This window comes from Anopheles marshallii, chromosome 3 (genome assembly GCF_943734725.1).
Source record: "Anopheles marshallii chromosome 3, idAnoMarsDA_429_01, whole genome shotgun sequence".
NCBI lineage: Eukaryota > Metazoa > Arthropoda > Insecta > Diptera > Culicidae > Anopheles > Anopheles marshallii.
This window is the reverse complement of record NC_071327.1, coordinates 24,261,028-24,405,206: the sequence shown is the minus strand read 5'-3', so window position 1 is coordinate 24,405,206 and position 144,179 is coordinate 24,261,028. Positions and strand designations below refer to the sequence as shown.

Genomic DNA, 144,179 nt, shown 5'->3' with positions numbered 1-144,179 from the left:
TTGTAAAGTAAAGCACTCTGCAGCATCGCAGAAATGTTGCATAAGAAGGTAGCGCAACAAAAAAAAAAAAATAACAAACCGGATCAACCGGAACATTCTTTACTGCTCCGCCGAATGGGCGTCAGGGAAAGAAAATACTGTTGCTCACTCGACCATCCTAATCCGCTTGATTATGCAAGCTATCATCGCAACGACCGATTCGTGTGAGGAAGGGCTACGATGGTTGTGATTTTGTCCAGCACAGATGACAGCCCGACTCGGCTGTAGAAACAACCAGAGCTCCATTCCTTACCTACTTCCCTGTTGCTTACTGATCCTCACGATCATTGCCACCTCCCGAATTGCGAAATTCACCCGCGGCATCAACCGCTTTTAAACTGCGCCAACCGTAACGAATAAGTGGGTCTTCCCGAGGTCTTCAGCCAACCGAACCGCACACAACCATGCCAAGGATTATGTGCGCGGAGCAGTAAAGTTGTCTCATCATTTATAGCTAGGGCAAGAAATTTATTCATTAAAACTTATGAATCATTCTACGGTGACCCCGTAAAAACACACACACACGACGAAATCAACCGCTATGTCTCGTGGATTACTTTACTGCGAAGTACTGCAGCTCTCAGGCTGCCTGCAGTCGCATCTAGCTAATGGAGTAAACTCTTCGGGCACATTACGAGATGTTGTTTGAGGCGCGTTCGCGGGTTTGGTACGAAGCGATGCAGTGCCCACTGCATCCGTCCCGGCTAAGGCGACAACTCTCGAGATTGAATTAATAAGCCGTTTCGTGGACGTGGGTTTGAAAAATGGTCCCAATGGTTACGGGTGGTCACACGACGAGGCGTTCTACCGTGTCCGGACCAACACGCTGCAGTGGAGAAAATATTGTTTTATGACTTTGGGACTTGAGCCAGACCGAAAGCCACATCCCGTTGGAAAGGAAAAGCCCCATTTTTCATCCAATGAGGGTAGTACTAATGGTGTCACACTGTCATGAATAAATATCGACCACTCGGGTACTGTCTGATGTTGTTGCAGATGTTGAACGTACACAAATGATGCGCACAAAGATACAAGAAGTCGTTAGCAAGGGCATTCCACCGTGGGCATAACTTTGCATCGATTTATCCCCACTCCCGTAAACCAAGAAGTTCCTACGTGTTGGGATTTGTTCTCGCCACCAAAAGCCACCCCCCCCCCCCCGTTTTGACGAGTGTCAAATGTCGGTCCGAATTGAAAATCCGTGCTAACATCAAAGTGGTTGTCGTGTTTACCTCCAACGGGCCAAGAGTACTAACAAGGGGGCTAACTCTGACGAGGAGAGAAATCAGATCGGCGGCCACGGTGCGGTGCGGAACTACGGCTCAGTCGCCTTCGCCCAAGGATAACCGGCCTGAGGCGAGGGCTGGAAACTCCAAAAGGGGGGTGGGGGCGCGGAGTGTTTGCGGTAGCCGTGTACCCTAACAGCCTCGCGTAGCTGTTCGAATGAGAGCTTGATTGCGGGAAAATTGATACAACTACCCGCAGTCGGCGTAAGCGCAATGGGTCCTAAGAAGGTGTGTGACAACTCAAGGGATGCAAAAGTTTGCGCGTGCCTTTTGCGTGCACACAAAACGAACTACCTTCCACCGAACCATCTGGAGGACGAGCTGAAGCATGATTAGAGCTATCAAATTTCGCTTCCTCCGAGCGAATGACATTCAATATGACAGACAAAATGAGGATAATTTGGTGCCTTTGTAGGTGCAAACTTCTACATGGATAACGCACAAGCAAACTTTATTGAATAGTCATTTATATGCTTGTGATTTGAATAAAACTTTCTGTATGTCCTTTCTGTACAAATGTTGAACAATAGTGTGTTGAAATTATCCCGCACTAAAGGACCCATTTTGGAATTCGCCCTTCATATCATTTCATATCCACAACGATCCAACGCTGTGTGTGACATTCAAAGCCATCCAGCTACGACATGTTGGTCAAGATAAGCTCTAATGGGAATGGCTGCCTAGAACAGCCCGTTGCTGACGTGTTGATGACATCGGCCATCTTCATTAATTGGTCCTTATGTGCCAAGCGTCCCGCACTCTCGCCCACAGGTCCCAGGGAGCACACGATGTCAAACGCTGTCATCACCATGCTGGAAATCTAATCGGCCGGCCCGCCGTACTCGTGCGCAGTTTTTGACATCCACATCCACAGGAACTCCACCGGCCATGGCCGGGGTTTTAATTTTTAATCTCCCCAAAGCAGCCCGGCGGGAAATTTTGTTGGATGCCCGCATCCATTCGTTCTCAATTCGGCGTATCCCCAATACCGGAAAGTTATCGCAAATGTCGACGACATTTGGGTAATGCCGCGCCAAGTACGTACCCGGCCCGAATCCTCCGGGGGGGGCTCATTCGTTCGACGCTGATGAAAGGTTCCCAACTATTCTTCATTGTGTCATAGAACATTGGCATCGGGGGAGGGCTTTCTCCGTTCATTTCCCTGTGGTGCTCAAAAATGAAACAAGAACTTCCGAAACTGGAATGCGGGAGGCGAGCTCATTTTGCACAACACCTCAGCGCCACCGTCCCCATTTGCTTGGTGTGGAATGAAGTTGGGGAAATTCTTGCAAAAGACAATACATTTTCCCAACTTCGTACCGTCTACCCGTAGCCCGGTTGGTGATTTGTCGGACGAACTTTCTTCGAGACCGACGGAGGGCTTTATGCTGTGTCGCGCTCCTCCGGTGTGAATTACTCGCCGTTCATTGCCATAACTTTACATCAACCTCAAGCCGGTCGGAAACATTCCCAGGGCTTCCTTTTAGGGGCAGGAATCGATCGGTTTTGTCGGTTTCTTGGTCACGCGACAACGCTTCCTTTTCATCGCATAAGCCGCTTAGCAAACCGGCGGCAACGCGTAGAAAACCAACGGTTTTGAGATGAGTTTTTTTTTTCCTAACGTTGGAATCGCCCAGCTCCCAGGCTTTGGATAACGTTGGGCGAATCTTTCACCATCGTCCTGCCCGGATGAGGTGGTGCGAAATAAAGTTTTCGGTTTTATTTCATTTTTTACCAACCACACCACACCGCTTCAATGTTCATTCCACGGCGGGGTGTATTTTTGGAGGACAAAGGGTTTCATGCTTCGACCGCAGCATTTACTCATTTATTCATATCAAACCCCGGGTACTTACCCCCCCTAATACCCGGCCAGGCGTGGTGGGAAAGTTCAATAAAGCTACACCATATGTACGAGGCTTCGTTTCATTTTCACACGTATCGAAAACTGGCATCGATCACACGCGTCTACCAGGGGCCGCTTTAGCGAATGTTGCCCTCGATCAATAATGTACATTAACGTTTTCCAAACCTAATCCACCAGCAGCCACACACTGTCACGCATACAAACGCGCCCAAGTACGGCCGGGCAACGACGTACGGCGACCTATTTGCGCGGTGGCAGCGTTGTAGTGCAGCGTTACTAACGACTGCACTAAAGCTGCAGCCGATACGCAAGCATTTGCGGCCGGTTATATGCACCAGGCTGTGGCTACGGCGACCAAACAGTGAGTGTCACGTGGCGTACACGATAAAAACAGTGGTGCTTGTTGTGCCGTTGGCATTCCTTTCTCTTTCCTTTGTTGGTGTACACAGCGCAAACGACTGTGAGTTCTAGCTCAGATTTAATGGATTAGAAAAAATAAACATATATAAACCTTGGTAAATGGTAATACGTTTCATGCAACAATTCTTGGACGCATTGAGAGCATATTGTTTCCTCTTTTAAATATGGCTGTTTGCGAACTGCAAAACTACCCCATGCCTACGATAGCACCAAAAATATATTAACACGTCGCTCGTGGAGCCTGTTCTCAAGAAACGACCGAAACCGGTTTCAAGCATCGTACATTTAAAATAGGAGACATTTTAACAGCTTCATGGTGCGTACTATCCACCACGACCTGACTTGAACCGCATCGTAGCGGAAATGTCCACCGATGTTACATCCGATGCGAAACACACATCTTTGGCACTGAATACTAATGACACCACCCCATGCAGAAGGAAAAACAAAGGAACGCACAACATGACTCCAAAATGACCCAACCGAATGTCGTCGTTCTCTCGATTTGCTATTTCTGTTGGGTTTTTTTTTTTGGCTTTTAGTCCACCTTCACGGCTTTCCTGCAGCCATGTTGGACATGTCTTTCGGTGCACGCCTCGTATTGCCACCGGAATCGCGTTTCTCCAATTCAAACCGCATGGCAATACAAAGCACGGTGCACAACGCTCGAACTGCCAACCTTCTTGCCGGTGGGCCTCTTTCGAGACCACACCAAGGTGAAGGTCGATCGGACCGAACTGCTGTTGCTCCGTTTCTTCAGCGTTCGGTCGGTTTTGATGGATTTTATTTCTTCCGAAAGCACATCCATTTCGGCATTTTTTTTTTTGGTCTTTTTGGGAGTTTTTCATTCATTCGCGCTTACGTAACTAAAAGTTTCGTAGCACCGCTAGCTACCGCAAACAAACGGCTGCTAAATGTGAGTTTATACAATGTGTCGGCCGGTTTTGGTTGCTCCAAAATGGCCACTTTCTTCGCTCTTCTTAGCGTAGCAGAATGGGGTGGAAGGACACAATGCGGTTGTGCTGAAGGCAGCCGCCCTGGCATGCCTAATCAACGATCCACAATGCCAACGGCCAATTAATAACAATGCCCACGAACACAATTATGCTACCTTGTTGAAACACGGGAAGAAAAATGTGACCTCCCCCATACCGCTGGGTTGCGGTAAGAACAATAGGCCCCGCGGTACAACATTGGAGCCTTTCCAAGGACGCGAAGGACTCCAAGGACGTGTTCCGTGTTAGCAGATGGCGATGACGGGCAAAAGACCTGCCGAAGCTTCTTTTTTTCTGGCAGCACATGGGAGCAGGATGAGATGAAGTTGCGTTTGAAATATCTGCTTCACTCCATTTCATGGTGTAATCGTCCGAACTAATCGAATCTCGTGTCCATTTGGGACGTTTCAGCCAAGTAACTGCCGCTACCATTGCATGACTTTCGACATGGGCTTTGTTCTTTGGTGTTACTAATTAAATGTGAGTTTAGGCCACCGTCCAGATTTGCTGCTCGCTCACCTAATTGAATCCATTAATCGTGCATTCCATCACGATGGCGATTTGAGTAACATTTAAATGCTTAAGGATTTTTTTGTGTTTCGTGATATAATTGTGATATGGCTATTTTGCACATCAACGTCATTACGGGCACAACAACCTCAAGAGGTCTAGGTCTACCGTTTCTGGTAGGCCACCGGTGACTTTATTTACCCCGTAGCCGTACGGAGGTTTGGTCCGGATGGGATTTTGGACAAGTCCTGTCGGGTGAAGACCGGTGCCGCTACCAATACACCACCGGGCCCAAATCCACCAAGCCTTTAAATTATTGACGCACCAAGTTTAAGAGGACTCTAGCCTTATAATTCAACTGAAATTACTCAAACTTAAGGTATTGAGAGAGCTTTCATATCTACAAACTTAGAGAACTCTTCGGATCTTTTAGTCAAATTACATCCACTAGATATCTATACAACAAGAAGGATTGTGTTTAAAGTCTCAGCGATCAGTTCAATATCCCGAAGATATTGGTTCGAATCGCATCTCCACTAGCTCCCTGACCTAATGAGACGTTGCAATATGAAGAAGAATTGCTTATGACTCAAATAAAATTAAAAATGTTAACAAACGCATTAGTGACTAGAACCAGATCTCCAAATATATTGCGTAATTTAAAAGACATTAAGCTTCTTGCAGTTCTTTCCTTTGTCTTACTGCATACCAGACATCAAACATGGTGGAACAAGAACTTTCCAAATTTTTCCAACAGTTTTGCGCATGGACCGCCATCAGTTCCATGACATGACAAACATAATTTTAAACTATTTGCCCATTCCGTAAGCCAACCTCAGCCAACGGCTTTCACGAACCTCCCCAGCTAGAACAATCGATAAAACAATCAAGCCATTTTTTGGGGACATTTCGCAAGCAGATATTGCTCGACTAATGGCACAAATTGGTTCAACGTAACTGTTGCAGAGTTTAGTACGATTTGGAGGAAACAATAAAATAAGTTTGCTCTACTAACTGACCACTCCAGTTACGGCTAAAAGCGCACCGGATCATACGTGCCTGGCAATCGTCCAGGAAAGCACCCTTTTGTGCCCCCGATAAGAGAGCTTAAATTGAAGTGTAAATATTAGCACTGCCCGCTGCAGGATAGAAACGGGGCACTGTACTACGCTTGCTACAGCCAGCTGCAAAGGGGTAAGTTACGTCACTCTGACCACCAAGACCAATCGATGCATTGGAGGATTAAGGAAGAGAAAAAGACGAAGCATGTAGAATATCGAAAGGGCAACCAAGCGTGGACGGGGCACGAATCGGGCCGCTTCTTAAACTGCTGCCGTTTGAACTGATTGCGACGGTAAGGTGCGATGTTATGTAAGCAAAGGACAACGCTACCGTCAGCGGTTCGGTTTGGCATCCGCCGGACCATCCGGATGACGGAGGTGACATTCAAATGAGTGCCCTGTACACTTGTCCCCCCCCGGGCACGATTGCCGGTTACCCTTGGCGCAGTAGTCGCACACCGACCATTTAGCAGCTAGATGAGAAGACGTTCTTACCATTCCGTTACGTCAAGTCACCAGGTCACAGCATAACAAGCGTGTCCAGACGTCAAACCGGGTACACGGTAACCATCTCTTCGTTGGGGTGCCCCAATGCGTACCCAACCTTTTCGCATGCGAATTCCACCGTTGTCTGGTTGTCATTCCCGTTCGTTGGTGTCGGTAGCTGCATCGCTTCCGAAAAACAACCCTCCACACAACCAAAACACCTCCGGACATTCGTTGATGGTTCGTTAATTTCATTTGTGGTGGTGAAAAGCTCGGCGGAAAAGGGGGAGGATTTTTCCGCTCACTTTTTCCGTTTTGCAAACGCTCTCTCTTGTCCTCTCGCGGGCCACACAGGATAACTCTCGCGCTGCTCGCGGTGAGAGAAAACCCCCGGTAGTTGATCCAGCCAGAGAAAATTCCTTTACCATTGCCAACTGTCAGCAGTAGGCCATGAGCAAATATACGTGTATGTATGTGTGCGGGTTTTTCCAGTGTGTGTATGTGCAAGTGTGCGTTTGTACAAACTTTTCCATTTTTCCCGTGCAGTGACGAATCCCCCTTCATGGCTAGCCTGCTGCGGACGATGGTTCGCTTATGTAACATTTTGCAGACTTGCCGAAAAACAACCTCGGATGACGTGCATTCCAGGAAGTTCGCAACGCAACGCGCTACACAAATGTAACGGACGTTAACCCCTCCCGTCGCTCCGCCCTTTCCACCCTTCTCATCTCACCCCGTTTTATTGCGATGGAGGCTCCTGGTTATCCAACTTGTATGATGGACCGAACACTCCGTTTACAACTATTGATAACACACACGCACACATGACCAAAATTCTACGCGGTTTCAAATAAGATAGAATGGAAGACAATCGTTCATAATTACCTTGTTCGGTGAGATACGGTGCTCAACAAATCGAACTATTACAGACCAGCGGACAGTGGCTCGTGACTTGGGGAAGGATTCTGCTTCGCAGGCTACTAGATGCTCGCAAAAAGTCAACTTTTCACTAACGTGCAATGCGTCGACGAGATTCACACACGAATAAAGAGTTTGGAAATTCCCGAACAAAACGGCACCCGAACAGGAGACTGGGGGATTTCTTTTGGAACGGAAAACCAGTGTGTCTGCAAGATTCTGGGTTCGTGAATTTCTGGCTCGCTGTTGTGTAACGCTTTCTACCCGTTTCCGTACTCAAGACTGGCGAAAGGATACTGACGTTTGCAGCACCACACGAAACTTGACAGGATATTAAGCAGTGAAGCAACAACAACAGCAATGTCTACTCTTGCTCATTTTCCACTGCCCAGCTCTGGGCTGCTCGGGCCATCTTGTTTTCTCACTCTCGACACCCAACCAGGGGACCAGCGTTCTCTCTTCAACATGCAGGATATCTGGTTTCTCTCAGCAAAAAGGGATACACATCTGACAGTTGCGTTCGAAAGAAGGTGCTCGGTGCGCCTATGCATTCCCACCTGTCATTTAGCTTTGCCTGCTGTTAAGGATTGGTGGGGGAGGGGGAAGGCATTGGGAAATTGGGGGAAAAATACCCCCAAAAGGCTGTAAAGCACCTGCACACTGTCACGGCTGAGCATTGGAAAAGGGGGAATGGAAAACCCACCACGTCACGGTGCCGACTGTACATTCTTCTGTAAGTGTTTGTGTGCTGCTTTGTCTATGTGTGAGTGGGACTAGCATGGAGATGATTAAATGCAACTCGCTCCCCCGCTGTGATGCACTATCCAAAACAGGACCCATGTATGCGTTATGACACAGATTTTTGGCACCACCGTGTCTACCTGACGTCAACGCGTGCAAAACACCCTGCGACTAACACAACAGGCTCTAACGCTGCTAAGAACGCGCTATACACTACAAGAAACTTGCACACGGAAAGCACACGGACACGGAACGCTTATACAACAAAACACGTCGTTGGCAGGGATGACAAAAACAAGCGAATGAAAAATGGTGAAAATATGGGGAAATTTTCCCCGAAGCACGTTTGGTCACCAGAGGAGGAAAATGTGTGTAGTGAGTGAAAATTACGAAACACGCTTGATAAAAGGTGTGATGAGTGAAGGGAAAATCAATAATCAATGCCTACTGTATGGTTCTAATGAACGCTGCGGCGTTCGATATCGCTGTTTATATTAGCTACCGATAGGGAATAAGCCGCGGTACCGTCTAGTGTTAGGACACATACTGTCACCGATTTGATCTACCGAATATTAATAGTATCTAGTACTTGTTACGCGCTAATCACTGTGGGCTATTAATATGATTATTCCAAACAAACATAAAGGGCACGCGAGTGGAGTTGGAACACTGGGGTTAAAACAAAGACGAGCAGGAACACATTCTTACATACCTTCGGTCGTGCTTTGTGCGGGGGTGTCGCCGGGAGTAGGCAAAATCTCCCAATAAATACCGATCAAAACAATCAGCAAACCACGAGACCCACGGCCACGGATGACGTTTGGAGCACTCTGCGTAATTGCACTAAAGAAAACAACAATCCACCGAGCAGCGCACACGCCTGCTATTTGGGGTCACCGAGCAAAATTACACAACCAGCACCAACCACTAGAAAAGGGGACGGGAAACCCTTTCCTCGCTATCCTGGGTCTTTGCTTCTCTGCGCTGCACTCGCCCTTTGCACGGTACGGCCGTTGTTTACACTGAAACTGCACGCGACAAAGAGACAAATGACAAACAGAAGACACAGACGAAATCTCAATTAAAACTTTGCTTGCTTCACTGGCAAATGCACTTCGATTGCACCGTCGCGCCAATTCGCTGCCCTGAGGCAAGATTTTATGCGAATCGAGGAAAAAAACACCCCTACTGGCCCCAGGTGGTTGGCAATGGAAATTCTCACCGTATTATTTTTTTTCCTTTTTTTCTCTACACGTCAATTTCAACGCTTCAAGATTGTGCTCACGCGCTCGGGTACGTCCTCACGCTTCGGCGGATGAATGAATTGTAGCGATGAAGAAACGCGCACGGAATGAATGCTCTCGAGTACGTTTCAAGGCAGGGTATGGCAACGCATGTATTTCAACGCAACAATTTTTCTTTGTTTATTTCAGGTGATTTTGAAGTGAAGTTAATCAAAGTAAGAAAATAATGCGATGGTGTTTTTAAAATGCAAGTTAAATAAAGTGATAATTTATTTCAATAATATATATTGGAACACAAGATATAAAACTTTGAAATGTGCACACCCAAACATACGTTGAAATGCTGTCTGTTTTAAGTTTTATTCATTTGCACTATATGTGCGTATTGTGTTTCTCAAATTTGTACCAATTTGAAAACTTTAAACTCGAAGGGGCTTTATAGAAAATTAAACTAAATTCGAGAAAAAATGCATTATTTTCCAGCTGATATTCCAGCCGTAAAGCAAAACAAAATTGTTTGTGGTTTGAAATTAAAAAAGAATTGAAATTAAAAAAAAACACAAGAACAGGCTTGCCTACCACTGCTTTGCGTTTCTATTCTGTTGGGAGTGCAGTAAAATGTTCATTCATCAGAATGTCATTTCATTGTCCGCGCGCAACCCAAACAAAGATGAAAGAAATGAACTAACCGTAATAAACGGAAGGATCGAAGCTGACAAATTGAAAAGATATTTAAATTGCTCGTTACACTGGAACCATAAATATGCTGATTTCATTTATGGGTTTAATTTCATTTTTCCTAATCAACAACTTTTAGCCATTCCATGTGAATTAAAAGTCTATTGCATAGAACTCGTTTATATGATTGTTTCTATTTTTATAAAATAAATGACAAAGTAGGAATAACCAATTAAGCCGCTACCGCTGATCAATAAATGAAAATACATACTTGTTAAGTTGTTATGAAATTTTTAAATATGAGAACAGTGCTAGATATTGTAGCAAATAACCAATATTTGTAATGATAATTCAGAAGGAATTATCTATTATTAATTACTCTCATCCCATGAATCATTTTTCAATTGTGAAATAATCTGATTAGTTTGCAAATAAGTCAATTTAGAAAAAAAAAACTTGCTAAATAAATTGATGAACTAATAAATTAAATAATTTCCGAATAATGTTTAAAAACAAATCATGTTTGATAAAGCAACGCTCATCATGAAGCTCATAAAGCTTTCAACGAAGCTTTTTAGCACTACCGTTGTCACTGCGCCTAAAGGTAGACTACACGCTCAACACAACATGAAACGCGAAGTTCGGTGCTCTTTGTAGAAGATTCTGTTGAAACTTCGTCAATAGTTGTATGACAAGAGATGAGAATCTATAATAAATTTTATCGGTTCCTCAACCATTAAAGCTTTTTATATTCTAAATCTAAACCATAAATTTTAATGACTGGTCTTAGAATCAGGGATAACTTCAATCATCCATTGTGGGATTCTATGATGACAATCATAGAATGTGGTGAACATCATACCGAAAATAATGCTTATCATGGCGCCTTCTTATCCTTAGAAAAACCCGTCCATAGCAGGCGCCAATCAAGCTTGAATAATTTTTCGTTTTTTTCCATTTTTGCATAACACCTTCCTCACATCAACCACCGTCGAAACTTGTAGCGTAGACAACTTCCAAAATACGTCAAAGAACCTGTTGTGGATTTGGAATTTTTGGCCACTTATCAGCTACTGTCTTTCGTTTGCTTTTCGCATATTAAATGGAATTTATTATCTACTCTACCTTTAATTATGCTCTCTTTAAAACTAGTAAGATGCGATTACGTAACAGTTAAACAGCTCTCTCATTTTGTGTCACATATGCGATTTTAAATTAAAAATCAATTTAAGATTTGTACACTTACGGTGGAGTTTCGATGTGCACCATTTCGACTGCTGCCATTTTATCTAGCTTTTGCTGGAACAACTGGCTCAAGCTTCTTTCTTGAATGTTGACACCGGGGTTGATGGTTACGCGATCTCGCAGACAATCTGTAACACTGATGCACTTCACCTCAAAACTCACTCGCTACACTTTGCTTCGCACCAGACGACGCTGCCATGCACTGATAAAAACAAAACACAGACAATTTCACATTAACCTTCAGGCATTGTGCTGCTCTTTGCCATTCGAAAATATACACACAAAAAACACAAACACTTCAGACCGGCGTCGACTCATTTCGGACACGGTTTTGCACTACATTCAGCGTGGACGGGAATAACACAACTGCTGGCCTTATGTACACTACACTATGCAGCTTCAGCTCAAGAAAGCGCTAGTGGGACCGTTTGTGGCGGAATCGTTATCAATTTTGGTACACACTCGATCACACCTGCTTCACATTGACAGTCGCCATAGAAGAGAGCAAAACCTGCCTCATTACCGCATCGTGCGAGCCCTCGTTTATCTGCAGGTTCATTAGTTAGAAACACTAATCATAGGTTGCTGGTGCGTCAAACATCAGGGCATCCCTCATACAACTCCAACTCCTGCACATGTCAACCGGCTTACAATTGGCGCAGAGGCTAGCTGCAATTCGCGAGATGCATTTATATTTTCCCGATGCAATTGGATCGTTATGCTGATTTCACGTATCGCTAGAGTCACAAGCGCACCGGACAAGCAACTCGCTCGAGACACCTGATGGATGATGGATGAAGGCGATCTCTGGGAGGACGATTCCCCCCTTGTCAGTAGAGAAACCAGTTTTTAGGCAACGACCTACAAGAAGCCTGTGGATGGACGGATAGATGAAGGTTGTTTTGCCAGTGTCTTGACCAGCGAGCTTCAACTGCATGACTGGCGGATCGGGCAAAGCTTGGAGGTCTCCAGAACGAACGAATGTGTTCGTGTTGATGTGAAATCAATAAAAGAAAAACACAATTATCATGTGCAATTATATGATTCGTGCGCATCACCTTTGGTCTGAGGTCACTGTTTACTACGAGGACCACCATACCATCTCATCAAATCTTTAGTTGATGTAGCAACAAATGAAGATATTTAAAACCCCTTTCTAATTGCAGCTGTAGCTAAATTGCAAGCAACCCTAGCCAGTAATCTCACACATTAAAAATCCTATAATGCCTGCCTCTTAATCTCCTCATTGTGGATACAACCGGCACTATACACGTTGCATGTGATGTGTTTCGGGAATCCCTTGGACTTACGGCAAATCAACCGGTTTTCAAGCCATAATCCATAAAATTCCCTCCCATCGCAATGCAACGACTGCATTCGTTTGCTCGCCGTGTTTGTAAAATCACTTGGAGCAGGAGTACTCCTCTCCAGACGCTAGAATTCGTGCGAGGTAAATTCACTTTACCTCGATTGCTGATAACAGACAATTCCGAACAGGAACATTCCACCTCGCACTAACTTTGTCTGCTTCGATCGGCGAACGATCACGAGTGGATGGTTCAATGAAGGATTTTGTTTGTTGACGCACAGCCGAAGCACCTGATGAATTGGGTGTTTGTACTTCTGGGTCTCAATATACAACGGGTGTATCAGGTGCAGCTACTCGCTCATTGCAATGCATTGTTATTGTTTGATTGGGGCATGTTGTTGAACCGAATAGCAACGGAATACGTGGACGGTGCAGGCAGACAAAGTATACACATCAATTGAAATTTATTACATGTCACTTGATATATTCCTAGCCGTGTGATAGTCGGACGTTCGCAGGGGGTGTCAAACTATTTACTTGAAACCCTGTCATTACTTTCATTTCGTTGCAACCATCTGACTTCAAAGAGTTTGACTAGAACAAGACAGTTGTTCGTTTTTTTTTAACTTTTCAATAGTTGTTTCTTTGATAGTATGCCATCCCTGATAAACGAGACAGTCTCGAAGTTTCATGCATGGCGACTTCTTCAACACACACACAGTTGTAAAACTTGGTAACTAAAGTACTAGCTCTACGGACACTTAAACTTGCTCTCCAGTCTGTTCCTCTGAGTCAGAACAGTTAACATCAAATGCTCAAAATTTTAAATTCTCCGTCTACGCTGTGTTGGTACACTGTCTTTGACAACCCTGCCATTAACGCTCCATATCACGTCGTCTACGATAATCGCTCTACGGTGGATCTAAATTAAATCTATTCCGTCTCATCCCAATTCCTCCTCACTCACACCACTATGACAACATCATAGTGATGCTTAGAAGTAAACAAAATTTCAATTATTCACCATCCACTTGAGCAATGCCAGTTGGCAAAAAAAAACAGAACCCTCGGAAGTCTCTTGAGGCGGAGGTACAGGCGAATGAAGAGCCACCTTTCAGCTGGAGTGGACTTTTCAAGTACTGTGGCGACTGACTATTTGTCCAATGCATTCAATGACACATGCAAAAAAAGTGGTCGTTCAATTTCAATAATAAAATAACCTCTTTAACTTCAGGTTTGGTTGCGTCGAATGTTTTGATTTTAAATGGCAGATAATGCAGCAGTAAAACTGATCTGGTCGTAGGTATGAGATGAGCAGAGACGTGGATGATGAATCTCGCTTAGAAGGCTTTGGGAAAAAAAACATTCGAAACGAACCGATCCGGACCTTCGAAAAAGGCAGCATCCAGACAACGGCTTTACAACCTCACTGTCGCCCGCTCACACGTTCGGGACGTGCCGCTACATTAACGACGCGATTTGATGCTCAAGTGAATATTTAACTAGCGCTCGGCATTGCGCACTTGCACCCCTTACGGCCTAATCTGATCGCACACATTGATTCGATCGCGATGCCCAGCAGGAGTGTTCTAGCTGCATAATACACTCGTTTCCGTTTGTGGACCGATTTCGACGCGATACGGGCGCAACGCAGCCAGCGTTTGATTTGCGTTAACAATTCGTTTGGGACGGTTGGCTATAAAATTTGTTTGCTGTGTCGATCCCAGCATCACCATCGGTTACACATGAGCAAACACATCGTTGGACAGTGACCTATTTGAACAATGGCTTTCGGTTGCGTCCCTTGCCCCACGGTGTACGTTTCACTCCTTTCCACTTCAATTCCAACCTGTTTCAACGGTCCGATCGCGCACTCTATGCAGAAGGCTAGACCTACGGTTTACCGAAAGTCCCAAATTCAACTCCCACCACTGCACCACTCGCCAGTGAATACAAAACACGCAAAACACGGGCCACTGCACGATACCAAGCGCCCAACATTCGCAACATGCTGCACGAAAAGCGAAAAAATGCCAATCACTCCAACAACACTAAGCCACCGGCACGCACTTCACACTGTGCGAGGGGGGGTTTTACGTCAGGACGAAAAGACGAAGGCACCGCAAAGACCGCAACGGCAACTCCTGCTTTTGTACGGCGAATCGCGTTTCGGCGAGGCAGCATTTGGCAGACGGTCGTCCAAACAAACGTCCGCCGGTGGAGGGGGAGGAGGGGGCAGGGGTCGCGGTACGGAATGTCATAAATTTGATGTCGCAAAATACCCGAACAAGAAAATGAAATACACCACCACTAAATATTCCCAAAACGTGTGCCGGTTTGGCTGGGGAAGAACCGATCGATCGTAACAAGATAATCTCACACAGAAAGCACCGATCACCTCGCGTGTGGGGAAACTGCACGATAAGATACTGGCAATGGAATGGAGCTGGAGTACGCGGTTCGCGATCGCGCTTGAAAGCTGATTCGAACAGCATCAAACGATAAACGATAATGAACGCAAAACGAACTCGACGCAGGAGGCTCAACCCCAAGTGTCTAGCTTAGTGGCGACACTGTGGTACGTGAATGGGTAAGAGGATGGACGTTTGGTTTTTTGTTTAAATTTATTTTTTAATGACTGCTTTGTGATTGACATTTTGTAGAGATGTGAAATATTATGATCAATAAATCGATCGATACAAAGTTTCTAAAATGACAAAATATAAAATTATTTTGTATTTTTGTTTTTGCATTTTAAAGCTGCGAGTTGGTTTGTTGGACAGTCCAATATTTCCAGAAAACTCAATCAATTCGTACATAATTCTGTGGTAGTAGTGCTAACAAATAGTCTTTGGCTACCGAGTTCAACTTGAAAAGATCTCAGAAATGCCGGGAACATTACCACTTGTACTCGAGAACCTTAAATTATTTATTTTTTCATTCATTCGATCGCATCACGTAGGTACTTTCACTTCATATAAGATCAGTACTTGATATAAGAATATAAGATACCAATTCTACTTACTTACTTATTAACTAGGCGCTACAATCGCTTCCCGGCCTTGGCCTGCTGCAGCACCTGTCGAGCATCTTCGTCTGCCAATCCATTATCCCGGTCTTGCTGGCAGACGCATCAACGCCATCACTCCATCTCAATTTTGGACTACCACGCCTCCTCTGTCCATGTGGACGACCTTAAAGGATTTTACGGGCTGGGTCGTCCGGTGTCATCCTCATGACGTGACCAGCCGAGCGGTGCCTGGCCATTCTAATCTGCTGTACGAAAGTAAATTCGCCGCGCAGTTCATAGAGATCGTCACTATTATATCAATTATGATCATCAATTTTAATGGCAATTCTATTTATCTCCTTTAGAAGTATTAGATCAAACGATGAGAAGTGATGATCCCAAATGGATTAAATAATCTACAAACATCAAAGAATTCAAATTATAACATTTAACATAATACTGTATCGAAAAATCAAAAATACAAATTGTTTGATGTGTATATTAAAATTTCGAATGTCATCTGCTATCAATTAATGGTCTCGATTATCGGTAAAATGGATATAATTTTTCTGAATTTTAAAATGAATGTGGATTAATATCCGACATAGTGCTGTTTTTGGGATTTATAATTAAAATACTAACGCACATTACAAGCGGTAAGAGGAGACTTTTTTTAGAACACGTGTCACCTTAATTATTCTTTGCTTAACATTATTCACAATCGCTTGTATCGTAATTATTGCAGGCCATTTCTGTTTTGTTTCTTCCCCCAGACAAACTTCAACTTCACGGTCACAGGCAATTAACATTCATTATTTTCATTATCAAATTTCTATTCGCTGTCTTTAAGGCGAAAGATTTCATCCCACCGTAATTGTTCAGTCGTGTAGTGTGAAGATTAGAGTAGATAGGTTTTGTAAATACGCACCGTAAAGTGTTAATTGTCCACGAAACTATCGAATTTTGTTACTCGGTTATCAAGACAAACGTCTTCGGCAAGCGGTTGAAATCAATAGTAAGCTGTACAAAGGCAACAATTTGGTGATCACGATCGCATTATCTCAAGTATGAGACAATACGTGTTTATTAATTTTTATCACAGCTTAAACGTAAGCAATGAGCAATAAACATGTATGTTATCAATTCATTTGAAACCTAAAAGTTAATCATTTGAGCTGATGCTGGTTTGGAAGGAAGCTAAAAAGGCAAAATGTTTGTCATGAAAAAATCATTACATTGACTAACCTCATCCAATCCATAGTGTGGTTACAGCGTTGTCCAACAAATCGTTTATTTCCTCGACATAAACCACGAATACGATCAGCTTAAAGTACCAAGAATAGTACGCAATCTCTGCACTGATTTTATTTGAAAAATGTAGCTTTCAATTGTATACATTTAGGGGCAAACAAGAAAGTTTTGTTGGTACAATCATTTTCAAGCAAATATGCGCCTTCGGATCACGTGGATAGGGTACAGTGAAATTCAAACGAATGCCAATATTTTTGCTACTTGTTGCAACTTAGTTAACAGTTTTACCATAACGTTGAAGTCACTTGCGATAAAATCAACGCTCACAATTTGTTTGTGCTGGAATGTCTTAGCATAACATACGTTTGCTTCGCTTTAACAGAAAGAGATAAGTTTATGAGCGGAATGAAACAGAAAGCAATATATTTTTATCTCGCGAGCATAGAAACCTAACCGAGCATAATAAATGCTATGCTCGAACCAAGTTAGAGCAAGTGCAAAAAGAGAGCGTAAGAGCGAAACAAAAGGTATGTTGTGAACTGCATTCACCCTACGGACCTGTTGCTGATGTGGAATGAATTAAGGCAGGGGTGACTCTACTCAAGTAAATTTAACTTATTCCATAAACAATTTTAACACTGTTGTCTTTACTGTACATATTTTCATATTTTAAATGTTTAATTTAAGAACAGCTTTCTTGAAAATTCATAAAGTACAAACCAAACAGTGTTCAATAAAGTTTAGAATATGAAGTAAGTTGTATGCACAATTTATTTACGAGTATTTGTTTAAAAAAAACCCCAATTATTTGATTCCATATTCCAAGCTATGAACAAATAGTTATATACAAATGACACTAAATGAAATGATTTCAATACTCATGTTTTCTCATTTCCAAATTTAATGCAAATATCATAAAACAAGTGTAAAAAAAATCCTACGATACAGTAGATGATCGCCTTGCTGCACCATCTGTTTCAAAACAACACACACACACTTTTGTAATGCGTTCATTCGACCAAAACGTATGTTTTGTCTCTTTCACTAAAGCAATGTGCATTGGTATGCGTGGTGGGCATACTTAAACTGCACAGTAGAATACAAAGTACCAATAATTTTTGCAGTGTAATATAGATATTGTATTATTCCCGAAATTCTACAGATTGCTCATCACACTCCTTGTCATAATTATAGACGTCCGGTTATCTGTTTGCATTCCTAACTGAATCATTATGTTATACAAGACAATTCTGTGCAGGAAGCAATGAAACCACAAGTCACTGCATAAGCGCGTAAAACAATGCAATCGGAAAGAAATTAATCAAATGTACTTTGACAAGATACGGTATCAAACGCACCCACACAGCTGTACCCGCTGTCCGTCTCACTATGCGTCGGTATTCAACGGGTACGATTGTTGCGTTTTGGCGTTAAAGCGTGGAAGAGAGCTGAGCGGTGCGTGCGCCTGTACAGACAGCGAATTCCATCGTACCGAGAGACCGAGTTAGTAGTAGAAAAGTGATAGACCGCAACAGTCAAGGTGAGAACTTGTGTGCTGTGATGAAACTTGTGTTCTGGGTCGCTTTTTTTGTTTGCTTCTCGCAGTGAGTTTGTATTGCGCACCGAAACAACATTCTATCACCAGCCGGCACTAGCAGTGACACGCGGTGATCGTGGATTGGTCGGTGTGACGGTTGTTCCAAAAAATCAGAGTTCCTGTTTCGCATTTTCCAAGAAACAATGTCCACGTGCTAGGGCACACAATCTCAATTCCAAAAACTAATTACGAAACAGTCGCTGATCGGCTTTGATTCTTCCAACGTGGCGCAATTTGTAGATTTTCTGACGGATGCTAGCTGTAACGTCATCGCCGCTGTCGTTGCTTTACCGTATCAGCAAGGTTTTTTGCGTGCGTGAGTTAAAGCGCACGAAAGGGAGATAGGGAGAGGAAACTGTGCCGGCCGCAGAAGCGAGATGCATGGGTTGGATGGGACGGAACTAGCACGGTCTCGTGCCGAACAGAGACGGCCAGCGTTGTTGTTGTACGCGGCGCGGTGGTGGTGCACCATAAGCAAGCAAAGCATGAACCGGTCCCAGAGCCTCAACGGCAAGCAGGGAAGGGAGATTTGGAGTATCGGTCCCCCTTCCAGCGGCAAGGAACCAGCTTCGGCACCGAGAGATAGGACGGTTAAGTCGCGAAGAAAGTTTACTGCCCGGGAGCAATCTGGACTACTTTCAATCTGCTCGCTGTCGACGGCGGTTGGTGCTTTTCCAGTAGTGCGTCCTCAACTCCCTTGCCAAACGCAGTTCCGTTCGTGTGGCGACGGTTTTTGTTTTTTCGTGTGCTGTTGAGTGCGGTTGTTGAGCTTTTTCTTTCTTCCACCGTTACCACGACTGGATTGTACTTGTTTTTGTTTTGGAAGTGTCCACCAGCTTATAGAGCGATAGAAAATAGCAACGGAAAAGGTTAGTAGTGTGACTTCTTGGTTGGTACGCGGGCCGAGAAATCGCATCTAGCGCCCATTCCCGGATCAGCGCTAGATCCGGTTTGGGTTGCAAACCGGATAAGTAGTGCTGCACCGAGGGCAACACAAGCACGGCCGGCGTGGAGTTTAGCCTGGCGGTGAAAAAGTGAACGTTTCGATGCTGTGTCCGAGAGATGCCGAAAAAAAAACAACCGCGTACCGATGGAAGCTTTCTTGGAATGCTTGGAAGTCACTGCCACAAAGTTTCCAGCAGTTTCGATTGGAGTGTACCATGGAGAAATGCATTTTGAAGAAGCCGTTATGCGACGGTACGGCGATCGTTTACGTTTCCGGCCGATGGCTACAAAGTAGGCGATCGCACCGTTGACTGATCGTAGACATCGGCGAAGGAAATGTGAAGTTTGTATATTTCGGTGCGTCGCAGACAGAACAAGAAGCGCAACAAATAACCTGCATTGGCAACACGGTCACGATCAGTGGTAGAATGCAACAGCTTCGCCTGCTTCGATCCAAGTGGCAAGTGCAAGGTCAAACAAGACGGTGCATTTATCGCCTGCTGTTTGCCATTTGTTCTTGTCTTTTTATGCGCTGTTTTTTTTTTTTTTTCATTTGCATTGGCAGTTTGCTGCACTTCGATTGTGCGATCGTTACGTAAGCTCTTATCGTACGAGGCTGAGTTCACGGGTGTGGAAAGGTTAAAATGATAGCGATAGCCAATGTACCTATTCGTTCGTAACATTCGTTTTGAGGCAAAGGAACATGTATTTGAATGTGATTGTTCTATAAAACACGTACTGTTTTGAACGCCGCAAAAATGGGAAAGCTATTTATTGATTGAAAATTTCATCAGAAAAACTGCGTTACTCAATTTACTAGCATTAGAAGAGCGAAACAATATTTAAATTGATGTCTCTTCGTTTGAAAGACGAAATTCTGACAAAATTTTCACCAAGAAATCATTTTCTCAAGATGAACCATCCGCCATATTGTTGTTAATTGTTAATTCGGTCCACTGGCAGTCAAATCAATTATTTTCATTTCAAATTATTTATGATTATTCTTTTAATTCCAACCTTTTTTCGAGGAAATGTCAGAAAACAGCTCAGACTCGAGGTTTTTACAACTCTCCTAAAGTCAATTATATGAGTTTTTAAGAACATTTCTTAACAAACAAAAATACATTATACATTATTAGAGATAGTGCCGCTTATCATTACATTAGGAATAGATTTTATACGTTAAATCAATTTGCTGCACTAAATGCAAGAAAGTACAAAAACTATATTGTATCTTATCCCGTTGTATTGAAGAAAACGATAAGATCAGATAGAGTAAGAATTAATTCATCGCCTACTTAAGTTTTTGCATTAACGATGATAAATAAGGTTCAAAGTTTTATGATAATAAGAACCCCTTTAAACCATTTAATCAATCTCCTCCTGATATTGTTTGGCTTTCTTTCCATAACTCTTTCAGATGCTTTCAAAACTCATCATCCTTTCGTGCCTGGTGGCGGTGGCCATCTGCGAGTCGAAGCTGAAGGTGGATGTTGTGAGCGTGCCCGAGGGCTGCACGACCAAATCAAAGAACGGTGACATGCTGACGATGCACTACACCGGCAAGCTGACCGATGGTACCAAATTCGACTCCAGGTAAGTCGGTGCAACCGTCACCCAGCGCCTGGCGGCATAGTTTGGAGTGTGTGAAAATTCTCAATACTTTCCACGAAGGAGAAAATGTGTGAAAACCCTACCTCGAATGGTCTAATTATGTCAACGCACATACTAAGTGTTCCCGTGTGTTTGTGTGCTAAGTGAACCGTACGGAATGTTAGACCGGAACAAATGGTTAGTGAAATGGTACCATTGAGCGGCTTATCGGTGGTTGCCGTTTTTTTGGGGGGGTCAAATTGATGCTACCGTCTCCAGGCCGACACGGCGCGCCTGACACGGTAACATGCAGCTGATAATCCTTCGGCCCATTTTTCGCCCCACGGTAAGGTGATGTGGTACAAATTTTGTCACTCACTTTTGCTCGTGACCATGCACTGTCTGCGTGCGTTCCTATGTCCGGAGCCCGGAGTCGAGTCGGAAAACTCCCCTCGGTTTACATGTCCGCCGTAGAGTGGAAGGCTGTGTGAGGGCAATACATTTTACAATTTGCCATAAATTACCGTCTCTCAATAAAGCTTTTCACGCGCGGCGTTGAATGGAAAACCGCAATGCGTACGCCAAACGTGTCTGGACCGGGGACTTTCATGGTGTTTATAGGCAGCTGATGAGACCAGCAGTTGAAATTTCAACAATGGACAATGGTGCAGACACACCAGAACTATCATTCTGGTAACTTTAACATGCAATTCTGATGTTTATCAACAAGTTTTGATTTATGATTAAATTAAGATAGAGCCTTCAGATTAATAAAATTCTACATTTTTGACGCATATACAAGTGCATCCTGGGACAATGTCCCTCAATCTATGCTTACTATTCACTAAAGTTCCTGTTTGTTAATACATTTTTTCATATTTTGCTTTGTTTTACAGTCAAATATGATAATTAAAAACATGTTTTTTTTTCGCATAACTACAATGTGCCGATACAAGTTGCGCTGAAAATTTTGAGGCACAAGATTTGCTGCTGTCACGAGAATGAGCGATTTGACCTCATCATTTATGAATGAAGCAACAACAACGACAAACAGCCCTGAGGAATCTGCAAAGCGGTGGGAGTATTTTCCACCCCCAAAAGCGCCCCGGTACCATCAGTAAAACGATTTATGGCACCCCTCGCGAGAGTTTGGCTATAATGCTGGCCCCATCATGTGTTTTTTTTTTCTTCTTCTTTTGGACGTGGTTTTGGTTGAGGACCGTCGAGCCGGACAGATTTATTGTGGGAATACAACATTTTCTTGAGTGAGTGATTTTTCCTGCGGTACGCACCTGAAGCGTAGGGTTTGGGGGGGAATCGATTTGGAAAAAAAAATACACGGCTCAGCGCTAGTTACTACATGCAAGAACGTAACCAGTCGAGGGAGAAAACGGAAAAGCACTTCCGGTTTTGTGAGTGCCCCGGTGCGGTCCGGTACTCGGGGCAACCGGTCGCATAGAAGAGAAGAAATGCCGAAGGTATTGGCATTGTCTCGCCCAAAAGGTACGGCACGATTGAAACGGATGGAATGAAAAAGTGAAACCCGACCGGTCCGCTTATTCTCGTACGATAAATCTGTCGCTGACAGCGTCGTTCTTGCGGAAAAGCTTAATTCATACGCTTGTAATCAGGTTGCTAGTGAAGCGTATTTAAAATGGTATGCTTCAATGATTAGCAGGAGCAAAATCAATTGTTCGTCACATCAGTTTTTCGCTGTTCGTGACAAGATGCTAGCTCTTTCTGAATATTTGCAACAAAGAGTTAATGATTCGTGTGATACTAAATTTGACTACAGCAAGCTCATAGACTTTCGAAACGAGAGGCGGCACCATCTTCTTCATCAGCGGAGGACAAACACACTTTCTCATCGTTACGTTCTCATCAATTCAAATAAGTAAGCACACTTCATAAGCCGAAAGCATGACGGTGGCTTCGTGCTTAACGATCGCTTCCCATCTCGGGCGAGCCTACCCAAAATTGAAACACTGTGGCGGTAAGGTGTCATTAAGCCGGTCGCACTCATAAAAGTGAAGATATATTTTTTCTTATCACGTGAACTCCCTGCTCTCCCGGTGCCAAACACTAATTGCACAGATTAGGGTCAATATACCGGGCTTTTCGGCGCCCGCATGCATGAAGTTATTACCGTGCGGGATTAGATGTGTTTGGGTATGCATAAAAGTCGCGGCCTCGTACGAGACGCATCGCTAATGCAGAGGTAATCACCGCCGAAGTGGCGTGGTTTTTTGCATGCCTGCATGCATAATACATCTTGCATTGAATGCATAACGATTTTCAATGATCTTAACGACACTGGAACTCCAACGTGCACGGGAAATTGGAGTCGCTCCCTGAGTACGCATACGTTGCTCGTCGACGAATGGCCTGCTCGCCCTCTCGGTGCAGCCTTTCAATAATTCAAACTATCTGCCGGATAATTGACGAGTCTCCGCACATTCCCGAATGCAGTCGAGTCGAACCGTCGTCGTGCGAAGGTTTATCGCTTTTTGGCTGCGTTTCAGTACCATCGTGGCGTTACGTAAAAACGTCAGTGAAGATTGGGGAAGCTAAGGGAGCTGTAGGGTTCAGCACTGGTGTGTCGTGTTATCGGTCCACCGGGGGTCCAATCGTCTACCATCGTCTAGCGATTATGAGTGACGGTTTGCGGTAAACGGCCAAACAGGAGCTCCCTTCCCGGGAGGTGAAAGAATTGGGGAATGTTTTGCTAACACACACACACCCGTCTGACTTTCACTTCCACATCGGTTTAGCAGTGAAAAGTGTTGTGGTTCACGGCAAGGCTTCACGTGTGTGGCGCCAGCAGAAACGCACCGCGAGCATTAAAACCTCCGGCGCGATAGGTGACGTGTTTTACATTGCGATTAACGCACGGAGTGAAAAACAAAACAAAAATGTCGCTGCAACGAGGGGGAAAACCCCCTTCCCTGCACGCCGGCACACAGACGTGCAAAATAAGGCATTCCTTTCCGAAACGGAGATAGAAAGTTTGTTTAGGGTGGTTTTCCTTGCTCCTCGCCTAGGACACGCTGCGTGGCACTTTTTTTTGCGCATTTCACCAGCATTTGTTGTTTGGCTTACCGTTTTGCCCACCTTGCCCAGAGGTCGCGGATTAAATCGTGTCCGGAAGGCTGGCAAAATCCAGCCACGGCCGATCGTTTGTTTGAGGAGCATTGAAATAGAAAGCCATAATCACGAAGTCGCCGCCGCGCTTTGCAGTGATGCAGGAAGAAGCTACAAATACTAAAGGCAAAGGTGGGAAAAGTGAAGGAAGTGAAATGCATGTTTTATTTCACGCCTTGCACGTGGGAACTGTCCAAATATCTAACAATGCGGCCGGGGATCTAGAGAGAAAGAAGGCGAACTAGTGTAAACTGCAACCAGAAATAAAAGATAAATGAAAAAAAAAAACACACACACAAACACACATGATGAGCACATTCACCATTGCATTGCAGTTGCGATCGGCGCTAAACCGAAACTGCAACTGCACCGTGTGTTACAACTTGCCGGAACCGTACGCAAATGGTTGGATATGCGGGAACCCAAACCCATCACAGCGGCGTAGGAGGGAAAAAATAGTTTTGTTTAATTGTTTGGTTGTGCACCCTTTCATGCAATGTAAGTGCAGTGCTGCACGCGGGCATGCCGGGTTTTTTTACATCACTGATATGGTTGGATGGAATATCTGAATCAATGCCTTCATTACCACCTGATATGTTGTGCAAACAGTAATCGAAACAAGGGGCGAAGGGTGTTATTTTTTTTATTATTTATTACGGGACCGTTCATTTGCCCTGGGAGCTCCCTGACACTAAGGCATGTAAAGGCAGTTCCTTCCGGAGTTGTACTTTGTGCCGATTGGAATGTAACCGAAGAATGGTAGTCGGTGGAAAAATGCAATGTGTTACGTATTGGAATAGCTGTGGGTACTTTCTTGGGTTGGTTGCGTTCAATATACGATAATGTACGATTGTCTAATTTCGGGTTATTTTATGAAATTGGAACTTCTTGGATGACCCAACTTTTGAGAAGCAAGTTATAGTGTAAATCAATAAGTCACTGGTAGCATCGAGCTTTCATTAATGTTGATCTGAATAGAATGATGTTCTTGAATAAAATTAATACACTTTGAATACTGTGGAGGTTTGCATTTAAACCTCTTTTGCCAATTTTGATCCTAAATTGATGAAGTCGAATGTATTCTAGTGGTTCAGCTGCGTGTCTTGAAAATCGGAATTGGATCTCTGGAGACTCTGAATTTAAACCCTTATCTAAATCTATCTTTCGTAACACGCCCACACGTAATTACGTCCAGGTTGTATGATCAAAGTAAGAGTATGAACATCTTGTTCTGGAGTAGTCAAGTATTCCACGGTTGACATATTTCCAAGATCAAGTATTCCACGGTTGTGTTAAAGTTTTCAGTGATTCTATCTGCTGTTGGGCGAATAATAGAGATGTCTACAGTTTTGTTGTACAGCAGTTTTATTTTGTTATAAGGACCTATTCCAAACCTTACACAATTTAAACAAAATTAAGTCCATAAGTCTTTGTTTGCAAAACATCTTTTACCTTCTTTGGGTATTCTGACAATAAATCTTCTTTTAAAAAAAACTTTATTGGAGACGCTTGTCTGAGGAGATAAATAATTTAAAATGGAAGTTTTTAAGTTTTCTGTTCAAAACAATTGGGACTTTCCCAACAATTCTTCACTTCAGCAACTTCAACATTTTGTTTGATGTACGAAATTGTTGTTCAATGTTGTAATTTAAATCCGTAATTTATTTTGCATTGCCATTTCCATTCAATGCACTTGAACCACTTAAGCTGGGTCATCTTTGAACACTGTACTTATCAATTTTCTTCGTAAGCTTAATGTACTTTACAAAAAGGCTCCTTAAAACCAAATGTTACTTAGCACCGTACTAACGTTCGGTAAGATTTATAGTAAAAAAAAAAAACCCGACACCATAACACTTTTTCGTGTCGTGGCGCACGGTTCTCAAGCGTTCGCCACTCCCAGTGGTCAATTTGAAAATTAATCCGACTTATTCGAGAGCGGCACGGAAGAATGTCATTTGCGCCGCCGGTCGGTAGTGGCACACTAGCAACATAAAAAGGCACAACAAAAACACGCTGGAAGATCGCGATGTCGTCCTGTGCGCCTTTACGTACGAGCGCAAAGTATCACAACCGGTGTTTTAGTAGCACTTTAATGTCACCCGCCCAGTAACATGTTTATTATTCATGTGGGCCCCGAACCGGGCGCGAACAGTACGGGATATTGTTGCAATCCTCTAGCGAGCCGACAAGATGATGGTCTGGCGGCGGCTAAAGTGAAGGAAAAAATCTTCTCTCAACGACAAATAAAAACATAAGCATGTGCAAGTATAACGCGGAAGAGTTTTGTAGCGAACCGCGAACACTAAGGGCAACCGGTGGAAGCAGAACATGATCCAGCGGGCAGGTGGAATTGTCTGTGAAGTATCGCACTGTACGGTTATCCAGAGCCACGCCGAGGATGGTTCTTCTTGGCCGGTTAAGGAAGCGCTCAAACATTGCTAAAGCGTCCGGAAAATGGGACATAATGTGGAGAGGTTCGCGTCCCATATTCCCAGCCACATCTCGGTGGTCGTGGTCGGATGGTCCGTTAGTCGGTGCGTTTGAGCTATCCACCTTCCGCAGGAGCTATATGTTTTTTTATCGTCCTCGGGGACGAATGGTCTCGCATCAGGATATCAAGTTTTGTCATATTGCTAACCCCAGCGTAGACCGTTGCGTAGGGTAAACGACGAAAACAGGCCATTGCTAAATGCGCAAAAGAGCGAGAGACAGAGCCAAGGAAAAGAACCAGAGCTGCCTGAAAGATGAACTTCAATCTCATCAATTATGAAGCGGATCGCGCTGTTGAGATTCTTCTGCCTGGGGTCGTTCGTGGACGATCGCTTCCATTCCTGCGCCGACAGTATATTCCAACCACTGCAGTAAAATCCGTATCGATGGAAGTATGTACGAAGACGTGCGTAAGAATTTTCCTTTTTCCGCTCGCTGCAAGAAAATAGCAACCAAATTAAGGACTCCTGGTGCACATGTTATCGGTTGACTTGTTTCCCCCAAGGTCCCATCGGTGGGAATGAGTTTGATTGTCGGCAGGGCAAACATGAGTGATTGCTGATGTAATGCCGGAAAATCACTGCTTCCATTCACGTGTATGTGTGGGGCAGCAGCTGTAGGAAGCGTTTGGTAGCAAGGTAAGGGAAGAATGGAAGGGCCACAGTATTGTTGGACGAAGTCAGATGCAAAGTAGCGTTGGGATTTTTTGGAGGTGAATTCAATCAATCAGGAGATTGTGGGTGATATTAAGCAAAATAAGCGACTGCATATTTATATTGTGAGGTTGAAATTTACTACACAGTTTGTTAAATTTCAAAGACATTTTTCCCTTTTCAACAAGGTCCATTAAATTTATTCTATGAAAATGCAAGAAATAAATAAATGTGATATTTAAAGAATAGCATTAATTCTAATGCTGTTTTAACAATAGCTAAATAAAACACATCGTTTCAGTTAAAAACACATTTTTCAAAAGTCTATTTAATAGAAAAAATCTTGGGGCACTCATAATTAAACCTTAAAATACAACTTTAAACCACACTTTCATGTGGATCCATCATTGTCCTGACTCGTCCTAAGTTTTACGAGCGTCATCATACGCCCTCGCCTCTTCTCATCTGCAAGTAGCGACAAATTGAAACATAATCGGGTCATTCTGGTCGAGCTGGAAGAGCATGCTAAGTTAATAAATCTCAAAAGAAGGCATCCTGGGCTTCTTGCACAACTTCAGCGATAAGCGTGCCAGCAGTTAGGTACGCGTGTCATGCGAAGAACACATTCTTTCACCGCCCGCAAGAAGCCGACCGTGGTGTATGCACCGTTGACAGGACCGGCTTCCCGGCAGGATAATGACATTCTATCGAGCTAATTTCCGGAAATATTGTACTGCCCTGTGGCATGTCTAGCAGCGCACAGCCATGCACGGTGCTGGCTGCATCGTTCGGTGGGGATGTGAACTTCGCTCAGGTTGCACCTTGTGCACGACGGAATGGTACAAAAAATGGGACCCAACGACAGAAGGTTTCAATTTTTATGACAAAACACTTTATGTCAGGCCCTGTGTGGGTGATCCAGAGGGCTGATAGGGATGGTAACAGGAGTTCCAGTGCACACTACCTATCCAGTTCGTGGTCAACCGAGAAGCTTTGCCGAAACATGTCAAACCGTCTTGATGAGGGCGCTGTGAAGGGTTTATGATGAATTTTTACCTTACCTTTATCTTTCTCCCACGGCGAAGGATGTGTATGTGGTGATGATTATTTCGCTTCCGTGCCATACGGAACGATTCCGCAGGGGGGAAAAGTGATAAATTAAGCGTTCTTCTGGTGGGCCCCCGGTTCGCACCATACCGTCGGATGTCGTCATAACATCATTATAAAATTTTCAACAGCTTCCAAACCTCGATATGAGGGGCGGCCAGCGCATAAAGTGGGCTCGGCAAACGAGATTCATGCAACGGGGGAAAATGTTTTATGAGTGGGAAATTTGTTTCCCATTTGATCTTGTTTCGGGTACGTTTGCCGAGCGTAGCGTGTTTCACTTCAGGATACAACGTTACAGGCTAGTTGTTTGCACTGCCAACGTTTGCTTCCTGTAAATCCCTTTAATCGGCCACTCAAGGATGCTCACGTGCTGCAGGGTTCGAGTGGGAAGCCACGCCAGCACGGCGGAGAACTTTTCCCTACAAAAACGGTGTCGACCAAACAAAGTCCAACCAATGTTTGGTTGTTTCGAGCAATTTCATTCCAGTTAAGCAGGGTGCTTCTGGTGGCACGGTTACCCGGGGCCCATCGTTTGCTTTGCATTTTGTAGTCGAAATTGCTGCGAGTAAAAATTCGCAACACTTCTGCTCGATGCTTGTTTTGGGAAACCTCGCTGCCAGGTGCCATTCCCAGGGATTGGGGATGGTAACGTTCGCGAATTGAGGATAGAAACAATTGGATAAATCAGATATTCATGCAAAAAATCTAATATGTATGATACACTTGTCTCATTTTCATAAGAGCAGTGGTGGGAAAAAAATAAGCCCACCTCGCGCAATAGTACAACGCGATGGTTGCTGCAGCTCGGTCAAAGGATTACTCGCGGCACACGGAGTTTCGCGATCCCGCGATAACGCAGAATAAATGTGAGAGTTTAAGCAGTGTGGTGGATTTTCTAAGGGTAGTGTCGGAATTTGTTTCCGTCGCTATCAACAATTCCGGTCGCAATTGTGTGGAACGACGCATCTTCCCGAAGGACGAATATTAAGCCACCACCATCATAAGGTTGGGAGGAATATTCCTGAGGAGAGTTTAGGTTGTACTATAATTTTGAATTTAAAGTTTATATTACATGCCTGATAGCGTGCGTGAACTTAGCAACCATTCATTTGATGTTACTTTACTAAATTCGGCTTTAAAAGAATATTAAAGGATTCGTTTTGACACATATTTGAGTACTTCGAGCCAGTGACTCGTCCTTTTTAATCAACACTAAAAACTTCCCGACTTGATCGATTGCGCGGTCAGCAATCGTATTCCTGACATGTAGTTGAGATAAATCTAAATGGTTTTGATGAAGGAGAGCGAAGCCTCATGTGCCGTGCCCGTTCCTGGTCGCTGAATAATTTATCGCCGGCACCGTGTGTGGAAGTCGGCTAAAAGGGGTGAAATGAGACGGAAGGAGAAAAAAAAGAGTATGCCACTGTTTACTACCGAAAAACCCGGGAACGTAATCGTAAAATTGCTCACCAGCTTGAAGATCTCATTTGCAGCTGGAGTTTTGCAGAACTATCCAGCAGGTTCAGCCCCAAGCAAAGCGTTATACGTGTGCACTGTGCCAAACCATTACCCTGGCGGGCAAACAAATCTTACAGATGTGGTCTAAATGTTTGTGTTGGAGCACATATAATAGACAACAGCAGGAGGGAAAAAATGCTACCCAAATTCATGTGATACATTTTTAAAAAGATGCTTGTATCTTGTCAGCTGTCTGACGTATCGACGACGTTGGCCGGAGATCACCAGGTCGGAGGTCCACATATACCAGGGTTCACATCCGTTTCCGTTCGCATGCTATGGTGTCGTAGCAGTAACTCCGCATGGTATGCACCCTTTTGCTATGTCTATTCACTAGAATAAGCAGACCATAGTAAACCAAGGGACGAAAAATGGCATAGAAAGACACTAGCGCCCTTGCAATGTATTCTGTCAACAGTACATACACAAAGTTTTTGCGACACTTTTCCATCGCACAGAGCGGCTGTTTAGGAGTGCCTGTTGAGGACGATAAAAGTTTTAGCGCCACAGCGATTTGATCGATCGAACAGACGACGGATTGGTAGAAGAGAAGTTTTTTTGGGGTTTCAAAATTGAACTAAAATTTGTTTATATTGCTTGGCACTGTGTTCCTTAATTCTATAATTTATTTAAATTTATTTATAAAAACCGTAACTTTTACACTCACTTTGTTTTTGCTTAACTCAATTCTGGGCATGGAATTTATTTGGAACGTTTAAAGATAGCACAAACAGCAAACAGCATCTCTCAAAACATATGCAACCGAATCATAAACGTAAATAATGTAATACCCAACCCGAAATTCCCGGCTACGTTTGTTTATCCCAACACGATCGGTGCTAAACTAACCTTTAACCTGCGCTGTGCGGGCAGTGAGCAACAGACATATTATTTTTCCCGCGCCCGAACTTTTATGTCGTCCAAAAGTCTAGCACGGGGCCAGAATGATTGTCGATTGCATCGTAAAATAAAGCCCCATAGTGATGGTCCCCGGTACTGACGATGGTTCGCGCGGAATCTTTAAGTACAAATTTGCAACATCCGGTACAATTCCGGTGTGCTCTAGTTGTGCTTGGATCGATTCGCTTCAAATAGGAAAAGCGTACCGTGAGTACATAAATTTGGGTGGCTGGATTTTGTGTGAGAACTTGGAATTGTTGTGTGTGTCTGGTTTTATTGTTATGGTTATTGATATATTTATGTGACAGTTTCGCGTGTGTGCTTTTGGTTGGCAATTTTTTGAAGCCCTTATGGTGCATAACGCTGCGTATGAAATCTTGTTGATAAGAGATAATATTTTTGCTACAAGTAAAGCATATAAATCCCATTGCGGACAGGTGTCGTACGCTATAATGGTGCACCAATCAGTATCAATATTATTCGCACTTTTTATTCGCTTGTGATTTGTGAAAGAGGGAAGTTAATGTTTAAAGCAAAAACAAACAAATACTATTCTGCTATAGGTTAATCAATTAAAGTCTATTTCATCACCAGCCGACCTAAATAAATCGTGAGTCACAATGCGTTGGTTTAGTTGTAACCCATCAACTGCGCCACTTCGAAAAAGGTTCTCCACGACGAGCACTCTCGAATATGGCTCATTCACAACTTTCACCTGTCCGTCGTCTTTTCGTCTTATTTTCATCCCTGATCACATTATAACCCAAAACTGGGACGGTTCAAGATGCGTTCCGGAACTGGTGGAGTCATCAAAGCCCACTCACAGTTTTACCGTACGTTACAAGACAGTATATTTATTAATTTTAATATTATTACTGCGATGTTTTCACTTTCTTGCAATTGTAAAGCGGGTGAACGGTCACCGGTCACGGACTTGTGCGAAATTTCTCCCCGTTTTCTGATGACCACAATTAGTCTTGCGGCACTTCCGGTATCATCCGGGTTCCCGCTTTTCCCTCCACACCATCCCAGCACCAGACGAAACGAGCTGAGCGGAGCGTGAGTCTAATTTGGTGGACGATTTTTAATTGCTTCAATCAACGTGACACAAGAAACACGAAGATGAACCGCTCCGTTGTGTTAAACAAACGATTTTTCCCTCGCCTTTACCATCGAGGGAAAATGCGTCAAGAAGCGCGACATTTCTCTTTCGCGACGTTTGGGTTGTATTCCTAGGAGGGCAGGTTTGCGAGATGCTTCTTCAGGATCTCGAGACGAGCAAATCCTGTTGCTCTGCGCGAGATGACAACCGACACCGCAAAAGCAAGGACGATGTGTCCCGTGTTGGGGGCAGGATTTGGCGAAAAATGATCTTTCTAATTCCGGTTGTGGTTGTGGCAGGAACATACGGGCTACATCAAGAGTGGTTGCTCAGTGTGCTTGCTCAGTTTTTTCGTCTAATGCTCTGGTTTACATACGATTGGCCAACATATTTCCCTTCGGTACACGTTGGTCGGATGCAGTCAGTGTAATCGTCTGTGCGAGGGATTCCGGCGTACGACACTGTCGTCTGTCTTGCCAGCACGGCTCGGTGACACATTTCTTGTGAGATAATATAGTGTGGACGATGGCACTCCACTGCTCGAGTGTGGTTGTCACCGAGGGACCGAGGGTAGCATTTGTTTATGAATGTCATTTTTCATGTTTCGCCAAGCGCAGCATTTGCTTGAGGAAATTCATCCGCTACTGAGCATAGGCAATTCTTTCGGGATGTTGATATTTTGTAATAAACACCTTTAAATATTACACCTTTACCCAACACCTTTAAAATTGAAATAATTTATGAATGGAACGAAATGAATTCTTCTGTTTGGAATGAATTTCAATTTTAACTCAATTCGAGTTCCCAAAAGAGTCCAACAAAGAGCGTTTCGGAATAATGGAGGTTCTATGTTTATTTATACAGTTAGGAACATAACTATATGATGATAAGAAAACTTAAGTTTAATTAAATGTAATATACAAATTTAAACTTAAAATATAAAAAAAGTTTACCAAAAACATTTTTAAAAAATGTTCCGTTGAGAAATTTTTACTGTTCAGTATAACACTGCTAAACATTCAAATCAATGGTGTGTTAGACTATACATTTAGCACTATGATGTTCATTCTGATGCTGACATTCGGTGCGATTAGATCATCCTAAACGTCACACACCTGTTTATCATTTAGGTTTCATTTTTTGTCCAATATTGCACATTATTGTGTTGTTAAAATGTAATGCTCTTTCATAAGTTATTGCTTGTGTTAAATTTTAAATCTGATTCAAACAAGTTCAAGTGCCATTTTCGTTCATTTTGCCGATACGTAAGCGCAATATTTCGCGATGCCTTCTCGTAGGTTCCTATAGTAAATTCGTCGCCAGTAAATTTCACGCCACAATCATATGCATGAACTGTTGGCCAAAGATGAGCACATGATTACGTAGCGAATGGGTTGAAAGTACGTTCGTGAGAACACTTCCTCCTACTCCGACCGAGTGTGCGATCGTTCAACTTAAACCGGTTCCATGACAGGGCCGTTGCGTAACCAAGGCTTGTGCGCGTCACTTCGTAGCTTCGCGATTCACGTACGCATCATCAAACCGCGACATTAGTCCGTTCTCGACGAACATAACGGGTTGTAGCAGACCCAGTTGGATGTTTTGCATCACCGAAACAGATGAACTCTCCTTGATTTGGTCACAATTTGCGCGTCGAAATGGGTTTTCCGTTCTTACGAGCACAAAACAATGCATTAAAAAATCCATTTACAAATGAAATGCGTTTCGCCGAGTTGGCATCCAGGTTGGAGGGAAAGAAATGCATGTACGGCACGAGGCGTTTACCTTCGATTAGCATCAAAAAGCTGCAAAACGACAAACGTCCCAGACTGGTGTCCCAGTTCTGTCCGAGTTCCCGTTAGACTGTGCCGACTCAAACGCCTCTGCTGGCGGTGAAGAAACACAAACCAACAACATGCAGTAGAAAAAAGTGTAACAGCAGCGAAAAGTCGTGCCCTTATACTATGCTCGGTGCTCATAAATAATGCAAACTACTAATTTCTGTCAACGCACGGAAACATAACTGCAGCGCGGAAAGAAGGTGCATACCGTTTAACGGATGGTACTGCACACTAATGTGGGGATCGTTACACTGATAAGGGATGAACAAACATAGATAAATAAAACCCCGTGAGCGGTTAATTGACGGCGTCACCAGCTCGTTTTTCCTTCAGCGCGCGCGGGGCGATGATTCATGGCAGTGAAAGTTTTCCACCCGTATTGAATCCATTCGTTTGTTTTGTGTTTTTTTTCGAGTTTTCTTATATTTTCATTTTTTATTTAATTTTCTTTTGAAAGTTATGTTTCTAGCATTTAATTTCGTGAACGTAGGCTAAAAGGAACTAAAATAGTCACAATTCTGCGATGTAATCATAGAAATTAAATGCCCATAAGGATATTTTTTCGTATTAAATTTTTAAAAGGAGTCTCCTGATAAAAATTTGTAAACTATTACTCACATGCAACATAAAATTATTTTACAGAATATAAAACAATCATTAATAAATTCTACTACAGCCTGTCTCCGAGATACGCGGTTCCTCTTATTGGTGGATTCAGAGATAGGAGGTTTTTGCAAATTCGACAGCAGAATTAATTTATAGCACAAAATATTAGCAAAAGGGTGGAAAATTGATCGAAAATACCTTCTTTTGTTATATAAAATATTTGTTTTTAATTTATTTTAAAGTATTCACTCAAAAAAACACCTGATTTGATGAATAAATTAATTGCAAAGAAGGAAGTCAACTTTCTAACTTAGAACTATAAACAACTTAAATTTGAGATACAAATAAAGGTTTATAGCAGTCACTTATAATGGCGTGTCTTGGGAACTGCCTTTACATCCCTATAATAAAACCAAGTTAGCCTAAAATTATGCTACGTACTGTATTATTTTTTTTCCTTCAAAATAATCGTTGGGAATAACAAAAATTGGATCGCATTTTCGCACAAAAAAAAAAACTATGTACCAATTCGTTCAAACCATTTCCTTTAGAACGTTATAAAAATCAATACTTTGTACGGTTAAATAACCATAACACTGGCAGTCAGCTGTTCGTGCGGTAGAACGTGGATCGCAAAAGTTTGAAAATCATTCCCAAACCCTTCTGAACCTGTTTAGTTGCAGTTCGCGAACCGGGGCTCAGGGGCTCATGATTATTTGATTTTATTACCCAACATTCTGGTGAATAATTCCACGTTTCGTCGTAACACCAGCTGGACCATCATAAGATACCTCACCACCGTCGCACATCTACAGCCTCGCCGATCTGTGGCGTGTCTGCGGAAGGGTTTGAAAAATTAAGATATTCACCACCTCCGATGAGGCCGCCGTGCAGTGTATCTGCAACAGAATCCTCCCCGGGGGTGCCGCTAGGGGAGTCTTAAAGTGCTCCGAGTGCCGCGTAAGGATAATTCTTTTGCGAAAGTTATTTGTTTTTCCTGTGCTGTCAAACGTTTGACTCGGGTTTTACTTCAGTGCACTATTTACAACCAATACGTGTGCGAAACCGGGGGGGGGGGGCTACGGGGAGGGGAGCCTACAGGGCAGTAAAACACGGCCTGGCTGTGGTCGGCCATACTTTCACTAAGTGGCGTATCGTTTGGCTTCAACGTTCAACGCGCGGAAAAGGACTTGTACTCGCTTTCACGCGCAAAGTGATTTGATGGCACTGCAGTTCCAGTTCGGTTCCTGGATGCTGCTCTCACCCCCACTGCCCGAACCACCTTCAAACTCACATCAAATAAATCGAGAAGAATTTCTTTCCACGATGGTTTTTTTACGCCGGCGATACGCTAGCAACACTCCCGGATGGTTATAACCCTTTCCGGTAGTCGCTGCATGGGTGTATGTGTGTGAAGGCCAAACCATCTGACCAGGATGTGGAGGAGAATAAATGGACCACTGAGGTGCGTCGGATGGGGTGGACCGGATAACCTCACGATATTATCACCGCCCTGGGTGTGTATCGGCAGCAGAAGTGTTTTCGCTTCGGAAACCGAAACTAAAAACCAATCGAACCACTGCTCAATTATTAATGCTAACAGTTTGCCGAAGCAGTTCCCTTCGATCAAATGAACATGTGAGCGGCGAAAGCGGACGCCAAGCCTTTTTTCTCCCTTCCCCGCACACACATGGCACACACATCAATTGGTGTAAAATGTGAATAGAGTTTTATTTTGTACAAACTCCCCTTGTATGCCAACCAGCATCAGGGTTGAAGGTTAAAGTGTGGCAAAAAAATAGCTCGAACGACATCGAGTCGGAAAAATCCCTTTTTTCTTGGCACCTTTATTTCAATTTCTCAAGGAATCCTTCCGATTTATTTTCCGTACCATGGAAGAAGTAAAGGTTGTCTGAAGGTTTTTTTAAGGGTGTGAAAGCATCGTTTCCGTATCGATTATGCTCTTTTCCAGCCGGAAGGCAAACCTCACGAGGATGCTAAGTACATGGCATGTGTTAATATTTGCTTTTAATTACAAAAATAACATTGCACTACACCGTCGTGCTAAGCATTGAGACTGAAAAAGACAAAGATTCTCTCCCGTTTACATTGTTTAATCACAGCGTTTTTTGGAGCAAGAGAACCGAATGGAAGGGAGCAAAGGATGCATTTTCCCGAATGCAGAGCATCCGAATTTCAAATAATTTTCTCATCAACGGAAATGTTTGAGGAAGATTTAATACAACTCGTTGCCGTTTCGCTCCTGGGGCTTAAGCAGCTCGTTTTGTTTGCTGCACAGCTTTCTTTCAACCATAGCTTTGAAGGATTTTTTAAATATGTTTTTAAAATCCAGGAAATTCACCAAGAAATAAATTCAAGTTATTGTAGGACTAATCATTGAAATATAATTTCTCATTCTGAGATTGAAATATTCTTAATATTAAAAATTAATATTCTTTAGTTAATGTTTGTATTAAAGAACTTAGTTAAATTTGAGAACCTTACTAATTTCCACTGTATGTTCCTTCGCCTTACAGCTTCGACCGTGACCAGCCTTTCACCTTCCAGCTCGGAGCCGGTCAGGTTATTAAAGGATGGGACCAGGGTCTGACAGACATGTGCGTCGGTAAGTTTTCCGTCACCATGTTTCGACATTTCCATCAGGATTAATTACTCATCCACAATTTCCTACAGGTGAGAAGCGTGTGCTGACCATCCCGCCAGAGCTCGGCTATGGTGACCGGGGAGCCGGAAACGTTATTCCCGGCGGTGCGACCCTCGTGTTTGACGTCGAGCTGATCAACATCGGCGATTCGCCCCCAACCACGAACGTGTTCAAGGAGATCGACGAAAACAAGGACATGCAGCTGAGCCGCGAGGAGGTGAGCGAGTACCTGAAGAAGCAGATGGTCGCCGCCGACGGTGGCCAGGAGTCGGAGGACATCAAGAACATGATCGCCGAACACGACAAGCTGGTGGAGGAAATCTTCCAGCACGAGGACAAGGACAAGAACGGCTACATCTCGCACGACGAGTTTTCGGGTCCGAAGCATGACGAGCTGTAAGACTGGCCGGCACTGGCAGCGGGTGGACGGTGTGTTTCCGTTTTTTTTAGTAATTTTATTATAATTCAGTTGTTTTTTTTACGTCGATAAAATCTACGTCCAGCATACGGTTCTATTTAACGTACGTTAGTTAGTACGCAGGAAGGCATACACCCACAGAGTTGAGGACTTAGTTCGTGCGAATGCGAATCACATTCGACATGTTGTTAGTGGTTTGTTGATTTTCGGTAGTTAGTTTTTTGCCCGTCGATATGGGTGGAATTTCGTTAGCGGGTTGGGAAGGTTATTATTTAATAGGCTTACCGTTCAGTCCGGTTTGAAATTCAACGCAAGCGACTGTTCTAAAGCAGTTTCGAACAAAAACGCAACGCACATTCATCACCGTTTTGCACAAACAGTACGCCCCAGTCGGTGGGACGGTCGAGATATGCATTCTATATACACAGAAGCCACCCGTAGCAAGAAACGTATCATAATCATTCCCAATTTTTTTGGTTTTCGGTCGTGTAAATACATTTCACATCACGCGGATAGTACTGAATGGTGAGGGATCGTGTTTCAGTTTTAGAGGAATATGATTAGGAACGAGCGTAGCGAAACGTGTGACAACATCATCACTTAAAACGGTTACAAGTACACGAACTTTACATATCACAACAACAAAATAACACAAACGGAAAATAAACTATTTGTACGAAAAAGGAAAACCGGTGCCGTGTTGTCGTTATTGTCGGCTGGAGCTAAAGAAAGAAAGAAACTTGGGATACGAAAATACAGCATATCGTATGCATGCATACCGGTCATAAGTATGCAGAAACATCTTTAGCATACCCTAGTGTAATGTTTCGAACTGTTCGTATCATAAAATTAGATAGTTTCAACTAATCTGTGCTTTGCATACAAAATGTTTGGCAATTTAACCCAACTGCTAAGTAACTAACGTAACTAACACGTGGCCTTTAACAAATTGTACTTAATGATATTTTTTCCCAATTCTTTCATTCTGTTATATGATATTGATCACGATTATATTTGCCAAATATCTAAATCATGAATGTTTGATGATTTCGATGAACTTAGAATTTATTTTTGAACAATTTTTAAACTAAATTATTCTATTCATTTTACACTTTTCCTTTAATTTGTTGTACGAATTATTGTTATTGTTATTAAACATTATTGTTAAAATTCTGTAAAATTGTTGTTTGAAATAATGACTGCTCATTATGTTTATATGTTAAAGTTCATGCTAAAGTCCTTTAATGTTTCTTTGCACAAATACAAAGCAAGTTTAAAATCTTAGAAACGAATTGAAGATTTACCGTCTTTTTTAATGTTAAATCTGAACTTATAACGACAAATAACGAGGAAAAGCTTCAAGGATTAGTTTCAATATCATGTAACATATTACTTAGAAAATATATTTTAAGATTTTTTCGCCGTAAAATTCTTTATTCTTTTCCGTTTCTTTTTCTTGCAAATAACAAATGTTATATACAATTGGGAACAGCCGTTATTGTGTCGGTCACTGTATCTGCTATAATGCGTACAGATGGCGCGCTAATCACTAAGGGGGAAAATACAAATTAAGCGTGTCAGTTCAGATTCGAAAATCGAATGTTGTAAATTGGAGAATAAAAAAAAGTCTATTTGATTGTAAAGGTTGTATAATTTAAATTCTTATAATATTGTAAATCTTTCCAGACGAATGAAAAATGAGCAATGAAAATTCATGTGATTAAAACGATTAAATTCCAGAGTCGTTGTAAACTATTCATTTAATGTATCATAAACAACTATCAAATTGTTGAAATTTGAGCAATTAAAGACAGAACAATTTTTAAGACAGTAAGATCCATTCTAAACTGTTCAGTTCCGCTATTTATGCCAATTATGATTGCCCCTTTATCCGACCTACGCCAGAATTTAGCAAAGAAAGAAAAGCAGGAAAATAAAGTAAACAAATCGAGTAAGAACAAAAAAAAGAAGGAAGCTACAACGAAAACCATTTCGGACGCTGTTTTATGCTCATCAAAATCAACGGCAGTTGGGAAGAAGCAAATCCGCCTGTCATGTACATCGGGAATCAGTAGCAAAGGCGTTGAAAATGCTTCAAAAATTTCAGCACGTCATTTCACCTGTTGCGCCCCGGTGCCGATGTGAATGTGGCAGAAGCGGCCCAGAACCGGGGCCACAACATGCCGCAGCACATCTTAGCGCCCGCGGAAAGGCTTGCGAAAATATGCAGCAATAATTGTTTCGTGGCCCCGGTGCCGGTATCAAATAACGGACCGCGAGAGCTGGAGCAGTGTTTTTTTTTCTTCTGTGTGTGTGGAAAACTTCTTGAAGGTGGATGGGAGAAATGGTTCGAAAAGCAACACACTTCGGGCAGAACGGGACAATGAAGATGGTGAGGAAAGCGCTCTTCAGCATAATACCCAAGCCGACCGTGTCGACAACAAATGCCTTTTTCGCCGTGTGTAGCATAAAACTGATCGCTGCAGCATAAACATACATTGCACAACAATCGGGACAGAGCCGCAGCACATCACCAAATGAAGAACGGTTGGAGACGCAAGAAAGCAAAACGAAGATGCCAACTTAATTACTTGCCAGCTCAAATTCCACATAAATTAGCATACCGTCAAACGAGTTCGAACCACTTTTTCATACACCGTTGGGTGTTAGAACGCAATCGAGAAGACAAACGTCTGTTTGCTTTTAAACAAACCGATTCTTGGCTATTTCTGTGACCCTTGCGATTGGAGTCTTTTGTTTCGAAACACCTACATCCAGAGCGACATAAATACCTTTCGCCATTAAAAGAAATACCCATTCCCTCGACGTCGGAGTGTCCAATTTTCGCCTTGCCGTAACGAACGTACCGGTAGCATAGATTCTGGGATATTAAAACCTCCCCCGGCTTCAGAAGTCCAACGTCCGCGCATTGAGACACATCGATCTTTGCGGACGTGTCCGGATGATTCGCGTGCGGTACTGCACGCGTCGTCGGTTTTGTTGCACCCGCTGGCCAACGCATCAATATGCCGGCAACGGTGTAGGCAATTTATGGCCCTGTCATTGGACCATTTTCCTTCGGAACGCAACGCACTTCGATTGTTTTCGTCACGGTGCACTGGGCGGAGAAGACCTGGCCACCTCTTTGAACCCCGCAGAGACCCGGCCAACCCTACAGGGTGGCAAGATAAGAGTGTCGGTGTTTTAATGCCCAGTTGTGTATGTCCCATTCCGGTGGTGAGACCGCCTTCCACCCCCGTTTTGGGACATCAGCCTAACGCATTAAGAAGGGTGACCATAATCAGTAGCGACATGATGAAGGAGAAAGTGCAATGCAATGGTTACGTAAAGGTTGAAAGGTGGATGGGATGGAGGTTTTCGGTGTTCTATTTCTATTTCAATGATTTGTTTTATTGCACCCGAGGGAAGGAAATTGGGTTTAAACGCACCTAAACGGTTACAAACAGCTCGCCCGTGTTGAAAAAGTTATGCGCTGGGCGAATCTGGTGTAAAGTAAGAGTTTAATGTATTTTTGATGGCAAACTCCTAAATCACACTAGTGTATTTCATTTAAATACAAACAAAATGGTTTTGAATTTTGAAAGTAGTGTAATACAAGCGAGAGTTCCTATTTCGACGGAATATTATATTTCTTATGAAGTATACCGATCATGATAATGAACTCCTTTTTGAATAATGCAATCAATTAGAGAACATCTTCTAATTTTAGACTTATTATGCTCGTTCTAGCCAGCAAAATAAATAAAATATCAATATCTCTCATAATTCGATTCATTTTATACTTCCAAGTTAAAAATACTGATAAAGAAAAAGGCGCCATTGTAATAAGATGATAAAAAAATTTCACTCACCCTTACATTATCGATCACATTTTATCTTAACCTGACTGCTAATAGCAATCGTTTTGTTTTTATTGAAAATAAAAACAAAATACAACACTCAAAACCCCACCAATTTTTTTCTAAGACGACAAAGACCCAACACCCCATCGCCTGATAAGAAAATATCTGTAAAATCGTGAAATGGGCTGTGCTTTCTGTAAAGGTGCTTCCTGTAACGTTACGCCAAATCGAAGGGGTTGGACCAAAAGTGCTATCTGGCACGTCACCGGGACATTCCTTCCCGGGGCCCTTTACTTCCCACAACGCTTTCCTTATCGAAGTATCATCTTGCGCCTGTACACGGTAGCGGGTGGATGGATGCGTTAAAACTGCTGCAGCACGCCATCCAATATCACCATCCATCATCATTTGGGGTCTGGGTTTTCGCAGAATGATGGAATGGCGTAGATAATGCTTTGCCGGGAGATAGGTTTGGTAGGATTTGCTCGATATGCATCGGCAGTGGCACACAATTAGCCGGGCAAAAAGGTAAAAGGAATCTTTCGCAATTGCGATCATTATGGGAACGGTGGAATGGAATTTATTCTACAGTGGAGAGGAATTTTAGAAGTTTATATTCCAGTATTCCAACAGGAATATAAATCTTATTATTTTACAAAATTTTCAGCTATAGTTGTGCTCACCTGTCTGTTGTTCATTTTATCTTTTCCAACTTGTTGTATGCTGGCAGGGAGTAATAACATAAATAAACATGTAAAAAGATATGCAAACATCTGTATATTGCTTCACGATTCCTTTACCATTACCATCTACAACAAATAAACTATTGAATCAGTAATGTTATTGCATTACAACTTAATCGTCATTTCAGAACGTCCGTGCAAAAGGGTTTCGCGCAAACTACCGCAATGCTACCTTTCCCTATGCTGGAGCGACGTGTTTTGATGTTCGGTAAGCCAGGTGTGCGTAGTGCGGTATGTGTTAGTGCGTTCGAAAGGCAACAAGTTTCATTCATGTGTGTGCGTGAAAACAACGTTGAACAATAGGTGTGAGTGGTAACAATGGGAAAACATAAACATTATTCTTGATGAATTTTCAACAAAATAAAACGGTGTTTATTAGAACGGTATTAAAAAACAATCAAAAGTCTGCAATCGATAATTTTGATTGGAATGCTTAAGCCGTTGTGTGCCCCTAATAATCTTTTGTATATCTAAATTTGCAAAAACGTTAGAACAACCTTTAACTTTAAGTAGAAGGATCAGATATTAAAAATACATTCCTTTTAATTTTTAGATGATACAGAGATGAGCTATGACGTAATAATTCAAGTCTACTTTAATCTAATTCGCAACTAGTAAATGGACATCTAGGAAAATGACGTATTTTTTCTTTTTTTTTACTCTGTACTTTTCAATCAATAGCATGCAATAGCATAGTTCTTCGTCAAGTCTAATGATTTATTAAGTTAAATCTGTGAAAAGAATAACTCCGAGAATGTCTAGCTAACAATCTACAAGAGCAAGCTGCCCCTTACAGCATAATATGAAACTATTAGAACAAACGGCGCTGCTTGTTTCTAGGTCCTCGAGAATCTACCACATCGTATTTTTATTTAATTACAACTTACATGATTCCAATTTGGCACTGTTTGGTTTGGTTTCAATTCCATTGTAGCTATATATTATGATTTGTGAGTGACTTAATTATTTGTTAGTTCATCGGAGTTTCGGAGTTCGGAGTTAAATTTTTGCTTTGTTTATTTTTGATTAATATTATAATTTTTGTTGTAAAAAACAAACAAATATTTACTTATAATCATCTTATTCTCTCATTTTTGTTGAAGTCGTCAGTGTTTAGGTGAATTAATTTATTAATGGCCTGTGAAATGCAATAAAAGAGTAGTATAATACTAATAATACTTTATTTGAAACGTGTTCATATTTTGTGTTTGTGTTTAAATATTTTAGGCTGTATTTTTGTATGCAATGAATGCGATTTATTTTTACAAATTTCGTTTTTTCTCAAAAAATTATTTCATTTTCGAATTTTTATGAAGCATTTTTTATGTGTTTGCCAGTGCATTATCCATTTAAACTATGGTATTTTTTATTGAATTTTGCAAATAATAATTCTAAAGTAGCCTTCTGGCCGTTCGCCTACATCTGCAACCCATAGTTGCGGTCGTGGCATCGAGCACACCAACACTACGGTACCACTCCGTCCCCGTCACGATGCGTTGCGTAGAATTGACTGGCTCAACAAGTTTACAAAACGAAAACCGGTGCTATTTGTGTGCGAGCCTTGCACGGAATCACCCCAGTTGTGAAGACCTCCGCTAATGCCGCATTGAAAATTTTGTATTTAGTTTTTTTTTTTGTGTATATTCGTTGGTGGTGTGCATTCTGTCAGCATCCAGTGAAAAAGTGATCAACGGAAAAATACGGAGCCATCAGAGCCATTGCTTTCGGTACTGCGAATACGAATCTTTTGAGTAAGAAGTGTAAAGTGGCTACGGTTCCTACCTCGAGACGACGTTGATCCTCCAGGTGGCTTAACGTGGCATACGCGTCGCGGTCAGAGTGAATCGATCAAAACGCATCGGTGTGCATCGTTATCTGTACTCGGGTGTGTTCACGTTTCAAGTAGCCACGTGCAAAGGGGGTGAACATATAAATTGTAAATCCTAGTAGCTTGGTTGGCTTTTCTTCCGTCTTGTATTGTACTGCAGGACTCGCATAGTGTGAATGCGTATGCGACCTCCACAAATGGAATAGTGCGCAGTATAGTGAAATAATAATAATAATCTGTTCGGTGTGCAGTTCCTGCAAAAAGTGGTGCTTAATTCGTGCAAAAATCGTGTGCTATTTCTCGAGTGGAAGTGTACTTCCATTACGCTTTATTGCCGAGCTGTGTGAGAAAATAGATAACGTACTACAATAGTGCTACCGTGGCGTTGGAAGTTGCGGCTATTCCAGTGCGTCTCCAGGGGTGGTGAGATCACTACAGTCACCGTTCCGGTTCCGGTCCAGTAACTGCAATCCAACCGAAGTACCCCGAAAATACAAACCCATCCTGCTGTACAGGTAGATACCGCACATTAATGAGGACTTCAGGTTGATATTAAAATCTGTCATAAAAGCACTTCCTTCGGGGGAAACTTTGGGACGTGAGATCACTTCCATCCAGCTCTGCCCAACTGCTTCGTATCCCGCAAGTCCTCCAACTGTAAGGGGTGTGTCCATTAGGGACAACAAACTGGTTCAGTGCCTCGCCAGAACCCTATGCCTTGCGGGAACATTTGGTGGGAAACTTTGTAAGCGGTACCCAACCATCCCAGTGGCGGACGTATATAGATCGACCCTGCAAGATAGCAAGCCAGGGTGCCATTTTTTTTTGTCTTCCAAGGGTTCCTGTGTTTCTGAGCGCTTGGATTTCTTGCATTTTCTCGCTTTATACTCGGCCTCACCCCAACCTCATCGTGCCGGGCTTCTTTTTGGGGTCTCTTCCTGTACATAATATTTATGCCTTTTTTTTTTTGAAGTTGCTTTTTCTACCACCATCGTTGTCGTCGTCACGCAACACCGCTAGCACCGTGTAGAATACACTTGCTCGGATGCGCTTACCATGCGTCGGTCAATTGTTTCGGTCATTAGGAACATGAAGGCCCTTCAAGAATCGTCGGCCATCAGCACGTCATACACAGGTTCGTTAGGCCGTGTCGGTTGCGATCCACCGGCGGTCGGCTGCGATCCTCGATGGAAGGGCACACACACACACACACACGTACACCTCCGTAATGGTTGTATGTGTGTATGTTTATGTTCTCCAGTGCAGACCAGCACTGCAGCACCAGCTACCAGAGGAACCAGTTTTTCTCGAGAGCACACGTTTGTCGGTGTGCATGCTGGCATGATCTCAATGCTGCCAGCTATGCGCGGGACGCTCGTGGAGCAGGTTTTGTTCCATACGCGCGAGCAAGTTCTTCTTCTGGGTCTCGTGTTCGATCTACCTATTTTTTTTTCTTCCTCCGTATATGTGATGTCGAGTTGCCATCGTAGAAAGCAGGAAACGGTTCACTGCATTCGCGGTGGTTTTTTTTATTTTCCTCCTTCCATTAGCTCATTCCAATAAAAGGCAATCGCGCATCGTTATCAATGGCTTGAGGTGGTGCGATGGTGGTGTGAAAATTTCAGCCACAGCCAGCTAGAGTTCGCAGAGAACGGCACACAGAAGAATCGAGCGCATACAAGACGCAAAAGAATGAACGATGTTGTTACGGAACGGAATCATCACCCAGCTTTGAAAACAAACGGTGATCCACATTTGGACGAACAAAAAAAAAAAGAAGGTGCGTTACAGTGTTTCGCCTCGTGGGTTTTTTTTCGTTTTGCTCTGCGTGCACTATTAAATGCATACAGTATGATATGCAGCACCTGTTTTGTTACCTTTTGCATCGTTCTTCGCCTTCACCCCCCTCCCACCCGGAATAAGAAGTCTAAAAAATGGTGCAAGTAACGGAGTTTTGTGGTGCACAGAATACCATAAATGCAATTGTGCCCATGGTTGTCGTGCGCGGAACAGATACCGATCGTGTCTGTTTCACTTCGAACGCTTGAGCTAAACGGGCTTAATGGTGGAGACGTAATGCTTTGCTATGCTTATCAAAATCGTTCCCGTTTGTGGGGCTTTATCGTTGATATGTATAGAAGTTTATCTGCAAAGGCTCCTGTAACAGAATGATTAGGGTATCAGTTACGGTCTGTTTTGTTGTCACTATAGACATTAATGAGAAAAAGATCTTAATTCAATTGAATCTACACTTTATCTAGATTTTTATACATTCTCCGAAAGTAATATCATTAATTTTCGTATCTTCAATGGAATTTGAAATTGAAAGTCACCTAGATCTTTGTCTCGCATGTAGCAATAAGTATTAGTGATCATGCGTTCCTAGGGCGAAAAATTCAATAACGACGAAACATAGACCATGCGTAGAATAATGTGGCTAACGATTTCCATTTTATTTACTCTCAGCAGTCACGATATTCGAAAGATCACGGAACAGAAGCACGTTTACAATGAATGTACACCAAATTTCTTCATCCGGTCCTCTGAACAGCATCCAAAGATCTATCATAAGACCCAGACATATTGATCTTTCTTGGAGACGTCTAAATCTTGGGAGCCTTAGAAGAACCATGGCATGAGACTCTAGTGCAACAATTCTAGAACTCAAGAAAATGGCAAGTGATCTCATCAAGTGATCAGGGAAACATATTGTAGTATTGTAATCTTCTAAAAGAGATTATTTTAATAAAACTTTTAAAGTGTTGTTATGTATTGAGATAATTGGTGTTCTGAGTTGAAGCATTCGAGATGCGAGAAGTTCTGAAGAACTTCAAGAGTTGATCATATAGGTCAGAAATTTTGCTAATCAATGCATCTGTATATTGGGGTATTAACAGTGTTCGGACAGTTATTATTAATAGTTGTTATAATTCAAAAAGAATCTCAAACAATACTCTGATCGTACAATATTTTAAACTGTGAGATTATTTGAGCTTCATAAAACTTAGATACGAACCAACGTCGTAAATATGTTTTGCATGTTAAAATCCGACGATCGACAATTTTTATTGTACATTTGAAACTATTCCCAAGCGATTGAATGCCAATTTTACTCTTAAATTAATCTGCTATATAGTTTTGCTATCTAATACTGTGTTATAAAAAAATAGCCTGTCAATTATTCAACATCAGTTTAACCTAGCCTTAACATCCCTAAATGGATAGAAATATATCTTCAGTTAGTCCTGTGCATGCATTTGACGTCTTTTGAGTCGCTTCGTCGTGTCACAAGATTATTTTGTTTACATCCTAATCCTTCACGTTATTAGCATATCTTCACGTCCCCATCGAACTACGGATGGAACTTATCATTTACACCTTCTGTAACAGGTATGGCGTGGCCATGCGGTTGTTTTGACCCGTCAACAAATGGGTATGCAAATGATCGGTTTACCTTCCCAGAAACTCCATCAGTCGAAACGGAAACACGATACTATGGCGTGTTTTTTTTTCATTTTCTGCGGTTTAACTACGGGGAGTGCTGGTCACCGACCAAACTCCGCCCCGGTTTGGGCGGTGGGGAGTGTGCGAGAAAATCATCCACCCTTATTTACCGTTTAATTAACATCCATTGACACTCCTGCGAATCGTATTACCATTTCGTACGGTTTGGGGCCACCTTCATATGTGGAAGTACTCGACCGTTCATTCTTAAAAATCGATTCGTAGACTTCACCTCAATGCCCGGCATCGCTAGTGTGTCGGAAAAACCTGTCCATGTACCTGTACGCTGGGCACGTTCTTGCAGTAGAGGTTAACCTTCACATGGTCTGCGAAATTCGCGTATCGATCGGTTGTATCGTTGGACTGGGGAAAATAAACTACCTACCGCCTGCAGACACTCGTACAGAAACTCGTTTTTTTTTTCAATATCACTAATTCATCAAACGTGAGCAACGCAGTACGAGCGCACCATCGTCATGCTTTATGCTGCGCTGCACCGTGCACTGCTCTCGCACTCTTTGGGCCAAATGGCGAGGTGCTCGAGGGCTAATTTACTGAAAATTGAATAGCGTTGGGTAGAAGAGGTATAGTAAACCACGCTTACATGCAGGTTATGACCAAAGGAACACCAACTGACCGTAAGGAATCGGGTTTGGTTTCGTGCAACTAAAACCCGGCAATGTGCAGGAACAGGCACAGTCCCTTAATCGATGGACACATGATCGCGCAAGCGAGGAAACCGGAAAAATGCAGCCCTCCGTTCCATATGTGTCGTGTCGCGGATTGCATTCCTCTGCAGTGCACGAGAACGAAACTCAATCACGCTAGTAAGAGCCTGCGAGAATGTAGTTCTTCCATTTCTGAACCGAGCGTTGAATGACATGTTATGATTTTATAATAAACTGTGAAGATATATTTTTTAAAGTTTATTTAAAACACCTCTAAAACATCTCTTTCGGCGACGTATTTCTGACCAAAAAGTACATCTCCTATCAAAATATGAGGAACATCTTGTCAAGAATCATAAAAAACATTTATAAAATATCAACATGTTGGGAAGTATAAGCAAAAAACTTTAAAAAATAAGGCAACTTGCTCATAAACTTATCAATTCAAAAAGTACATCTTCAATACCGTCCAGTCGATTCATTCACTCACACCAGCTACTAATCGTTCCTAACTAGGTGACCGTTTGGAAGTGTCCGATGAAATTGCACATTTATTGACAGCTGCTACAACTTACAACATCATCAACCATCTCATGTTGACTTCTTCCCTTTAATTTTCCAAACCCCCGCGGAGATGGCCGTTTACGGAGCCACACCGATCGTAGGAGGACCAGTGCCTCCGTCAGACTTTACGCGACAAATGGCGTTTGGACCGAAAGCGTAATGTGTTGGAATGATAAATCGATTCAGCTGACCGAATGTGTGTGGCGCGATCGGGTTTCGCATGGAAGGCGGTCCGCTTTCCACGTGAAATCACTGCCGTGACGTGTTGGGCCAAACGATGGACGAAGAGCGTGCTGAAACCAGCTCGTGCGGGCGTAAGTGAATTAATTCACCTTCCATGCGGGGCTGTTAAACGGTTACGCAATGTAGCTGTAGTTTGAGACGTTCCACCGACTTTTGGTGAACGATGGTTGTTTTTTTGCGAAGGCTTACATAGATAAGCCACGCGAGGGAAGGATAAAATTGGATAAGACATTACCACTAGCTCTAGCTAAAGTCAAAATATACGTTGAGGTGATGTATTTGACCCATAATGGGTCACCGTTTACATTGGTCTAATGTTTCAGTGGTACAAAATAGCAGCAGGTTAATGAAGATGGTCACTGAATTGCAATGCTTTAACTGAAATGAAGCGTAACATGTTTGTTTTATCAATAAGCATTTAACATGTTTGTTCTTCGTACTAGAATAAGAAATTCTTGAATAACTAGTTACGTCTTTGCGATAAGATGTAAAATATTAATACGCTTTCACCAATTTCCGTCTAAATACTGTTCTGCAATGTTGAGAACTTAACGCGCTGACAATTTCCGTTGCAGCGCATTTGTTCTATCGATTAAACCAGCGCGCAGAAGCGCTTGTCATGATCGTGACTCTATCTGGAGCGTTACACATATCCGTTACGGTGATCCGTTCGCCATTGGCAGAATGCAAGGAAGATCCGTATCCGGTGCCAGCCGCGCAAGGGTAATGGAACCGGTGCCAGCAAATTGACGGCGTTCGAGACATTTACTCCGCTCGGTGCGACGCACTGTTTTGCGGGCTGTTAATTATCGTCATTGTCACTGCATTGATTTTTGCCAGCACCATCTTGCTGGTGCGTCCCGTTGTGGAACGGTACGGCGCAGTTTCAGTGACCAGCTTTCAGGGGCAGCTGTTGGATAAAGGTAGAATTGTTTCGGTATGTAATTGCGCCGGCAGCAACGCGAATGCGCATGGGAATTGTGTTGGTCCGGGAGATAATCATTCGGTGACATCAGCACCCACTCGCGGTGTCTGGGTAAGAATTAAATGTTGCAAAATCGCGCATGAGAATTTACTGGCACAGTGTGGTGGGACCGCCGAAGCGAAGTTAGCAGGTGGTAATTTTATTAATTTTTAGAAAGTCTTGGCAAGGTCTGAAAATTATGGCTTTGAATTAACATCAATGATTGTTGAAGTTTACCCGCGCTGGTCGTTCTAAAAGGTATGCTATTAAGTTGTAAACCGTTGATTCCCGGGGAGTTTAGTTTGAACACGGAGCTATTAAAGCGTCGATGTTTTAATTAGTACTATTTTAACAATTACAGAGCTGGACTCGATTTGAATGGTTCTTCTTAAGAAATATCGGAACGAAGTTAGGAAAAGGCTCTAGCTTATAAAACTTTACAATATTTGGTAAACTTCGAGTGTATGCTTTTGATTTGATTGGTATTTGCACCACGAACTCGGAGGTTTGGTCCTGGATCTCCTTGATTTCTATTTACCCGTGGCGGGATATTCAGTGCTGTGTATAGGGCATCGATTCGGATGGGATTTAGTGGTGGTTTTCTATCTCAATTTCAAATAAGTTATCTTGCGAATTCATAAAATCTAACGGCCATGAACAATATATAATGTTCCTTATATTTGTTCAAAGGTACTAAAGAATTCGAGTGACGGCTATTTGTATTGAAATATTTCAATAAAGTTTGGGAGGTGTTGATGATGCCCACCTCACACATTCCTACTGTGGATTTAGATGTTACGAAGCTATTGTTGAAATAGTTTCAAGTTGTAATAAACAATCAGAATGTTTTATCTCAAGTGATTTCGAGCGAAACCTAAAACAATTGATTAAACAATTGACAGGTAGAGAGCCCACTGAGGAAATAAATTCCTATCGTCACCAAAATAAAGGAAGGCTTGACTTGATTTGACTAATATTTGAGACCATAGTATTCTAGGTAAAACATATTTATTGCTTTTGAAAGCTGCAATTTGAACAGTCTTCACACGACATGAGCGGTCCAAAAACCCATCCAGACCAACCTTTCGTAGCAATGATAGACTATACAGCTACATACCACGTAGCTAGCCTAATAAGCCAGAAATGGAAGGATGGTTTGTTGTTACGCCAAGGAAAAATGATTATCCTTAGTAGAATTGTTGAGAGTTTGTATCATTAATCGAAAATGTACGCTTTGTGTGGAAATTGTTTGAATCATATTTCAATGCATTTAAACTATGTCGTGTGTTTGCTAATGATCTTATTACACTGACCATCACTGTAATAATTTATCTGATGCTTTTTACTGTCCCAACAGAACATAAATTTCACCAATGTAAAACTAAACGGTAATCGTTATATTAAGCACAAAAATTAGAGATTCACAAATTGCACAATGGCGAAAACGGGCGTTCACATCTAAAACGCGCACAACATGGCAACACAAACACTTGTGGAACGCCGGCCGTAAACTCATGGAAAACGGTACGATGAAACAACGTGCGATCGTTGCATTCGCCCTCCATTCACCTGCTGCTGCACTGACATACTGTGAAAACCAGTGAGACAAAAGTGAGTACAAACAGTTCATTCGCATCGAAGCATGACTGTGACCCGTTGGCAATTAAAACTGGAGGAGCAAAACACCACACGAAGGGACAGATTTATGCAAATTCGTCACAATGGGTGAAGGTTTTCACTCCCTCCGCCGGCTGGCTGACATGCAGAACAGGTAGAGCTTCGCCCGAGATTAGATGGTTTAATCTACTTTAAACAATAGCAACACCCTGCTACACAGCAGCAGCAGCAGCAACCAGCTCTCACCGGCTGCATTCCTTGCGGGAGGGTTGCTCATCAACCGGCCTACAACCGGGGGAAGATGATCGATCAAACGACGATTCTTCACGGCAGATGCAGAAGGGATTTCTTTTATTTTGCTGGTTTTCTCCACATCTCCATACGCGTGGCACACATTCTGCGGTATCGCCGTTTTCTGCTGCAACCGTGGCCAAAAACAGATTCACATTCCATGTAGCGCGGTGTAGTTGGTGTTTGAGTTCAGCTGGAAGGAAAGCTAACACAATGACAATGCGCTGTGGCTGTGTATGTGCCTGTGCATGAACGATTTTCATCGCACGCTGGCAAACAGCAGGTTTTCCATCGCGTTTCGCGCTACGATCTGCACAAGAAGGCCCACAAAAGCTCGCGAGTGAAGGCGCGATCGGTTTTTGGGATCGGGCCGGGTGTGCTTGCTTCTTGTTATTTCGATTCACCCCATCTTATTTTCACCACATTATGTTTCGCGCCCTGGGAAGGCAAATTGTAGGTCTCTTCGGTCGCTTCTTCCATTCCGTTCGTACATTAACATCACTTACGCCGGGGCGCGCGCGATCGTGACCGTGGCAGATGTGTGTGATTGGGAATATCATTTCACCTGTGCGATTGTTGATCACGTGTGTGTGTGTGTGTTAGTGAATTTTGGTTCGCGATTGCAATTTAATTTCGTTTGACGAAGTGATAGACGCGAGAGAGAAAAAAACGGCTTTTCAACCTTGATATCCGCTTAGCCAAATCCGGTGCCATCAGTAAAAGGGAATGAAAATTAGGCAAATACAGCTCTCATACCTATGCGCCAAAAAAAAAGGAAAACCCTTTCCCTCCCATCACCCATTTCGAGCGATAGGCACCAGGTTCAAATAATAGAGCGGCCACAACACGATCACGAAATGCAACGAGGAAAAAAAAAACAACTTTCCCTCAACCTAACCGGCCGGTTAGCCGCCGGGTGGCCGATGGGGTTTTCGGTTTTCGGTGTTTGATTAGACCAAACGGCGGCCCCATTTTACCCCGACGAAAGTTCCGCAAAAAAAAAAAAAATAAAAACGTTAACGATAGTTGGCCATTTCTTCGTAAGGTATCCGATCAGTTTCCGGCAATAGTCGCCAATGCATTTGTAAGCGGAAATGAAGCACACACATTCGTAAGGATTTTCGCAACCGGCGCTGTATTTGCAGACAGGGTGAAAAAGGGGAAAATGAGAAGCAATAGAGAAATGCAACAAGTGCATATCGGGCGTCGGCTGTTGGCGTTTCCCACACAGAAAACAGGAAGCGAAGCTTACGATTTGGATCGTTATGGAAAGTGTAAGTGGGCGCTAGCAAAGGAGAAGGAATCGTTAATCTGAACGGTTTCGGGCGGTTTCGGGCGCGTTCGGACGAAATGGAAAACAGTTTTTCCCGTTCGGTTGATTAACGATCTAAATTGGGGTCACAGCTAGGGTTGTGGACGTAAGCGATCCGGACATGAACACCGGAACGTTTTGTAAGTCCGGAACGTTTTGTACCAACGCTGGTGCATTGTATCGTTGGAGTCTGGCGGGAAAAAGGGAAATTTAGGAAAGCGTGGAATGTTGTCGAATTTTGAGGTATGGAGGAGGAAAAATAATGATCAATACAGCTATTTCCCGAGGTACGCGACACTCGATTTACGCGAATTTGAGGTACGCGAATCTCCGAATTTTGACAGTTTGTTGATGGGAATTGATTTTGTTTTATCTGCCAAATTTCAAATTTTCCCAACAACACGTTACAATTGAATGTTATAGACGAACATTTTGATAGAAGTTTACGCTAAATGATGAAATACACGCAATAATATCAATTATCTATGTACTTCGTGAAAACAAGAAATCGATCCCCGGATACTAAATATGTACGATATAATAAAATGAATTTGAGTTACGTGAATTTCGCTGGCACGCATTATTCGCGTAACTCGGGAAAATACTGTAGTTACAAGCAATACGCTTTAGTCGTTCTATAAGAAGGCCTTCAAGTAGGAGGTCTAACTCCGAGCCAAACTGTGTGATTAAAATATATATTGCAGTGCATAAAGAAATATGTTGTTTAATGACTCAAAAGTTGAGTTTAATGATTGTTTTTAAGAAAAGGCTGAATGTTCAATAAGGAAACTCTCAAAAGATTCCTTAACGATTCATGAATCCTTAAAGATTTTAAACTCCACAATTATTCATGAATTCTTGAGAGATTCTTCAGGGAATTAGGATCTCCAAGGATTTCGAATTCTACGCATCTCCAAGGGTGTTTAGCTTCGGAATAAAGAATTAGAGTCATTCAGGTTCCTAAATCAGAATCTAATTCAACCAACGTTAGTCGACTTACTTTAGTAATATACGGATTTACGACAATCTTTGACAATCTACGACAAGTCGAAATGGTATTACAGACCTTGTGCTGTGTTGCTGTGTTAGATCAAATGCTGTATCACAAGATTATCTTGCAAATTTCGCACCCTGTTCATTTGTCTCAAGTCCAATGCCATCTACTAGAGCGCAATTAAAGAAATTAAATGCCTGATCCTTGCTACGTCAAATCCGTTTTACATGTTCGGATTGTTTCGCCCTTGGAAGGGTGCTGCTCGGTACGCACCAAAATGACAGTGCTTTACGCTAAACCGACAAGCATTTAAAAACACGATCAACAATCGACCCTTTCCGAGAAAACGGACATTACACCCTCTCCGTGCACTGCGAGAAACCAAGCACTGCCCTAATGGCCGCAATTAGCCATGTTATTGATTCTTACGTGCAGGGAAGGGAAAAATAGGAAAAAATGCAATCGTAACGAGAGGAATAACTCTTTAGCTAGCACGACCTCCTTATGTCTCCTTTCACCGATCGAACGTACGGTTTTGGACGGTTCGGGAGAAGCAAATGGAAGTGCAGCTGTACGACGTCAAGCGACGAGAACCTCAAACAGGTTTTTCGGCAATTTGGCGTGCTGCGACGATCGTGAGTGGATGCCCGATCCTACACGCTGTTTAGATCTGGTCTGCGACCTTATTTTCCAACACGAAGTCAGTTGTGTGGGAGCCGTAGTAGAAGCGTCCAGATGAACCTTGGGCTGCGGCCTATACTACGTACTTTCTGCTTTCACATCTCATCGCCTTGATGCCCGAATAGATGCTGATCGATCGGTGTTTTGAGGGTACCATAAAGCGTTAGTTTTCGGTCGGTTTCAATACCGTTGAAATGATGCTTACCCTTTTGTGTTTGAAGTGACTCTTCAAAAATCCATCAACCATAGTTCGGGTTCGTCTCTTCCAGCTTTTATGTTTTGGGCAGGCCAATACACACAAACGCCAACATCATACATCCATCCAGACCATGTCTTCCGGTTTCCCAGTCAAGCTAACACACATATACACCCGGAGGGCTGGGAGATTTTATGTTATCGCTTGTGTTGTGTTACAGTGTCCTATAAACTCCAGTGGGCTGCTTTGTGTTTGGGGTATATGGTGAGTGCCTCAAAAAAATAGATAGACGCCAGCGGCAGATAGCAAAATGTGATAGCTCTTGGTTCGCTTTCGACCACGCTTAATACCTTAGGCCCCCACAAAACATCTACGTCAAATATGAGTCGAAACCGGTCGAAAGCGGGCGGGATACTAGCGAGTTCTTTCTCCACCCAAAACCAACCACCATAGAGTTCACGTTCAGGCGCACGGGTCGATCGTGCTAAAACTATTTGTCATTAAAACTAACGCTATCCGCACGAGTGTCGCTTTTTTGCTGTTGTCGGCGCTAGCGTCGAACGCTTCGTTGGGTACGCCCGCGGGATAGACTAGTAACCAAAAAACCCACAGAACCGTTCCGCTCGCTTCGTGGAGAAAGAAGCACCACATAAATGTGGCAGCTAATTGACCGGTTGCGTTGGTGACTTGCCGAACTAAAGTTACTCCGAAGTTGGGTCCGGTTCGAACGCAAACGGGAGAATTCACGCGAAAGTTCCCCGATGTCATGCCGACATTTTAACGAACGGACAGGGCAATGGGGCCATTGGCACGGTGTCGCGGTGTGCGTAGAGGAACCGGTGAACTTGATGCAAAATTTTTCCAACAGTCCTGGCGTTTGCTGTGTGTTGCAGCGCTGGGAGCCGTTAATCTTCTTAGGTCGCTCGTTGTGGACGTAGGGGTTGCTTTTTAATTTCCACCCAACAGTGGTCCCGTTTTATCGCATTTCTAGGTGCGTTCCGTTTCTATCTGCCTGATCATAGATTCGTTCCAGTGTTGTAGCTTGCTTCCCAGCCTGTTTTTAAAACGGTTGTTGTTTTATGCTTTCCTATTAAATTAATTATCCTTGATAACATATCATTGTGCTTTTGGTACGAAATTGTCCAAATCTATTCTTATCGCCAATCATTTAATGAAGCACCCTTAATGGATCTGCAAACCGTACATCTGCGCATTATAATTTAAATAAAGACAAGAATCAGTGTGAAAATTTTGAGGAAACCGTTTCACCACTGTTCGCGGTTCTTCAGGAGCAATTGCCAGTTATTCCCGTTTCCGATGAGTATCTTGAAAGATCAAATCGATCGCAGATGTTTACACTAACAGGTGGATCCGGTAAATCCCCCCCTAATGGGTCCCCCCCCTAATGGGTTAGTTTTTTTTTTTTTTTTTTTTTTAAAGAGCTTTAAACATTCCGTCATCCACCTTGAATCACGCCGATCAACACCGGTTCAAGATGACGTGATCGCCACAAAACACCACAATTAAGTCGATCAAGCGTTGGTACAATTGATCGCGACAATATGCGTATTGGGTGGAGTAAACCGAAAGACTGGTGGGTTGGAGATCTATCTGAGGTATGACACTGCGACTAGACGTTGACGGAACGGTTAACCACGAACTGTTAGATAGAACAAGTTGTTGGAGCGTTGTCTAGAACACTAGACGCTTGTATTTTCTCGGCTTCACGCTCGATCACCGTCATTAAGTCTACTGTGATGGGGCATGCCAGAAGCCTTGGCATATACCGGACCTACATTAGCTCAGTCGAGGCACGTATTTAGCAGCTGACTCACACGATTGCATCTACATTGAAAGCCATTTAACTTTGTGTCTTATCGATTATTTTAACTTGGTACTCCTCTATTCTTCAAAGATCTGGTTCTCTGGCTCTGTTTATCCACCTAGCAGTCGTTTATTGAACTTCCAGTAGAATGGCATTTTATTACTATTTATACTAGACTTTCCGGGTCTTTTATTTTATTCTCTACGTCCAATTTTATGGTGCTATTCAACCATAAGACCCTCCCCATTATATCGTTGGGCATGGTCATTGGGAAGAAACCACCGTTTCACGGTGAATGTACTGCAGAAATCAGTGACACAAATGACGGAAGACGAGTTTTTGCAAAAAAAAAAAGTATCAGCAAAGGTCACCCGGCAATCAACCCTAACCAGCTGGTGCGAATCCCGAACGAAACGGGCACGGTTTGGTGTGTTTTAAGTCACCGGGAAGCAACATAAAAACTGTCCGCTTCACCGCTCCCGGTGCCCACCAGGTAGACCGTTAGTCGGTGTGACTATTGCTAAACGAGTGACGGATGGTAGGTACAGACAAGAGTCAACGCTGCGCCCACCGAAGACCTGCACCGGATCGTGACAATGCGGTGGGAATGATCTTGAAGAAGTGATTCTTTTTGCCGGTGGTAAATGTAATTAGGCAGTATGTCACATCATGAGCAATTTGGACAAACACCGATCGGTGTTAACAAAACTGTCGGTGAGATATTGTTAGTAAGTGTGAAAATTGACAGACCGTTGTCGTTGTGATTATGCCAAGGTCAATGAATTTGGTTCATAAAATTTGGTAAACATCACATCACACTGCTTAAGCTTATTTGGAACATCAAGGTGAGGATGTACCTGCCTTAGAATAGCATCCTTAGGATGTCAGTTGTTTTCAAGAAGAGTGCTTAATTAAACGAATAATTATACCAACTCGTTATAGTACACGAACGCAAGCTCATTCCTACATCTCATTTACCGTCACGCTGAGAAAAAAAAAACACATTCTTTTGTTGTTGTTTCCCCGTCAACTGTTTCTTATCCAAACACAGGTGCATTTACGGGTTTGTTATTCACCCATCCAAAGCTGTTCAATTAATCATTATTTATGATCGTCACAAGGACACACGATGATGCCGTAAGCTTTCCGTTTGCGTAAAAAGAATTATTCACATTCTAACAGAGAATCTCCATCTCGAAACAACGCGAAAGTACAAGACAAATGTTACAAAGAACTGCCACGCCTCGCAAGCGACGAACCTAACCGATGTAAACACTTTGCATCCGGTCTGATGCAAGCACTGGTTTCGCTTTAACGAAATCGATCTCTGTGGCATGCTTTGGGTGGCAATTGTTTTTCGTGCCATTTTCCATTCACCGAAACGAATTGGATTTAAGGCTGTCTAAATGCTGTTCACATAAGACGAAAGAAAAAATTGAAACTCCACGGTAATGCGTAGTGACAGCTGAAAGCACGATTGGTGACTGTGTTCTGTGAGCGGTGGGGTTGTCTCAATTACGGGCGATTGAGTGGCGATCGATTGAGTCATTGAGACGGTTGTCTGCATGTGAAGGTGGCGGTTTAGTGACTATGTGTAAGGTCTATGAGTTTCATATTTGTTGGCCCCAATTCCAATGGGTTTCGTATCCGGGAGACAGATAGAGTTGATTATTACAAGACTAGCGTTGATTTGCATTTAACCTTTCTATTGTGCGGTACATTGCATCGGTTTCGATTCGTTTTATAATTGTTTTCGGGTTTGTAGATTCGTATGCAAATCAATGAATTAATACACAATCATACAGAGCTGTGACGTTGGTTTCACCATCTCAAACTCTATTCCGAGATGCATTAGCTGGAAAGCACAAAACAGAAGCCTTTAAAAGCGACTGGAATAAAACAGTATGCGTGGTGCAGAACAATCTGAAAGAATGGTTACAATTTGGCGTGATGGTGAGCAATTCTTCCTTCGCCAAAGCCACGATCCCGTCCGGTTCCACCGTGTGCTTCGTCGAGTGTAGCGTACCAATAGCACAGACACCGGTTTGCATATTTTCGACGCCATTGCAGGAGGGCAAAATAAAAAAAAAACATCGAAAGCAAAATGACCAACCAACACGAACCGAAACCCGGGCCCTTGCCGGGGTGAGAAACCATGGTACGCGGGAACCAATATGCTTGTTGCAAATCCGACTTGCGAAAGTGAGAAATTTCCCATCTCGCTGTACCCGGGAGGTGGAGGGCGAGAAATGCGAACGGCGTCGGAGAAGGTGTCCGCCATAAACATGCCAATCCTCCGAGGGTGTTTTATGTGGTCGTTTTTTGTTGTTGTTGTTGTTGTTGCAGTGAGGTGTGCGATGCATGTGCAAAACGATTCGCGAATGGTTGAGATTGCAGCTAAACTTTCGCCCCGTACGTTCGGGGTGGTTGCCGTGGGAGCAGAAGTTGAATTTTTGTGTCTGCTATGACATCATTTGGGGCGGATGAGTGTGAAGGGAACTTAACGTACGTCCGCACGAACTGAGCAGATGAGAGTGATTTCTGCTTAAACACTTTCAATTCGTGGTAAAGGTGCGTGACATGCATTAGGTGGGTTTTTTTGTTGGGTCTACAAGTAAGTTTACTAGCGTTTTACAACAGTTGACGGACAGGAGTGTCAGATGCCATTTGTTATGTTTATTGGTAGGACTTCTGTTAAGCACATAATTAATTAGGGACAATTTTTACGATGTTGTATATGTTTCTAGTGAAATTATGGCAATTTTATCAGGTAGAATGTATATTAACCCTAAAGAGCGTCATGATCAAGACATGGTGGAATCGGAACAAGATCATATACTGTGAGCTGCTTCCTGATGGTCTAATCATCAGGATAAAGCAAAAAAGACATAATACTCATTTGAAGTCACATAATTATTTCAGGTTAGCCAAATGTATGTCTTCCGGACAAAAACTCTTTGGAGATAAGTTGTCTGTAAATTCTAACTTTGTCGTCTTTTTGCCTAAACTTGACTGTATGATTTTTTATTTAGTCATGGAAATCATAATTATGCACTTTTTGTCGTTTGATTCAAGTATTTGAAGAATTTGTTTGGGGCTGGAATTCATAGCTTGCCAGAAAGTAAGGCAAAAGGTTTAGTTTTAGTGTGGACAATATTTTTAATAAAAGCTGTGTTAAGGCTCAATTTTGGAGCAGAAGTGCTGAAGACTTACTTGTGCACCTAATACACAGGCAAAATATATTTGAAATATTTTAACATTCGTGTGACGGTAGAATTCGTCACCCATTCGTAGGATCATTGCATTTGAACAATGCGCACAAATCGTGTCACACGAAAGCTTGTGTCTTACCTTGAGACACACATGCTAGCAGCGATTGTTATCGTCAAAAAGGGTGCAAAGCAAAATAAAAACAAAAACAGGAAACAAAAAACCAAGCGTTTCGAGTTGATAAGAAACTTATGCACCTTTTTTTTTATAGCACCCGGTGCGGTTTGCGGAAAATAATAACTATATTTTCGTTTGACTTTAGCCCGACAACAATAATTTTGCGCCGGTCTCCGTAGTGGAGGGCCTTTTTTTACTTCGTGGTCGTTTTTTTCCCCTCGGTGTTGGTTTAATGGACACAAACACCACCGGAACAAATGCATATGGGCGAATGGGAAAATGTGTACTAAGGGGGAGGGAAAATCACCACCTTTACACCCACCTTTTATCCACAGTTTTTTTGCAGTTTGTTACCTAATCAGTGGGTCTTAAATTGGTCGATGGACTTCAAGGGAAGGAAAGCGACGAACCTTCAACTCTGGCCGGACACTTTTCTCGCCCAGCCTTAATGTGTCACCGCAGTCAGAGAGCTACCGCCCCTAATGTCTGCCGATTGTCGTCTGATTATGAAGACATTTTAAGCGTGGCACGTTCGTGAGAGTTTGCGATCGGCCGAAAGGGAGTACGCAAACGAGCCCAAGCAATTGCATTGTTTGTTTGGTCGAAAAGTACAAAAAAAGCACCCAGCGGGTGGGAAAAGGCTTGTGGAACGCGATGAAGACGAAAAAAACAAGATGGACATGGAAACATGGAAAAGAAATTTTCATCGCGAAATAAAGGGCTTGCATCGGAGGTATGAAATTTTGAATGCCGGTGCGCCATGGGATGTGAATTCGAGAAATGCGTCCGTAGTGGGTAATGGAGGCGTCCGTAGTGGGTGATGAAGGCGTCCGCTGTACGAGGTTCACCATTGATGAAGCCCCGGAACGGTCCCGCCAAATTCGGACCGTCTTGAGTACGGTTTCGTAGTGAAACGAGATCGAGTGAAAGTAAGACCCCCGCATCGGTGCGGAGTGTGCAGTACGGGTGGAGGCGCTTAGGTGGTATTGAATATTGTTGCACATCGGGGTTTTAATTTCACATTCACAAATTCAATGTAGAAAAACCATGCTGTTGATACATTTGCAGCTCCAAACGATCGATCGATTGAATTAGAGCGGTGGCGGACAGCGAGGAGGTAGTGGGTTGAGGGCAATCGATCACCCGATCGAGCGGGTGGTGTTCGCTCGTTAGACGTACGCGACCAACTCCTGGCAGGAGTTTAGTGTTTCGCTGTGGTTGCGCCGTGTCTAATGGCATGTCGATCACGAGTGCAGCCTTTCGGTGCGCGCTCCCTTTCAGACTGCTGTGGTTTTGCGGTATATGGCACGGTGTGGAAGCGTTTTGCTTGTTGCTTCATTGGCCCCCGGGGGCCAAGAATTCGCGTGCCGGTCGTATCCTTGGTGTCAGCCCGGTGCACTAAGGGGACCGACACAAATCGCATGTAAATTTGCATTGGATACGAAACGCAAGGCGGAAGGAAACCCCGGTGCGTGAAGAAATCATAAAACTGCTCTTTTGGTGGTAATAAATAATGAAGCATTTTCATATGTCGTTAATTTATGGAGAGTTGGGGCATGGGATGGGGTTTGTTATTTATGTGAGCGTACAAGCGTGTACTATGGGCCATTGATCTACGGTTGTTTTTTTATTGCTTGTTCGAAAGCACATAAATATTTATCTTGGAATGAGCAATGTGCCGGTTAGGCAATTAAATGTTGTAATAAACTTGGAATGTAATTAATGCTGATAACATTATCTTTTAAAAATCTAATCAGTGCCGCAACATAAAAGTCAATCAACTCGAGTATTGCTTGTATTCACTAGACAATATCCTCAGAAGATCTTGTGGTTTTCATTTATACATTTTCTTGATATAATTTAACCGTAAGTTGTAGTGAGCGTACTCTTAAAAAATTTTAATAAAAATTAGAAGGAAACGTCGAAAATTTCGAACTTCTTAACTTGAAAGTTCTCAACAATAATATCAATAAATTGGATATTCGAAGTGTGTCCATGATCATGAGATTTATGAGAAATCCTGAGTATCGACATTGCATTCTTTTATATTTTGAGATTTTTTTTCCCTTGTTGAAAATAATCCCTGATATAAAAAAATGTATTCATTTGAATTATATCAGACGTTTGTGGAACTTTGAGAAAGGAAAGATATTAGGTTTTGTTTTTGGTAAAATAAATTCGTAAAACTCTGATTCCTAAAATGAAATTTTCAGTTCAACCTTATTTTGTGATGATAATCTGTGATGATTTTCAATAAAATTTTTCTTAGCACGAATGATCGATATAAATGTCGCAATTTGGGAATAAATAGCCGTTCATCAATTAAATTTTCATTATTAATTTATCGGGCCCCGAGGATTCCTCGACCATTTTTTTGTTGTTGTTTAGGAAAATCTATTACAAAGTGTAGTGTTAATTAAAGTCGCCGTCAAATGAATTAAAGCCGTCATCGTGCTCGCGCTTGACCAATAAAAAAGAGCGTGTGTGTTTAACAATAACTCACTACCATAACGTTTTGTTTTTGGCTAATAAAGGGACGGTCGCTGTTTCTTTTTTGCTTAAACCATGCAAGCGCTTACCCATTTTTTGTTACCAGCATCCCCCAAATGTTACACTTTCACAACCCACTCCATCCCGAATGAGAACAAGGTTATGTTCTTTCGTGTGGGAACTTAAACTTGTCCCGGTGTACACCAGTGAACAAGAGAAGCAAAACAACAAAATCAACAACAAATAACGTTTCCGAAAGGGGGAAAAAATCTAGCAGCAACAAAACAAATGCATAGTCACTGTTTTTTTTTCGCGAAAAGCTAAATGCCACTCACCTTTAGCTTGAGAGGTGTGCAAAGAAAAAAGCACAAACAAACACACGCTGTTTGCCCGTCAGCTTTACCGGCTATGTGAATGGAGCATTTAATCTTTTTTGATGCTGTTGTTGCTGTGGGGAGACTAATTTTCTTCCACCCCTAAACGCACGACACGTGGGGGTCCTAAAGCTGTGCATGCGGTTTGTGCTCGGTGTGCAATTAATTCCTTAGTCGACCACAGATAGATAACACACACCGAATTCCAACGGCATTTTTAGCAACAATTCTCGGAAGTACTTTTTAATTTCGTACTCACGAGATTTTATTGACTCACCGCCATTTTAAAACGGTCCCCGAGACGACGTTTTTCGAGGCGTTGGTTTTAAGATTTTGCGGCTGAGATAAAGGCTAGAGACGCTTGACAGCGTTTCAAACATTCCGGTACCGGTCAGCCGACCGGGTTCGGTCTATCAGAACCGATGTAATCGACACATGGACGCGTTGTCATGTAAGGCGCAACCAGATAAACGTGTTTCCGTATGCAAAAATAAAACAGAGGCGAAAAAGAAATGGCAGTTGAATTGAATGTTGCGCCAAATCGAACCGAATTGGTGTTTGGGTGTTTCGTTTTTTTTCCACAGTTCGGGCTTCGGGCTCTGTAATGGGCAGCGGAGTTGGAAGTGATTCGGATGATTGGTGCCGGAGAAAGCAATCGTTCATTATGCAACGTTACCTGCACAAGCATAGGATTGAATGGATGTGTGCATATTTACGGGTGGAATTTCTGGGCGAGCTCCCGCGAATGTGTGCGGAGCTTTGAATGCAAATATCGCTAAGCAGTCACCTGCTAGTTCGGGCCAGCCGTTGCGGGTTGTGTTTGAGTAATGGATTATAATGAGCCAATAGTAAATTGATATAAATTGTTTGGCAATGCTGCAGATCGTTTACTGCTTCGTATGGAAAAAAGCCAATTTGATTGACGGACAAACATGGCTTTCTTTTCGCTTCAATATTTTATGCAAATGTTACCATTAATTAGCATATCCTCGTAAGCGATACCGTTTATTTCATCAGGTTTATGTATGATAGATAAAAAAGCAACAGGTATTTTGGTAACGAAAATTAAACAAATGGATTTGCTTCCAATTTATTTATTCAATTCCAATTTTAGGCAGAAATACTTTTGAAAATTTGATCTATAGCATTCATTCTGCCAAATTTTGGGTTCATGGCCCCAAATATTTCTCATCTCTGTAGTACAAGAAGGAATCGCACAAATTGATTTGAATTGAATTGAATTAAAATGATTCCCTTGACTAAAAAGAAACAGATTCTGGTCAAACCATTCATCCATCAAAAGAAGTGGTAGTCTAGTTATTTTTGCAAGCGGCTCGTAATGTATGATCTACTTCTGATCCCACCATATGTCGACCAATGCGTTCCGTGAGTAAGTATTTTATTTGGAGTTGATTGAGCCTGCTCACTGGACTGGACACTGGAATTTAAGGTTATTCTAAAGTTTGCCAAAAGAGGTAGCCCGGTGGCATGATGATAGCGACGTCAGTCTTCACACGAACGGACCGGTCCAAAGTCCTATCCGGACCAATCTCTCGTATCAAGGACTGAGGACTTGACTATCCGGCTACGAGATAAATTAACTCTTTACGACCAAGCCGTTCTAATTTAAAAAAAGTAAATAAAATTTGCCAAATAAGTTTTATATATTTTTCGAATGACAGACCTCAGCACATTTTTATTTATTTTTCTCATGAATTAAAATCATGGGTTTTAAAATTTCTCAAAGGATGAGTCTTTTTTCGTTAAAAATACTTTTTTTTCAGAATATCGATATTATTCATTTTCTATTGTATATTTTATGTTTTATTTATATAATCATCATATATTACGCATTTTTGTAATTTTGACTTATTTTCAATATTATTCTCTGTAACGAAAATGTTTTTTTTAATTCAAAATCAAATATTCGTATGCAATACTTGTTATAATCACTCACCCTTTCCTCTTTCTACTCCATTCCAAAAGATCTATCGCGCTAATATTTCACGGTTTTAAAGCCGCCCCTTTTTTGCGAAAGACGCTTGTCTGCAGTTGCAATTGACGCAGCAGCTACCTTTTCCGCATCTAATAGGATTAGATGGCGGATTTGGTTTCTATTCCCGGGTGGCTCTCCGTGCGCAAACAACCAGCGAAAAGCGCTTTAATTTAATAACATCACATTCCACAACATTCCTTCTCCGATCTTAGGCCCCGCGTGATTGTGTTGCTGTGTGACACAGAGAAAGGTCGATTGCACGATGCAAAACCCAACGAAAATAACAACCACAACAAAAGTGCATCACTCATAATCATCCGCTGACGCTTGTGTTGGGAGGGAGCATATTGGGCAGTGTTTGTTTGTTGTTTGCTTTGCCTCGTCTAATGAAACCGGGGGGGAATTTAAGTGCAGGAAAAAGTAGGTTCATCGACATCGGGCCCGGTTGTCCCAAAAACTAAGGCCCCGCTTCTGTTCAGGTCCGAAACGAAACGACCATCGCTTCTCGATGGAAGGCGAGTGGGTATTGGGTTTGGGGTGCCACCAAGAAAAGCTCTTTGCTGGCGAAATTTATTTTTGCATAACTCGGTTATGAATATCCGGCGTTGTGGGTTTGACGTCGCGTAGGTGTGCAGTGCGAGAAGCTGGCAGCAGACGAAACTTTAAATCAATATTTCTTTATAACACTCCCAAAGGCGCGTGACCGAACGAGGCGCAATTAATCTTTTTTGTCCAGCTTCGAGGCATAACGAATCGGTATTGTTTTTCCTTCTTGCATGCTGTCGGTGGACCACGTAGTGTGCGTGGCATGGAGGAAAAACTTGCCAAATCGAAGCCGACAGGCGCGGTGAGCTGCCGGAAACGGGCCCGCGCGAAAAATGACGGAAACGATTGGAATGCGCTTGTTTTTTTTTTCTCCAACAAACGCTGATTTTCTCTAATCCATTTCAATTTTAACGATCGGATCTGTAGCAGTAGATGGGTATTTTTGATCTGCCTTTAAGATTTTCCCTCGATTTTGATCGATTCCTGTTGCGTGTTTTTCTTTTAAATCATTTCTTTCCGCACAGTAAAATGAAAATGTTTTTCCTTTTCCCTACTATCTCCGTCCATCGATCGACCGATCAACTCCACGGTGGGAGATGCAGTTGTCGATCGCTACACCATAACTAGCCGGAAGGATGGAAAGCATATCAATCCGCCTAGCTGCAAGGGAATGGAAAAGAAAAACGAAAGCATTTAACCGGCTTATTAACTGTTAATTAATTGACTCGATCGCAAATGTGCTTCGCTTTACTTCTTCATGCTCATTATGCTGGAGGTGCGATCGGAACGGATGATTTTCACTCAAATATAATCACTTTCGTTTGTGTATCGTTTGTATTTTATTATTTCAGTGTGAATAAGATTAATTGATAAAACTTACCTTATGGAGAGAGATTATAAATTTCGTTGCAAGCCATTTTTTTTAAAATCACACCATGCAACATTTCACACAATCAGCGTCTCATGTGCAGGGTAGAAGGCATTATAAGTCGATTGCGTTGTGCCTGGTAAGGACGGTCATCCATTCGCCGGCAATTACTGCAATAAAACTGCATTTTAGTACATTTAGATTACTAATTACCGTCAACGCGCCTGTCAATCAATCAACGTGCGGACGCTCCCGCTGCTGGTAATGGGTTTTCGTTGACCCCAAACTTTACCACACTCCAATAAACTCCTCGAAAACGAGGCTGATATAACACTGCAGGCTTAAAAGCCATCTTTCTATCTCATTATGTAACGATATAAAAAGCTCGCGGCTAGGAGCAACATTTTCTGCGATCGCAATCTCTCTGGTGAAGGGATCTACGGCTTTCCATCCCCCATCTGGCACATCCACAACTTCACGCCAATTGCCCAGGGAGTTGAACGCCGTATATGGTCTACCGCGCGGGGCCTACAAGTACGTGATAAAGGTGACTCTATCATTATGGTGCATGAAGCGCCATTGCATCCGGAGGGGTATCGGGAAAAGCGTGTGGAGAAATGGGGAAAAAAAGCACAAACCGGGAGGTAAAGGTAAACCCAATGCCCCCCCTCGGGGGTCTTTCTCACTGATTGATCACTTCCGTTCGCAATAGTGCACGTGCCGGTACGAGCGCCTGCGAAGAAGGCGATCGAGGTCCATCACCCGTGTGACACATTGTTCGCGTAATGCGCGTGAGCTCTGAAGCAGTTGGTGGTAGTTTTAGGGGGAGGGGGTGGTAAAGCGCGTTCCATTGTCAGGGTGGAAAGCGAAGTTTACGGTCAACGTGCTGGACAATATTGGTACGGAGAGTTTGTCACTGGTCACCGTTGCCACCCGCGTTTTGGCATGTGTGTACCGATGCGTTGTTTCACATGTGTTACCAAGCGCCTATTTACAACGTGTACCGTTCGACTGTTTACCATATTCTTTGAGGGTTGGTTTTTTTTTTATTGCTTTGTACCGGTCGTGAAACGGTTCTTCGGCTATTGTAGTAATCAAATTATTACGCATCTTCGTCTACCTAAACCAATCTGGTGTTCTGTATTTGAATTGTAATTCTATGATTCCTCAATGGTAATTATTTCATTTTAAAATTTCCACTGTTTTCATTGCTTGCATGAGCTATGAAATAATCTTCCGTACAGTGTTGTTTGGTTTGTAAACCTGTTCACTATTTGCGTTGAGTATCTACGAAGGTGTTTTTTGGCAGAGTCCGAACAATTGGTCATAACGTTTTGTTTACTATTTTGAGTTTGTTTGAGCGCTTATCCATGTTATTTGTTACGCAAAGGTACTTCTGATCTGGATCCTTTGTTCAAACATTGTCTTGTGCTTAATATGCAAGCCACAAACGTGTAAATATTTGCTTAATGTTGAGTTCAATTTCAAAGACAAATGTTCAATTTGTTTCAGCTGGTAGACATTATAGGCATATGCGACCTAATTAGCAGCTGAGCGGCAACAATTGAACGGTATGTCATAACTGTCTAGCAAAAATGTTGAATTCCGTCATTACTTGATAGTCAGTCCTGCGTAGGGGAAAATTTACAATTTTAGTGCTTCGGGGGTACAAGTTAGTGAATGTCAAACCCGGCCGGGCTGTTTACGTACTTGCCGGACTCAAGAGTTGAGATATAAATTTTAAACGAAGGATGTGCAAAATATCGATTGGAAATTATGTTTGATGAAGAATAATATTATTGATTAATTTCCAATTCCATTTTGTAGTTCAACCCTTGAATCTGCTTGTACGTACACAGGCTGGCCGATTGGCATTCACTAAATTACGCACGCGATTCCATATCTAGTTTTAGCAGTTTAGTAAAGTTTGTTGTTTTTAATATCTATTTTCGTGTCTATCTTATTTGATTGTGCGATCCGGTAAGTTGGATTCGCCATATGCGATCTAATGTAATACCCTGTAATCTGAAAGTGGTCCCCACTATCAAAGTTACAACCAATGCGGCCCGTGAGCTTAAAAAATGTGGAGATCCCTCCTTTAAAGTCTTAAGTCTTAAGTAAAGTCTAAAGGGCAGCCTGATGGTGTATAGGTAGCGGCACCGGTCTTCACACGATAGGACCGCTCCAAAATCCCATCCGGATCAAACCCCCGTACGCAAGACCGTCTATCCAGCTACGTGTACATAACGCCAAAGAAAGGCTAAATGACAGAGACTTCTTGAAGTTATTGTGATTGGTAAGCCTAAATGACAGAGACTTCTTGAAGTTCTGATGCCGATGAAGAAGAGATGAGGTCTTGTTGGTTGAAGATCATACTGAAATTATTCTCACCCCGAAGAAGTCTTTTTACGGAGTGTCGGTTCCTTTGCGACTATATCTAAGACCTTCGGAATATAAAACCAAACGCTGAACCTCTCAGATTACAGTTTACTATTAAATATTTCCAAAATATAAGAGTATTTTTTATTCGCGTTAGAATTGCTATTATGAACTGATTTAACCTGAGCTGAAAACGCTTTGTCCATCGGTAGTACTACCGTCCGAAGGGAGGTTCGTTAGGTTTGGTGTATTGAAATCTAAGCGCCTGTATATTTCCATTGCACCTATAAGACTTCCCAGGCTGAATGACGATCTCTCCAGCCCTTAAATCCAACACTCAGCGGCCACAAACTGTTTCGCATCGTAGCTCTGCAGTACAGCAGTTCATTTAAGCGGGATTGGATTAAACAAAAAGAGATCGTAATTGAGTGCATACTTTATTTCTTTCGTACATCCGCCCTCCGCTCTTTCTACCAGAGATTAATTAGCAAGATCGAGTTTCTTAGGGCCATTGTTTTCGGTTTTGCCTGTGGACTGAAACCTGAAACATCAATTCGATCCAATCCAGGTTCGTTTCCTGCTGTTCCTCCAGCTCTCCTGGCTTTTTTCCGTTGATTGATTTTCGTCTTCGAGCCGAAAGGGGGTGGAGGAGCGTTATTTACATCTCATCACATTCAGCGCCTTCGACGAAATCGGTTCGTTTAGCGATGGATCACTACTTCCCTGCCCGAAAATGAGCTCTTCCCAGCTGGAGAACAGAGCTACCTTCACCTGAAGTTTATCGCGATCGCGTTGCGCTTTTTTCCATTTTCGCTTCGGGGGCCTCATTCCTCGAGTTAGTACGTTTTCATCGACTCCGGGCATGGGCAAAAGTGTGCTACCCGGTGTGGGGAGTTTCTAAACGGCTTTTGTGGCTCTTATATATAGCGAGACCACGACGCGAGTCAGGTTATGAAATATGCAACCAAGGATTGGCATCTTGATAGTTGCCGGCATCTCGTGGCAGAACCTTCAGCGGACGGATGGGAAGACCCGTTTGCACGTCGGTGGGCGAAAATGAACCACCATCCGAAAGCAACCGTCCATCAGCCGCGAACCTTCGCATTTTAAAGGCTCGTACAATCGCTCTCACCCTCGACTCGCTTTGGTGCCGCAGAATTCGGTCAACTTTCGATAATCGAAATACCACGATCGAAAAGGTGTAGCAGAGGATGCTTTATGCTGTTGGGAAACACAGATTGAGGTGCAGCTGTTTGTAGGGTGCTCGGTGCTTCTTCAGAAATCCTATCGTCTGGTGGGGCTAATCTCGTTGGAGGGTTCGGTTAGGAAAATGAGACTGTGCCAATCTCTTCTCAATCGAATTGGAGGTATATAGGTCATAAAAAAGGAATCTGCAAAAATGAAGGACAAGAGCCATAAAAAATAGACTTTGTGGTCATCCAACATCCAACGAATGTGATACTTGGTTCTTCCAGTTACTTACGTGTTGTGTTTCTCTTCTTCACCCAGGGTGCCGTTGCGGAAGATGTAGTAAGCGTCGGGATGGAGCAGAACATTTTCGACGTATCGGATGACATTTCGTTCCCGTGGTTGCCGGCGTATGCCGAGGCAACGGAAGCGAATCCACACAACACCACCAGCAGCCGGATGCTGGAGACGATCGTCGAGGAAACGTCCGACGACGATGATGGGCGGGATAAGGACCAGGGCGGAACGCAGCAACCGCTCAGCTGGTCCCAGTACGATCATGTCTGGAGTTCCGGCGGTTCAGACGCCGAATCGGTGATACGCGTCGAAACTCCTTCCGGTAAGCGTGGCGCACCAAGCTAAACCCTATTGGTTTGCCTTCACCACTTACATCACGTTCCCATTCTTTCACTTGCAGATCAAGACACAATGTCCGAGCGCGATTTCATCTGTCCGCCGAAGCGTCGGAAGCAGGAGACATCGTTCGGTGACGAGTTTCTTGCTTCCGATCTGTCCGCCATCTACGGTAGACGGCAGCGCATTTGCGAACCGGACGGGCTGGAAGGGAATGAATATTTCATGAAGCGACACAATGAACAAAGGTACGTCAAGTTTGTCGGTGATAATCCACGCAGAAAGTACGACGGACGCGCGATAAAAAAATAACATGGCCAGCTTCCATTCGTTGGTTGACATTTTGAGATCATTTCACGGTCGGACGTGGACGTTTTGTTGTTGTTTTTTTTGGCTCTCATCTATTACGATAGCCAAAAACGGCTTGGCTTCTCGTGAGTGATGGTTTTACATTGCGGTAGTTGTAAACATTTTCCCCCCGGGAGAAGAAACGTACGAGCTGTTCGAAAGAGGAACAAAATGGGTATTTAATAGTGCAACTCTCAGGAATGACGGCGACATTCGTGAGGAATGCTTTTTACGTCCGTGTCACTATTGTCGTTACAAGAAAGGCACCGTAAATAATGATAAATTGTTACTGCAAAGCTGACTTCACTGCACGGCAATTTACCGATCGTGATTGGCGAGTTATCATTGAAAGCTTTGCTATTTCCACTAGCAACGAAACAAGCGATTTGAATACAAAGTAGGGGTGGAATTACGGTATGAAATATACGAATGACTTTTTTTTTAATTCAACCTTATCTTCAAAAGGACAATCCGTTGCGATACATGGTAATATTTAAAACGTTCATGAAAATGCAATTCCAGTGTTTTTTTGGAATGGTAATAATTGGAATAACTATGCAGGTTCTAATAAAAATGTGTGTACAAATATTGAAACCAACTCTTATTTGTAGACTAAGCAATACACTAATTGAGTTTTGTATTAAATTGTATTAAATCAAGAGCGTAGAATTGTTTAAACATCAAATCCAACAGCCTATTTGTATTGACTAGTCAATGTTAGCGCCATCTACCTGTCAATAAAGGAAACTTGTTAGCGCCACCTACCGGTCAGCTTTGTAGTGCGCGCCTGATGGTATGCAATGTGTGGTACACCAGGCTAGTAAAGGTTTGCTGTTAAAAGCGAAACGTACAAGTGTATGTGTTTATCATCAAATCGTGCTATTTCCCATTTTTTTAAAATATGTTCATATAAATAGCTTTCATTTTCATGAATATCGAAAGTTAGGCTAGCAAAAATAAAAACAATTTTTCATTACTTATTTTATGTTTTTAACTAGTAAATTCAAGGTGAATTTAAAAGTGTAATAATATACATCTAAATACTCATTTTAATTGAAATATTCTCCCTGGTCTTGCCTCAAAATAGAAAAAAAGTTCGATTCATTTCAGTTCAATTTTATTGTTTTCTTTCAGACGTTCATTCGTTTTTCATTACCTTATACACCGTCTTCTACTCCATTTGCCGTAACGTACAGGGCATAATGTGCTTCCTGTGGTCCGCTTCTAAAACACTTTCGATGCTGCCAGCACACACCGAAGCATTAGCATCCATCAGCGCACGAGAGCGTAAACGATGGGAACTGACAATGAGTGAAAATTCGTCCCATTGCTCCATAAAAGACGCGAGAGACAGCACAGATCGGCATGCACGCAGACCCGCCGAGGGGTTCAATGGTCTTTCACTTGGGGTCGAGTGGTTTGAATGTAGATACACTGTGGACGATTAAGTGAAATCGGTCACAATCGACAACCTTCCTGTGGTCGGCGGTACAAATCGAGCTCTTCCTGTGCGCTGATCCGGTGCCATACTGCACAGGACGTTGCGTTGAGATCGAGATGAAATTCATAATCAGGTCGTTACCCGATTCCGCACGCCCTTGACGGAGCGTGGCTTCCGAAAAGGGTGGAATCAACCAGATATGCGACCAACACGGATTAAACGGTGATTCCGGCCATGTGTGCAGTTGCGCTCACCGTACCGTTTGCTCTAACCGTAAAGCAAAATTTACGCCGCAGAAACTGCCCCGACCGCGCGGTGTATGTTTTGAGCGGCATGATAAAGTGTAGCTGCACACAAAGCAAATGATCCGCGGAGGATGCCAACTGCCAAGTCGCAGTGTGTGTGGAGACGGTGTGACAGTAATGTCCCCGTTCCCATTGCGAGTTTTATGTCGCGCGTCCGCTCGGGCCTGTAGACATTGCGTCGTCGATGTAGTCGTGCCCAGTCGGATGCTTGAGCGCACGCCATATTGGAAGGTTCATTTGCCCGCAGTTTTTGTTGGTTGACTTGACGAAAAGGAATGTTCTTTCATCGCCCTCAAGAGGCTACTATGTGGTGCGCACCAGTCCATTGTTGTAATGGGCGCTCTGCTTATCTAATTTCATCTCTTTGACCACGGTCACCTTCTTAATTGACTAATGGTTCGAGTCGATTGATGCACGATGCAAAGCAGTCTTGGAACTTTTAATCGCTTGCCACAATTAGGCGCAATGTGTATAAATACGATCGTTAACCGTCTCATCTAACCTCTCGGTGCTCGCGAGGAACTGAAACTGCCCCCGCATAAATTCCTGCGATGTTATTTTTTTGGGGAGTTTCGGAATAAAAACAAATCGTCCAATTCGTTCACCCATCACGGCCCGCGCCTACATCTGCGTGTTTCATCGACCGTAACCGGTGCAGTGTATGCAAATCACGCGCAGTAACGTGTGTGTTGCCCGGTATCTCGGCGGTTGTCGAGCAAACGGTGCACAAGTTCTGACACAAGTGATCCAAGTCAGGAATGTGAATTAGCAAATGGCAAAAACACTACGCCGCAGGAATGATAACAACGGCTCCCAGCTGTGTGGCATAGCGAAGTCGCAGTACGTTTACAGCGCCACAGTGCACCGGTGCCGTGGTTGACAGTTTGGAAAACTTCGTACTCCCTTCGAGCGTTATACACTCGACACCAAATCCAATTGCTAATGACACTTTGGTGCGAGGAGTTGTCGACTCATCCAGCTCGCAGAGGGTTGGTACCGAATGAGTGTATTAACGTCGGTGGATCTTAACGAACACATGCATCAAGAGCGTACAAAGAGCAACTCAGATGTGCCATTTGCATGTCGGCATGGTCGGGCTATTGAAGTAGTAGAAAACCTTGAGGTTGAATATCTTGAACGGTTGGAGTGGAGGCGATACTCCTCAGAATAGTTTGATAGGTTCCATTACTTGGAGCTAAGCTTGGGACGGTATTGGAGACCGGTAGCACACAAAGACAGATTAACCGGCTCAGAACGCAGAGATCCCGCTGAGGAGATACTAGACATCATGGGGGAGCTAATTTTGAAGGTCTGACGCTACGAACACTGCTATCTGTCCACCATCCGCCAAGATCTCGACACAAAGATCACCATTGTGTGTATAAAAAAAAGCCATTTGTTTGGCGCGTTCCACGGTGCGCGACTTGCCAGATCTCGCACACGGTCCCTTTTTCAGGCACGTTAAAATCGCCGGGTAATTGGACCATGTTGCTTCTCGTTGGGGGTTGTTTTTTTTTCTCCCCCGTTCAATCGCCACTCATTCCTCACACTAATACCTCGATTTGGGTTTGGCGTGCCAACAGGGAAACCCTCTCGTGAAAGAGAATGCAGCAACACGCGTCACAATCCCCGTGAACAGCGGTGTTCCGTACATCCATCCCCCCTTCCCCCCCCCCCCCTCCCCCACCCTTTTTCCCTGACGTTTTCTTTTGGGGGGGGCGAAAGGTAATTTGGCAACTGAAAGTATTTTTTTGTTTTTTTGCTTTCGGGAAACCGGCGGTTGTTTTCATTTCTCGGCCCAATCGAGGCCAAACATTGGGAAGCGCACCTGGTTTGGGGGGGGGGGGAGCGCGGCACAACACATTAACCGGACCGTTGTTTACATCAACAGCGCCAGCATCGATCGGTAAGATCGCGCAAGCGGTGGAATTGGACGAGCCGTTCCAGCGTGCGCGCACAGTGTCCGTCAAAATGTCCAAGTTCCCACTGCAGCACCGCCAAATGCCAGCCAACACTGTCCCGGATCGATCGCTTGCGAAGGCGTTCGGGGTTTCGCGTTACGATGGTGTAGGGTCTCCGGCGAGAGAGACACAGCACACACCAGAGGGGTTTTTCGAGTTTGGTTGTTTGAGTGCGGCTATCAGAAGCGTGCTTGGGCCACCGTTTGTTGGTGGTGGTGGTGGCGACGACTCGCGAGTCGCGACAACGACGCCAAATGTGTTTGGCCCTGTGCGCACCGTTGTCGGTTACGCGCAGAGCTGCCGAGCGCTTAGATATCGAAAGACGCGCGCGCGCAACCTAGCGAACCGCGGAAGCCGCCGCACACGTGAAGGTGCTAACGTGAAGTGTGTTTTTGGATCTGGATCTGGTTAATCGCTGTCTCGACCGATATTTTAATTATTGCAACGTTGGCGTTGCGTGTGTGTCGTACAGGTGAAGGTTAAGGGTGTACGTGGCGGGAGCGTTCAAGCACCGAGGTTTTGGAGGATTTTTCAGTTTCCTTTCCATCAACACTCAAGCGCTCCGACAGTGTCAGTGACAGTGAATAGGTACAGTTCCACCCGTACGGTCGCATCCATCGACGAACCGCACGGGGTAAGGCATCGAACCAATCTCGTTAACGCAATTCGCAATGATCGATGATCAATTCGATCCCCAGCTACATCTACAGAACCCATCCGCATCCCAGAATACGTCCATTGCTAATTTTCAATTTCCGTCTCTTTTTTTTCCCTCTCTTCCAATTGTGTCCACAATGGCCCGGGCACTTAGGTTGCGATTCGATGAGATTGGACATGATCTATTTACCGACTCGGATAGCCTGTCGTACGCGTCGCTCAGCCGCTCGTCGTCGCTGATCCAGTTTGAATCGTTGGAACGGCAGCTGCAGAATGAGACAACGGTGAACCAACATCCACTGTCCGGGTCGTCACCGTCGCTGTACACAACCGAATCCAATACCGCCTGCCCGGGCGTGTACCATCATGGTGGGGACGCGGCACGAGGGAAACCGGCGGCAGCCGCCATCAACGGTGGGCCGGCTGGTAGCAATCTGCTAACGACATCGAACCTCATCCAGAAGAGTATCGCCCAGACGGCACTCAACATCAGCGACTCGGAGCTCTACTCGACGTCTTCCAGTGTGAGCAGCACCGGCAGCTGCAGCGGTCCGGACAGCAGCAGTAACGCCAGCACCAGCACGAGCAGCAACAGCAGCAGTAGCAGTGGCTTCCGGTACACCGACAGCCGGGCCGGGGTGGATAAGCGTTTGGTAGGGCGCGAGGTCGACCGGAGCATTGGTGGCGGTGGAACTACCACACCGGAAGACGCCGGTGACACCGAGGAGGAGCTGCTCAGTGCAACCGTCCGGTGCCATTCGAGCCGCTGTTCCGAACGGCAGCGGCACAGTGGACGGGGCATCGCCGCCCGCAACAAGAACTCGATCGAGAGCCTCAGCGAGGACAGTGGATATTGTGATCATTTGCAGCAGCAGGGCGGCAGCATGCACAGTGGTGGTGGGTTGCGCGCACGCTCCAAAAGCTTAACCAACTTCGGTTCGGCCGAAAACATTACGTTCCTGTGCGGTAACGGTGGTGGGATGTTTCCGTCAACACTGTTGCCGGTGCCGGTGACGCAGCAGCAACACGAACAGCAGCAACCGCTCAGCCTGGACTGCACCGCGATGGAAGTGCGCCACGTGGCGTACCACGAAAACCGCCTGTCGACGGTGTGTGACGTGGATGAGGAGGACGAACAGGCCGAGGCGGGTGACGATGGATGCAGCAGGGATGCCAAATGCATCGAATCCGCACCAACACCGGCAATCGAACGGCAGCATGCGCCACCACAGCCGCAACTGTGGACGAATATTAATAATGGTACAAAAATAGAGCACGGTCGCGGTTCGTGTAAACAACGGACGGGCGAATCGCGTCAGCGGGGTGCGGAGTCTGGCACACGTACGGTGACATCGATGGCGTCGTCGTCGCGTTCGGCGATTAAAAATAGCACACCGGTCGGTCGTACCCGATTGCGACCGGTGCTGTCCCTCAGCGCACCCGATCTGCTCGTCGGGGTGGATCGACAGCGGCGGCTGCGGCGACACACGGATGATCGGACCCCGTCGGCATCGGCCGGCACCGTTGGTCTGTACGATCCAATCAGTTTTACCGTGTCCAGCGTGCCCGAGTGTTTGAACCTGTACGGTGGCGGTGTATCTGCGAACCGTTCGCGCCACGGTTCGTTCGACAGTGATAGTGCGTCCAGCGAGTTCCTTCGCCACGGTTACGGAGGTGCCTGTGGCGAGTCGGTGGCGAGCAAAAACTTTAATCTGTACGATTTGCAGCAACAGCGACCGTACACCGCGCCGGTCAAGTGCACCAAGACGGTGACGTTCCAAACGGGCAGCTGTACCAGTAGCCCGTCCCGTCCGAAGCAGAACATTCGCGCCAGTTACGCAAACCTCACCGCCCTCAACTACAGTGACGACGAGGAGGACGACCCGGTGTACGGTGGGCGCCGGGGGCATGAGTACTATCTGAGCCGTAACACGTTCCGTACGAGCAGCGGCACTAGACTGGGTGGTGGAAGCCGTACATCGAACACGATTGTCCCGCGAACGACACTGCTCACCGTGCCAATGGAGCATCATCACCAGCGAGGACATCTTCCGGAGCAGCCGGACGTAAGCGTGGTGGTGGAGGAGGAACTGGCAGACGATGAGGAAAGCTGCATTTTCCCGGTCGATCGTGACGAGAAGAGTGTGTTCCACTCGCTGCTGGAGGAGATGTCGGCCCACTTTGACCGCAATCTGTCAATTATTAATGATCAGGCCGAGGCGTACGAACCGATCGCGGCCTTCCTGCAAGAACAGCGCTCTTCGTCGAATGCTTCCGGCAGTGCGCGACTCCATGCCACCCTTGGCATCGTGACACCCCCGCCAGCTCCACCGCGTCGTACGCAGATCAAAACCAACCCTCACCTGGCACAGCAAAGCACGGGAAGTCCATCGGTTCCGCCCAAGCTGACGGTGAACTCGGTGACAACGGTTGTGACACCGCCTCCACCATCCGGCACAACTCGTCGAAGAACCTTCGACCAGGATCCGACCAATTTGGTCACCTGCTACGCGGCCAGCCTCGAACGTTGTACCTTCGATCCGACGGAAACGTCCACCAGTAACCTCGCGCAGGCGAGTGAGCTGCATACTAATGGTCGTGTTGCGTTGCCCCGATACGTGCCAGTTCCGGTGAAGCGTGAGTTTGTGGCCAGTACGCCGAACCTGCACTACTACCACGGTGCGGTTGCGGACAGTGAGGGCGGCGAAGACACCCGGCCGGATCATCACAACTCGCTGAGGAATGTTTCGAGTTGCCGCTCGACTGGAAGCATACTGGCGACGGCTTCGAGTTCCCGCTGTGGCCTTTCGAAGGGTGTCAGCTTCTGCCCGATAGTGTCGGAGATCATCTGGAAGAGTACGGGCAGTTCGGATCTGGAGCCGGATGATAATGGGAGCGTTATTTCCAATCAAGACTTCGAGATCGACATCGACGAGGATGATTTCGAGGCGGATGATCTGGATCATATGAATTTGCAGCTGGAAAATGGTCGGGCAGCTTCAGCTGATGATCGGTACTCGATTCCGCAGGCTGCAAACAGTCTACCGTGCTTGGACGATGAACGTAACCAACGAAATGGTGTGCCAGAACGTGAACATACGACTAGTGAGCGAAGGTTTTATTCGAATAATCTACAATCGAAGAATAAGGTATGTATTTGCTGTTGTTTTTGTGAAATACTCGGATAGGGATGTAACGCATAACGCATATGATTCGATTGGCTGTTGAAGGTTTAATTGCCGAAGATCGATTTGAATTTTTAAACTAACGTCTCACGTAGTATCTGTTCAATTTTTAACCAACCAACTTGTCCATTACCATTACTCTTTACAATTGATACGATCAAAAGTCGACATAAGTGTATATACAGCCAATCCAGTCGACATAAACGATCGCGTGAAGGAGAGAGAAACTAAATACAGAGAATAAAATGTAAACTGAGAGACAAAATGCAGTTAAAAAATGGACTCTCTACACGCGAGAGTGATCAGTGCTGCTGCGAGAGGGAGACAAGTAAACATTTCCAAAGTAAAAGAGAAAACAGTATTGGATAGAGCGAGAAAGAGCAGTTTGTTGCGCTCTCTTGAATGCTCTCGATCAGTGTCCGACAGCTCCGACAGCATCATTCCGACACGTCATGGTTACGCGATTCGCAATTGTCTCTTTATTTTGTGTCCGGTAAGTCGACAAAGCGGATCGTTGTGAGCCACGGTCGCGCATGAATCAAACCGAAAAGGAATAGAAATACAAACAATTCTCAATCCTAAGCTTTAGAGCTTCAACCCATTACTAAAAAGCATTGAACGCAACTGAAGTAATTCTTCTATTCTCGTCTTTGCAGAGTGAAGGTGAACTGTATGCGATGATCCGCGAAGAGGACGGTTATGTGCAGCATCCATCGACGCTGATTGCTAACGATCGCGCCGAAACGGTGCAGCTGAACGGTGCTAATGGTGGTGCAGGTGTAACGATGACCTCTAGTGATCTATCATACGCTGGTGATTTATCTAGTGCCGGACAAGCGAGCCGGAACAGAATGAGTGATACACATGGTGCTGGTGTTGTGTTGGTGGCAGATGAGCGTAGAAATGGTGGCAACAGCAATGGTGCAATGGCGAGCAGAAATTTAATTGCTGGCGAGCAGCAGATGCGTTTAGTGAGCAGTAGTGACAATGTGCAGGGTAAGGGTGGATCGGCAGCAACGATGCCGGCCCAGTACACCAACAACAGCAGCCTGATAAAGAACTTCAAAAATGGCAAAGCGGAGAAGAAGGGCAAAACCTTCCTGTCGCGCATATCGTCCGGTTTTCGATTTTCGTTCCGCAACAAATCAAAGAAGGGAACGCCCGGTGCCGTTGGTGGGCTAAAGGAATCGTCGAGCTTTACCGCACCGACAGCGGTAAACAATAACAACAACATCAACGCGAAGGTTGGCCGCGGTGGTACGAGCTCCGCTAGTGGGAATGATAGTGCGTCGGCCGACTTCATCTACATTCCGCTGAAGGATCCGCGCAAACAGAACCACCGGCCGGACGAACCGCCGTCCTATCTGCAGCGCCAGATCAGTGCGGCCGGTGTGACGGTCGATGACAGCTTCACCGGAGCGGAGGACGAACCGGACGATTGTGAGATAGCGGTGACGCGACCCGGTGGCGGTGCCGGTTACTACCGTTCGGATTCAAGCACGGCACTGAACGGTGACGGTGGGGCAGGGGAACAGGGCCGGGCCGGGACAGGGAACCACGTGTTGAGCTCCAAGCCACCGCTACCGAAGCAGCCACCGCGCGTCGTCGGTGTGTGTGCGAAGCGCTCCAGCACCTCACCAGCCTCGCTAAAGCACGCACATGCGCAGCGGGCGTCGTCGACGCCACCGAGGGATGCCGAACAGGACGAGCTCGACTCGACCACGACGACGGCGACGATGTCATCGTCCTACTACCAGCGCCGTAGCCCATCGCAGCATCAGTACGCGGCCAACGGTTCATACGGTTCCTACCACGGTGGCGCCGATACGCTAAGCGTCGAAGGGTACGGCGACGAGGACGAGTACTATTACGGTGCGGGCGGTGACGGACGGTTAGTGCACCGCGGCAGCATCATGGGCAGTGAGCAGAAGATCGGTCTCATCGAGACCAACCTGGACACGCACGAGACCATCATCTCGGGCAAGACGCGCTCGCTGATGGAGCTCGGCGGTGGCCAGCACTACCGTGGCTACCATCACCTGCAGCAGCAACAGCAGCAACAGCAGCATCAGCAACACCGGTCGTCCGGCATACCGCACGGCCATCATCAACTGCAGGTGCACGATCCTGCCCAGCGGCCGACGAACGGCATCAAGGATCACCACCATCACCGGGCACCGGGCAGTGCCGATGGTCCCGGCAGACCCCACAAAAGCATGGAGTTCCTGTTGGACAAGGAAAACCAACGTAACGTTCTGGTGAGTCTCTGCCTAAAGCGGTTTCTGTGCTTCTTCGTCAGTACACGTCTCGATCAGAGCTTGTGAATGTGGGAGTGTTGTGGTAGTGGGGGGAAGGGGGACGAGGGGGGGATACATTTGGTTTCGTCTCTCCGTTAAAGGAGATAATAAATCATCGAGAAAAAGCGGTCAGAATCGAACGGTCAGCAACGGTGTGTCCCAATAGACGTTATGCATTGCGTGTTAGCGTTAGGCGTTAGTTTAGAAACGGATCTCATAGCGTTTACATCAAAACGGTACCACTAATAAACTGATGTCCTTTTTCGGATACATTTCGGATCGGATTATAGCAGGGCAGTAATACAAAATAGCTATCTCGCGTTGGGTAGAGAATTGCTCTCACTTTCTACTCGGTTATGATTAGTTTCGGGGGGTATTTTTTTTTTAACCGGACAACAGACCACGGAGGAACACGGAGTTACGAATGGAATGTTCCTTCCTTTCCTGCTCAACCTCCCAATACAAATACGAAGAATGTGTAGCCAGGGTTTTCTTTCTTTGTTCCCTGTTTGCACGGGTATTTTTTTTTTATTTCAGGTCGTTTATATAAGGTGTAGAAAGTGTGACAGGAAGCGTGGTGTGGCTAGGAGAGATAGTGACGATGAAAATGGAACCGGAAAGCCCTTTTTCGTGATGAGAGAGATCCAGTCGCATCCTCGAAATTCCTTTCCATCGGACCTCGATTCGTGTCGAGAAGATGTCGTTATGTCGTCAGCTAGCTATTGTTATGCCGGTTGTGTACGGCAACCGTAATGATCCACTCGGTGAACATAGGAGCTAAAAAAAGAACCTCCGAGCCTGAGTACCCTCGGTGATAATTTCCAGGCGAGCATGTTGTTTTGGGAAACGGTGCTTCGTCCACAACGCAGGTGCGCTCTGGTGTACGTATTTCGGGATGCATTCCTGGCCTGACCGTCAACAATGCACGTTGCACTATCTGGAATTGCCAGTCGTTCGGTTTGATAACGTCTTTGTTTGGTTTTGATGGACCTACGCTCCAAGCGTGTGCCGCAAACATTACCCAAATGTGTATTGCGATGAAGTTGTCCACGAGTGGTGTTTTGTTGTGATAAAAGCGGTCCGTTTGTTTTGGACTACCTTCGTGTGTTCACATCATTTAAGCTAGCATGAAGCTGGTACAGGCATCTTTTTTTGTTAGGAGAGTGTTTATAGAAGGTTATAAATGTAATGGCGCTAGTAAGGATAGACCAGGCCAAGCCAAGTTACGTTTCTCCAATAACGCGGATCTGATAGATCTCTTTGTAGTCGGAAACGTGGCCATATCCTCAAAATAACAGCAAAGAACAGGTACAAAGCTTTGTACTGTTTACGATTCCGGGATCATAATCGAACAAGTTTATGAAGCAACTATAAAAAAGCACACACAAAACCCATATCCCAATGCGCAATACCTTTAATACCATGAGCGGGGTGGAATGTCGGATCATCCTCAATCGATGGCCTGGCTTCCTGATGAATTCCTCTAGAACCCATCGACACAAATAAAAACAAACGATAATGTGTGTGTGTGTTTTGTTTTGGTCGCTTTCACCGTGCCAGCACAGAACCGCACAACATCTGGCGCGTTTTACCCATTGCGTTGCCTACCCAGTGAAACTAAACCGCAATGGGAAACCCTTGCCCGTACTGGATAGCGTCCAACTGGAACGGACGAGACACGGTCGTTTACGTTACGTTGTCTACCTTCTGGATCGAACGGTGGACGATCGACCAGCCAGAGCTCCAGCTTTTTGTTCTTTTGGGGTAGGTTGAGCTCTAGTGCATGGATAAAAGGTTAAGCTTAAAGGTAACGCCAGAGCAACGCAACCGTTGGAAGAATGTACGAAGGTTTTTTTTTTGGTGAAGTTCCAGTTGCTTAGGTAAGCATTCGGACAGCCCACAAGTCTTTACAGACATATGCTGCACGAGGAAGATGCGCAGAGGATACCCGAATGGTTAGAACGTTTTTTTTTGGAGGGCGTTGTTCGTCGAAGTTGCACAGCGTGTATAGGTGGGTAGAAAATGGATTTACCTGTCAGTTTGAATAACTTTGGCCACTGTGTGCTAACGTGAAAGTAAATGTGTTTTATACTGTTTAAACTACCCGTCGCGCTACGTGGCACGGTGAAATACATATTCTACCCACCGAGAAGTTTTCTGAGCACACCGCCTCACCAAGAAGACAAAAATCCTTGAGACTCGGATAAAATCGCTTACAAAAACGTTTGGTTGGGCTGCTTCACAAAGGTAGCAGGAACAAAAAACAACAGAGGCCTAATCTTGGTTTACTTTTTTGGCCAGAATTAAGCACATCAAACGTACCCAAAACCGGGGGAATGATGAAGAACTTCTTCTCGGTGAGACAAAGTTTCACCGTCCCGACCACTGCTAAAGTTGTTTTTTATCATTCGCTTGTGCTGGTAGGTAAGCTGGCCAAATATTAAACTCCCTTTTGGGATGCAAAGGGGTAGTTCACTGGCCTCGTGCGGTCTCTGTTACGCGGTCTCCCCCGTGTGTAAAACCGATATGGTGCCGTAGCACCGTTCCATAGTCCGTCACCTGAAGCGTGAACTTTACGTTCCGCACGCGAACTTCAGCCGTGGTTGGGTGGGCTTTTTTTTTTAAAATGCTCAAGAAGCGACAGACAAAACATACCAATTCGCTCGCTTCAACCGCACACCCAAGTCGGCCATAGTTTCTATGGACATGTTGGGGAGAAGACGGGCAGAAAGCAACAACAACACCCATATCCCAACCGGATAGCTTCCGTTCCCATATCGCTGCAGGACCGTCACTAATTGAATTAATGTGCTTCGACGGTGTAACGGGATTGTGGCCCTTTTTACGCCCTTCCGCCCGTCATGTTGCGAGCCGCGCCATTACGTGGTGTGCGACTTTAGCGACATGAACCGGCCACGTTTATCCCGGTGCCTTGCCCTGCACGTAAAGCTGATTTTAAACTGCTCTCTTCCCGAACGGTTGCAGGTTTAAATTTCCGACTGACAGGGCGGGTTTCAGTTCCAAGGGCGCATGGACACTTCCGTGTAGCTCCGTTTTCAGGGCTCCGGCTACGAAAGCGCATCCGTCTGGTCTGGAGGTTTATTTTCGGCTTGAAATAACAATGCGTTCCGTCCAGTGTGCTCGGAAGTCCCCGTCGAAGCATTACTGCAATGTTACGGTCTGTCTGCACTTTGCCGATGCAGTGACCAAATCCGACCGAATACGTCCGAACGGGTCGCTGCCGATGTCCGGGAATGGGAAACCAAAACCCCGGAAAGCCAACCATGAGGATGGGAAAATCGATAGCAACCGAACTCTCCGAATATGCCGACCTGTAAGAGCCTCCGGTGGCTTTTTTTTTGGTTGCACGACGTTCTGTCGCTGACCTTAGACCAAAAGCTTCGTCTAGTGTTCCAGAACGGTGGCGAACACATTCGTCACTACGGTGGCTAAATGTGCCTTTCTTCCTCACGATCTTCAACCCGTGAAAAAAAAAAACCCCGGTGCCCGTTTGTGACCGGAATCTAATTATTTCATCCCAAGCAAAAAGGGTGTTGAGGGTTTGGTCTATTTTTTTTTTTGCACTTCTAGATGCGAAATTTATTTCCCACCCCGGGATGGCACGTTCGGACGACCAATTCCGTGCGGTTGCCGTTTTTGGGCAAGCGGATAGATATGTGAAATACGCTTCCGGTTACCAGCGGTTGAATGAAGTGAAGCGCCATTCTAAATCGTACGTAGCAGTTCGTAAGGATTTGGGGGGAGATAATTTAATATTTAAAGAGTTACTTCCTTCCGATGCTATTGTGCGCTACGGTGTAGCTCCCGAAGTTTGGAGAACGCTGGTCTAAGTTGATTGGATTTTTCGGGCGATATTCTATCCCAGCCAATTCGCGGGAATGCTTTTGCTTTCGTCACAGTTGCATCACACTAGCCTTTCGGCTGTTTGAAACTCGTACATTGACTCTTGCCCACACGGGAATAAATTTTCATCGCCTCCACATAGGGTGAGATTGAAACCTCGTTTCATTCCATCGTGATGCTGAAGTGTCATACGATTTATGCGCGTTCTGGCATAAATTCAACACACCCCACCCCCCTTTCGCATCTCACGTACATACCCGGCTTCCGTTTAATAATGTCGAAGTACAGAGAGTCATCGTACGCGAATCGATGTGCAACAGTGTGTAGTTTCGTGAGCACGAGGGATGCTTTTACACCGCTCCGGCATGCAGTACGCTGGCCGGGCCTCGGGCGGTCGATACAAATATTTACCAGCCGCGCGCGTACCACCAGTGTTCTTGCGGTGCAGTACGTCGTGTGCGACACGACTGGCAGTGCATGCACCACAAACAGTGCCAAATCGAATTTACATCGCGTGCCAACGGTAGCCGAATGTTGTGCGGATGGAACGAGATGGGCAAACAGAACTGAAACATTGTGCCACCGTCTCATCTATTGACTAGCGACGAAGAATGATTTGTGGCTAGTTACCAGTCAGCGCTGTGTGACAGCAACAGTAATAGAGCATCCGGTACCGGAAACCGGATGTACCCAGGTTGAACAGTTCGCTGTGTGAAAAGTTAATAGTCATCGAAGCGGACACGGCCGATGCATGGTGGGAATATTCGGAACATGCAGAATATATAGAATATTTAATTTGTTGTGTGAAATATCTTCAAAATGTTGCAAAAATGCAAAGATTTTTCGCTTCATAACTGTTGCTAAAATTATGGAAATTCAACTGAATCATTTGGACATCGAGCTTACATTCATCTTCATAAATTAAACAGATGGTTAGAGCGTGGTACATTTTGTTTTGCTTTACTAAACATAATCGTACGGCTAATACATGAAATCTATCGAAGAATTTTCCACACAAAGACCAAGAGTTTTGCACAGGAGCATCAATCTTGGGAATATCAAAGAACTACTTACTTGATCAGATCGATCTTGAGTCTTACTCAACCTGAGATTAGATTCAAGAACTTTGAGCATAAAAATATAACGTCAATGAATGTCTGGTTGTGGAAACCTCAATATAGTATGCTGCACTCGGAAAACTCCATCTTCAACTTTTAAAAAATCTTAGAACTACCTAATTAGACATCTATTCGCTGCAATATCTTTAATTCTGAATAGCAAAATTTGAACGACAGAAATACATTTTAAAAACTTGATGTTTTAGATTTTTTTAATCGAAGAAACGTTGAATGTTTTGATGAATTTCAATTAGTTCAGGTTTTGTGCTTTGATGTCGGTTAAATAATCCAACACACATAGAAATAGGAAATAATTCGTGAAGCTCTTAAATCCCCAAGGAAAAAAGTTTCATTTTATTCTCACTTTTAACATTTTTATCAACTAGTGTCTCATTAGTTCTTTAGAGAATTGAATTTAGAATGATCCTACACTCTTCTAAATAATTTTCATCTCCATGTCCACTCCGGTCCCATCGTGCGGTGGCGCTAGATGGCGATAGATGGAACGACGACCAGTAAAGTGCGGAAATTGCAACTGTGAGGCAAACTTTCCTTTGCCCAAAAACATGCCTAGAAGGCCTATCGGGCGAGTGGCAAATGTAAAAGTGCTTACAGCAAAGTTTGAAAAGGTGTGTCAGTTTTGTGCCAATGTCACTACTTAACGTTCCTCTAACCCTTATTCAAATACATCAATGTATTTTAGTGTACTTCTTCAAGGTTTCTTTGCGACGATGGACCGTAACAGAGTGTACGACTTAGAAAAGAGTCAGATAAATCACTTCAATGTTAATAATCCTTCATCGTTTTTACCCAGGCTCCGAGTCTTCGTCTTCGTAAAAAGAGTAATGGACGGAGCATTCGCCAAGGCAAGGAGATGTTTCATTCCAGCGGGTTGGACGAGATCTCTCCGTGTCAGTGCGTAGGGCCCAGAAGGCGGATTTTCATTAAGGCGAAAGGAGTACGATTGTTTGATTTTCACCGTTTATGCCCGGTCGTCTGAAGGACGGACGGATCCGGTTCGGGTGTTTTTTTGGAAAATTGAGTTTATAAATCATTCACACTGCGCGCTGCAAAGCGATGATCGTACTAATTGATTTTTAAGCTGCTGTGTACCGCGTGAAGGAAGAAGCAGCAAGTTGGATAAGATGTTTACGATTCTTACACCGGAGCGGAGTGTGGGCCATGAAAGGTAGGATAAATGTATCTACATCTATTTATTTTTGGGGGTTTTAATTCAAACAGCACAAACAGCCCCGTGGGTTGTTGGTTTATTAATTGCTGTTTTGTCTTATGCTGAAATGAATCCTTTCCCTGACATAGTACGCTGGTCGAAACAGGCAAACACTGCAGTGTCGGTGAGCAATGGAAATGTTCAAACAGCCAGTCATACACTTGCACGCAGGTGTGAGTTGGTTCAAGTCCCTCTGCGGTACGCAACATGCACCAACTTGAGATCATTTATCAAGTAACAGTAATTTGACATTCCCCCCACGTGTATCACCTTCACCTCACTGTTCCATATTCGTTGACCTCAGTCCCATTTTGATATCACTATCAAGTGTGAGGGCCCGCAGTAGCACCACCAGTATTCGGTGAGCATGCGGAGTCCGCACACACTGGCAGCTGTTCAATCGGTGCATTCCAACGCCCGACAAGTGTGCAAGTGCAAAATGTGGTCGCCAAGGGCACACAAGTGTCAACCTACGCGCTGCTGGAACAAGCGGCACCTAGTAGGAGCAGTAGCACTGGCAATACAAATTGCATTCCCTGTTTTGTTGGGTGAGTTTTTTTTTATGTCGCACACCTTCCTTCCGCTCACCGTGACAGACACAGAAAGAAAAGGACGGAACACGAAACTAACTTGCATCTGTTGTCCTTGTGCTGTGTCTCGTCTATGTGCGATGTTGCCCATCGCTCGACGACGCGACGGTCGAAAAGAGCGATGCTGGAATGAAAACAATCGAGCGCATAAACAAATTAATTCTCATTATGGCGCTAAGATGCTGCTAAGTTGTGTGGTGGCTATTTTAAGCATCTAGCAACACACGCCGGCAGCCCAGCTCTAGCCGTTTTGCCATGGCGTCAGGACTGATAAGTAAGCGGTCCCGAGAGAGAGAGTAAGATAAATGTACAAAAATTTGCTTACCCATGCGAAACGAGCTAGTCCGCTGTGTGCGGTGTGTGCCTGGTTTTTCGTTGGGCTTTCTGGAGCATAATCTCAGTTTTCCGTGTTTCGCCGTCCCGCAAAATCCCGCAAACACGTAAGAGCATTATGTTGCGGAGCGTGAATTTTGTATGAACCTTTATATACATATTTATTCGGGCTGAAGTTTTCGGTATTTTCCGAGGCGAAAGTATCTGGTAGTGACGTTTTCCAAGCGGACTTACCGTACCTGGTATGTGCTTGTTGGTGTTTTCCAGCTGCTGTGTGGGGTGGGCCGCATGACGTGAGATTTGATGTCGCCCAAAACTTATTCCCGGCACACGCGCGCGAGGTTTTTTTGGTGTCCGAATGGAGTTTACATTCCAGGACCAACTAACGAAATCAAAGTTGTTCTGTGCTGCTCATGTGGTGTACAGACACACCATGAGAGCATGTGTGAGGCTAGAGCAATCGTAAAGAAGAATGGTACGAAAGAGATACGATGCGACGATACCGTGTCAGACACCAGCTGGAAATGCTGGAGATGGGTCGCTCGCTAGATGCCTCTGTGTGTGTGTACACAGGTTTCTGGTATGGGCTGCCTACGGCTGACTCCAGTTACACAAGGGTATTTTCTTCCGATCGAAACATCTTCCATACTCCATGACAATCCAATCCTGAATATCTTTCGAAGCACCGTTTTCGGTGTGTTTGGGTGCGTTTGTAGATTTATTTTTTTGCCTCGGGACCAACGTTTAACATCTGCCCCTTGTGGAAAGGATCTTCCCCCGGGCAGGACGCAAACGCGTACGGAGCAAAGTGAACCGGCGAGGAAGCCCGGATGCGTGTGGTTACTGCGTGGAAACGGATGCCGGCGGGGGTTTGGGTTTGAATTGGTCCATTGTCATATCCAATATCGCGGATGCCGGATGGAAATGTTGACGCTTTCATCGGGCTCGACAAAAGGTCGTTCAATTATTTGCCATTTATTTGTTGCTGTGTTCGCTGATTTCCAGCAAGGCCCCACTTGGAGCGAAGAGAAGCCCAATTAATCAACCCCTTTACGGTCGATTGCAAGCTTTCGGTTGGTGATTTTGTCTGGACGAGATGAGCTTTTTCCAGCTCGATTCATTTCCGATGAAGGATGGTTGTTGCTGCAGGAGCGGTTTGGTTTGATAAGATATCTTCCTTTTTATTTAAATAGCCTTTAAATGCCTTTTCTCTCGAGAAAGGATACAACCGAAGGTTGAGGTTTAAAGGGCAAAGTTTTGTAGACCCATCCTAACCGACAGTAGCAGTGAACCACTGCGAGATGGAAATATTGTACCCAAAAAAAAACAAATATTGTTTCATTCGTTTTATTAGTATTACATACTTTTGTATTCACGGTTAAAGGTTAAAGCGTTTGGTAAAGTGAAATCACTGTTTCAACATCTGCCGTGTTACAGAAAAACTGTGTTACTGTGTGTAACCTCTAACATATTTCCCGGCGTAAAGGTTATGAGCATTTTCTTCCACTTCCATAGATGGTTTAACGAAGTCGAACTAAAGTTTTCTAATCATGTTTTAAAAGTCAAGTAAGTCGTTTTATTTTCATTTTGCGTGTAGATCTCATACGAGCGAAGACTCTGTTGGTCATCGTGCCGTGCTTCAGAAAATGTCATACGTATGGTTTTGGGCACAATTTTATACAGCTTTAATTTGATTTGTTATGTAGACGAACTACCAAAGCGGCCGTAATTGTCTGGGGAGATACATTTCTCGTTGACGGTAATACGATCAGACAAGTTTAAATTGTCACTTGATTCGACTGGAACTGCCAAGATTTGTTTCCAAGCCGGGGAGAGTTTTATTAACTTGGTTTAGAAAGATATGGGAAACACTAGGACGAGTCCATTTTATTCGTTACAAACCAATAAAAACGAAAATCGTTTTGCCAACCGAGCAAATCGGACGTAAATTGTGGCAAAGAAAAGTTCTTTCCACATGGTGTCATTGGCAAAAGGAGTCCAACTCAAAAACTCACCACCATTCATCTGACATTACCTTGAATGGGTTTACAGGGCTTTATACAAATTCATTTTGCAAAGCTGTCACTCATTTTTGCAATCGCAGCAGATGATATAGTAATATTTTCAAATTATATCACAATCAAATTCTTTTGGATTCAAATTAATTGTTGATAGTGAAGAACATCTGCTTCGACCGATTAGACAGAAACTTAACATTCAAAAGGTGCTTGTGATATCAATTGCAAATGTTGTGATATTATGTGGTGCACTTGCGAGGAACTTCGAGAAACTCTATGCGTACAACCCTGCCAGCATTGAAGTGTCACTAATGTGCTCGTGTTTGGGACGGATTGGACCACGAGTGTTCCGAACTGGTTTTTTTGGTCCTCCGGTCTCTGGTTCTCCTTGGACGGTCCACTTGGGTCAGATTATTTCACCTTTCCTAGACCATATGCTGCTGCGCACGGCATTTGGGGCGCATTGGTGTTGGATTCAATTAAAAGTTTTGTGCAAAAGTTGTGTTGTGGCACCTTTGTCGGTTTTAGCACAGTTTTCGAGCTCCCTTTTTGCGAAAGCCAACACACAAAGTGTCTTTGATGAGAGTGACCTTTACACACCGGGCACCTCGTACCAAGGGATGACCCGTTGTATTTTTCGGTAGCTGATTGGGGTTGCTTTCTGCCGAAAGAAAGGGAGATTAGCCAAGGGTTTATCGGAGCTACTTTTGGGTAAAGGGTGAGTTAATTTATCGAACAGTTTGTACAACTTCGTACATGAAATTCGTGTTTGATTAAAGCACAAGCTAGATAGTAAATGGACTATCGATCGTTCGGGGTCTCAAGGATAGTTCTCTTAATTTCACGAGCAACCAATGTCCAACATGTGTGTCCCGTTTGTGCAATATTTGTTCAGCTCGACCCGAACCGCAGGGAGATTGAGAGAACAGTGAAAGACTACTCGTTAGCAGTGTGATTTAGTAGTTCGGTGGTAGAAACACCGTCACTAAGCAATAACCTTTCCGCTTTCCGGTTGGGTAGCCGTTGGTAAATTTTGTAAATCTAACCCTCCCACCGTGACCGTGCGCGTGCCCAACATGACCAGTGTAGAACGCCGACCCAAGAACGCTCCAGAAAACCTCAAACCGGATGGGCGATGGATTTGCACCAGCACCGGAACCACCAGCGTTGTGGCTTTGTGCGGAAATCAGCGTCTGATGCGAGCGGGAAGGTGTATGGGCCAGTGTTTACAAACACAAAACCAGACCACATGTGTTTTTATGTAATGTGTGTTTGTGCACACGGGGTGTTGGGTGCGTTGAATATTAAATTGCATTATCATCATCGTCCAGTGCTCGTGCACTGTTGCCGTTGAGGTGTGTGTCCCACACAAACATCAGCGAGTTGCGTTGTGTTGTGGCCTCCAATAAAACCATCAACCTACTCTGCGATGTGACATCATCCGAGCCGAATGAGATGAGTTGGCGCATTGGGGCGTATGGGGCGTTATTCCCTGCCGGTTGGGCTGTGTGCGAGATGCTAACTGTGTCCGCTGGATGACAATATTATCAACGCGCTTCAAAGACACCCCACATTCAGTGGCAATAGCAGAGGTTATCGGGGTTGTGCATCTGGTTGATCGTGCTATTTTTTTTTGTTTTCGTTCGGAACTCGACCCAACTTCTGCTCGGGCAAGCTGATTCGTTCCAATTAGTTATTGTGCAATTGCGAGGATGGAATGTGGAATGCTTCTAGGGTGCTTCGTGGGATACTGGAGGTACTCTGAGGCGGCCGGGCAACGGCAACTAGCATTAATTCCGTCGTTCATGGTATGATCGATGGTAGAAAACTGGCGAGTCTATCTGCGCAGTGTATATGCCGCCTGTCACAAAGGCAACTTTACGAGCGAGATATGAATATTCGTAAAGAAACGGCAACAGCAACAGTCGCAACCTAGGCAGACGCTATTCCGAATGAATCACACTCACCCTCACGTTGGTGTATACTGTTTTCGATTTCGATTTTCGTTCCAATAGGCTCTTGTTTTGGGCAACTGCTTTTTTATGAATGCACACGATCAGTTTTACGATCGCCACATCGCATCAGCGAACGTAATACCGTGATGCCATGATGTCATAGGTCAAGGCGTACCACTACCGCTGGTCACATTTTTGTCACATCGGCTCTCACTCAACACTTTCAAAAAAGCGAAATTCGGGCTGCGGTTTGATAAAGTCTTAACATTTTCTTCATGTTTCTTCGCCATCCGGGTCCGGTGGTATGGTCGAGATGAGATGTAATGGGCGATAAAGTAAGCAAACTATAAACGCGGTCGGAAGTTTTCGCGGACCGCTTAAACGTATCCGAGCGGTCTCTTATCTGGAACGGGGCTATTGGACTATAAGTTTGTGGGAACCGGTTTTTGATAGTTTCCTGCGCACGCGGATGTGTGTGTGATGTTATGTAGCTTTTTTTTCGCTACACAAGCTTTAGCAGTTTTTTTTAAACCTCATCTTTTCACATTTTCCAAACTCCCCATAGGATGTATTGGGGAGAGCGCATTTAGCTCAATTTCCACACCGTGTGTTGTGTTTTCTTGACTTCATTCTTCAACTTGTTTTGAGGGCACTAGCCCTCGGCTTTGCCAGCGTGTACAGTTAGCTAGGTCAATTTAACGTGTTCTTGTGTCGATTCATTTCTTTACCATTTTTTTTGTATTGCTGTTGCAGCTCCAGTTCAAGAGAGGCATGCGGTACGCAACGAACTCGCAAACGGTTAATCATTCAATTCGAAGTAACCGACATTTCCTGCCTCCGTTGGAAAGGGTTTCTTTTTGAGTTTGTCACACACGGCACCAAGCAGTTTGTGGGCAAGCATGGGACACAATGATGGTCTCTGTTTGGAGCATACCCAACATAACTCACCACGATCCGGAAAGATTCCAAGTATTTCTTGCCGGCGGTCTTCTTTGCCAGTATCATTTGCTTTCTCAATTCGTCAATTAAACATGCGCCGCCTTGGTAACGAACCCGCGGCGATGCTGGGCATTATTGGTCGAAAGAAGTTTCGTGTGCGGAACTCTCGCAAGCAATTCAACATGGCTTTGCAACAGTGTGGGCACAAAAGGAACCTTCACCATCAATGCGTTTCCGTTGTGGCTGGACGAAGAATAATTTTAAAATGAGATTCCAACATACGGGCGCTGAAAGACGCGAGATTCAAATGCACACCGCGAGTTGAGATGGTTCACGGATCACCACCACATCAACACCATCAACGAACGACCCATTGAAATCCGCAAACTGCGTGGAGATGAGTTGTTGTAGCCGCTCGTGATTAGACTAATTGCAACTCCCATTATCGGACGGGTTGATGGTGTGTATTAGAAAGTTTAAAATCTAACCGAACAAATGAAGTAGAGAGCTGGTGATGTGAACACACGCCATAATGCTTTTTTGATCGTTGGATAATGATGGCATTATCAAAATGCCAAAGCTAAATTTGTAGGATGTGCAAGTCCGCCGGTAGTATACTGGAGGAATCGGGGGATTTTTTTTATTTGCGAATCGGATATTATTGGAAGATCTTCGCAATTTGGCACTCGTTGTTGATAAGATCACTCAAATATTCGTGTACTGGAGGTTACTTTCAAAAATTAATGATACTCGTAAAGTAAGCATATTACGTTGATTGGGGTTAATGTTTCCGTCAGATTATGGTTGGCTGCAGTAATGGTTGAAACAAATAATAATAAAACATTCAATAAACACGTCTCATTTACATGGTTATACTAATGAATATCGTTTGTTTTTTCTTATACTTTTAGGTGAGTCACTATAAATGGATAAGATAGACAACATAAAGTGGGTGAGTCAATGAACAATTGCATCATTTGCTGGTATGGAGGCCACCTCAACCAAAACACTTGCCCGAGCAAGTTTGCTCAAGCCACGATCGCTTGATGTATCGGGGTACACGCATTTTGCGCAGCAGAACATGCAAATTTCGTATGCCTTCCGTGTCTTCTGTTGTGTGTTCCATGATAAGAATGGTTTGTCACCAAACGGCACGATCGTGAGAAATCGCGCGGGCTCCGTAAAACGAGGCCATGACCATGGACAATGGCGCGCAAGTGTGGCTCGTCGTGCGTTTCCTTATCGACATGCGGGCATGCGAAAGTAATGGCCACTATCCGTGGCTCACCTACTTTGGCCCACCCGAAGTTTGTTTTATTTACATTTCGAACCCCTCCTGCCCGCCACCGCTCCGTAGCCGGGGTGTGTGTTGGTGAAGTCTCGATCGCGGCATGTCTAGAGCGTTAGTCACACATCAATTGTCACCGTGCAATTAATGCGTTCCGATCGTCGTAAACGCGCAACTGTGCGCGCCGCTTATCCACCCAAAGATTCATGTGGCGTGTGGCAAATGTAGCTATTTTTGGAGCGCGCCACGACAACGACGGGGAGGATGATGACTAAACTTCCCGTTTAGCCGCGAACGAATCAAGAGAAAACGATCGACGCCTCGCACACGGTGAATATCGGTCGTATCGGTTTCCTTCCAGATGGAAGATCTAGCATGCAACATGCGCGCCTGGCAAGCGAAAGATAAACGATGCCACCAGTTCACGCTGAATCTTTCGAGGCCGGGCGTATGGTTTATTTATATGGTTGCTGGAATTCGGGCACGCTACAGGAATTTCGGTGTACGCGTAAACCAAGCAATGAGCTCTTTTATCTACCCGCCCGGTTATTGGGTCCTCTGGGGAAAGATCATTATTGAGGGTCTCGGCGTGGCGTCATCGAATGCAACGATTATACGCACTTCCGGTCGGGCGACTGATCACGCAGGGTAGTCTAAAATAAATCGTTCGACAACGAACGCTTGCGTACATGATCGAATGAGCTACCCAGGGGGCGCAGCACCACTGCTCGATGAGGTGGGATCGCTATAGCAATTTCGCGGATACAATTGCGATAAAAATAATTGGCATCATTATACGCGTGGCTTTGTGACATCGGCTGTAGTCTTGCTGCGCTTTCGAACGTCTTTCTGCCCTTTTTTTTTTAGCGGCATCGCGCTGACGTCTACGTATCTCCCGCGAGGTGTTATCGAGTCGATCTTAACGAGAGACACGAATCAAAACTCTCCTTTCACCCAATTGACGTAATTGAATCGATGTCACGAGGGCGTCCGGGGGCATCGTTATCCAACCGAAAAGAACGAAGGCAGTCTCTTTACTGGGACAATACCACTAGGACGGTTTGTAACCAACGTCGATAGCTACAAACAGCGATAAGTGTGATTGTTCGAGAGCGAAGATATCAATGACTGTTGTCAGCGAATTCGCGAATGGTTTCGGCGGTTCGTGGTGTTGTTTTTTTTTACGTCGAGTTTATATATATATCCTACACGACAGCACACGACCGTCAGAATTGCTCCGGATGACGGATAACGCAAAAGGCTCAATGCGCTCATTTAGTAGTTCGTTTGCGGTTGCTTTCATCCTGTTCGTTTTTGTCGTGCGTTCTAAGAAGCTTCTGATTGAAGCCACCAGAAGCAGATTGGCTTCATCCGGTAGGCAAGCATCATCCAATACCGCGGGAGCAACGATACTATCACGATGCCAAATTAATGCACTAATCCAACCAAAGTACTTACTCACCGCGGTTGATTGCTAATAGCGTTAGCGGGTGGGTAGCTTTTCATGCTAGCGCTGAGTTAGCTTTTTCCAAGTCTTCAAACATCTTCAATATCTCGGTGCGCCGTCGATGTAGTCATCACGTGGAACATGTGATTGATAGAGATGCATAATCAAACCGGTTATTTGTGAAGGATATTTCCGCACCAAGTCTGTCCATAGAAAGCCGGAAAAGGTCATGACAACAGCACCCCTCCCCCCCGTCGAGAGTGTTTCAGGGCTATTGCCTTGTACGGTGCGAACATGTGTACGCGTGACGAGATAACAACGGTTTCAAGTCTTTCGCTGGACAGACTTGATAGATTGCGTAAAGCGCTGTACATCTGGGTTGGTGCTGTATTTACAATTAGGTGAATGAATTACTAAAGAGCTGGGTGTGGTAGGTGTGGTTAAACGGCAATATTGTCGGAAGACCACGACCAATCTTTCCCGTTTGTGGTCGAGTTATTAGCAGCTCCGTGCAGTGTTTTGGAGGTGAAGTTTAGCTTTCAGGTCGAGTGTACTCTGATGAAACGTCGGCCAAGCACAATACGCCCCAACGGGAAACGCTATCAAGCGCTGCTTCAGTAGCATTAATGTCAATGTCAATGGGACTTTGCTTTGTAGTGGTGCTTGTTATGTATTCTGGAGCATCGTAGCTCTCTACTTTGGGTCGGTAATACTCACCCGAGTGGGACATACGGTCGTCGAACGCCATAGTGCTCTTGACTTTAGCATATCCCACTTTTAAATGGGTTGATCGTAGAGAGTGAGTATTTGTCAAATGTAATGTAATATTGTAATTTTTTGTACTTTTTTCAATAAAAATTACTATAAATTAAGCACCGGAACTGTGGCAAACTCTTCCATCCAGAGTACACGAGAGGAGCATACGGGCCGGAGGGTGGCACACCTCTTTTTCCGGAGGCGGCTTTGCTGGGTGCGTCACCAGGTGTCAGGGACAATTAATGGTTGGCTGGTTCCAGTTCCCGGTGCTGTTGCGATTTGCAAATGCGAGTAACGCGTTGGTGTGTTGCGTTCAGAATGTAAAAATTCTAACGGATGGTATTGGTGGACGTACACATACATACTAACAACACCACTGCGGAGCGCATATGTATTCTGGTTGGTGTGTTCTCTCCGATAATGAATATTCCCTTCCCTGTCCCCAACACTTTTACTGTGCCGCGCGGGTTTGGTTTCGGCTGGGCCTGATAATTAGTCGCATGATTGCTTCGAGCATAATTAATGCATAGAACGTTGCGTTGTGTGTCGCTATCGGGCGAAGCATCGCGAACGGTATTGTTCAAACCGCTAGCGAGGTAGGCTCATTACGATTTTTACGATATTGATGGAACTGCATTGTGTCACATTGACATCGAATATGCACGGTACATGTTCATTTGTTACCGTGTAAATTGCCATTGTAAAGAACCATTAGTGAAATGGTTGGAATGATGCATACTGATGATATAATGTAATAATAACCACACGACTTCCGATTGGAGAGGAAAGTGGTAAAATGGTGGAGGTGTCGATTTTTGGATGACACGAGACATTTTTGGATGACATCAGAGAACCTTCTTAATGATGAGTAAATTATCATTTTTCCAGAGTCAAATGGCTCTAACTCCTTTATTTTCTGGAGTTGATCCCAAATTCAACTCCGAACTCAGCCCGATATACAACTCCGAACTCGATTCCAGATTGAACTCAGAATTCGACTTCATACTTAACTCCAGAGTCGACTCCAAACTTAGACTCAACTCCTGATTCGACTCTGGATTCAAATTTGAACTCGATTCCGGAGTATTCTGGAGCACTGGATTTGATTCTGTTTTGTTACTGGAGTCGTATTCGACTTCCCAGCGTCGGAATCGGAGTGGATTCGTGAATCTACTTCGGTTTTCCCTTCATTAGTCACCTTGTACGCGTGACTGATTGAAATCAAAGAAACCCCAAAAATGACTGATCAAATAGCTACTTGAGGGTTGTAGTATAGCGACAAGGGAAATAAGCGTAATAAAAAGCATAATATAACATATGTAGCTTCTTAAAATAACGTAGCAAATTCATTTCGATTTTTCAATAATGCATAATCTTCAGCATAACATGGTTCAATTCACTTAGAACTCTCCACCTTCAATTTCACATTTGAAGCCGAGAGGACACCAAGGGCAAATCTGGCTGTGCTCGTCTTGTGTGTCTTTCTTCACCTTTCACTTATGCTCGCTGCTCAGCGAAGACAGCATAAGACGGCCCTCAATCTTCGGTGTGCTCCAAATTTATGTGCTGTGTGTTGAATTTTCCCCGCCAAAATATACAACACTTGGCCACCGTACAGGTGCACAAACCGTGCCGCGAACCGGTGTCTTACCAGGCGTACTAGAAATATATGTGTCTTGCGAAATACCGTAGACACAGACCATCCCAGTGCTCGTGTATGTTTCGTCTTTACTCCCCCGGAACGTGTGTGCCGCTTCAATGCTACTTCAACCACACTCAGAAGTCAATCAAACATGTACTCCCTAATGCGGTGGAACCAGAATGTTGGACTGTAAAAAAAAAAACAGAATGTGTAGAAGAAAATAAAGATAGATAAAATTAATGTTTCGTTTGCTCGGCTGTTGCTTATGATGCTGCTGGGTATGGAAAATGTTTGTTGGAAAAGAAAATACATTCCCCGGTTTTGCATACCGTTGGGGATTCTAGTCTTGAAAGTTTTATTTTACTGCAGCATCAACAACAGTGCTCACTCGGTACAACGCCGGCTGTATTGTGTGGCAAGCAAACGTTGGCTGTACGGGTACCATATTTACGATCCGCGGTGTGTGCGTCCGTGAGGGAAATGAATGCGGTTTACCGCGCTTCGGCACGGGGTTTTGGGCATGCAAGAAATTTGATTACCTCCAAATCTCCAAACTCTTTCCCGGCGCATTTGTTTATACTTTTACGACCGAATTCCTTTAGCTGGCAGTAAAATTTCTCCAATTGTTTTATACCAATGTGTTATCCGCTTGCGTAAAGGAAATGCCGAATGCCTAAATGAGCTTGTGCCGCGGTGTCAGCAAACCGCGAGTACATTATATGATAAGAAATCTCAGCAATAATGGCGGGCACGTGCAGAAGAAGCGGCAGTTCCATTTTGGGCCCGATTGTAGCCTCGAAGCACCTTGCTCGCATCTCGAAATGCCATCCGCTGTGGTATCATCGCGATCGCCGGAATGGTTCTCCGATCTTGATCTGAACATGAAACACTCGTTCAACTCACGTACGTATGGGCGAGCGTGTCATGTGTCGCTCATTGTTCGGTTCGGCAGCATTTTACCGATCCGACAATGTTACACGTAAGCGTTTTGATGCGTGTTTAGGGTTTCGATACACGTGATGAACATGGTGTTTTTTTTTAATGTTGGAGAGGTTTGTTTTTTTAATGTTGATCCCGCGAAGCCAAACGATGCATTCACTGAGCTTGAATTTTACGGGACACCGAACATCCAGGATACGGTTTGTTTGCACAAGGGAATCACTTTCACTGAATGGCCTTCCGACGAAACGACATTACCATCAATAGGCATCGTTCCGGATGGGTTGATCTTAACACCACTGCCGCACCAACCGTTGCGGCATTGCGCATAAAATCATGATTTTATGTAAGCAAGCTGAAAAGCATCATGTTTCAGCTGGAATGAGTCAGAAGGAGTTTGTGTTTACGTTTGAGCTTCCCGTTCCCAGCATTCAGTAAAATCTTACGGATCAGTCCCAGTACTCGCACTCGTAAGTACTCGTAAACTAATTAAAGTTTAATTTGAGCAAAACGAATGTTCTTTTTAAGGCACGGAAATGGCCCACAATAAGAGCAAATTGAAATGATTTTCCTTCGCCAATAAAACAAGGTAGGAAAAGATGCGAAACTACGCAGCAAATCATTTGTGAAGGTGATCTGGCTCAACTTATCGGCTAATGAGCAGTGGAGTGCGCAATTGTAATTCGGCTGGTTGGAAGCCCTGCCGTGAATTGTTTGACACGTATCGAATAACATCGAATTAACGCTCTCAGGCTGTCAAGGGCCAATTTTTGTTGTTGAACAACTCCAATGGGCAATTGCCATTGGCATCGGATTTTTGATTCCCACGAAACGCGTAGACGATATCCTATTGTGTATTGTTGTGCTGCGATTCGTACACTCGCAGTAGAAGAACTAATGATCATCGCCTGGAAGCGAAAACGAATGACTTGCCCAAAGATGCGCAACATTAGAAAGTTTCTTTAAGCAGTAAAAAAGAAGAAAAATCACATGTTTCACTCGGTGCGTTATAAACTGCTGGTCGCAATTCTAATGAAATGTGGAGAGCTTTGGGTGTGTGCGTAACGCTGCCTAATCGAAATATTATTCACCAAATACGGCTGCATTCAAGCGAGCGAGGAGTAAATATTTTATTCAATGCAAATGCGTGATTTGAATGGTTTGCGGCCTGGTTGGCCACAGCTGTCCCGAGAAAGTGCAATCGTAAGCGAAAGAAAAAATGACCATCAAACGTACACAGAAAGGAGCAGCGAGGATTTTGCGTGTTGAATTTCCTTCTACGTGTGACGACTGGGTAGGGGAGTTTTATTTTTGTTGTTGCAAAAATGAAGTAACAAAGAACTGCTAGCTTGTTTGGGGTTTAGAGACAGTGAAGCGAAAGAAACGAGCTGGAAAGCGGGACTTGGCGTTTGCTTGCTCGTTGATATTCATCATTAATCTTATGCTCGTCGCTCGAGCGCCTCAATCAAACTATATATTCATGCATTAGCCCAATGGGTGAAGCAAATGGTTGTGATTGAATTCGTTTGTTTACACAACACAATTTAAGCGTGCCACCACCATAAACTGACGTCCTGTGTTAGCTAGTGGTCCATTGTTTTGCACTTCCTTTCGATTGGGAAGCATGATTGAAGCACCGAACAGCGCCTTGTGCGCGTAAGAATAATAAGGAAATGGAGAAACTTAGATTTCTATATGGACATGAATTCCATTTGCGTGGCATTGATATGTGGTCAGCTAGTGGCTGGGTCGGTTGTGGCCTTACACATGCAAGGAGTGGAGGGTTGCTGGTAAGCGAGCACTTGTAACTCTCCAAGCTCACCAGGTAAAAGCTCTTAATTTAGCCACCAACCGAGAAACACCAGCAAGAACGCTTACCCTTGTCATAACTGGTGGAACTATCGATTACTGGAGTTCGTGCCCTTCCGGAAAGCTTCTCTCTAGGCGAGTCGATTTACCAATTCATTGCCACCCGATGGTTTGCGCGATGAACAACAGCACCGTCCATTGACGGTACTATCGGGTGGAGAAGAATTAAACCAACAGGATCTATTAATAAAAGCGTTCTTGCAGCGGCGCTCACTGCGGCAAGGGTGGTGGTCTGGTGGAACTCGGGAGTAAATCGAACCCTAAACGAGGTCGATTATTTGTCGCAGGAGATGGAGAATTTAATTATGCTACCAATGGTATTCTACTGCCCAACACTGCGAACAAACACCAGGGAGAGATCCAACCAGGAAGCGAATCCCGGAGTTCGGAGCGGAACCTGGAAGTAAATTTTAATGGATTCAATAGTCGACGATTCACTTACGTTTGTGCCTTCCGTTTGTGGTCTTTCTGGGGTCTGTTGGCTAGAGATGGGCAGGGAACTCCGGACTGATGTATATCGCAACATGATAAATGGATGCCGTTTTGTTTTTTGCTACCTTCTCTGTGCGACGTCAGGGAAATCATAAAGCTAGCTGCTTTTTTGCTTTGTTTTCTCCGCTCGATGTGCTAGATTGGAACGGATCGAATTTTTGTCTGATTTATTGTGGATAAGTGAATGACTGGGGATGCTAAATAATCCTTGGGCGCTACCGTTACTGATTGCCGTTAGCGTTTGTTTTATTTTGCGTAAAAAGCGGCGATCGACAAATGAGATTTGGGATTTAAAAAATGTAAGAAATCGAAAATAATTATATCTCCAACAGACGCTATTTTCTAGCCGTAGGTTCAACTTTCTCCCGAATCGTGAATGGACCTTTTTTTTTGCTTACTGTGGCCTTTTTTCCGTCACTCAAAATCGATACATCATCAGTAGCAATAGCAGCAGTAGCAGCTCAACATCAGCATGAACTCAATCAATTTTCCTTTCGGTTCGCCGGGAGAAGCCCACTCGAATCTCACCGGTTCGGGTTTGGGCATCCTCGAGCTTTTTCCGCGGTACTCTGATTGCCGTGATTCACGAATTCAATAGCGAAAGCGGATGATTTGGTTCGATTTTTGTAAATTACATCCAACCGGAACCCAACAACCGCGCCAGAGAATAAAGAAACAGTTCCAGGCACAGCCAATCTCTGGCCAATTTTCAACCCGCACACGAAGTTGTTTTCCAATCTTTGCACCCCGAAACCCCGAAATGGTGGAAGCAAGGCAAATGATGTCTTTCCTTTTGGGTCGGGGAAAAAAGAAAACCAAAATATCTCGCTGGTCCGTTTTCGCTCTTTCGGGAAATCCGTTCTTCAAGTATTGACAACATTATCCAAGCGCAGGACTATGTGTGTGGTTGAATGTTGTTTTGCATATTTTAAAGCATACCATCGTATCCTGCCGGTTGCTAGAAGGAAAACTTTTCCTCATTTCCCAATAATCGTGCTCGATTGAATGCGCTCTATGGGGCGAATTGTACAACGTGTTGCGCCAAGCACTATCGCATTGGTGAGGAAACGCAAGTCTTTCGCACAACCTCTCAACTTTGAAGAATATTAAAACTTGCTCGTTGCTAGTAGAAATGTGCGTTTAATTGTGACGCTCGCAGGGGAAGCTTTATTTTCTTACCGTATTTTCCTACTTTGTCGATGCTAGGTTCCTTCTATTCACAGAATTTTCCCCCGACAATAAAAGCACTTGGCCAACTTCGACAAAATGGTTTGCCCCTTGTGTGAATCCGTTTCTACTACGCCAGCAGTAATTACCTATGGGCGGCATCACTCGCTGTAAAATGAACCACTTTAAAGCCACGACGCGTTTGTGGCTGGAATTTTCGCAACTGCTTTGTGCTGCCTAGAATGTGCTGGGTGTGTGTTTTCCTTTCCATTTTCCCGGTGTTGGGAAGAAAAGTGGCGAAAAACCGCGGAACCTCGGGATAGAGTTTAAAAATACCTCGCAATGAGATCATGCGTTCCGGATGTTTTCTGTACCATGCGAGTTGCTGTGCTGTGTGTGTGGCAAAAAAGGCAGCGATCATTACCGAGCTGGGATGATTCCTTTCAGCTGTCCGGAAAATGCCCTTTGTCGTCTCGCGGATTTGCAACCCTGCACCACGCCGTACCATATGGTCGAAGCGTTTGAAGAAGCGAAGGTGTGAGGAATGGAGAAGCACGTTTGGAATGTTTTGATTAGCTCGCGCATGTGGTGTAAAGATTAGAACCCAACCATTCGGGGATCGAGTGATCGCAGCAAGATACGCACGGGAAAATGTACGCTTGGATGCTAATTGCAAATAATCGCATCGACCAAGCAAACAACTGATGCACGAGCGATGCATCGCCGGTCCATAAAGTGCATGATGGGTGCGGTGCATCGACAGCTCTTTCACACGCACATACCCAAGCGAACGTTGTTTTTTATTCATGTTTGTTTGTGGGGGTTTGCCGACCGACACACAGCTATTCTACATTTGCGTGGAGGATATAGCGAGTGAGATTAAATTAATGTGACGCACAGTGAAGCAGGGTTCTGTTCCATGTGCAGTTGCTTGTGTACTCATCTTGGTGCACATTTGCGATTATAATATGCCGATCGAAAGGGCGTTCAATTCATATGGCGTTTAGTGCAAAATTAGTCCACGAGCACAGATATGTTATTAGAGCCCTAATGACTCATTGTTTTTACTGACGAAATTAAACTATGTCGTGACTAGTAGAGACAAGACGACAATTTTATTACAGAAGTTTAAATGAGTACAAGATTAATTCACTTTAAGGTGTATTTTCATGTAGTTTAAACCCTTTTATTTGATCTTATTTAACTAAACCTATCGAGTCTTGAGACGTACCTGCGGTGGTCACAAACGATGAAGAAGACTACAATTTTTTCACCATGGAGTAATTCCTCATCTTCATGAAGTTATAAGTTGAGACATCTTTATAAAATTCTTACCCTTATAAGGTGATCTACTGCTTGCGAAAACGCTATATATCTGGAGTTACTTATAATGAGATGATTCTTTTGGCTGACATCAGATTGGACCGGTCTATGCGAGTCAATAAATTCTTTAAAATAGTCCCAATAAGGCTTCGAGTCCAGGAAACGTCCATTTGATTCTGTTGTAACATCTTATGGGGGTAATATTTGTGCAGTCAACCTCAGAGACGCCACCCGAACATCTTTTGGTTTCTGTGATATTTATGCCTTCAGAGCAGTGATTCTGTTGTATCCGTAACTGTATGTAACGCAACTTGCACAGAACGACGCGAAGTCTCTTTGAATTAGCGTCTCCAGACATCGTATGGAGATGAATCACACTTCTCCTGGTATAGAAATAATTTTCTTAATTGCATGGTCTAGTGGTTCCTAATGGTATTAACTGATTTTTCTATTCGAATAAAAATAGTCTAGTAATTAGCCAATACATGGGAAGCAGCCATGGTATCTTGCGGTTGAAATAATTAAAAAAATCTAATACATTTATTTTTCTCTTTTCGTTCTCTGTTTTAGGTGAGTAACAACCACACCTTAGTCAATAAAATGTTGATGCTGTAGCAAACTGTAAGTAACACACCAGTGCTAAAGCTTATCACCATTGAACATACCGGCTGCCTGCATTTATTACCCAAAACGTCATCCATTCCCGGGGACCGTTGTTCCGTGATGTTACGACCAATTAAACCTTTGGTGGGGAATCGGTTCGACATCCATCCACCGTGGGCTGGCCGGTGACGCCATTTCGCCATGATTATTATGTGCAAATGTTCATCTCACACTTGCCCAACGGCGCACGGAAAGCGCAGCAACGCGGCGGTATGTGGGGGTGGATTGCTTCGGAAGTAAATTTAATTGCTGTCGGATGTCGGATACTGCTCATTTTTACCACCACATCAACGGGAAAACAGAAACAAAAACCCACCTTCCCATGTCCAAGGGGGGGTGGCAACAAGCGACAGTTCGTTGCGGAAATTATTGTTTCCCGGACACCGTTCCGGGAGCAGCTGGGATGTGCTTTCCACTGATGAACCATTGCAATTCCGTGGAAAGGACCGACTATCATTGGAACCGCTGTGTCCTTCCCTACGATGGGAGGACCTTTTGTGAAAGTCTATGAAAGGAGGAAAAGCCCATCCAACCGAATGTATAACAAAGCCGACGTATGGGATGAATGTGTAGGATACGAAAAGCCTCGATGTTGTCGTTGTTTCTTGGTTGGTTTTTATCACATTTTTCCACGCTGCATCCGTCAGTACCTTCCGAGCCGAATTCCAGGGCCACCTTGCCGAGACCGGCACACTACAACGTAATGGCGGTTGTGGGAATTTATTCGAGTTAATTGAATTAGTTTGATCGCTTCCAGCTGGCAAGTGCCTTGTCGGCTCAATGAAGACCAATCGAAACGAAGCACTTGTACAAGTTCTTTTTTTTCTAAGTAATAGCAAGAGCCCACCTCTACCCACAGTGATATAATGGGGCAAAGTCAAGGTGCTCGATTGTGGTGTTAAGTGATTGAAGTTCTTGCGGTTTTGCTAAATGGAAACGCAAGAGCACACGCGCACAGCTACACCGTTCTTCGCTCGGTCTGTTCATTCTCAAGAGCTGTGGCGTGATGGTGGACTGTTTTGTGATTATCCCTTTTTTTAACCCTCCGCACAAATGAACGTGCAATTCAAGTGCAATAGCGCCGGTTTTCGAGGGGGTAAAAAGTTTGCGGTCTCTCTCTCGGCTTATGAAAGGATTCAAGTTTCGACGTTTAAACGTATGTCAGACACGTGTCGGATGGCTGTTACCATGTTTATGATGGTGTCTATGTACACCTGTTGCCAATCGGGCGCATCATCCTTTTTCCAGGAAGACCACACGGACGGAAGGGCTCATTAGCCGAGAGTTGACAACGAATCTACCAACGAACCTCCAACTTCGCCGGCGTGTCATTTAACGCATGCACAGATTCCGGGCCCATTCCCTAATGAATGGAAAGCCGTAAATGAACGATTCCAACCCCAACACGCTTGTGGCTTGTTCCCCGTTCCGAATGTGAAGGTGTGATGTGTGGAATATGAAGGCCCTTATCGGTCACCGCAGAGATATGGCTGTGTACGGTTGGGTAAAGCTGTTTACCGGCACGCAACGAAAGAAAGAAAGGAGCGCTATCCAGTTCGTAACGATGTAGACTTCTCATGCCACTTCATGGAACGATGATAATCCGCCGGCAAACGACACGTGTACAAGTTTTGCGCTGTGAATGTGCAAATGCTTGAATGGTAAAGGACATCCCCACCCATTCTCAGGAGAACGTCGTCAAGCCTTTATGTGTATTGCTGGGAAGTGCCACTTAGTATAAATTCTGAGCTATTCTGCACTATTCTGAGGTTATTGGTTTGGGGTTTTCATTTTTCTTTAAAGTCGCTTAGACTTCTCAGCGTTATAGATTCTAGCAATAGTTGAAGAATTTTTCGAAGTCATGGTGTTGAAAATATAGCAACTGATTTATAGCACCATGTTATTAACATGCCGCAAAGAGATGCAGTAGGTTAGAACTCCCGCGCCAAGTGCACAGACGTAACAATCTAGTGCTCAAATCACCAAGAATTAAACGCACCGCTTCTGTACCATTTCGCCACTTCGCTCTGTGTGGCAAGTTTATTGTGTCACTGCGGGAGACATATGACGACCGTAAAGTGCATCCTTCCGGTACTCGACCCGCACTGCCAGCACCGGATATATTCAGCGAGTAAAAGATGCAATCCCTACCGCGATGATACAGACTTGCAAACATGACGTTCTGGTACAGAATTGTATCACTTGTAAGACGAAATGGCAAGAACGTGTCGTTGCTGGTTTGCTGAGCAGTGCTTACGAAACAAAACCCGCACCGACGATGGCAATGCAGATGATGACGATGACAATGTTGAGAATGCTTTCGGGGTTCCCACCATATTTGCTGCTCGCCTAGCCTTACTTGACATTAAATCCGTTTCAAGGCCTCGCGGCACGTCGACCACGTTGGTAGGTGAAAGAAGGGGTGGACAAGCAGAAAAGCTTTCCCCCGCCCATGGTAACTTGGCAATCGTTCGTGTGCTGACGAGATTGATTGATTGAGCAACACAACCCCGGTTCGGGAAAAGTTACACAACAGGGTAAAAACCTTCCCCACTGTTCGGTGAGCACAGGAGCGGGATTGGTATCCCGCTTAAGACAATCAATGTCAAGATGAACTGCAGTCGAATGAGTGAGTGATGTTCTAGTTGAACAGCACATGCCAAAGGTCAAATGGAGGTGTTCTATTTTTTGTTGCCGTATCGACCTTGTTTGCGTGGTTCATTCTATTCCACCTTATATATTAGCAGGCTGAAGATGCGTGTGGGATACTTAATAATTCATTCCAAAACCACGCTCAGCCCTTAGCGAGCTCCATGGAAAGCCTTGGGGTAGCAATACCATTAGCGTAGCGATTTGTAGCTATTTACTGCGACGAACCATTCCACGGTTTGTCTTCAAACCGATACCACTTACGTCCGGTGGTAGTCCGGATTAAGATATCTTCCTCTCAGTCATGCACTTCGCCGGCGAAGCAGCGAGCAATTTCGGGGGAATTAGCTTGTCGCACGAACCGGCACACCATTACTTCTCGGCTAATGAACAGTGTGTCCTTGGTGGGTGGGCGTACAGTGAGAAAATGCCACTTCACTACCAGGACGAGCCACTTCCGGCGTTTTGGGGAATATGGGCAGGCCACAGAATTCCTCCCACACAAACACGCTCGCCCGAGATTTCGTGTGCGATTGGGAAAGGTTGCGTGTGTCTCAACCAGCATCCACCGAGCCGTGTGCGACCTCACATTATGTTTTGATTTATTCGTAGAACTTTTCAAATTTCCCACCCGGGGTTTCCCCTCTCCCCCCATCGAAACCTCGCCCGCTTCGCCATCCCTATGTGTGTCCGTCAGCAAACGCGAAGCTTGTTGCGTTAGACTCGTTAGTCCGAGTGATTTATGAGATGAATCTGATACCAGCTCTTGGCTAAACGTGGAACAGAAAACGGCTGGCTGGTGAAACACTTTCACCTCCACCACGCTCTGTAGCTTATTTTTTCACCTAACCAAACCAAACGGTAGTATGTAAAAGAATCCTCCTGCCTGGAAACATCGGTGCAATACGCGAGGGAACCGATTTATAGCAAGAAATGGGTTTAAAGAAGGATCAGATTCATGGAAAACGTGGAAGATGTGAGGCAGTGTGTACAATGGTACAAATTGAATCATGCTTGATCTTCTTAACCTTTGCTGTTGTATAGCTTTAATAAGGGGCGAAAATCACACACAAGAGAAATTCAACATTCTTCCGGATGTACTCAGCGTGATAAATTCCCATCACGTGAATGTGCGAGCTGCAGTGGACCGATACATCGTTATTCACACTTCCAGAAGGGAACCGAAAAAGTTGGTCTATTTTTGCACAGTTTTTTTTTGTTTTTGCGTCCCATTTTCCACACTTGCCACGCTGGTGCGGTGCTGTGCGGATTGTCTACAAGTCCGATCGACCAATATGTTCGACCGCAAATCGAAATGTTTCATCGCCACATTGTGCAGCCATTGTGGCGAGTAGTGCGCGCACCACTCGCAAGCAATACACCACCCAAGGCACGGGAATGGATGAAGGGCACATTGGGCTAAAAATAAAATTCTACACTTGGCCGTTTTTCCCGTGCATGCGAAAGCGGAAGAAAGTTTTGCACATGGTTCCATTCTCACGTCGTTAAACTTTTTCCCATTTGGCGCGTATGGCGGATCTGGCAGTAAGACCGTCAGGATAATGGTGTGTTTCTTGCTGTGCGAGATGGCGAAACATGGTTGCGATTTAACGGTAAGCAGTGAAAACAAAGGCTTATGGATAAGAATGACCGTGTAAAACGCGTTGCAACCACAGCGGATAAGATACGGTGACCAATCCGATAGTGGATCACGGCGAAACCCGTCCGTTCGCCACCGATAAACCAGCGACAACGTGGTTCGAAGTTTGCGTAATCCAGCGATCGAATCTCTTGGCATGCGGAATGTCCCCGGACATTACCTTCCGCATACTCGATCGCTTTCGGTTGGGGTGTGTGCAATTTACCGTCTTTAAGGAGATAACCGTACGCGCTGTCGGTATGGGAAAGTGAACCAAACCGACCAACACGGGGAGGTGACGGCTGTCAGGCAAGTCACGTCGTCGCTGGTGACCGATTTGCTATTAGGACGCGCAACGGCCACAGTGCCATAAGGGTAAGATCGCTGGCCGGAAAAGTGGCTGACATGCGAAACACGAACAAATTAATGAATGACCACAAAAGCAACCAGCAAAACCGGAGGGACCTATGCGAGTCATCGTGGAAATGGGACCCGAGCTGACAGGTTGACTTTGATCCGACCGGGCGAAAAGCGGTGCGACATTTCACCATGTCGGTAATGCTATTTCCGGGCGTTTTCCGGCTGTTTTGCTTTGTCGTTGAAATTTAACACGGTCCCAAAATGTTTCTTGTCATGTTGGGGAGTACCTTATGCGGGATGTAGTCAAGTATTACCATCAATAGAGTTGGTCGATTGGACAAAAATCAATATTTTGACAATTGTTGATTGTCTATTGCGCCTATCTGTTTGTGACTTATTTTATTCTTTTGTGCTTTTAGACAGTTCTGTGCATATTTAAAGTGTATGACAAATCAGTTGTTATTTTTTGTGCATTACTGGATATACATGCTAAGTCGTTTCCGTAGTTTGCGAGTGCAGGTGGACGGTTTCAATTAGATTTTGGGTCTGATTTGGCTGTGTGAAGATCGGCATAGCTATCTCCAAACTATCGTGCGTTCTCAAGTTGGTAAGCTTAAGATCTCAAGTGGTTCTTAGCAATAGGCTCATGGTCATGTTCCAAAACTTGTTAGTAATAGGGGCAAACAATATCCTCGTAAATATTGTAATCAAAATCACATAAAACTATTTTAAAATGCTGCAATATGGTCAGTTTGTTTTGTAGCGCATTACAAATAGTCATCAATATTCATTAGAAATACGATCGAACATTCCTGAGTGTCGTCTGTCGGTAAAGTTCCAAAGCTCAACTTCAAACACAAAATCTTGAATGAAAGTACGACACAGACATTGAATTACTTCTGTCCGTCTCTCTGCAATGAGAAGGCATCAGTTTTCTCTATCTGATCAACGCCACAGTTTCGCTACCGGACTTGTTTAACATGCATTCATTGACGTTTGCCAACTATCTTGATCGAACTGTCCGCGTCCGCGCAATACAAATTTGTTTCACCGCCTCCAAATGGAGTTGCAAATTCACGGGACAGATATTATCCCATAATCTCCATCACCTTTGTAAAGTCTACCCATTCCCGCAGCTACGCTGCCTTTTAAATCGATATCGCTTTATCAAGCCCAAGTGACGTGAACTTTTGCGCAATTTTAAGACGTGCCCTTCGGCTCCCTTAAAAATGCTCCCAGCGAACAAATTGTTTCCTTCCCCAGGTCTTCGCCGAACACACACACACACACACACACACATACAATGATTTGCATACAGATTAGCTTTCCAAGCCCGCGAAAATGACACAGCGATGTATGTGGGTTTCCGTTACAAAATCCGTCGTCGCACGTAATGGAGTTTTTTTTCTGCTTTATGTTTTACTTCTTTCGCTCACACCCTTTTGGTGAAGTCATGTTTGTCTATTTCGTCTAAGTTCACCAATTTTTTTGCCTTTCCATCATCGCTTCTTTCACACTGTCTGTGTGGGGTTCCGGGTTTGGAAAAGGCGTAAAGCAGATTAAGATTACCGCTACCGGGAAAGTTGTGCGTTGTTTTGAAGTCTAGCAAAGCCCCTCTTGGAAGGTTATGGTTTTCCTTTTGTGGTGACTCCCGTCTGTTTTTGTGCTTCCTCTTGGAGAGCTCTAAAGCAATCGTGGCAGCAAAAACTTCTCAGTAGAAAATTTTACTGCGTGCAACATTTGGTTATGCCCGTGCTCACGCCTTACCGCCCATTACCGCCTGCCGCCCTGTAGGGTTTGACCCAGAATTCTGGAATTTTCCCCTTAAGATGTGATGTGCATTGTTTGGAGTTTTTCTCGCATTGCAATTTCTCATCGCTTTCCTCTCCTGTAAACCCGTAACCATTTACCCTACTAAACGCGTCGTGCCACGGCGATATCGTGAGGATCACTTGAAAGAAGCAAAACTACGCCCCAAACGAATGGGATAAACTGCTGTCGGTATCGGTTTATCGATAACGGACAAGTAGATGTGGCATTCGCACGAGTGAACAACCGTTCGTCTGCGCGGTCGATTGATGAAACGTGCAAAGGGTTCTTTTTCCACATCACGGCGAGTTTGTTGCAGCTTTTGAGTGGGAGCCCGCACACAGCTTGCCCGGCAACTCACTGCACGCATTGCACTTCCGTGTTGTGTTTGTATGGGTAAGTGTTTTTTCCTTCCTTTCGTCCACTGTGGACGTGTTCAACGGCAAAGGGTGTTGACGGTAACTGGATGGATTTCTATATTTAAACCGCTAACAAATGTTTTCCTCACGATTTCCATCAGCAGATTGGCGATGAGCCGATGTCACTAATCCGCTCTGCCGCCGTGCGTCGCATGGCGGACAGGGGAAGACGGCACAGAACGGCGGTGCAGTAATTGCTCCACTGCAGCTGCATCATTTAAACGCAAAACTCCCACACGCATCAAATATGGCCACCAACGGCAACGAGCCGCTGTTGGTAGACAGACTGTTTAGAAGAGCATATATACGTGCACAGTCGTTCGCTTTGAACTGAAATTCATCCCACCCCTTTGGAGGTGGGGGTTGCCTTACGCTTCAGTTCCAATTGAATAATAACATTTCAAATTGGTTGATATTTTATGCAGTCAGTCGCTTAGACGTGGGAAACGAAGAGGTCGTGAAGGTGATGGCTTCCACCGTGCGCCGACAGACCGGTGAAATAATTTGCTAACTCATGATGAAAGCTGCTGAACTACATTTGCATCGATGGTGTGCTGTAGCTTGTGCACGGTGTGACACGGTTGAGCGTGATTTATATCGATCGTATGACTTTAAGTTGTGGAAATGCAATGCAAAAAAAAACGCCCATGCACACATAATGAATCATGCAGTTTTGGGAAGTTAAGGGACCTTACTTTTGGATTGAAATTGTACATTGATCTGTGCTGAAAAAATTACCAGTTTCAGGGTGTACATTCTGACGAACAATCGTTTATAGCTCATTCTCACCTCTCATATTTTGCACCAAGGCAAACTGTTTCTGTTGTTTGTTTTTTCACTCAATGAAATTAACATCGCAAACAAAATCGGTGCTAATCTTATAATTGTGAACATGTACTCCCCAGCCTAAGCTGCTTGTTTGAGCAAAGTATTTGTTCCATAAACATTGCCGCTTTAATCTCATGACGCAAAAAAAACATACTCTCAAGTTCCTCTCGTGTACAGTCATCCATTCGCTTAACGATGCAAACAATGAGCTTCAAATTCTACCTCGCTGAATGAACCTACAGCACTCAACCCGACCGCAATCGTACCGTGCATAATTAGCGACAGTGATACAGGTTGGAAAATATAATTTTATTAGCAAAAAGAGGAAAAAAAAACACCAAAAGGCAGCCATGGTTACACGGTACGACGAATGTCACTTTGCGCTCGAAAGTACCTTTTTGCGTAAAAGTGTTTTATTTATGCTCCGTTGTAATTCTTCGCTTTGCGGGGGAGAAGAATGCAAGGTCTCTCTGCATACTGCAATGTTTTACGGTTCCGAAGCAGAGGCTGTGTGTATCTGAGGGTGAATTTCCATTGTTAATGCAACGGTATGCTTCACAACCGCTTTAAAAAAAAAACAGAAGATATTTCGAAATACCGTACCGTGTGACTTGTTTTACTTTTTTGATGAGTTTTCATTGGTATTGGGGTTGGAGAAAAATAAAGGTTTGTTGCGTTATATCTCAGCCTACTATAGGTATCAATGAATCACAATAAATATTTATAATCGTTAATGAACGAGTGAAAATTTTCCGCTTTAATAAAAAAAATCCCGTTTTGACCCTGCAGCTAAAGCTTATGAGCCACTATCGTGCTGGAAAAAGGGCGATGCTTACCCGCATCTTTCACGTTACTGGAAGGGGTTGGCGTTGGCCCCCGGTACTCATTTTTATTGTCATTAAATTATTCATGCATCGAAACGATGAACCTCCCGGATCTCTGGTGATCTCGTTGATTGGCTTCTAGACGGGTAGTCTCTGTATCGATCAGTTTCAGCGCTTCGGGTACGATTAATGAGGCTGATTTTAAATTCAACCTTCTCCGGGCAATCCGGGCAGGAAATTCAGCGAAAGTGATACGAAACCATACGAGTATGCCTGCAATTTCTCGAGCATGCAGAGTGCGCTTTTAATTGGACCCGTCCGATAAAGTACCGACAAGTAGTGTCTCCATTGATGTTTACCTTCAATTACAATTCTCGAGTGGGGCACGTACCAGGTCAGGTAAATGCAGAGCAGAGCGATTCTAAGGGAACATCTGCATTCCTTCAGAACAAATATTACATCGTAAGAATGCAATGTACAGCACAGCAGCAGATCGTGTGCAAATGTAAAAGGCACTGCTGAGCAAATAATCTGATTTAATTTCATTTCTGTAGGAAATACATCGTTACAGCTTCTTTCCCGTTTCGTGCCAGTTAGTGGATGTGAAAGTTCTGCTGAAGTTGCATAAATTCTCTCTTACCGCACTCAAAATCCCCCCCCCCCCCCTCCTCCCCACCAAATGTTTACCTTCCACTCTGGAATTGGGGTGGAACCATTCTTTATAAGTTTGCGACTGACAGTAGCGCGCCCGTCTGTTGACATTGGCTTTGAAGCCCACACAAAGACACTCGCAAAATGGGCAGAGAGTGCCCTGCAGTCGCAACCCAACTCGCCAACACGTCGGTACCATTTGTCTCCACTTCCGGCCCGTGCTTCAGCACACAAACATCATGAAGGATTCAACTGTTTACGATGGGTCGTGTTGTCATCGGGTTGAAGGAAAATGGGGAAAAACGGTTTCCCCTTTTTAATGGGTGGCTTTTGACGTTCAAAAACAAAACGTTTCGTGGTAGTAAAGGACGGTCTATCCTTCCCGATGGTCTGCCATGCGCACTATGAAACTAGGTTAGCAGGACGGTCGCTTTTTAGGGGAAACAGGCACTCATCGGTCATACACAACAGTGGAAATGTGTCAATGAGAGGATAAGGTTAGCGTGAAAAGTGGAAGAAATGGATACACAGCGTAGGTCATTCGAGGATGTCTGACACTTCGGACAGGATACACTCACGGTTCGATAATATGTGGTGCCATCTGCAGTGGGAAAAAGCTTCTCGCGAAATTCGCTTCGACAAAATAATTTTTATTTAAATAATTTCACTACAATTGTTTTGTTTTATCGGAAAATGAGTTGGTTCTCCTAATATTCCCATTACAACACACTAGGTATGATATTTCAGTAGTAACAAACAAATCATTGAAAGCTTTCCCATGATTAAGCTTCTTTGAAAGCTCATCCTGACGTCTATGTCCTTTGGAACACCCGCTGTTTACATCCGCTATGACGTGTCAGTGCGTGAGGACCTTTTTTTGTTGTGGGGGAAAAAATAGCAACTTCTTTGTTGTTGGTGTCAAGCGTACACACCCCCCGCCGAGGCTACACGCACACATGCGCAAGGCTCCAACACAGAAACTATTAACATTGGAGCAGTGACTCGGTAACGAGACAGCTGCCAAATACTATCTACACATACTCCCTCGCTCGTAGTACATGTCCATGAGAGCGAGAATCCAATGTCAAACGCACGAGGATACACACCGAAAGGTATCTAAGTGAGAAGAATGGTGCGGCTCTCACGTGCCAATGTTGAATTTCCCAACCTCCTCAAAATAAAGCATAAAGCCTGAGAGCGGGAGTCTAAAAGCGTAGGACTCCACGGTGGCAGTACATCCTTCACTGGATGCTCTAGCGCCGGTATTCGAACGCAGGGAACGCAAATCTCACTCGCTCGTTTTCCCTCTCTCGAACTCTGGCGAACAATTTTCTTGTTTTTCCGCGTGCCTTTTTTCCCTCGTTTCGCAAGAGCTTTTCCACTACTCACTTTTTTCCTCGAGGTCATTCAAACGTCACGAGTCCTCGTCCGTGCGTGGAGGGCCTGCTCACACACGGTGGCCGTCTTGGTTCGTCCGTCGTTGTCATTGGGGGTGCCCTGTGACTACTGGCCCCGTGGCTTTCTGTTCTGCAACCGACCTACGTTTACGTGATACAGGAAAAATGTGTAAACTTTGCGTGAAATTAGGCGAGTTATTCGATACATGAGCTCGTGCGGGAGCATCGCGATTGTGCAATGGTGAAAGTTGACATACCCCCGTCGCTATTGGATCTATTCGCAGGACGTGTGGACGAGCCCCGTAGGCAGTGCTAGTGCTAACCTCGAACACGAGCGACAACCGCAGCAGTGAAGAAGATACTCGATTTTCCCATCGCTAGAGTCTGCCCAATAATCTTAACCGAAAGGAATATTGATAGGAGATACCGCGCTACTGCCTGCCTACTATTACTACTGCTTCTTGCACTGTTTCTATCATTAACCTCACACTGTATTGCATCCCTTAGTTTTATGTTGCGTTGGTCGAACGGCAAAGCAAAAACACCCTGATCCATCAGTGGCGCCTGACCTTTCCTGGGCGATGTTTTATTGATGTCCCCCTCCCCAACTGCGCTTAGCCGTAGACAACGATTCTTCAAGGACTTTCGGTCACTTTTCCTCACCGTTCTAGTTCATGTTATCGTGTGTGCGTGATTTTTCCCGTTGTTGTTGCTCCTTCCATTTCCCAGTGCCATGTACAGTTTGTCACTGAGATTTCTCGTTTGTTCGATTGTGTATTGCCGTTATGCAGTAGAGAGAATGCGTTTGCTCTTTCCTTATGGGGTTTGAGGCGTTTTAACTTAACACTCCCCCGCCATACTTCGACCATTCGTGACTTGGTTTTTTTTTTTTATCTTGTTGCTTCCCAAGTTTCAAAGTTTCGTTCGTTCTGTTTTTTTTTCCTATTTGTCGCACTTCTTCTTCTCTTCTTCTTCCACTACTCTTCGTTCCACATTTCAGTCTGTGTGTGGGCGCAAGCGGTGCTATAGCATGGTTAAGATACTAGCAGGGTACTAGCCTCTACTAGACGAAAAGTGCTCCGAAAGCATAAAGCTCACGTGAGACACCGTGTGTATCAGGGATATAAAGCTCGGACGTACTATCGTAAAGCATGGTGGATATTGGCATGCATGCGCCAATACACGGCAGTTGGTCGAAGGGAACATCCTCAGTGTGATGTTTATCAGGACCAGCAGCGAGCTCACTAAAGCAAACGCTTTTCAACATCTCGTCAGACTCATCAATCGGAAGCCAACACCGTCGAAGTGATTAGAAGCAGGAGCTGCATAGGAGCTGGTAGTGCTTATCGTCCGCACTTCTCGAACAGCTTCGAGTCTGCCTACCCTCCGAGAAGTATGCAGACGATGTCCTTCATCGTCGAAGTGAAACGTCATCGAGGCTCCTTGTCTGACAGCTGCCACTGCGGTGCTGTGTGCTGATAACACACCGTACATCGGTGTGTGCGTGAGTGGGTGTGTGATTGTGTGAATCAAAACAGGATAGCAGCACAGTGTGATCCTTCTCGCCGGGCACCGACTCACCCCGCTGGTGGTGGTCGGGGGGAGTACACGCTCAGCTGTCAACACGTGACGTGGAAGGCAACACGACGGTGTAGTAGCTTTTACACGCTGCGTGTGTACACTGCGGCAGGCAAGATCGAACGGCAGGCAGGATACGCAGAAAGGACCGACCCTTTGCAACGGAAAGGATGATTAGTTCGAGCTTTAAAGAGGTAGTGTGCTATTTTTAGACGGGAACAATCTGTTGTGTACTGCTTGCTCACGGTCTATTATACGCTATTGATGATGCTTCGCATAAAAGCGCTGGTAAAGATCCTGAAGGAAAGCTCGTCACGACGGACAAGCCGGGGGATTGTAAAGTCTTCTTTTATTCCAGGCTTTTCGGGGTTGTTCTGTTTGAGTAACCATCTCTAGACATCCTCCCCCGGGTTGGTTGTGCATGTAGATGATGTAAACAAACAAAACAGCAATCTTTGGCCTGGTTGTGGAAATATGGTGTCCCTTTGACTTGCATCGTGCTGCACCGACCAACAACGGAGTCTTCTTCTGCTCGTTATGTAATGCAAACGATGAAGTCAGTAGAGCGCAAACAGCACAATAAGGAAAAAATAAATAAAACATAATCACGTGTTTGGGAGATATCTCGTTGTGGATGAAGAGAGTCTTCCATAAACAGGAGAACTCATCATTTGTGATTTTTAATTGCTAGCTCTGCTGACTGATGGTTGATCCCAAAACAAAGCAATAAAAAATAGATTTAAGGTGATGTTTGAGTTAATAACTCAATTGCGTGTGTTTGTCCCAAGTGTCCCAAGCCCGTGAGAGCACGGTTAAGTATATTGAAGAATTTGCCTTCTCAATTCCCATGTCTTATGTGGTATGTGACGTACTGGTGTTGCAGTTCCCAACAACATGCCTTTGTAGCGGAAAAATGCGCGTTTTTCTTTTTTGAGAGACGAAAGAAAAAACACATTGTAGGTCGTTTTATGTAATCAAATCTTTCTCCTCGTCGTCGTTTCCACACCCACGGGGGAAAATAAGGAAGATCGAGGGCGGTGGTAGTGGCTTTTTCATTTTCACTTTACGCTAGGTTTTTGCGTGTGCTGGGTACGTCATCGACCGTTGATGCACAGGCCAGGAAATGTAGCGTGTAATTAATAAATCTTCCCACCCAAACGACTGACCCAACTCGCTGGGGAAAAATTGACAGCAATGGGGGGAAAACCTTCTTGATATGTAACACGATGTTGGTAGCACTGAGGAGGAAAAACTCCTCAACAACAACACAAACACGCACGCAGGTTTTTTTTTTGGGTTTGAGCGATACCGATTATGTACTCTGATCAGATGATTTAGTGTTTGCAGCTATGTGTTGCAGGGGGGGGCTTGTTTTAGAGAGGTGATTTGACTATATTTTTAGGTTCATTAATGGTGGTCGTATTTAGACATTGCGATGTTTTGTTGGAACTCTCTATTAAAAGCAATGACGTAGTGAAGGCATACTGTTCATTTGCGCGCGCCCCTTTTTCCTTATGGACATGATGCACGATGCAGTTATAACCTTACACAATTCGCGATGACCGCGTCTCGTTTGGTCGGGTGTTCACACTACACCGCCATAGATTCGGCTGAATAGTGAGTGGTGGTTAGTGTAAAAAGTATTGCACGGAAACATCCAGCACCACCCTATTAACCAGACTTGGAGGAGTTATGTTACTGTTTCCTGTGCAAACCCGCATTTAAATGCGTCTAAGAAATGTCTGAGAATACCCAGCACAGGGTTCAGGAGTTACGAGAAAGGTCATTTCACAGAAAACTAAGAACCGACAAGGGCCTGGCATAGTATGTTGTGCTTTGAACGCGTGCCACTGTTGCATGCAGTTTATGTAGCGTAGAATGTACGAATGCGTACGAACCAACCGCGTTCCCTTTGGGGTGGTCCCTGGGCAGTTAAGAACAAGCAAAGAAGAACCCTTTTTGAGGCATCGACATAAAAAAGCATGGGCGGAAGCATGACGCCAGACTGTTTACAACGTTGCGACTCCCGGTTATGTTCGTTCTTTTTTTAAAGCGGCATACAACAGCCGCCGGTAATGAAATGGAATTCTTGGTATTTCGCTGGGGTGCTGGTGTACCCGCTATTATGGTTTTGTAAATAATTTATGCTACATGATGGAAGACTGAATCATTCGTGTTTGCGGTACCAAATTCTAATATGATTTTGTTTTCACTTTCTTTTTAGGTGAGTATCCCGGTCTGGAGAAAGCAACCGAAAATTCGTTATTGATCAACCGAACGATGAATGCACCGGCGTTGGGGACTGTTGGGTCCCGTATCATAATGGGTGGTAACATCTAGACGAGTTGTAGACATTAACATATGTCAAGATGGTTTATTAGGAATTGTTCAACTATCGTTTTGTTTGCAACAACTTTTTAGTTTACTGCGTTAAACTCCAATCAATCAAAGTCGCTAAACTATTCTAAAGATATCGTGCGAAGACGTTGTGCGTAGAAACTTTTAATTGGAATAATCAAACTATTAACGTCTTTTGCTTGTTATGCGTCCCTAGCAACAACTACCAACTACCTGTCCTCTCCCTTTGTACTGTCTTTACGCTGTAGTTGTCGCCATAAAAAGGTACCAGAATGGCTCTCAAAGGACGAATGAGATGGAACAGACAGGACTCTCCCACTGGAATCGTTGTGTTAGTGACGTAAGCGAGTATTTCCCTGGGGAGGGGAAACGAATCCTTCCCACGGGTTTACCCATTGTACGGTGAAAATCCAGAAATGGACAAATGCACGGCCGGGGTACATAAAAACGGAAACAAGTACCATTACCCCGGGAAATCGTAACCGTCCTGTGCTGTACGGCACGGGTTGGCACACAACAGAACGGGCTCACCGACTTGGTGGTGGCCCATTTTTGTGGCGTTTGCAATAACAGAAGAAAAAACCGAGGACAAACACAGTGACAGTGAAGATCAACCAGCCAGGGTAACGAATCTGCACCGGTGTGTACTGGAGGGCAGTGTAAAAGCCATGCCACTGCCCATGATGATGCTCGCTGTCAATGTAATGTTTGTGTGTATCCCAAAACTGGATGGTTTTTGGTGGCCTGTAAACAAAGGGAAAAATGTGTCAGACTTAATGAGGAAAACCATTGTCGTAGAAACAAAAGCGGCACGGAATGGGCACACATGTGTTTTTCAGCTGCGAAAAAGGATGCCCACCGAATGGTTGGTTGGTGAGAAAAAGCGGTGTGTTATGCATCTCTTCTTCTTGCGAGTGAAACGAGTTTGATGAAAACCGTTGTGCCCTTAGCTCCACATTTCAATTAGAGCTGGAGCATTTTCTGCCTGAGTTGACATTTAAACGATTGCGCACGTTAAATGCGTCCGGGCAACCCTGCGTGGTGGGTAATTTTAATACTCTCCCGCTTTTTGTGTGCACGCCACGGTACGTTCGGTGCCCTAAGGCGCAGCCAGTGTCACACGCAAATTGGACACGGTGCTGTGAGATTGCGATAATCAAGAATAACACAATTTCACTTACACTCCCACTCGTGTGGACCGGAAACAGCCTTTGCTAACACGTTTATTCCGATTCGCAAGGCGGGCGAAGGTGAACAATTTGTCCGTTTTGGACCCGATCCGGCCAGCAGAAAGGGGCAAGGGCACACGAGCCTAGTGTCCTTACAGCCCTTAGCGTTCGGATCCCCTTCCGTGGCTCATGAAAGCAGAGCAAAACCATTGCGTGTAGCAAAACACGATGTATTTCCTCACTTCTTTCTTTTTTACTCTTTGCCTTAACGGGGCACCCCATCACGGGGGATGGGGAATTGCGACAGAATGTCTACTGTGGTTGGCGCACGAACGTCTGCGTTGACTTCGGGCGAGAATATATTGCAACTACTTCTCGTGGACAGTTTAATGTAGCGTCACGGGTGAATGGTGCATTAGGCTATGCAGGATATGTATATTTTTTTAAACAAACTCAAACGTCGCGTTTATTATGTGCCTGGGCTATAGCAGTGTTCTTGACGAAGACACATAACGGATGATACCTATAGGGGGCAGTGCATGTCGGAGGATATCGATCCGATAGACTTGCGGACTTCCACTGACAACGAGCTTGTCCTAGATTTCCCTATTCGAGTCCTAGAAAATGTTATTTTAGTTTATTGTGAGCGTTCGTGGTAGGGTAACGACGCATCTCGGGATAAAACGCACAAGCTCTCCAGTTTTTTTGTGTGCGATCGATATGTACGACATCCCGTTGTAACATTTATCTTTTATGAAGAGTTTATGATATTAGAAATGTTTTTTTATAAATAGTTCATCTTGAGCAGGTTATAATTTTCATCTTATTCCCTACTCTTGTCTTGCTTTAATCTGTTCTGCATATAATTTAATTAACGGAAGTACGGCCAGGCCGTATACCTCTGTTTTACCTGATCTTGCTAGAACCATTTTTCCAATTTGCTAATGCTATTGCATACATGTAGGGGTTAACTAATCAAGCAATGCAGCGATAGAGTACACATTGTATTCTAACGTTTTGTTAAGTTTAAAACCTGTAGCAAAGAAGAGGTAAGAATAATAATAATGTTGCTCAAGAAATTGTTGCTGCAAGATATCCTTCTGTAGCATTGGTTGATGGGCGGGTAAATATCTCATCATTTCCAACTGGTAATTACCCTGATGAAAGATATTTTTCGTATGTCCCAGGTAACTGTTACCTGTTTCAAAAAATCTCGCCTCCACACTTCTCCACCCATTCTCTCTTTAAGGTTAGGTAATGTGGATAAGCGTGTTACCGATTACCTGTACGCTAAAACCTCTTTCCAGGGAACTATTAATCCCTCGTATGTGGCTGGCAGTACTTACCTGAATTCTTGAGAGGTAATCTTATGCCTATTGAAGTTATTCTATCCTTTCTTCGTAGCTGACGCGCTGATGATCGTGTCAGATAGCTTCCACTAGTCAAACATGCAGGTTGCAGCTACGCACGTGTGTAAAGACAATCAGTTGAGTTATTTACGAATTAGTGAACTTTCTAACACGCGAAACCACTTTCGCCGAAACGAGCCGTAATTGGAAATAATTAACGCTGCGGCTCGTGAACTACCGTACAGCGCAACGGATAGAAGAGAACATCATCAGCCGTGCGTGTGAAAAGTCAAAAGAACCGCCCGCAGTGGTGGTGAAAGCTCGACAGTGTGATTAGTTTGGTAATTTTGAAAATTATCATTTTGATTGAGTGCAAGTGTGTGTGTAGTGCGTGTCGTGATCGCGGTACTAGTGCTATACAGAGTGTACGTCCAAATGGCATCAGTAGGAACGGCTTCCCGCCACTATCGCGGGGCGAGTATGCTGGGGAATCAGTTAGACGAAATGATGGACGAAAGCTCGAGCTACTTCATCGACACCAACTCGTTCAGTACGCACGATTTCGATATGTTCGTGAATTCGCTGGAGGAAACGTATAATGCGCACTTTCGATCGAAGCAATTGGACCACACGGTAGAGGAGCGACCGCAATCTGACGACGAGGACGATGACTACAGCATCTATCAGTCGTTGTCGCGGTACGCCCTGGTCGAGCAAATCAGTAGCTACGGTGGTACGCCTATGTCCAGCACCTGTCCCAATACGTCGGAAGAATCGTTGCAGCCAGCGGACGCTCCTCACAACACTCGCATATACGTGGAACCTTCACCGATCGTGACACGCAAGAGTTTTCTCAACATTTTCCAATATTTCGATCAAGACGTCACCATCGATGAAGATCGATCGGACGAAGAAACGGGGGAGGAAATTTCCCACCGGCGACGCACGGGAGTGAAACCGGACGGGCAAGTAAAGGAGAAACGCCACCAACTGCCGGCGAAGAAAAAACCAGCGCTACGAGAGTGGGACACCAATGTGGAGCACCGGCACGCACCTCAATCAGGTCGCGCATCAAACAGACAAGTTGGGCGATTGAACGAACAGCTGCTGAAGATGTTCGAAGGTGAAAACGACAGCATCCGCCCAGCATCATCGCACTGCAACAACAGTAAATCATGCTCCGTGAGGTCAGCCCCGACCGGTGAGAAGAAAGTGCCAATTATGCAGCACAATCGCATCGAGCAGCAGCCGAAAAAGTTGGTCAACGGTGAAAAGGCACAGAATGTCGGGAAGAAACTGCAGCCTCGATCGAATGCCGCGGCAACCGGTACGCAGCTGCCGGATACGCAGTCGCTGGCAGAAGCTGAATGTCGACGGGTGAGCCGGCCGGTTCCGACGACGGTGAAGATTGTGAACGCTGCTCCGAAGGTGCAGCACGCCGCACCGCAACAGTGCGCGAATCGGCGCAATCTGAACGACAACGGCGGTGGTTCGGTGTCGGAGCGGGATAAATGTTACGTGCGCAACATAAACGATCTCTTCCTGCAGTACCGTAGCCGGGAGCGGTCAGAGAATGGGACGCTTCCCGACTTCAACCAGCACGTCCGGGAAGCGATCGAAGAAATAGAGAAGATCGAGGAAAATCACGTCCGATCGGTGCTCGGACAGCATGCGTTTGATGAAGCGCCTGCCAGTAAACTCAACAATACGCCGATCGCCGAAGACACCCAAAGCGCGGAACGAGTAGTGAAAACGGTTAGTGTCGAACAGTTGCCGGCGAATCAACTCCACGTAGACGACGACAACGATCACGAGCAAGATCCTGTTCAACATCCTGCCGTGAGTGATACTGATGTGCCACCGAGAATGGTAGTTGCCTCCAAGGAAGAATCCGCACTAGAGATGCATTACCGATTGCGGCACGAAACCTACCGGCTGCAGATGCACAATCTGATCGAAACGGACCACTTCGTACGGATGAGTACGGCTGATCGGAATCGGCTCTACCTACTGGATACCATCTTCAACCGTTCGCACCTCAGCCTTATCCACACGGTGTTGGCCCTGATCCAGACGAACATCTCCAAGGGTGACCAGGTGTTGCTGGAGACGCGCATTAACGGTGGCCTAATATCGGAAACGATCGGTGACACCTTTGTCGAGGCGATTACCGCTGGAAGTTATCGGATCGATGGCATGACTACAAGCGCGCTGGGTGAGAACTGCGTAGAGCTGGATGTGATCGCCGTGGATGAGACTACCGGGCGGATGCTGAAAATCACCATCGAGTTTGTGATCGACGTAGCGGACACGCAGACGAACGTACGTCAGCGTAAGGTGAACAACAGCGACGAGTTTCATTTCGTGGTGCGAATGGTGTTTGAGGTAAATTGCAAGCCAAAGCTGGCCACTTCCTTCTATACGGTCGATTGTGGGATGTACTGGGATCGGGATCGTGTGTTGCCATTCCTGCGGAAGTGCGTCAGTACAGTGCGAACAGTGGTACGAGCGTTACCATTACCCCGGCTGAAGAGCCACCGCAGGTGGTGGCATTTGTTCAAGAGTAGACTTATTTAAAGGGAGGTTTGGGAGTTCAGTGTGGAACGATAAGAGATGTAAATATTGTCATTAATTGTACGTTTATCTGTAGTTCTTACCAATAAAAAGAAATCATACCAAGCAACACAGTGTCTGTTTTGTTTTCTTTGTTCGGCTATTTCGCAGTGACTTGTTGTTTGGGATGATTTCTTCTCGAGGTGAGATTTTGTAAAAGTTGGGGCTCAATTTGTCCATCTAAAGAAGGAAATGTGATATGGGTTCTTTTATAATTGACAAGCAAATCTGCTTGATTGTTGTAGTTAATGATGCGGGTATAAAGTGGGATAAGATTGCGACACCAGATGGCCACGGATCGTCTTTCTGGTGATCCCATCCACTTGAGTGCATGGTTCGTTTCAATCAATTGACTTTCATGAAGCGATTTTCACGGTCTATTAGATCGGCTAGCTGGTGGTGTCGGCAATTCGTGGAGGAAGTTGCACAAAGAAGATCTCCAAAATTGCTCCAGTCGCTTAAGGCATTCAGTTTAAATGTTTCAAAAGGGCTGATGTTTTTGAGGTCATTGAAGATGTCATTCATCGTTCACACATCAAACGAATCTTTTCATTATCGTCATAGAAAAACTCAACGCATCTATTCTAACCTTGATGTTCTTTGCTTTGTGTTACTTCACTTTATTTCTAGCCCCCGGAAAATGAGCTCCAGAAGTCACACGAAACAGGCACCAATCTAAGCGAACATCAGCTTCGCGTGCAGGCATCACTGCAGCGGCTGAATATTCCCGACTGGTACAAGCAATATTCTGGCAAGGATGGACCGGCGAACACGACCGCACCGGTGGCGGGTGCCACCGCTGCTGCCGGTGGCATACTGCGCAAGCGGAACAGCGACGTCGGACGATGGACCGGGCTGAGCTCGAAGACCACTTCGCTCAGCTCGCTCGGATCGCACCGGTCGGACCGTAGTCCAGTGATGCTGAGTCCCTCCGCACACAGCCACCACGGTCAGACCGGGTTCTCCCGATGGTCCACGTCCCACCTGAACTCGAACCAAACGTCACCGAGCGTATCGACGCGGGGCTCATTCACCCGGGGCGGGCTGAACGCGAGCGTTATATCCGGCTACTCGACTGCTTCCACTACGGCCGGAACCGGTGCCAATAGTAGCAGTAGTACGATTAGGAACTCCTTCCGCCAGCCGTACCTTGGCTGGAGAAGTCAGGAGAAGCTGTCCCAACCGCGAACACCAGCGGAACGGTATGTAACGCAGTTTCAACCGAAGATTTAGCACGTGTGGCCAATCGAAAAACTGACAATAATGTTATTTTGTTTTTAGACTTGCATCATCTCTGCTGCAACAGCAAGGCACGAACAAACAGAAGGAACAGCAACAACTGAAAGAACAGCAACAGCGAGGAAAGCACCCGCAAAAGGAGGAATCCGTCGTAACGCCGGAAATTCAATCATCAATCATAGAAGTAACGTCAGCGATTGTACATTATGTAAATGACCAAACAAATCGACACTCACGCAGTAGATCTACTAGTCCAAGCCAAAGGTAAGGGAAATCCACGCCCATTCGAGGCACCTTCGGGTGGAATCGGCACACTAAACCGTTGTTGTTCACTTTTAGATGTTGGCTAGAAAGTTCGTTTGTTGGTACCCGGCCCCTCGATTCCCCGCAGACGCCGTTGATCGAGAATAGTTCCGTTCTAGGATCCGGCCACCATCAGCAGCAGCATCAGCAGCAACAGCCGCAAACGGCCGGCGATCATTATCGGTTTAACGCCGGCCGGATGAATGGCGTCGGTGAGTCGACCCTGATCTAGACAAACCTGTGCTTGTTTTTATTCCCTCCCTCCAACTTTTGCGCTCTTCAGTAAGAATTTACGTTGCGTTACGGTTTTGTTTTTAAAACAACAACAACAAAATCACAATTTAATTTCCCGTATTTTCATTGTGTACCACCATACATACAAAAGCATCATCAATCGTCAACGTTAATTACCCACACAACTAGTGTACTTCTAGCGTATTCTATCATTATTATGTGACTATTTTTTTTGTTTGTGTTATATTCACTCACCGTCCATCGAGAACAACGCTCATGAGCAGTGTATAGATGATGATGTTAGCGGGAGATACGAGACCAAACGCGTAGAAACGTTAATTTTGCGTTTTATTTGTATTTTGTAGAAGTTATTTTTTTTGTTTTGGTTTCCATCGGCAAGTGTAGGCCCATATTTGGTTCTATTATGTGTTGTGTAAAATTTTCCTAGATTTAAAGAAAAAACAGTACGGCGCTAAGCAAAAGCAAATCATGTTATAAAATAAGTGACTCCGAAGGCACGGGGTTTGAAATTAATTACGTGCGCGCACTCTCTATCGATTGTCAATTAATTAGCATTAGTTCCCGTTCGGTACTTTTATGTTTAGTACTTTTAAAATTTACTTTTGCGTGGCTTTCTAAATTCGATATTCCAGTTTGAGACACAGTATATCAGAATGAGCTTAGTGTGTACGAGAAACCTGGAGCGTTTTGCTAGCTCCGTTGTCAAACAGAGGTGTATCCTGAATGGAAAACAGCACAGTACAATATAGATAATTGTGTGGCAGGTTAGCTAAGCATTGCTATTGCAATGCGGAACCGCGTCAGCCAGGAATAGGAATGCCTTCGAAATAAGTACGAACAATGGTCACCACGTTGAGTAGAGTAGTGTGAACGAAAGCGAAAGGCAGGAAGCAAATCTTTTTCGCCTACGAAATGCATTTTGTCCTTTTGACAAATAGATCAGAGCTCGAACAGCGAGAAAGCACACATGGCGTCTGTGCACGAAATATACATATTTTGCCGGAGTGTTTTATAGTCTACAATTAGGGATGTCTTTCATTCGATAAACGAGCACGAACTTACGAACTCATGAGCTTGCGAAAGCAATAGTCGATGTTTCGATGGTTCTAAATTCATTTACGGTAAATGCAATAGAAAAGCCGAGCGGGCAAACAGCACTCATGACAATATTAGGTAGCGAAATCGAAGCAAAACTCCCCAGAAGCGAGGTTTAGTGTGATAAACAATTGGATACAATAATTAGACAATGCAATTCTACACGGCAGCAGCACGTTCGAAGCAGAATACGAAGCGCCACCGATCACCTCCTCTTATTTAAAACATACATTAAATTAAGGAGTGTTTTGATTTGCGGCGTGTGTAGGCCCTAAAAAACCGGATTTTTTCCGACCAATGAGAGAAACAAATGGAAGGTAGAAAAGGCTTTGGAATGTTAAGTTTGCGGATACTCGGGCTTTGATATTGATGTGGCGTGCTTTTGTACCAGATTTGTTAGAAGGATCCCTTGCGGAAGACCCCGTCAACTGGATCACAGTGTATGGGAATGAATCGCGCATGTAATGTAGATCTGTGTATTTTGTTTTTGTTTTGGCCCACACCAATCATCTTTACAGTAGAACATGAATCCATACGATAAGCTTACACTTCACTCACGTTTGCGCCAAAAATGCAAACAATCAATGCTGAATTAGCGTACCCAATTGCCGACAATATGCGACAGCTATGCAAAATGCCTTAACGAATGATAATAGGATTGTATGTGTAGTAGGATGTAATAGTTTTATTTAGCAAACACGTAAGCAGTACGTGCACGAACTGTAGAGAAACCTTTCTCTCACTCTTTACGTCGAGCGAACTAGTGAACAACGATACTACGGAAAGAATGCCCGAATCGACAGGGACAGTAGAGAAGGCAGGAACGATTCGCTCCGGTCCACCGGAGCTAATGGAGCTTTTTAATCAATAAGTTTTAATTGTATAACTCGTATCATATTACTATTATTATTATTACTACTACTATTATTATTATTTAACTTTTGCCTAATTTGTTTAAGTATTATTATCGTTTACAATAAACACTCTTTCAGCTGCAATATATCCCCAAGAGAATAGAGAAACGTTTATAGTTTGATTTTATGTGTTTGTTAGCATTATTATTTTCAAATTCATCGTGGTCCATCCTGGCGAAACTGGAGCATCATTAGCTTTTTTGGTTAGTTTAATGACGCATCTTATTCGTTTGTTTAGATTCGTTTTTAGATGTGTTTCTTGCTTTATTTTCGTTCTTAAAGTCTAGTGTTTGGTAATTTTTGTTTCTTCTTATCGAAAGCTTTTGGTGGTTGAGGATTGTAACTAAGGGTTGGAAATACTGGGCCAATCAATGATTCGAAAGATATTCCACATATTAGCCTATTTCAAGGTCAACATTAAGTTTGTTTACGCAAACGCGAGGACAATTGACGATGGGGAGTCGTTTTGAAACGCGAAGACTTCGTCATGCTTTGATCATGCTTATCATCTGTTTGTGTTACGATAAACCGCTTCTGTTTTTGCTATCATTCAAAATGCTTCGTGATTCTGCGTGTGCTCCTTAAAGCTTTCGTTTCAAACGTTAGCCCTTGTGTGATAGCCCAACGATAGGACTACGTCGCCTCACACACCTGCCACTACCTGGGGGCCACCCTGCCCAAGAATGGCACTGGAAACGTGAAACCGAGATACATTAGATCTGTTTTTCCAACGTGTTTTTTTTTTCTTTTCTCTTTCTTCTCTCTTTTTCTCTCTCTCTTTCTCTCTCTCTCTCTCACTTCTGCGCTGGTTCCTGGTTTGGTGATGGTTTTCCTCGTTTTGTGGTGCCGGTGCTTCCCAATTGCATGTGTGGCTGTGCTGTCACTAATTCGCACACTTACCACACTAACCACCACAACTCCCCCTCCACAACCTTCCCGAACATACCACGGGGAACCCGTGGGTGGCCACACGTGTGTCCGTGGGTGTGCAGGGATGTCCGGCGCGGTTCCGACGTTCTCGCTACCACCCGAGCATCAGTCGCCCGGATCGGCCACACTCGAGGATGTGCTCGCCTCGTTGCTCGGCTTGCCGGCCGATTCACACAGGTCCTCAGGTATGAACCTGTAAGTTTTACTCCAATACCACCGGAATCGATTTTGTTGTTCCCCACCTCGGCTCCTCGAAACACTCTCGAACGCTGTTGTCCGTGTGTCCGCGTATGTGACATTGCCGTACGCCATAGTAGTGCGCCAGGCCGTCCGGCACCAAGATGGCGAAAACGCTGTCCAGAAGCGTGTATCTAGATGTATAGGCGGCTCGATGTTGCGCCCTGATCAGAATAGCACATATCTGTTGTTTTCTTTCCCTGTTGTCTGTCTATGTTTGGCTCGCTGCTCTGGAGCCGGGCCGTGTTTTACTCTGTTACTGTTCAAGCCTTTACTATCTCTCTAGCTCAGCTCAGTCTTAACTATGTTCCGCATTGTGTTGCGTTATGTTTTTGCTAGTGTTGTGTTGTGTAACGTTGTGTTTCTATTTCGTATGCTAGAGCAGTTTTTTAATTCTTGTTGATCAATATGGTCTTCTTGGGAGTTACTGAGAACCTTCTTCAAAAGTGTATTGCTATGTTGTGTTTGCTCTTGTAAAATTAATGATTCAGGAGATGTTGAAGATGACTCTTTAACATTAAAGGTTAAAGTGGGAAGCGTGGCCCGGAGACCGTTGGTCCTCTAACAGGGACGACAGTGCTTGCGTTTCGTTGCGTTGTTTTTTTGCTTGATCGTTTTGTTCTAATCTTCCTGTCTAATTGTCGTCCTGCTTGTCGTCTTGCTTGTGTCCATAGTCCAACGGAATGACCCCACCTAACCAGCATGAGGATCTTCCGGACTGAGCTGTTCCTTTAACAATTCCTTTCAATTGTGTTTTAGTACAGTTAGCCAACAAATTGTGGTGATACCCCCCGTTGTGGAACATATATTTCCAGCAAAGTTATACTTAGAAATGAACGGAGCGAACATATACCAAACAACCTTGATACTTGTAGCATTGTAGTGCGTTCAACCGATTCTAACTTACATTATATTTTTCTCCTACGTTCACCTGTTACGTGTTTGTTACGTTTTGTATTTATTTATTCCCCACTTCCTGATCGGATGAACCCGGTAGCAGTTAGCAGAAAAGATGGTAGTTCGCGCTACCGAAGTGGCGGCATACACTAGGGTGGTGAGAGACCTGCCGCTACACTGGCTCAGTGTCGTGGCAACCAGTCGTATGTACCCGTGTAGCGTAACCTCCTAGGGAACCACCAAAAGTGCCAGCGCCTGTACTCAGAAAGCGATGTTAACAGTACGTATCGAACGAACGCCAAATAACCCGAAATGCGTCCCAGCCGAACAACATCTGTGACGATCCACACAAGCCTAGCCTATCATTCTATCGCAACCAAACCTCCCCCGATATCAAAGTAATAATGCAACTAAAGTTGGTGCGTTGTGTCATGCCTTCCCCCGCTCATGGCAGGGCTCCAAATCTCTTGTCCCAATACTGTGTCAATAAAACTGAAATGTATCCCCGAAACTGCTCAAAACCCCACGAATCTAGTAACTTTGTTTGTTTTCCGTTCTGTTTGAAACGTGTACGTGTTTTCTTTTTGCCTTTGTTTAAGTTTCGTACATTTCCGTTGCTCATTGCAAAACACAAGCAAGATCTCCCGTGTGAATCAGCTTCCATACTGGCCGTACTGAATTGAACATAGTTGGTTATGAAAGTTATACAAACATAACCAAACCGATTGGCTTTATGTTATGTTTTTAACCTCTTTGATTTTTTCCACTCTAGCGTTTTGATAGTTGTGTACTTTAGTGGATGTGTGTGATGCTTCAACACCGTAATTGAGTTCGCCATCTAGCAACATATTTTTATTGCCATTTAGTTTTTTTGTAGTGATTTATATTGTACTTCCTGTTAGCATAAGTGTTTCATGTACTATTGATGTCTAATTAGCTGATGTATTAATTGATGTAAGATGATTAGTGTCTGCTAAGTGAAAATTTATGGAACGAAGATAAATATTCTTACACAAGTGTAATAAGTATTCTGAGCATAAGTATAAGGTTCAGTGAGGCTAGTGTTTGATGTTTGTAAATAACCCAAAGATGATTTTTATGTTTTACGCCTAAAGATATGCAAAATAATGTTTCGATTCTCTAATAACGTTCTGAATGATCTTTGGTTGATAAATTATCAAAATGGTTTCTTTACTCTTTCTTCCAATTACCTTATTAATCTGAATCAATGTTACTTTCATTTTAGGCATAGACTGTATAAATGACGTAGAAGATCACTTTAATTTTGCCTTTGTCCCGAAGTATGGATTTTTTTCTTTGAATCCTTCCATACTACACGAATTTATGAATTTTGTGTTTTTTGCGCTGGAATACAAATTCCTGAAGGCTAAATCTCTAGACCTCATGAAAAAACTGGTTTGAAATTTACGATGCATTCTAAAAACGATTAAATGTTCATATATATTACGTTCATCTATATCACGGTAAACCTAAGTACATACTTCAAGCGCTCAAATGTAGAAATATCCAAAGCCAGATGATTTTTAAACTTCGCCTTCAAGTATGCAATATAGTTAACAAAGTTAACTTATCAAGGCTTTTTATAGTTTTATCTTTTAACAAGACTGTTGAGAAATCCAAATGAGCTTTAAACGAAAAATTAAATCGAAACATGTAATATTCTTAGAGGAGTTATAATATTTTTCCTTTAAACCAACATGATCTTCCAGTGCCATATCATCTTACATCAAACGTTTACTGCAAGTTCGCTTATTTATTCTCCTAGTCTAGCAAACATTGTTATCAAAAAAAAATGTCGCTTTCACGTTTTGCTCTCTGCTTTCTTTCTCGTTCTCTTGCTCTATTTCAACGCTAATCGATCGATCTGTTGTGCATCAAAAATTCCATTTCCCGTGCTCCATTTCCACGCTGTCGCCATCCTACCGATCGAACCTTTCTTGTGCGTGTACGCTATGCTTGCGATTTGTTTGCTGCATTGTCACAAAAAAAACACATACATTCGAAAATGTTTCCTTGTCCCCATCTCGGAATCTTATGCCTTTTCCACACCTTCCCCCGAACCCGTGTGTCTCCTTCCCACCTAACCCTTTATCATTGCGATGCTGTATTGTAATGGATGTTAAATGTTGGGTGTGTGTTGCGCGGCCGGATGGGGCGGAACGAACGGTGCGAAACCCGTGCAGGAAGTGTAGCTAATTCGTGTCTCACGCCAACAGCGCCCAACAGCACCAGCAGTAACCACACGCTGCAGATCGAACCGATGCAGGCGCGCCGTCGGAGCGAAGGGGATGCGGCTGGGACGCGGAAGCGCAACGACAGCGGCGGTTCGATGGCGATCAGCAGCACCACCACCACCACCACGACCAGCGGCAGCACCAACCAGAGCGGCCGTAGCACACAGCAGCCCGGCACGGTCAAGACCGATCTGCTGGGGGTCGGGCTGGATGCCCGGATCGCCCGCCGGGTGTCGCTCGATTCGGCCGAAGCGGCCGGTCACCATCACCGTGGGCACGACTACCTCAAGTGCCGGTATCCGCGGTGCGACGCGACCGCCACGCTGGCGGAGGCCCGGAAGACCTACAAGAGCTGCCACAACTGTTCCCATCTGTACTGCTCGCGCGAGTGCCGCCGGGCGCACTGGGAGCGACACCGGAAGGCCTGCCTGCACTCGCGGGTGTCCGCCCTGTGCCGGTTGGTGCTGTCCACGTGCAAGGACGACGCGGACACGCTCCGGCACCTGAGTGCGCTCGCGCGCCGGGGCTACTTGTCGCAGGGGCGAGGTGTTGTTAGAATACTGTTCCGCAGCCCGGAAAGCGCCGACTCCTTCATCAAGCAGGGCTTCCAGTGCCTGGGCGAGGTGTCGTATGTGCGCTGGCCGGACCTGCTGCCAGCCGAGATGGGCCCGGAGCTCTACTCGGAGCTGCTGAAGCTCAGCACCGAGTACAAGCCCGACTCGAAGATGCTCATATACGTTGCGATCTGCGTGGTGTCGGAAGCGCCGGGTAGTGCGACCGCACCGGTCAAATGGGAACGCCAGCTGGTGTCGCGGTGCGCGAAATTGAAGCTGTGCCGATCGGTCGTGAGTGAGATCGCGGCCAGCGGACCGGGCGGTGAGCGAACCGGTCCGCGCGCTGACACCGTCGGCGATGTGCTCGTGCTGTCGTTCAATATCCTTTCGAAGACGACCCAGCGGGCGCGGGAGCAGGTATCGCTCAACATACAGACGATCCTGCGGCAGCGCGGTGTCAATCTGCGCAAACACTACCCGGAGGTCTTCCAGCGGTTGGCCACGTTCGTGGAGGGCAGCACCGATCGGTTCCTGCCGGTGACGCTTCATCCGCGCGATAACGTCACCGGGCGATCGTTTGTCTGCATTATTATGCCAAACTACGGCGACACGGATCGCGTGCAGTTCCCGGTGTCGGAGAACAGTGACGACCGTGTTGTGACGGTTGATGTTGGGGCTGATCTGGGAGATGATCTTACTAGCAAACTTTAAAGTCATCGCAGCTCGAGGAGATCCTCAGTGGATGACAATGTTGGGTGGTGTAACACAAAGCGTAAATCGTATAGCGAATGCTTTATTTTGTCCGATACAGGGGTGTGCAAGTACACACCTGCGCAGGGTAGATATTCAATTTTAGTACTCGTTTTAGTACTAGGTTATAATAGTCCATTAGTACGTTTTTTATCGTGTGAAACACTGCGGAAAGTTGTGTCACACATTCCATACATATCCTTAGTAAATTCGACACAGCGAGCTTCACTTTCTTGTCAGGTTGTTGAAGTTGGCGGGAGATTGTATTACAATCTTGATTGGGGTGTTCTTGGGCATAGTCCATTCGGCTAGTTACCAACCATGAGTACTTGTTTTGTGTAGCAATAGCTGGTAAGCGCTTGGACTGGAAGCAATCTCCAAACTCAACTCCCTTTAGTCCAGTGTAGCTCGTTTGTGGTAAGCAATAGGCATTAGGTTTACAACGAACACTTCCAAGATGATGGTTAGTGCGCATTATTTATCCATTCCTTTTGACGCTTCATCGATTACAAGATGACTTACATATAAAAGATAGCAGACGATAATGAAGCAGTTACACCCCGTGACAAAACAAACAACAAACAACAAACCAAACCCATGTAGCTAGTAGCGAAAATGAAATGAATAGCGCTAGTAAATAGATTCTCATTTTCCTCGACGAAAGCGAACGAGTAAACAAGTAAAACGATACTAAACGCCAAAAAACACACGATTTTTATACCTGTAGCAGAGTAGGATATTACATAAATTCTGTAGTTTCAAAGCTAAAACAAGTGCCCCAACATCCTGGTGGCTTTCACCTTCCAAAGTTGGGGAGGGCAAATCTATTGTACTAAAACGTTAAAAAAACACATAACACTAAACCAACTTTTAAAACCCATCTCTTAACTCTCTTCTCGCTGCTTAGCGCGAACAAGCTGCCAGCATGCACGAACGCTTTACGTTTTCTACAATCTCTTGCCTTTTTGGTGTATCTTCATCTCCTTAGAGTCCCCTGTACATGATTTTTATTCCTGCTATCACATGTTTGACATACGGACAGTGGAATGAGTTAGGGTAACGCGATTTAACGGTATAAAATTTAATCTTAAAGCATAATGGCTTACAGAGATGCAGCTTACAGATGAGGCATCAATTTTCACAATCTTCTGGGTGTGTACTAGTGTATTAAACGATAGGGAAGGCGTAACAGTATGGAAGAAAGTTTAAGCAAAGTTTTATGTTCCAGATTTGGAAGAACATTTAGAAGATCACCTGAACGTGAAAACGAGAACGGTTTGTAAAACAAAGACAACTTTATGATTGTTATTGCTTCTTTGTGACCTGATTATGAAAGATCTCTTCGGGGTTATATTTCGGGATTAAGATTTTATTATATTTCAATTGTATAACATATACAACTGAACATTCTTATTATTTATGTAAATAAGAAAATCATGGGGAGAATTGAGTTTCTTTTTTCGGTTTCTTATCGCGAGGATGAATTTTAAATACTTAGCGCGTAAAAGTATGCATATACACATCTTGGCAACATCAGTTACACTGTGCAAGATTAGGCCACGAGGATAAGATCAAACATGTGTAAACGATCTTCAATCAATCGGTAGGACACCAAAAGATGATCATCAGGAATAATCATTGCATACTTTCAGGCGCTTAGTACTGTTGCGACTACTCAGCGAAATGACTTTCGGTGTTGGAATTACGTTTTATTACAGATTTTTTGAAGAAATTGAAAGCGTCCTTTAAAACCTTATAAACAGAAGGATATAAGATAGATAGACTAGGACTTAATTACAAGCTGTTTTAAAATTTTTATTACACAAAGAAACAGAAGACTCTTTTTTTCTCCTCCTTGAACCAAAGGCCAATATTTGAAAGCTCGAATTTAGAGCTGAGCACGTTGTTTACTGTTTTCTTTACGCTCCCCAAAAGCATAGGAGTCTCGTTCTGGTTGAAACGAAGGAGGATGTTCGTGGCTCACGGCAATAGGTCGTCTATTGTTCATGACGCTACAGCAGCGGTGCGATCGAGCGCATAGGAACACACGCATGTGCAGATGTATCAAAGGCTCTAGAAACACTTAATTTCTACACCCTAACACCTTATTGCTTTCCTATCCCTTTGCACTTACCTTGTTTGTATTGTTAATCCTGTTTGAAAACATTTTCTTACTCGAGAATCCCTTTCCAAACGCGAACACATGTATGCTATTCCAACAACACATCCCTCACGGCGGCCTAAGTGAGTACCCTGAACCCCACTATTTTCCCACGCTCTTCAGCAGTTTAGTACGGGACTACACACTACAATGCGAAATGGAAAACATTCGGTTTAAATTCGAGATCAAAATTTGCACCCTACACATCGTTTATGTTTCACAACCACAACGCCATCAGCCCATTCTCGTTGCAAAGATTCCTGAGCAGTATGTGTCGTGTCTTTGAAATTGGGGAGCTCAACAGTTTTTTTGGGCGACACTTCCGCATCGAGTCACGGCATGGCTCTCGCGGTGCAAACACCCCCAGTTCACCCCCATGCAGTAATGATTGGGCGCCGGGCACGGTATGTGGGCGGCATTCTCGTCGCGCAGCCTAAGTATGGATGGGAGCAGTGGCCAGTGGACGAACCCGACGGCAAACGACGCACCAGCCTTCTACGCCTTCTCAACACCACACATGCTTCCGCAAATGGACGACAAGAGCAATGATGTACACACCGTGTTTTGATGTGAATTCTCATGATTATTGACCCGCATTACGGGACGTGCCGTGAAGTAAAGCGATTAAATTGTAACGACATGTGCAGCGCATTGTTCCTTACCAAAATGTTTAAACAAAGCATTCAACAAAATGTACCCAAATGTGTGAGGACCGTTTTTGGATAAATAAGTGTGACAAAATGGGAAAACCATATTCATATATTCACTCACAATAAGATGCTTTCCGGATATTTCTTCCACTAGACAATTGTTGGAAAATGGAACGGACGTAGCACGTTTAGTTCGAGTCGACAAAATAAAATAATCAAAACATACAAGCCGGACAATAATAGTGGAAAAATGCAAACATCTTTATGTGCAATATAAAAAAAAATCTGCCGTTTTACATAAGCAAATTAACGCAAAATGGAAAATTACACTAGCTCTTTCGTTCTACATCATAAACATGAAATTAAAATTTAATTATGGCTTCCTATCTATTAACACTCTGTTCCATAACAAGTTCAACCTAGCAACCAGTGAAATAAAATCTCGTGTGACATGCTAAGCGAACGAAACATACAAAAACCCATATTAACAAATCTCGCTTTGCTTCCGTTTTACATTCAAACCAACCCCCATATTTGTAATACGAAAATTTACACAATTTATGCTTACTACACCGAAAGTATGTACAGTTTACAGTGGGCAACCCGGTACAGGAACAAAACGTCAAACCGCCATAACTCGCTTACTAACTCTAACACTATTGCGCGTCCCCTGGCGCTTACCGAGGAGGAACACGTTTGATTTGTAAAGTTATTGTGATATTTGCTTTCTTGCCAATTTTCTATAAACCAAATGCATATTCGCTTTACAGCAAAACGAGTGGTGTGGTCCCTGTGAAGTCTTATGGTGGAACAAGATTCTTTACTTTCTATAAGATTACCTTTAACAAGCCAACAATACATAATGGGAGTGAGTAATGAATGGATGAATCTGTCCAACTAACAGTTTCTACAAAAGAACAGTGCTTGAATAATGCCAGTAAGAAGAGAAAAGATTATTACAAAACAAGAGGTACTTACGCATAAACCATCTGCCAAGCACGGAGAAATAATCAACTTTTCTAAAGCGTTGGCCAAAACTTTAAGTTGGACGTATTGTGTTTAAAACGAAGAAACAAACAACTATTGAATTAATAAGCAAATAGCTAAAGTGACAAGCATTGTGAGCAGGTTAATATTAAAACAAACCATTCGAATGGAAAATACTACACAAGAGAGCTCTGAGCTTATCTGGTACGATAAACAAAAGCGTCAAGGTCAAAGGTAACAAAAACAGAAGGGAGAAATGCCCATAAATCCAACAACAAAAAACCATGAAATAGTGCATACATGTATTTAGATATATTGTATTTTACTATTACCTAATGAATAAGAAAACGAACAAAATATAATACTTGTTGAAAGCCCTGTAATTTCGCGTTGGTTAACATTTACTTACCTTTGGTGCTTTTCGAGCAGATGTACTGTTGAAATGTCCGAAACTGTTCATCGTGCGAACTCAGTGAGACAATTTTCCTTGTATTTTCCTTAATCCTTCCTTTTCCTTCCATCCTTCACCTTCGGGTAATTTAAGGGTAAATTAAGGGAAAGTTACTAGTCCTTAATTAACCCTTCCGAGCAGTTTTGACATGCATGCCGATTTTTCCTCTGTTTGCTACTTAATTAAACGGTAAATTAAGGGAAAGTCTTTCACTGAGTATGAACTACGGAGTAGAGTAAATAGTGCCGTGGTTATCGGGCTGATCGATAACATCCTTATCGATCTGCCCGATCGGGCTATCAGGCAGATTATCGGGCTACCCGATAACATCCTTATTTTTTTTGGCTTTTTTTCGTGGATCCGACACGGCGAGGCCCTAGGCGGCCGCCTACCCGCCATCGTTAGATCCGCCACTGCTGATAGGTGTGTATGGGTAAGTTTTAGTAATTCTTTCAGTACTATTATAACCTGCAGATAAGGAGTTGGATCAGACAAATTCCTCATTGCCCTGTTAATTCCTCATTCTTGAGAACATCAGACACATATTTAGATAAGATAGAGTTTACCATAATTTTCCCTAAATCCTCTTTAAATAAAACTTTTAAGTAATGATCACATTATGTTAGTTTAACATAGTAAACTTTGTCAAACAAATTATTGAATGAAAGTGTTTTGTCTCGCTTGTATGATCCACTCTCTGAGTTATAATTTAATTCATACATTATTAATAATATTACACCGGCTATTTTTTGCGTGCTCCTATCAAATGTGCGTGAACATTCAACCTTGTTTAACGAATTGAGAATTAATCTCGCTAGAGAGTAAGATACTTTAAAACTGTAGCAGTTACTGAGAAAGATTGCAAAAAAAAAAAAATATTTTGTTCAAGTCTGCACATCACTCATTTTACCCATTGTGCGCTACTCACCAATGTCAAGGGTGTCGAACCCCAACACATATGGTCATGCTTATAAACTCTACGATATTAGTAATAAGGAAAATGCTTTGTATTTTCTAATCCTATTTAATGTTTGATGTGCAAAAGGTCTTATTAACAAAATAATACAATGGGTTTAAAAAAAAAACAACAATAGAACAATTGTTTTTTCCCTCATGTTTAGTCAAACCATCAATAATCACAATATCGTTTATCTTTAGACCAACCCGAAGTATGTAAAATTAATGGTTGTTTTTATAGAATTACTGCAAGAATTTACAAAAAAAAAATAAAAAATTAAAAAGGAAATCAAATAACTTATGAGGAAAATAATAATGAAATTCAGAGAGGTTTGTGAATTTTATTTGTATTACAATTATAAAAAGTTACGATTCTTACGATACGAAAAGTTACGAAAAGTTAACAGAATCTTGCGCTAAATTGATAAAAAATTGTTAATAATACCTACTATAACTTTTAACAATAAAGTGTTAAGTGTTGTTTAATAACATTATAGTCTTCAGCAGCATTTTTATTTTTTTCTGGAACATCCAACAATTGTGGTAGAGAAAATTTAAAAGAAAGGCAGGATTCAGAGAAAGGCCTTACAAGTTTATTTATAGCAAGAAAACAACTTTGTTCGTTTTACAAAAGATTTCTAGAGATTCAGAAACACATAACGGCACCATGGTCTAACGTTGATGAACTGTTGAATGCGTAAAAGCTCGACAGAACAGTAAAATATAAAGAGGAGACTATCATGCGAAACGACTAGGCGCTTACATTTCCTGCCAGATGGTAGCTGTGTAATTGAATTAAATTTCCAGTAAAATATGATCCCAAAGGAGCAATTCGGAGAGTGAATAAGTGTGCCTAAATTAGACAGATTCCAACGTGTCTTCTCCAGCCATTGTTCCATCTGTTGCACTGGTTGACAATCTCGGAATGTCATCCGAATGATGGTTCGGAATTGGAGTAATATCCAACGCAGAGTGCTTCCTCCAAGGGCGTATTGGTATGGGAAACTCAGGTGGTTCTTATCGAGCCGAACCGATCTACTGTCACCAGAAGCATTACGTTTCGATGCTGCATCGGTGGTCTATACGCATGAAAAGCTTCTCCCCGCTCTCCATTTCACCGGACTTTCTGATGTCATACCTGATACAAGATGCACAATTGATATCAGAATGCCGTACGAGTTTATTCGGCATCGTTCTCGGTTAAGAATACATCTCCCCTACAACTGTCCGCTCACTTTCATCTTCTACTCCGAGGTGGTTAATTTGTGTTTCTGACACGGGTGTAGGATAGCATTCTTTTGCGTTGGGAATAGGCCGCACTTGATTTCCCGTCGGAATACGTTCGTTCGATTAGCGCTGCGTTGTCGTAGCAGTTGGATGTATCGGCATAAATATACGGAATGTGAAATCATCGACTGTATTTTGTTTGTTTACCAGAAAATATTGTGCTAATGCGAGTTTGTTGTGCTCAAAAGTCCATTTTAAAAACTTCACCCAGAGGGTATGATACATAAAACAGCACCTGATGTATTATTTCTAATCTAAAAACCTTATCATAAAATTTCAAACTAATTGATAAAAATCTACTAGACTACAGTCTATGTCGTTGCAAGACCTCCATGAAAACCACTTAAATAAATGCATATCCTGCGGGAGTTTCGAAGTAAAGCAAAACATTCATCGAAGGAACAATTACGAAACTAATTCGAAAAGTTGCATACTTATCAGAACAGATACTGGCCGAGATTACATGGTACACTGAGCCCATAAAAAGAATCGTTTTATGCTAGTCACTATTGACCGAAGGAGAAATGTATGCGCAAAAGTTTGGTTGGTACGGTCGTTATGGTTGGGCTTTGGTGGTGATAAATCTACGCCATTCCGGACAATTTGTCCAAGGTTAAACGAATGCCGGCAAATGGGGTTATCGAACGAGATTAGTTTACGAATTGTTGACAGTGTAGCGTTATCATCCATGTAATGCTATTACATGGCGATTTTTTTTTTCGTTAGAACCTCCTGGCCCTATTGAATTATTTTATTACGTTGCCGGATAGTCAGGGGATTGATCTGGATGGGATTTTGATCCGGTCCGTTCGTGTGAAGACCGGCGTCACTTACATCATGCCACCGGACCACCCCTATTACATCGTGATGCAATCCCACAATTATCTGACAGGCTAAATTATCCTGAGGAAATTGTATTTATTTGGAGAAAGTGCAAATGTTACTCTAAAGTATAAAATGACTTAAACAAAATTAACTTTATCTGTTTAATTCAAAGACTAAAGACCAATATACTGATAACAGTATTAGTTTTTATGCTATTAATATTAAATTTTAAACATCCAACTTATTAAAAATCAATATGTTAGCCAATTCTACTGGAATAATGACTGCTACACCATTTATGATAGTTTATTGGAAACGATATCAAGAAATATAAAAATCCAAATTTCTTCCTACGAAAACATTCCGAAAACCACACAAATAAAACCAAACAACCACCACTCCTATATCCACCTCTTAAAGCTTTTCAAGAAGGCGCTCAATTTAGAACACTAATGAAGAGCGCCTTCAGGAGCACTATTTTCCCCAAGTGACGTGATTCTATCTGATAGTTTTTTTTTTCCTGAGCAAACTTTTGCTTCAATCAAGCCTCGAGCAACGCGTTGCACGTTGAAGGTGAAGTGTATAAAAAGTTTCCCAATGACAATCACTCCAACACTATCGAGATGCTGTCCCGGACAACAGCGAGAAACGTCGAAAAGTTCCGTCCATTTTTAACAGATAACAAGCGTAAAACTTTAGTGAGATATTCAACCGATAGTTTACGGAGTAGTACAAGAAAAGTTTAAAAGATGACAATAAGTACGTAAATCGAAATATTTCTCATTAAAATTCATAAGATAAATTTGTTTTTATTTTTTGCATTTCTCTATTTTATTCGGGCGATCGGATAGTGGAGAAGAATTTCAAGTGCCGCTCGAACAACACATAGAAGAAACCAATTTTCGGGACTTATTACGACCCATTGGAATTCTCGGCTATGATTGCATCGAAGATCATTATCAATTGCTTGAGCTTTTCAATATTCATGTAGATTCAAAATTAAAGGTACTTGTCTTTGTCGAGGTCCTGTGAATCAAGTCTTTTATAAACGAGTTCAAATAGGTTATATAAACTACTAATGTATGGCTAAATCCAACTAGATCATCGTGACAAGAGTTCGGATCAGATCGTTAGGCAAGAGTTCTACCAAAAGACCATAATTGTTTTCTTTCATAAACAAACAATACTTATCGCAACTCACTTCCAGCTCCAGAGTTCAGTGTTGAAAATATGAATCGCACTTTTATATTTCAAGCATTGTTTTCTTTTTAAGTTACAGAATTGATACGAATCTATCGATCATGGTTAATGTTTCGCTGTTGTACAAGAGCTTTTTTGTGGAGGGGGAAGGGCTGTAGTGTTCTTACGCTTGTAACATTTGCCTGGTGTCTCCTTAGAAGATTGTAACTAGCTTAAGTGAAATTCTTCCAATTTCTTTCCTCTGATACCTCTTAAATAGATAAATTTGATCCTTCGTCTACCGGTGCCTTATGCTACGCTCCCTACACACGCGCTCCTTCCACATCCCTTCTTTGTGTTTAAATGTTTTATGATATTGTTGTGTTTTGTTTTCGCTAAATATGTTTTACGCTTCATGCTAATACCGTGTGTTGGTTGCTACCGCAAACGAAGCATCGCGCAACCGGTTTGGGACAATGCAACCCCTAATTCAGCGCCAAAATACGTCCACACTCACACACATTCCCAATCCTGGACCTGCCCAGTCTGCCCTACCGGTGGAGCGTGTTCGTGCACCCGCTTTTGGGCGGATAGCTGTGCGCACTTACAATTAATTGTTCATAATCTTTTCCTCGCTGCTGAGGATCGCGGACTTTGATTTTAACTTTGCCATCGACTTTTACCGGTGGGCAAAAGGTTCGACTGGTTGTATGTACATGCCTTACGTGCTATTAGTTGCAGAAGTACGAGCAGAAGCGTCAGGTGCGACGCAGCGGGATGGGCGCAAGGGAGATCAGAAACGGGGACTGGTCCAACCAGCCTCCCCGGGGCCAAAAACGTGGCTATTTGCAAGGGATAAAAGGTACGGAATAGATTAATGAGTTGAAACCACTGACAGTGAGGACAGTTTGTTGGAGCTCTACACTCCCCTACAGTTACCATGGTAACGAAAGCTCAGAAGTAAGAAACCGGTACAGTTTACCAGACACGTGCCATGCGCCCACACGGCCATGGTCACGTGCGTTTACGCTCGAAAAAAGACGTACATCTTCACAATTCTTCTTAATTAAAGGAACATTCTCGAAAACACCGCTGATGGTGTCAAACCTGTGTGGCGCTATAGGGGATGATTGCTACGATCGCGCACACATCCACAACAGCTTCTTCTGTTTAAAATTGTTGCACAAAATAGAGGGAAAGCATTCCATCACGAAAGGTATAAATATATCTCTTGACTTTGGAAGGAAAGATCACCAAAAACAACACCTACCCGACGTAACACTAGAACCGAGAATGGAGAGTGCATTGCGACCACACTTGTTCCTCGCTCCTGACGGTGGTCGTGTGTTGGCGGTGGTGCCCATCTTACATGGCTACTAGTAATACAAATCGTCTGGATCATATGAATAAACGGTTACAACTGTACATATACACAAACACACGCACTTATTCGTTTTACCCAGTTCCGATCGAGATGGTCGTGGAAAACCCCTGTTTACAAAATGGCTCTCTAACCGTCTGCTCAGTGGAACCTACTGATGGGTTGTAGCGTTCTGTACATGTTTAAAGGGTACGTATATTCTATTCTCACTTCTGCACTGCTTCATCATTAGCTTACGATTAGTAGTAGTTGTGTAGTCAAACACTTTCATACTCTAGCACTGGCTACAGTGCTCCCTGCCTTCTGCAGGGTTTCTGCTTGTGGGTATTGGGCAGTAACCTACTCCACATGGCTTAATCCTTACCTAACTTACTTTTTACAGATACTCTTATCTTTCATACCCTTTTTCAGAACTCCTCCTCTTAGGTAACCTGACTCAGTCAGTATAGTAGTGAGTGTTTCTTCAATTTCAATTCGCTCCACAAATTATTATTGTGATCATCTTCTGCTCTATAGATTTGTTCATTTCTTCTCTCTTTCCCTTTCTTAAACACTAGGCAAAACGCAATAAATAGTAGTACGCAGTACTGCGGGGGTTCGTTCAG

General features: G+C 44.2%; 2 protein-coding genes across 2 annotated transcripts; both read left to right on the top strand.

Annotated features, from left to right (window-relative positions):
* Positions 1–21,022: 21,022 nt before the first annotated feature.
* On the top strand, positions 21,023–37,636 carry LOC128715693 (FK506-binding protein 2). The gene is made up of 3 exons (XM_053810605.1): positions 21,023–21,198; positions 37,097–37,185; positions 37,254–37,636. The coding sequence occupies exons 1-3, from the start codon at positions 21,023–21,025 to the stop codon at positions 37,622–37,624; spliced, it is 636 nt and encodes a 211-aa protein (XP_053666580.1). The 3' UTR covers positions 37,625–37,636.
* A 32,881-nt stretch (positions 37,637–70,517) lies between these two features.
* Positions 70,518–133,657, top strand: LOC128715925 (uncharacterized). The gene is made up of 9 exons (XM_053810847.1): positions 70,518–70,782; positions 70,861–71,044; positions 75,663–78,657; positions 79,350–80,951; positions 124,898–125,469; positions 125,549–125,770; positions 125,846–126,021; positions 129,066–129,188; positions 132,375–133,657. The coding sequence occupies exons 1-9, from the start codon at positions 70,518–70,520 to the stop codon at positions 133,655–133,657; spliced, it is 7,422 nt and encodes a 2,473-aa protein (XP_053666822.1).
* The last annotated feature ends 10,522 nt before the right edge of the window (positions 133,658–144,179 follow it).

Excerpts from the sequence above, each read along its gene's own strand:
- LOC128715693 (XM_053810605.1), top strand. The coding sequence starts at position 21,023 with ATGCTTTCAAAACTCATCATCCTTTCGTGCCTGGTGGCGGTGGCCATC. Across the intron at positions 21,199-37,096 it reads GGTACCAAATTCGACTCCAG|CTTCGACCGTGACCAGCCTT; the intron begins GTAAGTCGGTGC and ends TTCGCCTTACAG. Across the intron at positions 37,186-37,253 it reads TCTGACAGACATGTGCGTCG|GTGAGAAGCGTGTGCTGACC; the intron begins GTAAGTTTTCCG and ends AATTTCCTACAG.
- LOC128715925 (XM_053810847.1), top strand. The coding sequence starts at position 70,518 with ATGGAGCAGAACATTTTCGACGTATCGGATGACATTTCGTTCCCGTGG. Across the intron at positions 78,658-79,349 it reads ATCTACAATCGAAGAATAAG|AGTGAAGGTGAACTGTATGC; the intron begins GTATGTATTTGC and ends TCGTCTTTGCAG. Across the intron at positions 80,952-124,897 it reads AAAACCAACGTAACGTTCTG|CCCCCGGAAAATGAGCTCCA; the intron begins GTGAGTCTCTGC and ends CTTTATTTCTAG.